The following is a 134,466-nucleotide window of genomic DNA, read 5'->3' on the forward strand; positions in this document are numbered from 1 at the left end:
TATCTCCTTCTGTCAGTAGAAACTACATCCACACTAATGAATAAAATGACCCAGGGCTCACCCTGTGGCTCAAAGGACAAATGGTTTGGCATGGTGCATGTCCATAGAGCTAAGTCCACTCCAGTCCCCCTATGCAAGATGGTCTCACCCACACTGCCTGTTGGAAACAGTCCCCTAGACCATACCATCCCTGAACTGAGCCTAGATATGAAAGAGTGCTAACTAGCATGAGTCCAGAGAGAATATTAGCAATTATTAACAAGCAGTTTGGAGATGGACAACAGGATGGACACAGAAACAAAACGAACCCATGCCCTGTCCTTCTTTAAGTTAGAGTAGACACAGACTAAAAATGCCATCCTGCTTCATGAGATGTATTTCAAATGTATAGATGAAGCAAATGGACAAAGTTTTTGGGAGCATTTGCATATCTGTTGTGCATGGTCTTACTATTTTTTAGTTATAGACAATTCTCAAGCACTGCAGTTACAAAAAAATTCCTTCAGTCACATGAAAAACACCATTTTAACTACCTATCATAGAACAGAACTAAAGCTAACAATGCAAGACAAGGAGAAAAAGCTACAGTACTTTTAAGCTGTTTGCTGAAATACAGTTGTATAAGCAATTCCTTTCTTTTCTGCAGTGAGATCCCCCAAAATAGTGAGCTGGGTCTGATGAAAATTAGATCAGCTACTATGTGAGGGTCTCACATTACATTCACCAGAGAAATGCAGTAAGCTTTCTTGGTCTACATCTCTTTAACATGTCTGTGAACGGGAGGCTTCCCAGTGACCACAGGGTTCAGAGTCCAGATTACGTATCCTGAAGCAACTGGGGAGTATCACATTCTGTATAAAACATTTTTCAGCTAATATGGCAAGCAATGATACTTTCAAAAGCTTCTAAGGGACTTAAAAGTGTAAAGTCCCTTTTCCAGCCAGGACCCTGGTCTGTATAGGGCACAGTCATCAAAAAGTTGAGCACCACAACCCCAATGGTTTACATATTTCACCATCCCCAGGAGGGCTCAGCAAGAGTGAAGTTGCTGTCTCTGGGGTCCAGAAGCTGAATGGAGAACTGACTAAGCTAATCAGCAGATACTCCTAATGCAATTTTGGAAGATCTGCCAGAGAAGAAGGCCCCATGTAGCTGGAATTCATGCCACGACTTCCTTTGTGAACTAGTATTTTTGCAGTCTTAGGCACAAAATGCGGTATTGGTGGCAAAAGGTAATCATGTCAGCATTCCCTTTTAGCTAAAAAGCTGAGTGTTAGAGACCAAGCTGCGGTAACTTGGGGTTCAAAGCAGCTTGAGGGGATTACAGCCCACATCTCCCACGTGAGTTCTTCAGCCATTAAGGTAATGACTCTCATAATCATAAGCATATTTTCTCTCCTACACAAAGACTTAAGTATGCTACTGAAAGAAGAACAATTCTGTCAGACAATATTAAGACCACTTTTTCCCAAATATCCTTCAGAACCAAAAGCCACCTTGTAATACCTAGTTAAGGCATATACGGCTGAGAATGACAGGTTGTATGCTATGTACCTGGGAAAGCAGAGAGGACGAGGAGGAGCTGCAGGAATAGTCCATGGGTGGAAGATGACAGTGGCTGCCCAGACTCCCATAGGATGGAATAGGCTGGGCTGGATGCTCAGCGAGGTCCCAGGAAGATCTGGCAGTGTCTGCTTCAGTTCTTGAGTCACATGCTACCACAGAGACAATTCTGGATGTGCAGTAGCTCATGTGATACAGTCAGGTGATTTGGCCTCCAAACAAGAGCCCAATTTAAATGGCTCATGAGCAAATAGGGACAGATGAAAAAATAGAAGTGCAAATCTTCTACAGTTTAAGTGACTGAACCTTCACAACCACTGGGGTGGAGAAAACATCTTAATTCCTGTGTTTTTAATGTGATGTGGTCTAATCCAGCATGCTCTTGTGTTGGGTTTCCACAGCAGTCTGAGCCAGCTGATGGTCCTGCCCACTCTTTGCTCCCACCTTTTCTATTACACTGACTTGAGCATTTGACCAGCATTGCACGGAGCCCAGTCAGCATGCTGAGGAAACAACTGTCTTGTTTCACGTCCATTTTCTGTTGGATTTGCATGCTGAAATGACTCAGCACAGAGAGGGCCAAACAAACTCTGAAAGGGAGAGGTTGGGACTCTGGCAAAGGGTGGGACCTTGACACTCAATAGTTAAGTCCAGTTATGCTTGCACACCAGCCCGTTGAACCAGCCAAGGAAACAGGTAGGGATTGCCTGGGCTTTGCTGTAAGCGTAAGGCGTCTAGCTACTAAGCAAGTGTAGCCAGTCCTAGAGCTCTCAAGGGGAGCTGTTTAAGCACTTTTAGGGAACTTCATCAGAAGAAATTAGACTTTAGGCAACTTGAGGATTCAATGATGCCTGAGTTAACATTTTTCTGAATTTACGTTTGGATGAAGATGGTTTTTGTAGAAGTTAAATAGCATTTGGTTTCCTGGATCAATTTGAGATTTCTAACTCCTGGTATAAGTTACTTGTGAAAATGTGATGAAAGTCCCTAATTTGCCTAGGTATCTTTCAGAACTTTAGCCATTATATTTCCAAACCATTCAAGGATAATTGTAAATGCTGTAATAACTTCTGTGTTTTACAAGTGACTCCTGACTCCAACTGCAGTATAGTACTAAGTACCGTATTATGGAGTACTCAGCTAGAGCCTTCTTGGAAGACTGATTATCATTACGATTGTCACAAGTTCTCTGAGAGCAGTCATTTCTGATAACTATTATTACTATAGTGCTAGAAGAAGTGACTGAAAAAGATCTTTCTATGAATCATTTTTTAATTACATAAATTATAGTATTTACTTTATTAAATTACTCTCACACAATTTTGTTTCCTGCTACTTAACAAATTACAGAAAACCCAATCTGTAATGTCTTATTCTCCATAAGGCACTTTCATCCAAATCTTGAATAGATTTCTCTCATTTCCTGACATCCAGCTTGGGCAAAGGCCCCAAGGAGCATCCAGCAAAGCCAGCAGAGTCTGCCGTTCTCATACTTTTACCTATTCTTCAGACCTTCATGAAGAAGTTTAAAATGCAAGTACAGCAGTCACAGCACAAATGTAGTAGCCAAAAGGACAATAGAGGATCATATCTTTATGCATTTTCATGCATTGTAATTTATATTAATCATATACCCCATGCAACACTACAGGCTTGGAGAATAGTGGCTGGAAAGCTGCCCAGAGGAAAAGGACCTGGGGGTGCTGATTGACAGCCAGCTGAATACGAGCCGGCAGTGTGCCCAGGCAGCCAAGAAGCCAATAGCATCCTGGCTTGTATCAGAAATGGTGTGGCCAGCAGGAGTAGGGAAGTGATCGTGCCCCTGTACTCGGCACTGGTGAGACCGCACCTCGAATACTGCGTTCAGTTTTGGGCCCCTCACTACAAGAAGGACATGGAGGTGCTGGAGTGTGTCCAAGAAGAGCAATGAAGCTGGTGAATGGTCTGGAGCACAAGTCTTATGAGGAGTGGCTGAGGGAACTGGGGTTGTTTAGCCTAGAGAAGAGGAGGCTGAGGGGAGACCTCATCGCGCTCTACAATTACCTGAAAGGAGGTTGTAGCGAGGTGGGTGTTGGTCACTTCTCCCAAGTGACAAGCGACAGAACAAGAGGAAATGGCCTCAAGTTGTGCCAAGGAAGGTTTAGATTAGATATTAGCAAAATTTCTTCACCGGAAGGGTTGTCAAGCATTGGAAGAGGCTGCCCAGGGAAGTGGTTGAGTCACCATCCCTGGGGGTATTTAGAAGATGTATAGATGTGGTGCTTAGGGACATGGTTTAGTGGTGGATTTAGCAGTGCTAGGTTAACAGTTGGACTCGATGATCTTAAAGGTCTTTTCCAGACTAAACAATTCTATGATTCTATGATTCTGTGATTCTAAATCTTCCTGTGGGTGTCCGAGCCCTGCGAAGTGAGAAAAATTCTAAATATCAGGTAAAAAAACATAAGAGGAGGGATTCCACCTTCTCAAAATCTATTTCAACAGCAGTAAAACAGAAAAATTCATGGTAACCAAAGAGGGAAGACTTTATACTGGGATTCTAATCAGTTTTCCATCACCTAGTAAAATTGTTAACTTGTAACATATATAGGTTTTTATCAAACAAGAGCAAGTTTAGAAATCATAGAAATTAAAGACTTTTCAATTGCCAGTACAACTCATGGGACTAAAATCTGGGCTTTTTGCATCTTTCCATTATTTGTCATTGAGATATATGCTGGCTGCTGGAGAAATTCCTGATCCAGGTTTCCTTTCTGTGTGCACAGCACTGTCATAGTGTGCCGTGACATGGGAGATCTTCATTTTTCACTGCTGCAGTGAGATGAGAGTGTCAAATCTCTAGGTGGTATCAGTCAAATATAATAAAGTTGCTCCAAAATGCACCAGCTGCAAATCTAGCCCAAGGACCGAAACTTTGAGTCTTATGCACATCTCAAAGCAAAGTAATATACGGTAGTAACAAAATACAGCCCCAGCACTATTGTCTTCATGCAAAGTGCTGCCTTTTGACAATGTGAATTGGAACTGATACATGTGGACTGAACGTCTCTGCTCAACAAACCCAAGAGCAAAACTTGTCTGAAGGAGGACAGGGGAGCCCTAAACCATGCACAGTCCTTCAGAGGGACGTATTCTTGTACTCTTGAACACACTATGCTGCACACACTGTCTGGGAGGAGCCACAAATCAGCCAAGCACAGATGCATTGTCCAGAGAGACCTGGCTTTTTCTGACTTTTACCTGTCTTCCAAGGAATTCAGAAAGCCTAAAGCAAAATGTAGAGCTTGGGACCATCACGTTATGTTCTGGCCTTTCCAGTGGTATGCTGAGTTCATAAACCAATTCGTTGCACTCAACAGCGCATTGCTTATTTAAAATTTGATTGAGTGAAAAAAAGGCGAACACGCTTTTCAAAGGCCAATCTGTATCCCAACAGGAGACATTTTCTTTATTTATAAATGCAAATAAAGCACAAGAACAATAAACATCACATTGAAAGACACACAGATATGCAAATAATGAGAACATATGGTAACAAATAGGTATCTAAAACCATTTTGCAACAATAGCATGTGAAGAGGAAAATGAAAGATGGCAGAGCAAATGCTGATTTTGGGAAGGGTAAAATCAGTAAAGGGAGAATTATCATTATTTAGAACTTGTACCAAATCTCATGGCTTAAAGTAACACAAATACAGAAATAGGCTTTCATAAATATTCTGTGGTATTTTATAACACCTGATGTAAAAGAACAGATGGTACTTCAGCAAAATGGACATCTGCATTGCCACTCTGTCTATAATAAGAGATGATGTTGCATTTCCACAACTTCATCCTCTCTTGAACTTTGTACTGCCCAAAACCCCACCTGTTTTGCCTTACCTTTTCTCTCTACAAAGCTTAGCTTGAAGAGCAATTTGAAGGAAATGGGAGGCAGATTTGTGGATCAGGTCATGGAGAACAGTGATTAGAAAAGGTACAGAGATATTCATATGAAAAGCAGGCAGTCAAACAAGGTTACCTGCAAGGTTGGCATCTTAACAGCTAGCATGAGGAGAGATGTGCTAAGAAACAAGAAGAGACTGGTCAGACAAATAACTGTTCAAACAGGCCTTCGTATGGAAGGTGACAATTTTTGATCACCAGTTCAAGAAAATGACCTAATGTGTGCTAGTGCAACAGATGGAGGTGCAGATTGGAGACCTTGGTGGTGGTAGTGGGATTGCACTTCAAGTGCTTAGATATATAGGGGATACGCATGATAGATCCCTAATGTAGATGTATTAAATATACATTACAGTTCACCAGTGTAAACAGGGTTAGAGGCTGGAATGTTTCTCAGGGCATCTATGTTCTTCCTTAAGGGCTCTTAGTCCCTCAGGATGTTCTGAGTCTACCATTTTTTGTGCAGGAGATGAAACAAATATGTATAGCTAGAAATCAAAACAAGAACTAAACCCATCTGGGGATATCACCTCACCAGTATTTTAATTGAATGCACAGTCTTCTTGCTCCAAGCTATTTTAAGATAGTTCTCCTCTTTCTCATGACCTTTGAGATGATGTCTATAGTTACATCTACCTTTTTTTGGTCTGAAAATAAATGGAGGAATGGTAGCAGTGAGTATTCTGATCCAGCAAGTTCACCATGATTTTGGAGATATGCTTCCAAAGTGAAAAATTGTAGATGGCACTGAGTATGCATAAACGCCAAACCCTTCAGTTTCTAGTGACACTCAATAAATATCCTAACGGAGCTATACAGTAAAGAATATTACTATAACCACCTATACTTCTCTCTGGCTTATTCACTCATAGATCAATGTCATCAGGGAAATAAAGATCAACACAACTGGAATGTATATTTAGGCATTCATTTCAGTTCTCTACTGCCCTGCACCTTGCATTAGCATGTATACCTTTGTAAAGAGTTCTGCAATGCAATGAATCATTCCAATATGTCACTAGTTAGAGAAAATTCCTCTCAGTTCCAGTGAGCCATCAGCTCTGCACATTGTGGTTCTCAGACTTTTTTACAAAATGCAGAAATTTCAGAGAACAAGAACATTAGCGTTTCAGACTGGAGAAAGTCACTTGAAAAGAACTAATACAAGAAAAAAATGGATAGCCTGAGCAAATAACCGCCTTTGGTAATGACTAAAGGAGTTCTTCAAGATGGAACAAACTATTACCTTGAATTCGAGTGAGCACATTAGAATAAAAATTGGAAAAGAAGATCCCAGATGAGTAATAGGTACAATTTTCTAATGAGGAAATACATCAGATGGCGAGTATATGCAAATAACATATACGCACTTACATGACCACTGATGTATCTGATCCCTCATTATTATTCAGGTATTTGTCCTCTTAATTCTCCTGTGATATTGATAAATGCTGTTATTACTGTATTACAAATGAGAACTGAACAAGGTAAACACATCTTTGGAAATTTTGGCCTATCACAAAAAGAAGTGTATGGTAGACTAGGAAACAAAACAACAACATCTAATGCCAAAAATAGCACTGTTTCTGCTCTGCCCAACAGATTTGTGCATAAAAATGTCTCACAAAACCTAATTCATTTCACTTGTCCTTTATAAATGCATCACAAATACACATAGATATGGAATATTTGTTTTCCAAAGTTTTATTGTGAATCAGTGACAGAAGCAGGGAAACAATCCAGAACTTCTGAGCCCTTCTCTTTCTTTCATGCAAATGAAGCACATGACTCTGGCTTTATGCCCTTGAAACTGTACCTTAAGTTTTAATAATTTATCTGAAATGAACCAGATATGTGACTTCAACCAACAATCCACAGCCTTTCCAAAATTAATTGACTAAATAGATTTGATAGTCAGCTGCCAGTCATTACTGGTTTTGCTTTATGGTCCAGACAAAAATGGGAAGAAAGGATCCATATGTACTAGAACATAGCCAAGAGTTAAAGTAGATATGATACGAAAATTATACAATGAAGGGACTCCTCTAGGAAAATAGCTCGAACCATTTTTATTGATTTGAAGATCTACATCTTTGTGCATAACAAAGCAAAGGTTAAATAAGGTTAAATCTTTACTAGCTGGACTGTATTTATACTGTAGTAGACTCTTGAAAATACCTACCATACAATCTTGACCTTGGAAGAGGTTGAGAAGACAAGAGTTATCAGTGGCTCCTACTCAGAGAAAACTGAGCAAGCATCAAAAATGTCAGTGGAACATTTTCTATTTTCATTTAATTCTCTCAGCATTTTTATTGGAAACGTGCATACATTTCAATATCAGGCTGCCAAAGTTACGGAATTCTCAGGTCTGCACAGATGACTGTACTGCGCAGTATCTAGCACGGTTAACCACTTCACTGCGTCTTCAGAACAATGCATGAAGCAGGGGAGCAGTCACCTTTTCGCAAAAGTAGGACCCTCAGAGATGCAATGAACCAAAGATAGAAATACTCAGAAGTACTCCTAACAGGACATTAGTCAGAAGATGGTGCTATTATAACAGAACTTCTAAGGCAGCTGGAGCTCTACATGAAACCAAAGCATACAAGACAGGCTCAAGAGAAAGTAAAGCCCAAGTGTAAATTGAAAGTTGATCTCAACGGGAGTTGATGCTCAGCATCTTACTGAATATACCTTACAGAAATGTGTTTACTGAAAGACCCTCTGATTCCATGCCTTGGCTTGCTTGCACTGTTCACATCAAAGGGGAAATGCACAGAAAACATACACTTTAAATTGCCAGTCACAAACTTTTGTGAACTCATTTGGATCTTACCAGCTCACTTCAGAGACCCTCGAATGATCAACAACATTTTTATATATTGCTACACCATGTAGTGTACTTCCATGTCAAGATACAGGTTCTGACTGAATTGCTGCTGGTATTGCAAACAACCTGGAAATATGCGGTAATACAATTGCTCTGCCTCTGGAGCAGGAGTAGCTCAAGTATCTAGAAAGAACTGCTGTTCTGTGTCACATAGAAGTAGCCTTAGAAACACTTCCTTTTTTCTTTCTAAGGGAAAAAATGGAAGTTGCCCAACTTTTCCTAAACAGAATACTAAATTTTCTGCAATGTAAAAAGATTAAAGTGTGACTGTGAAGGAGAAAAAGCTGATGTTGGTGGGAAAATGAGCAAACAAGAATATAATCACCAAAACATCTGCTTGCATGTAAATGAGTGTGGTAATTACCCACATAGCAAATGGGTGATTAGAAATGCATGAAATTAGAGTAGTCCACAGGAAAGCTAATTGCAGTAATTGATATGATGAGCGAGATGGATTCTGCAAGCTTTGGGCAATCTTGGAAACTAGATTATAGAGAAAAAAGCAGAACCATTAAGCAGAAAACACCACAGATGGGTTCTACTGTCTGACAGAGTTCTCTTCCTTGGTAGAAAAGCCATAGTGTCATTTTTAATACCTAGAATATTAAAAATGTACATTTACATAATGAAAATCCAACTGGGAACAGGTGTCCTTGTTATGATCCGGGTATGTTAATGGAAGAGGTTACCATTCCTGGCTGCACTTCAGTACCCTTCTGAAAGACATTACTGTATTGTGTAAACTTCTAGTGGAGTAGTCTGTTTTAAAAAAATGTGAGCTGAAACAACTTGATTAGCCTGACATTGCTTGAACGCTCAAGCAGACCGCTCTGCTGGAAGGCTGATGGGCCGTAGTGCTTGGAGTCAGGGCAGTGCCTTTAATGACTGAGGGGGATATAATAGCTGTGTATCACATTAAGTTACCTAATTAAAAAAATGTGAATACATGCGTGTCACCTGATTCCTGCCTTGACAATTATTATTTGGCTCATTTCTCACAGCTTTTTCAACAGCAGAGGTCAGTTAAGGGGAAAGATTCATTGGAGTGAGAGGAAAACATTGTAGGAAGCATTTTGCAATGCTACTTAGTTATTCTAGAGTAAATCCAGAGGAACACTACTGCTTCTACTGCAGTGTGTATTTACATCATGGGAAAAACTAAGAGAACGGTAAAAGACTTAGAGACAGTCAGTGGAAATGGGGTGTAACATGATTGAAGAGAAGGGTCAAATTCCTTCCTGCCAAAAATGAGCAAACCTCTGTGAAAATGTCAGTGAAGCTTCACTCAGAAATGTCAGGAGAAATTTTAGCCAGTGTGGGAATTTCACAACGAATACTTTTCTGCTGTTGAAATAAAGCCATATCTTTAAGCACTTTTCTGATTAAATGCAGGCATTTTCAGCGGGCTCTACCATGCACCGTTCTGCGAGACACCTCTCCTGTTTGCCTGCCTTGGATGTGAAGATGCAGAGCTCCCGGACAGCCCTCATGTCTGGACTGTGTCAGAGAAGGGAACCCTGCAGCTTCCAGGCTCCTTTCCATGAATGTGGGAACTCGCAGTCCCTGGGGCTGCTGGCTCCTCGTCAGGGTACGTCGGGGCCCTGCAGCCACAGCCCCTGCCAGGCTGACGGGGCTTCTGCGAGGTATGGACACAGCCCGGGCCCCCCTGCCCCGCTGGCCACTTCCACGACACTGCTTTGGGCTCTGTAGATCAGCAATGATCTTTTTTAAAACTTCTAATTCAAGTTTGGGAATTTCCATATTCAGTTCAATTCTGAAGCATGAAATTCTTCCCCCAGAATTTTAAGTCATGACCTTCAGCCATTTTTTGTTGTAGATGGGTGAGAGAAAAGAGTAAAAACATAAGGGCTTAGTTATAAGGAGAAGAAATTTGAGAATTAAGCAGTTAATTGTATTCTGGCATGAATAATGTTCTCATTACCTCACTGTCCAATATGGATAAACAGAAAGAATCAGAAATATGTTTATGAGTATTTCAAGGCCACTGTTAATTTTGATAGATTTTTTATTTACACCAATGTATCTGAGAATAAGATATATGTCCTGAGGTAAGCAATGTAGGTCCTGCTGATTAGCAACTCTTTAATTTTGACTAAATTAATAGATTTCAAAACACAAAATGTAACCAGGCTCATCAGTTTGCTAAAAATTATTTCCTTAATACAAGTTTTTTACTAGCTATATCAATTCAATATTTAAAGCGGAAAACAATTATGATGTTTTGTTTCTTGCCAAATGCCCAAATACTTTTCACAGGAAGGTTTCGTGGAACTCTATGCACTTACTTACACATCTTTATCCACAACAATTCATACCAAGATAGCAAACCAAGAAAAATCCCAGATGCATGCGAAAAAGAAAGAAAAAGTGAGCAAAAAGGTTTTTCAAAGATTCACATCCCAATTAAACAAGTAACTGACTTGGCAGGTCTTGTCTTTGTTCCACCCCTGCAGCACGGTTTAGGAAAGAGCATTCCCTGTGGGAGCTGTTAGTCTTGAATAATAAAACAGATAACATGCAGAGAAGGCTGAAAAGAGCCGTTGCAGAGGTTAAGGGAGAAACACTAATTTTGAAAAGGAATCCCAGTGGTGGATGTATAATTGGCCCGAGCAAAAGGGAACACACTTTCTTGTGGCAAGTTAATACGAGACAGCTCAGCAACCAAGAAAATAATCAGGCATGAAAAGCTTTGTTTTCCAATTAGATCAGTTTAGGGAGTTTGATATATGTGCCATGTTTCTCCACCACGTCTTGTCCAACTTTTGGTCTCTGTGCAGTTGAGTAACTTCAGGTTTGAGCCTGGATTTCTTCTTTGTGGAAGGACTTATGAGGGGCAGAGATGCCAGAAAGAGCCCTCTCCAAGTTTTCTCCTCACAATTTAATTAAAGAGCTTTCTCATTTTTGCAAATGTTTCTGCTCACAAGTCAGTTGGAGACCCAGAAGAGACCAGGACAAGTTATACAGAGAAGATCCTGCTCCCACATCTCTGCTTCAATATCATTCTCTGAGAGCGCTGTTCCCTAGAAAATATGTTGCTCTCATATCTCCAGCCAACATCTGCCCTGAGATCCCCTGCTACACAGATATTAACACAGTCTCATTCTTAACGCATTGCTGAACTTTCCACTGAGCAGGAGGAAAATGTAAGGAAGAAAAGGGAGGGATGCGTCACTGCCTTCAACTCTAGCGGTGCAGATTTACGACGCTGTTGAAAAGGTACTCCAAGATCTGCTTCAAGCACATCTTGGCTGGTTCCATAGAAGTAACTTTAAAATATAACCACCCCCACATAGGAAAGGTGTGGTCTGCACCCTGCACATGCCCCAGTTTTATCAGTTACTGCCCAGATTTTGACAAACAATCATGAAACTAGAAAAGTACTTGGTAAATGCAAAGCATAGGTCCAGGTAACCCCTAAGGTTGCCTATCATCCGTTGAAGTTATGAGCTGCAGGGACAGGAGTGTTAAGTGTGTAAATCACTCCACCAAGAGTGTGTGGCAGGGGTTAGAGCACTGGGACACTGGAGATCTGGTTGTCTCCCCTATACTGCCTCTCATCTGCTCTTATCCTAGGCAAGTCTCTCCACCTTTCTGTACCTGTAAAGTAGCAATACTAATAACACATACTTCTTTTGTAAAGCATTAACATCTGCTAAAGCAATGAAAATATCTTCATTCATATTAATAATAATAATTGATGGCACCCATCTGGAAGCAAAAAAAGTGCAGGAACAGAACAGAAAGCATTTAGCTGGAAATATAGCAGTCAGGAGAAGTGTCTGTGTCATGTGTTGTAAATATGGAAAACAGAATACAAAAGGCCCATTTAATTCACATGAGATTCCCAATCCCTCATGTACCACGTTTGGTGCTGATTTATTTGAATTAAGATGGCAAGAAAACCTCCTCTCGCTGTTTTTTGTTGGATTTTTAGTTTAGTTTTCTTTTGTTTTTAATCAAGCTCTTGCCCAAGCCATGTGAGTAAGAATTCAGTAACACATTGTAAATCACAGTTTGCAAGTTCTGTGACTGCAGATGAGATAGTAAAAGATAATGCTGTATAATTCACATGTGGTTTGTTCGTCATTCAGGCACCACATGTCAGATTCTCCCTATGCACAGCTGAATGTTGGTAGAGATTGCAAAGAACATAATTTTAAAGTTCTGGTGATTAAAATCCTTTGGTTATTGCTGAAACAATTCAGAATCTTACGAGTACAAGCCTAAACCCTTTTTTTAACCATCTTTGAGTCAAAGTCAATTTACTATGAAACCGTTTCAAAAGAGGAGCTGACAAAAAAAAGAAAAAAAAAAAAACCAAAAAAAAAAACCCAGAATAAATATGCAGTCAGCAATACAACCTTTTCCAAGTAAATGGTAGACAAAATTATATTTCAAAATGGAATTGTCTGACATCCCACCATGATAACAAAAGATTTCTCAAAGCTCCGCATCCCAATTAAACATCCTAGTTAAACTTTTTCAACAACCTAACATTAGTTTGAAGGTATCAGGGATTGTAATTTGCTACAGTTGCTCAGACAAGGTCTATAGCAGAGCCATTGTCCTAAACCCACTTCATAGTTTTTGGAGAGAAATAGGTGAATTGCAATCCAAAAGTGCAATTTCTCTATGTTGTCCCTAAAGAAAGTCTCAGTTCCAGTGTCTACAGTATTGATGTAATTCATAGCACTCACATATATAGCATTTACTAAAATGAGGCCCCAAATTGTCTGACATTTGACTCCTATCATAATATAAAGACTAAATACCGTTTTATAGTCCTATAGGTGCCAACATGCAAAATAAACAGCTGTGCAGTCCTGTGCAGCTATAAGGAACTGGTTTCTTACTCCTGAAGATACCTGAGCTCCTCATATGGCTCCATTTATATTACCTACCCAATGACTCAACACAAATGCATATTTACCTAAAAGCCTAAACAGGCCACTGCAGAAGGAAGAGTCATAGAGTTGTAAAGGACATGTCAGCCAGATGTCCCTTCAGACACCCTTCAGATGGATACACAACAGAACAAGGAATGATCGTCCTTTTTGTTTGAAGACATCTGTGCCAACATTTACCTGAGATATGTCTAGCTGAGTTTTGTACTGATCGGATGCATTGCTGTGTTGTCAGCTACCAGACAGCTTGAACAAGCATGTTTTTGACTATCAACAAATGTCTCCCTAACCCCTGCTCCCTAATTAATGAATTTGAAACCTTTGGCAAAAATCAGAAAAACTTGACCCTATAAATACTTTTTGGAAACAGGCATCCAGATAAAGGAGAGATGCCCATCAGGTGGTCTAACTGAAGGAAGACCATTATATGAGTTCAGAGCTTAGCATATCAGAGAACTTAGAAATGCTCCACACTTCAGTCAGTCAAAGCTCACCTTGTCTTGGACATCAAAATCACGCCTGGAGAACTACACGCTTTTAAAGGGAGATGAAGTCACTGCTGCAATACTATTCACCTCTTAACTCCGACTTCCACTGGGTGAAAACTCCTAAGCCATAGAAGTGGTCACTAGTAACATCCTGTAAACATTTGAATTTGGCCCAGAATGTGTAGCAATTGTGTTAACATTATGAGTAAGTTAAAGACTATGAAGCTCTGAATGTAATATTAATTCTGTACAGAGCTGCTTCTGTTTTTATGGGTTTTAGCCCTTTAGATTTTCCAGTTGTTAAGGATGCAGAAAGCTTAAACAACTTTAAAAAGAACAAAGCTCTCATGTCCTAAACAATAATGGAATGGTCTTCACAACTATAGAAATAGATACAGCTATATATATGGGTATATATTTAATATAATTTAATCTCATTACATACACATTATATTATATGTATTATATGTGTGTCTATATTATCTATAAATATATGTAAAATAACAGGTATTTGATAGGACCTAGCAAAAGAACAAAGCGCCCTGTATTAGGTACTACTGCAGAAGGGCTTACCTGAACAATTTTACATGAAAACACACATATATACACTTATCCAGAGAATGCAGAGGGTGTGGTGTCACCATCCTTCCTTTCAAACAGAAGAATGACCAGTTAGGGTTTTATGGAGATTTTTTAAAACTATTTCTACTTTCTAGTATATTTTCAGTGGAGTATTAACATTTGGAAGTATGATTTGGAGGTATGATTTTTATTAATAGTGTAGATGGTTCACCAGCTGCAACTTAAGAAGTAATAAAAGTAATTTTACAAAATGTCTATTTTAAAAAATGAACTGCAACAAAACCTATTCATAACTATTGGTCATCTCTTGCTTTTACCTTTAAAAGAATATATGAGGCCAGTGACATTTTTTCATGTGTCTCAGAAGCAAAATCACAGCAGAATAAAACAGTATTACAGGTTTATTATGTCTCAAAATATAGAAATATATTCCAACAGCATATTTTAGAGAATAATATAACAATAATCTTCAGTTTCTTATTCTCAAAATGGTACACCATTATTTAAAAATATATTACTTAATGTACCCAAAATTTAGTTTCCATCAAATTCCATTTAGAATAAATTGAGTTCAAAAAAACATATCCACCTACCCAATTTATACAGAAACCAGTAAATTTTTTGAAGACAATCCAGGAATTTAACCTTCCAAAATGGTAATTCTGTTGGAGACATTATATTTTGCTATACAGCCTTGTGCATGAACTGCAAATAAATGTAGATACGTAGGTAATGTCAGTATAAAATAGAGATGGAAGTGTAAAATTGAACTGTTGTATTAAGGGGAAAGAGCTTCTAGGACTGAAATCAGAACTGTTAATTTTCAAAAAAAAACTGAGTGTATGCATAAAAAGGATTTATGTATTACTCCAATAGCAAGATAAAATAAATTAGTTTCTGCAAAAAGACAGTTGCACATTCACATGCATACACACAGTCACACACACACATTGATTTTATCAGTCTGTAATAATCTGAGTTTTCTGAAATATGCTTTAAATAACCAGAGAAGTCAGAGTTTACATGAATAGACTAAGGAGAAACTGATATGTCCTATCGTTCTTTCACAACACTCTGAGAACTGTTTAAATGAAGCATTTTTAATCAAGGCAATTCATGATAAAAGCATATATTATAATTAGCCATGTAGTAAAGAGAAAACAGAGTTTCTATTTCCCACTTCCATAACACTAAAACAAAGGGGTATCCAAAGACATTAAATGTGGTAAATTCAAAATAAGCATATGGGTGGTGGTGGTGAGAATGATAATCTGTAACTAGTTGTGCAGTTGACAACCACAGGATTTCATTTGAGGCCAAAAATGTAGGGAGATTAAAAATTATTTATATGGATTTAAGAATTTTCAAATTTAAGATAGTTAATGCTAAAAAAAAAAGGAAAGATATCCCATCTTACATCTCATGATTTAAACCAATTTCCACCTGATAGAAAAGCAGATGGGACAGAAAGTAGGCTGCAAATTACCCACCGGCTTGTTATGAAAGGTGTTTTTCATCTTTGCCTGAAAACAGCCCCCATCAGGGACAAGATTTTCAATTAAACAGGTAGCAATTTCTGCATCCCCTGTGCCTTCCCTTCCACACTCAGAAAATACATCCAAAAGTGGGACCTAAATAGAGCAAAACCCTTCCATACCCTGTCTTCTGCGTCTTTTGTATAAATAGCAACTTGTGTATATAATGGGAAGGCTTGTGTGTTTTTTTTGTTTGATTTTACCTTGTGCTGTTATTATAAAAATATTTGCCGGAGCAGTGTAATAGAGAATAGACTGATGCGATTTGAGGTAAGAATGTTGTAGTTCAATTTTTAGCGTTAACTTGGACAGTCATAGGTAGAGGTGAGAGTCTGTCTCCACAGAATTCCCTTTTGCAAACTCTGCAGCCCGCAAGCCAAGAAGTAACGTACTCCTCCAGTTACACTCATCTTGTTAAAGAAAATAGTTATAACAATTATGTGCAATCTTTTCACTTCTATTTTCTATCTACTATTTATTTACTTAAACATTGTTCAACATTTGACTTTTTCTAATGGAGCAGAACTTCTAAAAGAAAAAATATGTTTGGCCAAGCAGTTTTGTTTAGTTTTTTTTCTGTGCCTTTTTCTAAATAAATACTTCACCACAGTTTTCATTGGCACAATAGGACCAAATGCGTTTTAGTTCCTTTAACAATATGAAGCAGTTACAGAAGTTCTGGAGTTTCGATCTTTAAAAAAATCTATACAAAGGCTTTACTTTAAAATATTGAAATGGAATGAATTAGATTCCAGTATGGTCAACTGAAAAATTAGTTTGTGAAGTTCTACTGCATAGTAAGGTGACCCATAAAATAAATGGTTTTGAAATTTTGCTCATACAAAAGAAACTATATACTTTTAAATAAATAAAAGCTACTATATACATTATACTGTACATTTAAATGAGAGATGACGTGAAATGGAATAAATTTAGGACTGCCTTTTCATCAGCAAGGCTCATATCTTGACTTTATTACAATCCTGAATAAAACCCTCTGCTTTAGATTATTTTTTTTTTTTATTCTAGTGGCAGCCACATGAACGCACCACCATATTCCTGTATTTTTTTAAAATAACATTGGAACTGTCATCAAAGTAGAGCACGGAGATTGCATTCAGTTTTGTTGGTGCACAGCATGGCTTTGGTACATGATCGGGGAACATCAAATGAACCTGAAAGACAGATAAATATATAGCTCATATATCAAACAGAGAGGTACAAGGACAACGTCAGTGCAAAACATGTCTTTGCAATTCAGAGAGTGCTGCGGTCGCAGATTTTCCTCGGTTAGCAACTTTAAAGCACAGCTTACCTCCAGAATGTTGCTCTGATTTCAATCGCGTGGGCAGAGCTATACAATAATAGCAGATGGAGAGATAAATGAGGAGGAGCGGCCAAGACAGAAAGTTGGTTTTCAGTTGAAATTTAGAAAAGCGTTGGAGTTAGGCAGCTGCTGAGGAAAACACTTAAACATATTGTCAGTACCATCTCTGCTGAGGACAGTGCTTAACATGAAGCACAGGCTCAAGTCCCAGGTCTCACCGGGACCCCGACATGTGCTAAAATGCTTTCCTGTGTCAGGGTCTCAGCGTGGAGGAAAGTCTGCTGCAGGCAGCAAAGGCTGTGCAGGCAAAGGCTCATACTGAAACTGTTTTCAGCCTATGAAACAGTAAGATGTGGGTTCTCAGACAGCATGAGCGCATTTTAAGGTCTTATCTAGGTATCCGTGGATCCAATTCTACTTCCACTGAAGTCAAAATCAATTCATAAGGTGGGTGCCAGCTGGACAGAAAGTTTGGGGAAAGGGCTGAGGCAGAGAAGGCTTTATGTTCACTAGGCTGAAATATATCAATGAAAGGTTAAAGAGAAGGAAAAGAGTTTTGAACAGCATCCCAGAATGAACAAGATCTAGTGGAAATATCTGAAAATGGGGGAAATACAAGTTCTTTGTACTTGAAAGAAGGTTGGATGTAATATTCTACACATGCTGAAGAGTTGGAAACTGGGGAGGCCAGAAAAGAGGGAGTTGTAATAGAGAGGGCAAGAGATTATTAAGGCATGGATAAAGACTTCAGCAGTAATAGGTTTCATTTGTATGTTAAGTCTTTGTAAATCTGTTAGAGCCATCTGTCTTGCAGTGATATAAGCCCAGAGCCTTTGCCAGACAACAGAGAACAGTCTATCAGGAAACGATTTTTACATAACTGTTACCATGAGAAGGTCTTTTGAAATAAGCAATAATAAATCCTGAAGTAGCAGTTTAGTAAGGGTTTAGACACACATTTAAAAACAGTTTAACAAATGAATAGCAAAGCACTGGAGAAAAGAATGATTGTGCCTTGTCTAGGCAGATGTTTGCCCTGCCGTAACTCCTGGTCCCACTAGCCCCTACCATCGCAGCTGGGATCTCCATGGTCCTGCTAGCCCCGCACGACAGTGATGCTCACAGCCTTTTCAAGAGTGAGCCTGGAAGTCAGTGTGAGTCAACATGCTGATCCAGTGACTCGCATGACCAGGGGGTCAATGCTACTCCAACACTTGTTCTGAGGATGATGGGAAGCGAGAGAGTAGAAGAAAGTTTATATAATTCATTAAATGCAGTCTGTCTTGTATTTATATGCATCTGCATCATCTGTCTGCCTAAGTTCAGTCTCAAAAAAAGAAGAGAGAGAGAGGTACTGGCCCAGCATTTCTCCTTTTCTTGTTACAAAAGAAAAAAAAAAAGAGTCAGTAAAGTTTGGAGGGGTACCAAGGAACAATCACTTCCCAACCCAACGAGTGGGCTTTTTTTAGAATGGTGTAACCAGTATGGCTGGGAGATGATTACATTTGGATTAGGGTGGAGTGTATGAATAATTGTTTCCCAAGCCATCCCCATGTGCACACCTTGTGTAAATCTGAATTTTGTATAATTTAAACCAGAAAGCATTCAACTACTGTTATCTCATCTAATTTATGTGCAGTTAAAATTTAATTAGTCTCATGATTTTTTGGCTGCACAACTGAATGCATGTACAGTACATGCAGAGGGAGACACACAATTCCAAAAAGGCCATAAAAAGGAGGGAAAATTTAAGTATCCAATTAAAAAAATAGGACAAACTACACAAATTTCTTAACAATGGGAAATTAACCATTTTTGGAAAGGATAGACACACAAGAGAAAGTAGCACTGGGCCACTTCTTATTTAACAGTCCACAATTGTAGGAGGGAACTCTAACCTGAGGATCTCACTGATATTGGCAACTTTTCTGGACAATGTTTGCATAATGCTAAACTATTGCTTTGCTGACCTATTTCTTTCCAGCTCAGGACTGCATATACACTGTTCTTCATCATCTCCTAGGCACATTGCTATATTCCTTGCCAATTGGCATTTGCTGTTCCCTTTCACCTGAACCCCTTACCACACTTCTATTTATTTCCAGCCTCTGACATTTTCCCTTCTTTTTGTAAATCTTGCTGACTCGAATTCTGGTATAGAGCAATAATGTTGCATTGGTGGGTGGACTTGGAGAAGGTGCATAAATGAAAAGTTGAATGGAAAGGAAAAGATCTCAGCACATGCTGAGGTTTTAAAAATGTCCCTCTCATGTAGAAATACTTGGCCATTTTCACAGCAGAATTTGTTTTGTATCAGAAAGAAATCAAACTTCGTTTGTTTGTTTCTGGGTTTTTTTGGTGTGGGGTTTTGGTTTTGTGGGGGTTTTTTCCCCAGGAGTGTAATAGCTGCACTTATTTCTGAAGGGGGAAAGGTTTTTCAGGCAGAGATTTTTTAAGTCAAAATCAAAGAAAAAATCACCATCCATGGACAGACTCATCAGCATAGTCTGATGGTCAGGATACTTTCCTATTATCAGTTTAAGTCAGAGGGAGCCTTAAACCCATGTTACTTTAATTGCAGTTGAGTGCCTTGACCTTTCCAGAAACTAATTAGGGATGGCAACCCTTTCCTGTTCTGATTTCATACTCCCACTGCCTCCTCGTGTATTACCTCTCATTCTCCTGCTTCTTAATTATTCTGCTAATACTGATGCTGTTCAGAGCCAGTTCTTCAGCTGGCACAGGTGAAAAATCATGACCAGACATCAGACTCGCAGCATTACATTTAGGTATAGTCTAAAGGCCTTGGTTTCTGTAGGTGCTGTGTTTTCCAAACTGTAGTTGAATGCTGCTGGGGTAGAGGAGAACCTAGACAGCTGCTTCATCTAAGATCATCTTTTTGGCTGCTCCAGTTGATGCACAGGACTAACATAAAAACTAGCAGAGGCAGAAAGCTGGCTGCAAATCCCCTTTTACAAGTACCAAGCAGAGCAACAGATCCAAACACACTTATTTATAAATTGCGTTTGTTAGCCAGGCATGACTGAACACAATTTCTTACATACAAATGCATCTGCTTGCAAAGCTTCACATTAAATTACGGTTTAAGCATCTCTGCCAACAGTTGACAACAGAGGTCCACAGAGTGGCCAAATGTCAACAATTCTGGAAGATATAGCATGTAGATGTTAACATGGAGCTTCAATAAGCTGCAGAAAACTCTTGGAAGTGGGACCAGGGGGCCTCTTTGGTTCCCATCTACACAATTGTCCAGTAATATGACACAGTCTTCTCATGTGTTATTGCATTCGAAATGGAAGGGAAACCTACTACACAGGCCACTCTGGACACTTCATCCTCCCTCCAGTGTAATCATCAAAGCACTTCTTAAAATGGGTTATCATTTACCCAGAAATAATCAAAATCCAATAGTAGTAGACAGAGAGGAAGAGACAGCTCCTGTGCCAAGACACTTAAACCGCAAAATAGGCAACAACAACATAGGCAGAGGCATACCAGAGTCTGAACAATGGCATGGTTTGTTGCATTCATGTGGGCATTGAGGGGGAAAGAACACTCTCCGTCGCAGTAAAATGCAGCATAGCCCTCCGGTGCAATAATCCAATCCTAAAACAAGAACAAATAAACCCACTCAATTTTTTTTTTTTTACTCAGAAAATTTAAAACTGTATCAAAGTAAGACTTGTCAGAGGACAAAATGAACTTCAGAATGTGGCATGTTAAATTACTTTTTTTGCCAAAAAAAAAAAAAAAGAAGTATTTGCTTTGTTCATGCAAAACTCAGATGAAAATTAAATTAAACTTAGAAATCTCTACTGAATACCAACTAATGAAGCTATAAGGGGAATGAAAGGTCCAAATATGTTTGTCAGAATGCTTTTCTTCCCAGAAAATCCTGAGCACTTCTTGGTGCAACAAAAGTAATTAAAATGCATCCTCTTTCTTCAGCATACTCAATATCATTAATTGTATTATTGTGTGAGACTGAGGGTTGCTAGAGATTACTTGTTGGAATGTCACTGAGTCATGCATTTTGAGTATTTCTAGCAACAGAGCATGGGGAAAAGACCACAAGGGGGAAAATATCTTAAAATGTTAATGAAAGCTATGTGTTTAGTTGGCTGAATTCCTCCTTTGCCAGGCAAAGGTAATGGAGATGCTGTGGGAAGGGCAGAGAGGATCAAGTACCTACATCGTGGGTTTTGTTTCTTTGTATCTCATTTCACCCTGACTTTCACTGATCAAATATTGTACAGTGTAGCTTTGGCTTTCCAACTGAAACTTTGAAGTCTTCAAGTATTTTTTGTGAAAAAAATAGATTTTCTTTTCTCTATGACCTCCTTGAATGACTGATCTGAAAGCCTTGGACATCTTGGGGCATACCAGAATTTACTGTTTCAAAAAATGAAAGTGGGAACTTCACCGGACTGCCACGATTTCTCAATGGATAGTGGCTTAGCAACTTCATCCGCCAGTTCCCTCAGGATCCTCGGATGGATCTCATCAAGTCCCATGGACTTGTGCACCTTCAGATTCCTTAGATGGTCTCAAACCTGATCTTCTCCTACAGTGGGCAGCTCTTCGTTCTCCCAGCCCCTGCCTTTGCCTTCTGCAGCTTGGGCAGTGAGGCTTGAGCACTTGTTGGTGAAGACCAAGGAAAAAAGTCATTGAATACTTCTGCCTTCTCCAGGTCTCCCGTATCGTTCCGGAGAGGGCCCACATTTTCCCTAGTCTTCCTTTTATCCCCGACGTACCTATAGAAGCTTTTCTTGTTGCCCTTGATGTCCCTGGCCAGATTTAATTCTATCAGGGCTTTAGCTTTCCTAACCTCATCCCTGGCTGCTCGGACAATTTCTCTGTAGTCCTCCCAGGCTACCTGTCCTTGCTTCCACCCTCTGTAGCCTTCCTTTTTGTGTTTGAGTGTGTCCAGGAGCTCCTTGTTCATCCATGCAGGCCTCCTGGTGTTTTTGCCCCATTTCCTCTTTGTTGGGATGCATCGCTCATGAGTTTGGAGGAGGTGATCCTCGAATATTAACCAGCTTTCTTGGGCCCCTCTTCCCTCCAGGGCTTTGTCCCATGGCACTCTAACAAGCAGATCCCTGAAGAGGCCAAAGTCTGCTCTCCTGAAGGCCAGGGTAGTGAGCTTGCTGTGTGTCCTCCTTGGTTTTATTTACTGCAGATCTATTCATATCTTGAGTAATAGTTCAGATTTATCTCTATGTGAATGAATCCAGATCGTAAAGCCATTAATGTATGCAAAATCTTTGAGAGAACAGCAGCCAAAAAAGGTAAAACGATAGCAATAGGGGTTCATTACAAAATGCATTTAAAGAATTTGTCTCTCATCAGTGAAATACCAATTACCATGAAGAAAACAGACTGTAAGTAATGGGGAACTGTAAAATAGATTGTCCCAATTTGAGCTGATAGGAAACAGCATTTATAATCATACCTGCCATCCTAAGTCTCGGAAACTCACGTAAAGTTCATGTTTCTTACATGCTTGCTTTTGCTCACTTGTGTTATAATCTACAAGAAGAAAATAATAATACATGGTTTAGAAGCATTGCTAGAACTAACAAGATTTAGCTATTTTTGAGCTCCTGACCAAACCATACAAAGGAAAGGAACAAGCATGCTGTCATTTATATTGCTAGGGTTGGTCATAAAGACAGTGTAAACTTGGAAATGCAGAATCAGCAGTGTCAGTCTGACACGATTTGTGTACACAGACAAAACAATGCATTCAGCATTAGGGGAAACAGGTTTACAAGATGTCTGTTTGCTGGCTAACCAGGTAACAACTCTGATAATATGCACACACGTAATCAAAGGAGGACAAGTGAGAACATGATCCAAGATATGGGGAAGTCATCTGTATGTTGGCACAGGTTTAATCGCCAGGTAAAGAAAGTAGCCCAATTGAAAAGATAAATTAACAATGATAAAAATTGTCCTGAAACAACAGAATTCCCAAAAGTCCGCTATTTAAACCTTAGTGCATTTTGTGCTCCTTCATTTTTTAACATATTCTCTGGAAATATTCACCACTTGATGATCTTTAGTTGGTCATACTAATGAAAACAAGTAGGCTAACAGATGCTTTTTAAAGGCCTGAATGTTTCTGCACTGTCAGAGATGTGTCAGGATAGAAGGACACAGAGAACCTTCCACACATGCTTCTCCAGGACAATCTTAATCCTGGAGAAAATCTAGTACTTGTTCCTTACTTCCCCTGAGTAACAGGAAAGAAAGGGAATAGGGTCATGCCTTCACCACGTTAGCACCCCAGAGTTGGTTTATAGTGGTATTCAAGTGATGCCATCAGTGAGGCATGCGATGGAGCCGGGAGGACAGGATGTCTCCTCTGGTTCCATTTCAAGAATGCTTAAAGTGGTTTTTTTGGACAAAAATAACCATTCTGGCAGAAAAAAAGTCGGCTGAAATTCACAACAATAAAAAAAAACCAAACAAGGAAGACATTGAAAAAGGAACAAAATCTTCATTTTCAGGAACAGAATTTTTTTTAGGAACACTTTTTTAACATTAAAACCCTTGAGACTGGGATGGGAGGGTCTCTGTTGAAAAATTCCTCGAAAATTAGGAGAGGGGCCTTTTTCACATAAAATGAAAGGAAGGAAGTTCTACAGTCTGTGAGATAACCCATTGTAGTGCTTCACTATCCTTGCAGAAAACTCTTCCAAATAGCTGGCCTAAAGGAACTTTTCTGCAAATTTACCAACTCTTTCTTGTCAGCTGTCCTGCTCTGTGTTATCATGGCTTCTCTGGGTTCTCTTCAGTTTCTCTGTGTCTTTCTGAAGATGTGATGGCCAAAACTGAACACAGTGCCAAATAAAGTAATATAATTATTTCCCACAATGTCTGGATTATTTTCTAGTAGTTTATCTCAGAATAAGGGCTTTGCAGCAAAACCACACTGTCAAATTATCAGCTTCAGATTCTTTTTTTATATACTCCTGCCTAGTTGCCTTAGGATTATGTTGTATTTATGCAAATCAGTAAATAAAGAACAGGTTGGAGGTGAAGAGTTGATGAGAACTACAGCATGATGGGGCTGCAGCAACCATGATATGGTGTAGTTCAAAAGTTCTGAGAGAATCATAGAATCATTTAGGTTGGAAAAGACCTTTAAGATCCAACTGTTAACTTAGCACTGCCAAATCCACCACTAAACCATGTCCCTAAGCACCACATCTATACATCTTCTAAATACCTCCAGGGATGGTGACTCAACCACTTCCCTGGGCAGCCTCTTCCAATGCTTGACAACCCTTCCGGTGAAGAAATTTTTCCTAATATCCAATCTAAACCTGGCACAACTTGAGGCCATTTCCTCTTGTCCTGTCGCTTGTTACTTGGGAGAAGAGAACGAGACCCACCTCACTACAACCTCCTTTCAGGTAGTTGTAGAGCGCGATGAGGTCTCCCCTCAGCCTCCTTTTCTCCAGACTAAACAGTCCCAGTTCCCTCAGCTGTTCCTCATAAGACTTGTGCTCTAGACCATTCACCAGCTTCATTGCCCTTCTTTGGACACACTCCAGCACCTCAATGTCCTTCTTGTAGTGAGGGGCCCAAAACTGAACACAGTATTCAAGGTGCAGCCTCATCAGTGCTGAGTACAGGGGGACAATCACTTCCCTGCTCCTGCTGGCCACACCATTTCTGATACAAGCCAGGATGCTATTGGCTTCTTGGCTGCCTGGGCACACTGCCGGCTCATATTCAGCTGGCTGTTGACCAATACCCCCAGGTCCTTTTCCTCTGGGCAGCTTTCCAGCCACTCTTCCCCGAGCCTGTAGCGTTGCATGGGGTTGTTGTGGCTGAAGTGCAGGACCTGGCACTTGACCTTGTTGAACCTCATACAGTTGGCCTCAGCCCATCGATCCAGCCTGTCCAGATGCCTCCGTAGAGCTTTTCTACCCTTGAGCAGATCAACACTCCCACCCAACTTGGTGTCGTCTGCAAACTTACTGAGGGAGCACTCAATCCCCTTATCCAGATCATTGATAAAGATATTAAGCAGTACTGGTCCCAATACTGAGCCCTGGGAAAAACCACTTGTGACCAGCCGCCAACTGGATTTAACTGCATTCACCACAACTCTTTGGGCCCGGTCATACAGCCAGTTTTTTACCCAGCGAAGAATACACCCATCCAAGCCATGAGCAGCCAGTTTCTCCAGGAGAATGCCGTGGGAAACGGTGTCAAAGGCTTTACTAAAGTCTAGGTAGACAACATCCACAGTCTTTCCCTCATCCACTAAGTGGGTCATCTTATCATAGAAGGAGATCAGGTTAGTCAAGCAGGACCTGCCTTTCATAAACTCATGCTGAGTGGGCCTGATCGCCTGGTTGTCTTGTACGTGCCATGTGACGGAACTTAAGATGATCTGCTCCATAACCTTCCCTGGCACTGAGGTCAGACTGACAGGCCTGTAATTTCCTGGATCCTCCTTCTGGCCCTTATTGTAGATGGGTGTCAGATTTGCTAACCTCCAGTCAACTGGGACCTCCCCAGTTAGCAAGGACTGCTGATAAAGGATTGAAAGTGGCTTGGTGAGCACTTCTGCCAGCTCCCTCAGTACCCTTGGGTGGATCCCATCCGGTCCCATAGACTTGTGTATATCTAAGTGGTGTAGCAGGTTGCTAACCATTTCCCCTTGGATTATGGGGGCTTCATTCTGCTCCCTGTCCCTGTCTTCCAGCTCAGGGGGCTGGGTACCCGGAGAACAGTCTTACTATTAAAGACTGGGGCAAAGAGGGCATTAAGTACCTCAGCTTTTTCCTCTTCCTTTGTCACTGTTTCCCCCCACATCCAATAAAGGATGGAGATTTTCCTTAGCTCTTCTTTTGTTGCTAATGTATTTATAGAAACATTCTTTATTGTCTTTTACAGCAGTAGCCAGATTAAGTTCTAGTTGGGCTTTGGCCCTTCTAATTTTCTCCCTGCATAACCTCACTCTTTGTAGTTCTTCCAAAGGTCATAAACTCTCCTTTTTTTCCTGACTTCCAGCCAAAGCTCTCTGTCCAGCCAGGCCGGTCTTCTTCCCCGCTGGCTCATCTTTCGGCACATGGGGACGGCCTGCTCCTGCGCCTTTAAGACTTCCTTCTTGAAGCATGTCCAGCCTTCCTGGACTCCTTTGCCCTTCAGGACTGTCTCCCAAGGGACTCTGTCAACCAGGCCCGTAAACAGGCCAAAGTCTGCCCTCCGGAAGTCCAAGGTGGCAGTTCTGCTGACCCCCCTCCTTACTTCTCTGAGAATCGAAAACTCTATCATTTTGTGATCGCTATCACCCACAAGTCCTTCTCTGTTCGCAAACAACAGGTCCAGCGGGGCACCTTCCCTAGCTGGCTCACTCACCAACTGTGTCAGGAAGTTATCTTCCACACACTCCAGGAACCTCCTAGACTGTTTCCTCTCCACTGTATTGTATTTCCAGCAAACATCTGGTAAGTTGAAGTCCCCCACGAGAACAAGGGCTAGCGATTGTGAGACTTCTCCCAGCTGCTCATATAATATTTCATCTGCCTCTTCATCCTGGTTGGGTGGTCTGTAACAGACTTCCACCATTGATACCTGCTTTGTTGGCCTTCCCCATGATTCTTATCCATAAACACTCAACCCTATCATCACCATCATTAAGCTCTAGACAGTCAAACCACTCCCTAATATACAGGGCTACCCCACCACCTCTCCTTCCTTGCTATCCCTTCTGAAGAGTTTACCAAGAGATGACCAAGATCAACAACAGCATTGTAACCCTGGACTTCAGGAGAACAGATTTCAGCTTATTCAGAGATCTTCTTCATATGATCTCAGGCGACACTGGCCTGGAGGGCAAAGGAGACCAGAAGAGCTGGTGTGATCTCCCAGGACAACTTCTGAGAGAAGCACAAGGTAAGTCCACTCTAATGTGCAGGTAAAGCAAGTATGGCACAAAGCCACTGTGGCTGAATAGGAAACACTTGACTGAGCTCAGATTCAAATGGGAAGTAAAAGTAATGTGGAATTGGGGTGAACTATACAGAAATAATATAAACACATTGCCTGAGCATGCAGGGATGGATGTTAGGAAAGCCAAAGCTTAACTGGAGTTGAAACTTGCGAGGGATGGGAAGGTCAACAAGAAGGACTTTTATAGGTACATTCATAGCAAAAAGAAAAACTAAGAAAAATACAGATTCATTGTTCAGTAGGGCAGAGGACCTAGTGACAAGGACTCAGAACAGGTTAAGATACTCAATGACTGCTTTGTCTTGTTTTTTACTGCAAGATTCACCCTCAGGCCTCCCAAGTCCCTGTGCCCAGTGACTGAAGCTCTACCCACAGTAAAACAAATAGAGTTAGGAACCACTTAAGCAAATTGAAGATACATGAGTCCATGTGAGCAGAAGGGATGAATTTCAGGGCGGGGAATGAGCTGACCAACATCATTGCAAAGTCACTCCCTGCCATTTTTGAGTGTTCATAGTGACTGGAGGATATTTCTGATGATTCAAAAATGGAAAATGTCACACCTGTCTTCAGGAAGGGCAATCAGCTTAACCTCAGTTTCTGGGAAGTCTGTGGAGCAAATCGTCCTGGAAGCCATGTCCAAGCACATGAAGAACAAGATGTTTGGGAACTGTCAGCATGGATTTGCTAGGCCAAACTGTGCCTAACTAACCCAATGGTTTTCTGTTACGAGCTGACTAGTTTTGTGGGCTTGTGAAGAGCACTGGGTGTTGTTCACTTTGCTTTTAGGAAGGTTTTTGATACCGTCTCCCATTGTTTTCTTATAGCCAAATTGGTCAGATACTGTTGGGATAGGTAAAGAATATAATGGGTGGAAACTTGGCTGGGCTGCTGGGCTGAAAGGGTTGTGATCAGTGGTACAAAGTCCAGCTGGCAGCTGGTTACTAGGGATGTCCCTAAGGGATCAGTACCGGTGCCAATACTGATTAATGTCTTTGTTAGTAACCTGGGCAATAGCACAGGGTGTGCTCTCTGCAAGTTCACAGAGGATATCAGATCTGGGAGGAGTGACCAGTCATCCAAATTACCAATAAAATGTTGGACTGAATCAGATCTAGAAGAGACTCAATGAGATGTCATTCAAAATACCCACTCAAATTTTACTCTTATTGGTAACATGCTCTTTGAATATGCTTCTTCTTTCTTTTTAACAGGCTATGTACCCTCTTTCTGTTGAATATACCTGAGCCCCACTACATCTCCTGAAACTGTGTCAAAAGCTGTGCACAAGCCAAGATTTGTAGTACTAAATAATTTGTTCTACTACCACCGGGGATGTTAACTTAGGCTTTCTAAGATATAATACCCCAAATCCTCATTCCTTTTTAAAGATGAATGCTACTTTCTTTTCTATGGTGTTTCCCTAGCCCTTCAGGGGCTGATTCTCAGTGACACTCATTAAAAGGCAGGATACCCTAGGACACCACGAGTTTTCAAAAATCTATATGCCTTTAATATAATGAAGAACTCTAAGTCATCCTTTGTGCTGAGTTGTCTGTAATAATGTAGTATGTTCTGCACACACGTTAGAAGTAACATGAAGGTAGTGGAGAGTAAAGGAACTTTAACTTAAAAAAATTTGAACTGTGTTTCACTGATCACTCTTTACAAGGATCTGTATAGTGATTTTGACTAATATTAGTGCTCATAGGAGGTAAATATTGAGCTTTTCTGTTTCAGCTATTAATGGGAATTTAAAATTCAATCGTATAGAATGCAAGTCATTTTGAAAAAAAACTGTGACTGAAAAATGTGGGAAAGATATGCATATGAGAAAGTCAGGAAAGTCACAATCTGGTTTTAGATAGCACCCAAACAGGCAAACAAATAAAAGCTGAAGATTGTGCTTTTGCCAGTTTTCTCTGTCATGACATTTTCATATTTAAGAATATGTACAGAAGTTTTAGCACCAGAAGGTAGCAGAAGTCCCTACAGTTAAAGGAGAAAGGCTGAATAATAAATATGTAAGTCATCACATAGTTGTCTTCATTGTCTCGATACTCTGAATTATTTGAATATAGGTTAACCAGAGGTGGATGAGTGGTCACACCAGAACACCTGATATGATGGTCTGTGTTTCATACGCAGACATGTATCTGCACACCATCTAACCCACGCACCTACGAAGAAAGTGAGACACGGGCAAATCCATATTTCTTCCTTGAATTCTATCTTTCATATAAGACCAATGTTGTGTGTAATGTAACATTTCATGTAAGTATCAAATGTGACATTTATAGTAAGATCTGGTGCCAAGGATCCAATTTCACATACTGTAGCTTCAGGGCCCATATGCTTATTTTGTCAAGAATAAAATCATAGGCTATTGTGACCAAGAAGACATTGTTCCTCAGCTATTCAGGGACTGCATTTGGGGTCCAAACCCCTATGTAGCAGAAAGAGCTGTGGAAGGAGGGCAAGAAAATATATTTATAAGAAATTTAACAAAATTTTTTTTTGGCAAGGGAAATAAAGACATATAAACATGTTTATATATACTATCACAAAGTACTGTGTTCTTAATTAATTAATGTGACCTCAACAAATAAAATACAGGAAATGCACAGTAAAGTATTGTTTTCTGTTCTTATCTCACTGCATTATGACGGAAAATTATGTAGCTTTGTTTTCAAGTTTTCTGGTATAAGTCACTATTCAGTATTTAAGTGTGGATATCCTCTAGTGCCCAATTACATGTAATTTTTTTGGATAAATATAAAGAAAAATAAAGCCAGCCTTTGTTTTAAGGAAGGGTTATGTGATGTACTTCGGGAACAAGTTGTCTTGTTTTGATGTGTTTTAATTATTTTTCCTTTTATCTACAGTTTGACCAAAATAAAACTGGGTAATACACAGTTCACCCCTCTGTGCATGGCAGGCAGGTGGAGTCTGTGTGCTAAGTTAAATTCTCTCTGTCTTTGCACTGCATTGAGGTCATCTTCACTTGAAATTCTTAGCAACACAGGGATGCTCACCCCAAATCTGTCAACATTTGCCCAGCAGTTATAATAACTGACACATATAGACTTTATTTTCTTCATGTTGTATTTGTGTATATCTTCATTAATAATTCAAAAAATGTGTTGTCCAATGGAAAGGAAGAACTGAGTTGCCCAGTGGGGCTTTCCTTTTTGACGTGCTGAGAATACAGTAAAGCTAATCGCTGAGGTCCAAGAACCTAGAAAAGAAGAAGGCAAAAGGAAGAAGGCAAAAGACAAAAGCCAAGAGGCAAAAGGAACAAGACAAAAGCCAAGGGCAAAGGGAAGGATAAAGAGGGAAAAAAAAAAAGGAAAAAAAGGGGATAAAAGAAACAGAAAAGGAAGAAGAAAAAAGCAAGGAGAAAAAGAAGGCATGACTGTAGTGAAGTTGGGATAGATCTGCAGAGAAAAGTATAACCAAATCCTGTGACGTATAAATGACAGCATACCTACTTGGGTCTGGCTATGTAGATGAGCATTTTTCACTGCCAATGTCTAACTTAGAAGCTGTAGATAAAAGATTATGGAAAGCTTAGAAACAAGGACCTATATCACACAATGATGTTTGCCCATCACTGTGTCGTTTAATCAACAGTATCTTGCATCAGGGGGTAGATAAGAATATGGCCTATTGACAGGCTGCCATGAGAAGATGATGGACAGAATTCTTTGGGGTTTTCTTTGGTTTAAATATGAAGAGATGAATTATACTAATCAGCCTTCTCCCACAGGCCTGCAGGGATGCAGCATATCCACTGCACTTTTACAGTTCCTGGGGCTGGTGAATAGGAGGAAAAGGGTATAAGTTTTCCCTGAAAACAGGCTGTCCCCATGGCAGGACTCTGCCTGTATCCTGCGAAGACATGAAGATCTGGGAATAAGAATGTGTTCTCTCATTCGCGTCTTTTTTTGCGCAATGGAGCACCTGGATAGAATCTGCACATTGCCTTTGTAGCCATCAGTGTGCTCATCTGCAGATTTTAATGAGTATTGTTGTAATAGTTATTAAAAGAAAAAGTGGTTTGAATCACTTATAGCATGAACAGTGTCATCACTGATCATTAATGGCACCTAAATAAAATAAGTTTTTTGTAATATGGGGACTGTTGAGGCAAACTGCAAGGAAGCTGATTTGCCATGGTGCAGGAGCTACTCCTCCAAGCAGTTTTGCTATCGAGGATATTGCTATGTGAGGCTGTGGTTACTTATCTGCCTTCTGCTTTGCCACCTATTCCTGCCTGCCCATATCTTGCTGCCTCCATGTCCAGTCAGAGGTCGCTGCCGCTGCCTTTGATGCAACTGCACAAGCAATTGCTTCTTAACCTAATTTTGTTTTAACAGTATGGTTTTCTTGGACTGCAACCTTTTTTGACAGAGATCTGGCATGGATCAACATATATAGTGATGCACCTCTACACTTATGCAGACTGGGGACCTAAATAGGTTAGGAGAAAATTTGTTTCATAATGCTCATTTCACAAGAGATGTTCCAATTTTTCATGTTTTACAACAGCTCTGGGGCACAACTGGATGCACAGATGAGGCTGATCAGTGTTTTGAGACATACAGACAGTTCTTCCAGAGGTAATTCTCATCCCAACTAGAAAGATGGGATTCAATCTGAAAGTATTATATTTAGGCACCTTGCGTGCACCATGTACTTCAACGATTTTCCCCTCCCTCAAAATAATGTAATTCTCAAAATTAGTACACATTTTCCAGGAAATATGAAAAATCTTTTTAAAATATTTTTTGTGCAGAGAGAATATTACTTACCCTTGAGGTAAGAGATTGTATTTTGGAGTTAATGCAGTTGCACAGATCATGTTTGACTGTATTTAAAAACAAACAAACAAACAAACAAACAAAAAACCCCAAAACCCCACCCTCATGTTGTGTCATTAAGTCCATAGCCCTTTTATGAAAATAGGTAAGTGCATCATACGATAGCAGTATGCAGTTTCTGCAGAAAAAAATGCAGATTCAATTCCTCTGAATTGAAGTGAATGAATTTAGAGTGAGCATCAGCTAGCAAGGTTAACTGATGTGCATGCTTAAACCACATCTGAATTACAAGATGCTCAGTCAATTTTTAAGCTGCATTGTTTCAAAATATCAGAAGATGTTTAAGCAGTTAATGAAGAGAGAATGTTTAGTCAATACAACTTTATAAATAATGAATAATTTTAAAAATGCCTTTCTGCTATAGAGCATGTAATTCCTTTTTTTTACTAGTAAAAAGCTAAAATTTTCTAGTTTGGGACTTCTTTTATTATTTATTTATAGCTGTTCCCCTGCAATATTGATTAATAAGGGGTTAGAAGTTAATTGTGCAGATGAGCCGTTTGTGGTATAGCTATACAGAATATCAGAAAACTTGACAATACTCAAAAAAACCCCAAACAAAAACCAGTTGTAAATAGACATCCCTGCTGCCTTAATAAATGTCAGGGGCTTTTCAAAAGCTAGGATCCTCAGAGGGAACATGTGCATCTCTCTAAGTCATCTACCTCAGAAATAACTATGCTCCAGGTCCTCAGTGGAAACTAGAGAAATAGCACAGTGTTTTTTCTACCTATACATCATATACAAATAAAATTGAGCCCACCACTGAAGCAGCAGATTAAAAATGTTTTTTTCAGAATATGTTTTAATACTCATTTTTAACCTTAAAGTGGGATTTTATTCCAGTAGATCACCAGGTAAATTTTGCATATGTTTAGAAAGATAAGTTATTCAAATAATTTCTATGACTTCTTTAGTAACTCAGTAGCAGTTTGTGGTTGTTAAGGCAAAATTCATCCTTGTGCAGAAGATCAGGGAGAGGCTTATGCATTATATTAGAGGGGTCCCTAGTCTGCCACTTTCAAGGTTCTGAGATGGATATAAGTAATGAATACATATTTGAATCCTCAAATAGATGTGTTCCAATCCAGGGCTGAATGCTTTCTACTAAATACTAATTTGTTTACTTGTAGACATCCACAGGGCTTAAGAATAACATCTATATTGAGGTTTTGGTTTGCTGGTACTAGATCCATTAGTGAAGGAAAAGTTGGTATGTGAACTATTACAGGAGCTTCACCTCTACAAATCGATGGGCCCTGACAATATCCATCCAAGGGTGTTAAGAGAGCTGGCTGACGTCCTTGCGAGGCCACTCTCCATAATCTTTGAGAAGTTGTGGAGATTGGGGGATATCCCAGAAGACTGGAAGAAGGCTAATGTCATCGCCATCTACAAGAAGGACTTAAAGGAGGATCCAGGAAATTATAGACCCATCAATCTTTCTTCAGTCCCTGGGAAGGATATGGAACAAATCCTCCTGGGGACTATCACAAGACAAACGAAGCACGTGATTGGGAAAAGCCAGCACGAATTCTCCAAGGGCAAATCGTGCTTGAGAAACCTGATCACCTTCTATGACAAAGTAACCTGCTCGGTTGATGTGGGGCGAGTGGTGGACATTGTCTACCTGGATTTCTCCAAGGCTTTCGATAAAGTTTCCCACAGCCTCCTCCTAGAGAAATTGGTGTGTTACCGTCTAGACAAGTGGTCTGTGCGGTGGGTGGGGGAACTGGCTGACAGGCCGCACCCAGAGGGTGGTGGTAAATAGCTTCTTTTCAAACTGGCAACCTGTCACAAGTGGGGTCCCCCAGGGATCAATATTGGGCCCAACGCTGTTTAATATCTTCATAAGTGATCTGGATGATGGGATCAAGCGTATCCTGATGAAGTTTGCTGATGATACCAACGGAGTGGGGAAGTGGACTCTTTTTTGGAAGGGAGAGTCACCCTGCAGGAAGACCTGGATAGGCTGGAAGAGTGGGCTAACAAGAACCTTATGAAGTTCAACAAAGACAAATGTAAGGTCTTGCACCTGGGAAAACATAATCCAGGAGTGCAGCACAGGCTGGGATCTACCCGACTGCGGAGCAGCTCTGTCAAAAGGGACCTGGAAGTCCTGGTAGACAAGCAGCTCAGTATGAGTGAACAGCATGCTGCTGCGGCAAAGAAAGCCAACAGGATGCTGGGTTGCATCAACAAGGACATCAGTAGCAGGGATGAAGAAGTCATTATCCCACTATATTCAGTGCTGGTCAGGCCACACCTGGAATATTGTGTTCAGTTTTGGTCCACGCTATACAAAAAAGATGTGGACAGGCTGGAGAAGGTCCAGAGAAGGGCCACAAAGATGATCAAAGGACTGGGAAGCCTGCCGTATGAGGAAATGCCGAGAGAAGTGGGTTTGTTCAGCCTTGAGAAAAGAAGGCTTAGGGGAGACCTTATCACCAATATTCCAGTATTTAAAGGGTGGCTACAAAGAAGATGGAGACTCTCTTTTCACAAGAAGCCACATGGAAAATACGAGGGGTAATGGGTACAAGTTACTTCTGAGGAGATTCCTATTGGACACAAGAGGAAAATTTTTCACAATGAGAACAATCAGCCATTGGAATAATCTCCCCAGGGAAGTGGTGGATTCCCCAACATTGGACACTTTTAAGATTTCACTGAACTGGATGCTGGGCCATCTTGTCTAGACCATGCTTTTGCCAAGAAAGGTTGGACCAGATGATCCTTGAGGTCCCTTCCAACCCTATATTCTGCGATTCTATGATTCTATCATTCTGTGATCTACCATGCTGTCCCTGAAAGGTAGAAATGTTTGTTCAAAAATGAGAATATTTAGAAAGTGACTTTGTGCCTCCAGCTGAAGGAGCATTTCAGGAAAGAATCGGAGCAAAACTTACTCTAGGCTCTAATGGGACTAACAATGTTTTCACGTGCATTATTGTCAGTACCTTTCAGGTAGATAAGGGATCGAATTCACTTCCTTTCAGGGATACACTGTGTATTTACATCAGTATGTGTCAGCTGGTCTGAACTCATAAACACTTTACAGTTTCACAGATTGGCTAAGCTTCCTCATTTCCAGTATTCAGATTTTTATGTTACATCTTGGCTTCCTCAAATGAGAGACAGTTAAACAAGAGTCCAAACACTGTCTTTTACTGAGGCTTCCTTGACAAGCAGTTGAGGTGCAACCCTTCTCTCTACTCTCTCTACCTTTTTGTCATGCGTAGCAAAGATCCCATCCAGTTGCCTACTACATAAAATAAGTTTCAAGCTCAGGTGCAGCCTTTCCCAAAGTACTTGGGCATTTCACCATCCAGGAGCCCATGAAACGTCTAAGTGGCCTGACTCACAGAAGTAGATCATGTTCAGGGTGAACATAACAAAAGAGTTTAAGCAAAGCTAGGGGAGCAGATAGAAATGGAGCGGGAACACAGTTTCTGACAGTTCAGCCAATGAGCAGAATCTTGTTAAGCTGCTGTGACTCCATTGTATTTGAGCAGGTGCCCATAACTCCTCTAAACAGACTAGTAAATCATAGCTTCATCTTACCGCCAACACTTGGCATCCTAGAAGACTCCTGATGACTACTGGATTTGTTGCGGTTCTGATTTTTCCTTTTATTGTTGGCTGCTCGGACAGAACGGAAAAGCACTTCACTTGCCTTGAAGAACGCAACCATGAATGGTTGCTTTGACTGAGGCCCGTGTCTTCCAATCAGGCCAGCAGATTTAACATTAATACTTCGACCTATAAAGTAATGGAAATTGTAAGTTAAAAGGTGAATTTCTGCCCCTCCTGAAGCCATGATGGGAGTTCAACTGCTGACTGAAGCATGGCAAGGAGTTTGCTCATAATCCTGAATTTACGTATTAAGAATCCTAACCACATTTTGTTGAACGGAACTTAAAAGACAAAAAATCCAACAATTTACAAAAGTTTCAGCAGCTTTACAGGTAGTTTGTCATTGCATAAAATTGCGGTCTCTGTGTGCTATATAACTTATTAATTACTCAGATATTTTAATTCAGTCTCATGTACACATGTATAGAAATGAAAAATAAATGAGCCCCATTAAAGTCTATAGGCTCTCGAAAGGATAACGTAATGCGGTAATCTAATTTTTGCATCACTTGAGTGTGAGGTGTGGAACCTTATATCCCCAAAGCAAATTGGTAGCAAAGAGAAGTGTAGATAATAAATATACTTCTGCTTTAAAAATAAATATTGTGCGGTGTTACTCAAACTGATGTTCATTCACTAGTAAAGGTAGGAAGGCATTCAGTCGTTCAAGAGAACATAGTTTGAAATATGTACATTATTGACTCTGGTTCCGTTCCCAGGGGATGTGCATATTTCTTTAAAATATTTGTTCAGTCAGGACTGTGCAGTAACCTCACTATATTATAGGATCTAAACCTCAGCAAAAGAAAAGAAAGCAAAACAAGTCACTGAAACTGCATCAGTGACATTTTAGCAAATAAACCCTTGCTCTTAACAGAATTTATTTTGGCAGCATAAACACTTTTGTGCGTACGTGTATTATGCAGAGCCCTTCAACCGTCAGAAAATGAGACAGTGTCATGTGAAGCTGTGCAGCTGTGCTGGGTGGGGGACACAGAGGTCCTTTAAATGGGAAGGTATGGGCACAGGCACCACGTGCGCTGCGTGGCATCGGGGCGCCTGGGGATTCTTCTAAACCGACTGGAAAAGTTTGCTACGTGGGCAAGGAAGGAGCATCTGCCTCACAAACGTATAATGCTGTTAACTCAATCATCCTGAAAAAGAACTTGCAAATAAGCATAGGAGTAAACCTTATAGAAATAAGCATATAGGTTTCCTTTTCAAACACAAACTTACAGTGGCTGTATGCCAGAGTCTATATTTCTTAGAAAAACTCTATCACTGGCGTAAATGAAAGAGGCAGTTTGATTTGTGGTTAAAGTAGTTTCCATTCTACTTCCACTGTAACAAATGTATTAATTCAGCTCAGACTTCCTCCTTCTGGCAGCCCTTTTGCAGTAAAAAGAGAAATTAGAAGTTCCAGCCAAATACCATACCTTGAACTGACCCACTTCAATACATAAACACTTTTACAACATGTTTATTCAGGTGTAGCACTTTAAATTGGTTTAAGATGTTTCCAGTGACAGAGAGCCCAGCAAAGGCAAGAGAAGAACTGAGAAAGTTAGCAGTTATGGAGCAGAGTAATTGGCAACATATTCTGAGCAATTTTGATAATTACTTTTTTGACTGCAAGGGAAAAATATATTTGTTGAAGCTTCTGATTTCATTTTAAATGGCTTTTTAGTCTTGTGTTTCTTTAATTCTTCTTTTCGTGTGTTTGAGTTACTATTAAATAATTCAGTAACATTAATTTCTATATGTTCCAATCTTCTGTTGCAAGTCAGATATGAAAAACTGTACAGACTATTCTCTATTCATTGCAACATGGACAAACTAGCCTCTTGCAACAAAGTTCCAAGTTTCCCCTCATTTCTAGAGGGAATATTTTTACTATTTTTCTTTATTTTTTGTTCCAATGACTTTCAGAATTTTAATTTTATCTTTAAAAGATTAATACCTTACTGGTGGACATTTTAAGAATACTATTAGATTTATATACTGAGGGCTGTAAAGATGTGTGGAGGTTTTCTGAATTTAAATCTACGTTCTCTGAATTTACAATGGTGGATATTGTGTGAGAAGCAAAATATCCTTCAAACCAATGTGAACTCCCTTTAAAATAACTTTTAATATTATTAAGTTTCCTCTGGGTTTCCTTTAGACTTCAGCAATGAGATGGCTATTAAGATTCCACAAGTTAAGGCTTACTTGGTTATTCAGGGTATAGAGATATACTATAAAAAATTAATCCTGTAACCCACAGCCTTTTTACACCCAGAAACAGCTTATGTGACTTTATTCCTTTATTTGCTTGATCTTTTAAGCAGCCAACCTGAGTTTTTAGGAACCATTTGTTCAATTCATGAATGGTATATGTACTGAATCTGCTTCTAGTGCAGTCAACAGGAAAACTTTTATTGAATTCTGTGGGTTCATCATTAAACTTTTCTCTCTCGGTTTATCATACACCTTAGCTTAACTGCAACTTTCAGAAGACGAAGCAATCAAAATATACACTGCCCTTGAGACGCTATATTTCTTCCGACGAGGATCTCTGAACTGTTTGGTTTAGAAATTCAAACCACGTATGTTGTCTTCATTTTAGGTTGCTTCTGTGCAAAAGAAAGTTTGCATTTGCAGAACTTCTATTATCCTTCATGAAAAAAAAAAATTGCATGTGTGGGAGATGTCCTTCAGTCTAAGACCACAAAGCTTTGCCTCTTCCTGAACAGGAGGTATTTCAAAGTACCCTGCCTCTGAAATGCATCAAGCTTTCTGCCACAGCAGTAACTCCTTCTGTGTGCTATGGTCTTGTTAGGTAGTCCTCACATTTGTCCATAGTGTGCATTTCAGAATACAGTAAGAAAAATCCTACACTACTCTGAACTGGCTTTTCTAGCAAGAAGCATTCATGGGCTTCATTTTTAGTAAGCGGTTTTAGTCTACCATTTCTTGTAAGCATTTAGAAAACTCTCAGCTTCGATGACAACTGAAAATCAGGGTCTCTCCAGCACGCAGTTGTTCCATATTGTGGTATTAGGAGCAATATTTTCTAAAATCAGCTGAATGACTCAGGCTGACCTGCTTAACTACACCTTCCCTCGGAGCTTCACCCACATGAAACTGGTAAAACCAAAACAGCAAGGTGTGTCCCTCTGCTTCTCTTGAGCACCTCTGAACAAGAATTGAAGGTGGTCAAGCATTCTGAAAAATGGGTTTGGTTTTATACTTCCATCGTATCTTTAATTCTGAGGATTTCAAAGACTTTTCTTCAGACTTTAGAAGAAAACAAGAAGAAACTGCAAGAAACCATCAGTCAGCTAGCGCCTGCTCCTCTGAATCTAACCAATGCAATTGCCCCTACACCTAGAAAAAACAAATAAGCATAACAGATGGACTTACTCCATGCAGGGACAGTCCAGAGTCTTTGTATTCCTCACATTCTGATATGCGGTTCTCAATCCTGCTATGATAATTTATTATCTCTTCTGCATATTGACAGGTATATTTGGAGACTAAGACTTATTTAAAGCATTATGTTCCAAATCTGCTGAACTCCTTAGTCCTTATTCATATGATTTTGAGTCTTTGGCACGATGTATTTGTTTGACTTGGCATTTAAACTTATTTTTGGCTTTTATTCTATTTGATAGTAAAGTGCCCTTAGCAGTTTGCATAAAAGGTTTTATGGAAGTGCTGGTTTGACTGACTGAACAGAATTAATATTATTTGCCTTTTCACGTTCTGTCCCCTTATAACAAAGGAATCGCTGCTGCAAAAATAACTGTGAAGTTTAGCTTAAAAAAGGTGCTACCTCAACAATCCTGATGATTTTGTTCTTTTTTTTTTTCCCACAGAATAGAAATAACAGCCAGGATCATAACTGTGGAGTTATTTGCTGTGTCACTATGTCCATTTTTCTGCTGTGACATGCAGTCATATCATACAATTCTTTTCATGAACTGATCAAGTTCCATCTTAAAAGTTCATTTTCCACCCCAGCTGCTCCAAATGCTCCAAAAGGCAAGAGCCCTTCAAACTTTCAATAACAATCTGTCTCACAGTCCTGACCTGGAGACATCGCCTCGTTTTTCATGACATTCAGAAAGCTGACTTTTTCTGAGATCGCCAGTGTGGATGCCAATGACAGTGGTAAGATTTGTGACTTGGCTGTCTCTCCTCAGGCAGTATATATTTTATGTAAGGCATTGAGCAGACACTAATTTTGCAAAAGCTTTCAGCCATTATGCATCTTGGCCAGATTTACACTGGCAACACAGGACAATGAGTGATTCCAAGATCCATTATTTTGTCCTGAGTCATCGAACTGCAGCAAACCACTCATTTTGTTATGAAAAACAAGCACTTATTTACTTTCAAAAGTGTTCAACAAGCCACAAACACATTTTACAGATTAACCACTACTGCTAGGTCACAGTAGTTATTTTGGTAATAATTTTATGTATTTGTAGATAGAAATGAAAACTTTCGTGATGCTGAGAATTCATTTCTGGTTTGTTGAAAAAAAAACCTTCCAGTGCCACACCTATGGTTTCTTTCCTCCTCGTGGGGAGTGAGATCTGAAATGAGGATTGGGAAAGGCCTTTTGGAGAAGGACCCTGAGTATACAATGTCCAATAACATCAAATATTTGAGCAAAACTGTCCTGAGGCTCTAAGTCTGAAAGCTCGCAAAGTAGTTTTCAAAATTAGATAGAAACTTGTGTAGTTTCTCATGCCTGAACAGTGCTCTTTAAAGCAATGGGACTTCACAGAAACAAAAGCATTGAGGTAGAATTTGGCTACCAAAGCTTAAATGAAGGCTTATTTAAAAAAGGAGAAAAGAAAACCTATCAGCACAAATGTGATGGTCCATATATAAGACATCCTCAACACTCCAACTCCAAAGTATTTTATACTGTCTCTACTGTATCATCTACATAAACTGTTATGCAAACTTTTCCTTTGGTGGATACATTTATCTATATCAACATAAAATATGCTTTTGAAACAAGCTTCATGTGTTTTATTAACTCTTCTGCTCCCTGGAGGCTTTAAGGAATTCTGAAAAATGGGTGGTCTTGGATGGTCTGCACTGCATTTCCTAGGCTTCACAGCTTTAGTCAAAACTAAAGATTCAACTTTTGTTTTTAAAATCATACATTTTGTTGCTTTTATTCAGTTCAGTTGAAGGAATTTTGTGTATCTCTTTGTGTTGATTTTGGTATTCATAAAGCTCCTGAAGAAAACACCTGGGAACATGTTAGGAACCATGATACGCTTACACAAAAAAAAATCAGATGTAATCATACACAAATACACTTGCTAAGTACTTGATTTATCCTTTCAATTTAATGTACTTAAACTGCGAATGGTTTGTGGGAGTCCTAGGGCTTTTCTGCACAGTTAAAAATGTGTTCAGGAAGACAATAAAACAAGGAGAGATTAGATTAATTGGTCATCCACCAAAGAATAAAATGGATAAAAGCCTTCTGAATGAAACGAAACACAAATGCCATTATCTTTAAAACACTGGTGCTGAGAAGCAGATGTATCCTTCATCTGTCTGGGGAGCAGGGTGGAGGGGGAATTGCAGAGCTGTACAGCCAGGACCAGTATGCATCAGTATGCAGTGGTGGCAGGAGAAGGGGTAGGAGCCCATCTCACCCCCCCAACCCTCCTGCTTAAAGTAAGTGTGCCCTTACTAACAAAGGGTGTGTTCACATCACTTGCTACAAGCAGACGCAAGAAAACGCTGACTGTATTTCTGACCCAGCTGGACACAGGGGTTACACCTATCTGAGTAAATTAAAGAGTGCCCAGAAGCACTCCCAGGCACTGGAACTGGATCATCTGCTCTGCTCAGGGTGGGAGGGTGCTCCTGGTGCACTTACGTCCTATGCCAGCTCCACCGCAGAGTCCCCAGCACTCCAAGGCAGTGCTGCAGGGGCCTCTCCCAGGGGGCAGCTGCCATGGGGTCACCCTGTTTTGGAGACTGAGAGAGTGATCCCTCCAGCTTGTTTCACACCACAGTATTCCTGAGCATGTTTAATTTACTAGTGTACCTTTGGCCAAAGTCAGCCCTGAACCAGAACTCATGTAGCTGTACTTAGGCAGTGCTTGAGCCCAAGCTAATAAAACCTGCTGAGGGGCAGGATATATTAGCTCGGGTTCAGTGCTGTGCTAACATGGCTATATGGCTTCCAGATGGCTCAGAATTTAGGCAGAGCTATTGCCTGCCAAAGTCCATATATATATCAATATAAATATATATTTCCTAAATTCCCCCACTGTAAGGACACTAATGAAGGTGAACTCACTCCTGATACTTTGCCTTGTAAATACCAGATCCACCAAGAGACTTAAATGTAACAACCCAGCAACATCCTCCAGAGTACCTGATGGCTACCGTGGTCATGTAAGTTAGGTGCCAAGGTTGACGGGGGGCAACTTGGGATGAGATTGATTACATTTAGTGTTGTAAAGGTAAGGCCAAGGCCAATGTAAAGTATGCAGCCAACTACCTGAAGAAGCCAGGGTGCTGCCACAGGTTGCTATGGATTGAAAGCAAGCCAACCACCCTCTGCGACGTAGAGAATGTGGCCATGCTGCCTCTCTGAAGGCTTCGTAGAAGAAAGGGACCTTGGAAGGCCCAAGCTGAAAGGAGCAGAGGCTAAAAAAGAGGGAGTGTGTCTCTTAATGTCTGCCCCATCATCACAGGAAAAGGACCTCACTAATCCTTCCTGCAGCATGTAGGATTAGGAGCCAAACCCCCTTCCAGGGGACACATCTCAGAGTGTACCCAAATACCTGCCAGAGAGAGAATTGGTCTTCCCCAGGCTTCACTTGGATCAAGGAACCTATTTCTTTGCAAGTTTCCCTTTGCTCTGAGGAAAAAAAATACCTGAAGTAAGAGTCAGAGTTGGGGAGCTGAGGATTCCTGCTGCCTGCCCACCTCAAACAGCAAGAAAGCCCAACGAAACCTTCCATAGGACTATGTGGTAACAGAAGTCACCTTAATCAGCTTGGGCTTTTCAAAGTTACCACCAGTTTCTTTCCCTCTGATGTGCAGGCGGATGGAAAATAACTGAGAGCTGCAGTAATCTAAGAAAAGGCACAGAACTACATGGCTGTGGGGGCTACCCAGGATGTTGTATTGAGAGCTGTGTACTTGGAACTGTTTTATTCTGTGGATCATCAATTATCAAGTCATCGTTATACGTTATCTCCCTCTCCTATTTTCTGTAGACAACACTTGGTTCTCTTCAGCAATGATATAAACAGCAAAAGGAATACCCTTGCAGCTATTTATACTCCTCCAGTAAAAATGATGTTCAAACCGTTGCTACCTTCCAATTATAAAAAATGTTAAATATTGATACAAAGGTGCTGATTCACTGGAACATGTTTTAAGTCTTAGGAGACATATGGTATACATACAGGAAAAGCATCGCATGGAGCTTTTCGAATTGTTTCTGCATCTGCATTGATTTTATGCTGCAATTCATCTAACACCCGCACTTCCATCAGTGTGAAAACGATCACCTCTCGTTTTAAACACCACGGAGAGTTTTGGTGTCAAAAGGAGGGAACTGGCCAAAAGGGGATGCTGCAGAATGTTGAGGAGACATTAAAAAAGAGAATAAAAAAACCCTGATCCTTAATTTACCACAGCCCCAGGGAAACAGTGCATTATATGTTGACAGCTTCCATATGTGTCATGCAAACCTTTATTCTTACTGTTCAAAATAAAATGTCCCACTAAGAGAAAAAGTCTACATTTCATGCTAAAATGAGATGTATGATACCAAATACTGTCTTAAAGAAAAAAGAAAACACATTCCAATGTCATGTGGCTTTTTGTACTTTTTCAGCATTTTCAAAGGGGGAAAAATATGGATTACAACAACCAGACATTCTTCCAAAGTTGTTTTTATCACACTGTTATATTAAATAGATACAAATTTTTTTATTCCTCATGTAGACATTATTATTATTTATGCACCATCTTCAGGGATCACAAAGAAGTATATCTACACAAGTAATTGCCTAAAAACTCACTGAAAGATAACTGTAAGAAAGATTATTGTAAATGGTAATGATAACAATATAGTAGCACCCCGGAGTCTCAGTAATTATTGGCACCCCATTTTAAAGGTGCTGTACAGATAAATCTAAAAATTAGTATGTACTTCCAGACTTGATTATCCAGGGCCCCAGTGCAGCACCTGAATACTTCAAACAGGGATCCTCTGATTTAACAGAATTCCATTTAGTTTGATAGTCTGTTGCAATAGAAAGGTTAATGGATCAGGTCTTATCATAAATGGCTCTCCAGTTATGGGGGCAGAACTCCTCTACCTCCCGTAAACTCAATGGGCAGCTGGAGCCATGAAGAAACGTGCTTCAGACCTGCACGGCCTGAAGTTCACTTGAGCCAAGGAAAGGTTTTTTGATTGATTTGAACCAGTCTCTGAGCTTCCATAGAAACTGTTTGGAAGGAAGGTGGGTGGGGTTCTCTGGGTTACAGAGTCCACTACATACTGAGTCATGTACAAGAATTCATGTTCCATCTGTACACAAACATGTCATTCAACTGCTGGTGTTTCTAATAGCTTCCAGAAGTAACAGCAACCCAATAAAAATAATCAAAGCCTTAAGAGCAAAATTGTGAGAGCATGAAAGGATGATTTTCCTTATGCTAAGCTGAAGTGGTATAGCACAGGTCTCCCCTATAGTTTTGAAAGCTTTAGTCCCTAGAAGTGCCCTAGAAGGGCACTCTTATTGCAGGAATAAACTGAAAAGGGAACAGAAAGTGAGGGAAAAGGGGAATTCCCTCCTCACTCAAGCAGCTGTGTTGAGAAATTCAAATAAGTGAGGTGCAGAAGGTAAAGCTGCCAGTGGCTTTGGAATTTAAAATAGAAAATTATCTATCACCTTTCTGATCTTGGGAGTAGGACAGGGGAAATATTTACATAAACTGTTCTTTTACAATTTCTTCAGTGTATTAACCTAAAGGTTTGCTTTTACCCATACAAACTTTCCTGCTGTTTACTGAACAGATATAATTTTGAGGCTAGAACCAACAAATTGCTGATTCCAGGGTTTCTTAATGAATGCCTTTCATGGATATTTAATTTTCAAGAATTTCTGTATTTGAATCTCCTGGAAAAAAAGTCAAGGATGGAGTTTATTCTGGAGCAAGAAAGCTGGCCAGAAGCCAGTCCACCTAATTTGGATGCCTGACGGAGGTGTCACCTCTCCAGAATTTTAAGGGCTTAAGAATGGCCTCACAAAACCAAGCTGCCTAACAAAGCCACTCCTCGTACAGCCCGGGCTCAGGTGCGGTGCCTTTGAAGGCTGGTTGAACACAGCAACAACGTGGTCTGCTTTGCATTGCTGCCTCCCTTTTCCACCGACTGTACTCCGACGGCATAGGCAATATTAGGTGAAATGATTGTCCGCTCTGGTTCAAGCCTGCCAACTGCCTTTTTAAGCATCCTGCCTAAAGGAGGACAGTTTTTGCATAACTCTCCAGCAGCCGGAGCACTTGCTGAAAAAGTATGAGAGGCTTTGTTCACAGCCCAGCTGAGCCTGAGGGAGAATTCAGATCAAAAACAATGAGAAAATGTAGCCAGAACAAAGAAAGAAGAAAAAAAAAATTAATCCTTACACCAGGCTTTCTTCTGCTACTCATTAACATTATGTCAGCTAAGGTTTAGATTAACTGGCATCACAGATCCCTTGACCTCTGACATAAAAAGCTTTTTGACAAGAAAAAGCTAAATCTGAAAGTTTGCTTGTAAAGTAGTATGGATTAAGTGAACCATCACAGAAAAAACAGTATATAAGTCTCTTTTTATTAGTTTCTAAAGAAGTCTAAGTAAAGAACATTTCTTCTAAAAATACTGTTTTGCATTGAGATGCATTTTCACTGTTAAATGAAGAGCATAACTGTGAATAATGAAGTAGCCTAGTAAATTTGTACTAAAAAAACACAGATCTGACTTCAGTTTTAATAGTGTTCTTTCTAATTTTCAGCTAATGAAAATTTTCAAGATTTCAAATTTTTAACCCATTTCAAGATAAAAAAGTTTTTTTTTTTCCAAATGATAGAAAACCAATTCCCACATTACCCTATTGTTAACCTTTCTCCAACATCAGTACCAGCGGCTGAGGTCCTTCCTGAAATGTCCCAAGGTTTTTTTATACCTTTCTCCAGGCTTCAGCCCAGAAAGATCTTTAGAAACTTTCTAAAACAAAAATTCCACAAATGTGCTTGAGTTTCCTGAATGGAAGAACATTAAAATGGAACTTAGTTTTCTATGTAGGAGCTTTTATCCCAAACTTCATTTAGTTTAACTTGATTCAGTTAGCTTTATAATTGCCATATTGTACAGAATTAAGAATAATAGAAAGCTTGCAGACTATAGCTACGGCAGGATAAGACCCGTGTTCTTTGCTTATAAACTCTCAGTGAATTGTCACCCAGTCAACTTAAAAAACACCCGGCCAGAAAAGATTCCTAGCAAGAGATGACAAGAGCATATATGATCTACAGTTATGACCTTACCGTCCCCGGTTTCAGCGGAGAGTTGCAAGCCCAGATTGTTCTGTGGATTAATCACCCAGTGATTGCTGGTCACAGTAATGTCAAACACAAACCAGCCCACATCAGAAGCTTGAGCCTTTCTTGTGTCTAACAGGAACAAGTCTGCATCCCTAAGTTAAAGAAAATAGAGAGTTAAGGCGTTCAAATATTATTATTTTTTGTCCTTAATTTCCTTGCTGACAATAACTTCCTGGAGACCAAATGAACAATCCTTTGACATATCCTCATCACGACACAGTACAGCATGTGCTGTAGCTGACATGTAATTGTTAAGTATAATACAGGTATTTCCCCTGAGAGGCCTTTCTGAAATGAGTCTCAGCATGTGAAAACTACAGCTCTGGAAAATCTGAAAAATCCAGCTTCCTGATATAAATACACAAAATATATAATTGAGGCTGTGTATAAAGGATTCATCTTTCAACACTAGAACGTCTCAGGAAGATTAACTTTTATAAACCATTCAGTGTAAAAGACAAAAAAATGTCAAAATCACGTTCCAATTTCAGCTAAAATTCAAAGGCATAGCATTGCTAAAAAAATCTGTTATTAATAACATATGACAGCAGCTATATCATATGACAAAACATGGATAGATGACAGTTCAGACAGTTTCATATTAGTACATACGTTTAGAAAATAAGTCTCTATATCAAAGTAGAAATTACATATCTATTCAATAATGTAATTATTACATTTTAACCCTCAGTTCCCTGGTATATTCTCAAATTTGTTCCCATGAAATCTTCCAGTAATTCAGAAGGGCTGCTCAGGGGAGTTAGTATAATTGTGTTACTAAATGTTTACCATGGATCGTTTATTTGTTCTGTTTTCACATATCTCCTGACACAATTGGTTCCAGAACCACATCTGTATTACAAACAATTTACTTCTATGACCACATTAAACCCAAGATATTTAACTCTCATCAGTTTCGTTTTACATGCTTCTACAAAGCAGCGTGCATTATTAAAAACTGTTTTCACCATTTAGGCTTTTAAACCTAAATCTATAGTTATAGAAACCTATTTCTTTTCTGCCATAAATAGTAATCAAAACAATAATATACAATAAAAAATATTTTATTCTAAATTTTGACTGTCCAACTCAACTAAAGACAGACTTGGCTTACACAGACCTTGGAATCATATTGTTACCTTACAGACAGCTTAAAGAGGCTTTGTGTATAAAAAGTGGATTTAAAATTACGATGGTCCTGTCACTGTATTCTTAATTGCAATGACATCGTAGGAAGTTATTGTCTTATCTAGACTAAACACTGTAAATGCACCTAGAAGGTCTGATACTGAAAAAAACATCTCATGTAGCTCTTGAAACTGTGGTTGTTCAACACTCAGGAAAATAAGACCAAATGAGCTATGACAAGCGTATGTTTACTTACATGTAAGAAATACCTGCAGAATCAGGCTAAAGAGCTCAGAAATGATAAAGGAGGGTTTTTTTAAAAAAAAGAAAATTGAAAGGGCTTTTGTTCAAGTCACCTTTTTTTCTTCTGTTACGGGATAATCTTTTGCTGAGCTCTTATCACTTCCATTCTAGTAGAACTGTGCTAATGACCACACAAGGAGAAAACATACGTCCTCCCTCTGGAGCTAACATGAAAACAGTCTTACAATTCAAAAGAGCCTGACCTGCTATGCTAGCACTGAACAAATTAACAACGTACCACAAGCTCATAAATAGTACTCTCTGGAGTCTTAAATGCCAACTTTTTTCTCTAATAAGCAGCTTTATCGGACCTTTAAAGCTGAAAGGTTTTATTCTGAATGTGACAGTCTTTAAGATGTTTATGTATAAATATTTCTTGTATCATTCAGTAGATTTAATAGAAAACTGTGAAATTATTTGGAATATAAAATATTACAGTATGACAGTGCTATAATTTCACATTTGTCTTGTGTCCTCATAGAATACATAATTGTTTTCCCATATAGATTCTTTTAGCTCCAAACTTTGCTGGGACTGATACAAAATGTTCTCAAAAGTCAGGATGCACAATGTCTCATATGCCCAATCAGAATAGAGCACTACTAATGGTACAGTCCAGAAATCCTTATAAAAGGCAAATTTCCCCTGTGGATCTCTCATGAATGTGCCTTTATTATTTTGTACAGCAGCAGAAACTCACACCAAAATGTCTTTGGCATTGATATGTCAATCTTCTTGTCTGCCTTCCTACAAACATAGTGATCTGGCTAAGGTAAGGGACTCAAAGAGGCAGATTGTTCTTACCCATTAATTCAGCAGATGAACCAAAAATTAGTTGCGAGTAACTAGAGAGAACTAGAACTGATTCTTGAGAACACATAGTAGAATAGAGAAAATGTCTCCCGACCAATGCTAGTGATTTAGCCTATATAACAGCAATTTACTACAGAAATTCAAAATCTTTGTCTTTTTTCACAATTGATATAACCATAGGCTGAACACCTGACCCCTGAGAAGGCAGTGAGAGCTCTGGGATCAGGATTCCCCCATTAGCTGGTGTCATTCACTCAAACTTCTCATCGCATTTTGTGACATTTTTAATTTTAAAATTCTCCTTTATTCTGTGAAAAGAAAAAAATGATCACACTTAAAATGAAAAACAGCTGCAAATTTTGGCTCTAATTTTAAAAAATATTTCTATTTAAAAAATAGCCCACAACACATAATAAAAAAGCAAGGCATTATGTCGTAAATAGCCTGAAATGCAACAGTGAACACATTCAGGCAGAATACAGCTGATTGGCTTTACCTTTATGGAGGCTGTTTAAGTTTAGTGATCTCAGTCTGGTCCCAAACGGCCAGTTGTCTACAGCAGAAATGCTACCACAGTCAAGAATTTCAGCAAAGAAGCTGCAGGCAGAACGTCTAAGAAGCTCCAGATCTCCTGGGTCACTTAAGGAAGTAAAGGTGGAATAAACCATCTATACATTCCTTGAAATCCAGCAAAGTTTTTGTCCGGATCAAATCACAATTACTGTGTAATAGGCCATCCCCATAATGCTGCTTCACCTCTCGCCTCATTCCAGAAAGATGCTTTGGTATCTTAATGCCACTTGAGGATTCCCTAATGCGGGAAGAATCCTTGGGGTTTAGTTAAATTAGTGGCTAGCTGCCACCAGATCATGAACAAGGATTTGGCCTGTTGGACTACATTACTTTCGTCATGAGTAAAGGTCCGGGTAGGAGTACATTGGCAGGGCTGCGTAGGAAAGTTTGCCTTGCCATGGACTGTGCTTTACACGCTTACTTAGAACAAATAGAAAACTTCAATCCCAAAGACTGTCATTTCAGCAAACTCCAAGCGAATTCAATACACACACACACACTTCAGCAGCCATGCTGCCACAGAGACAGAAAAATGTCCGAGACTACAACATAATCCCTAGTCTGCAACTCAGAAACCCTAAACCCTGACCACTCCTTGCCTGAAAGCATGGCAGGACTGTGTTTGAGATTGCAGGGCCCTGTCAGACCCACATTTCCTGTTCAGAGCAAAGAATGGTGGAGGAGCAGTGTCAAACCCAGCAGTTTTGCTGTGGTATGGCACTAGTAGGGAGTGTGGCACATTACAGAATCACAGAATCATAGAATGGTTTGGGTTGGAAGGGATCTTAAAGACCATCTAGTTCCAACCCTCCTGCCATGGGCAGGGACACCTTCCACTAGACCAGGTTGCTCAAAGCCTCATCCAACCTGGCCTTGAACACTCCCAGGGAGGGAGCATCCACCATTTCCCTGGGCAACCTGTTGCAGTGTCTCACCACCCTCACACTTCTCTCACCCTCACAACCCTCTGCAGTTGCAGCTTCTGAAAATTTTGCACCTAAAATGTCATGTACGTATGGGGGACAAACCTGATGTGAAAAAGTCAAGAATAACACTAATGAAGTCTGGGCCCCAAAGCAAAAGCTGTGGTTTTATTGAAAAAAAAAAAAAAAAAGATATAATATTCTTGGGAGCTCTTCTGTCTGGAGGTATCAAGAAGCAAGTGGGAAAACTTCCTTGTTTCTAATTTGAACAGTGGAGAGCTTGTGGTCTTCTCCCATCCTGTTCCACGGAGGCATTTGCCTCTACATACTCCATATATGAGTAGAGATTGGCAAAGGGAAGGGAAACACTTAGGAGGGAAACACTTAGCCTGCATCTGAAGTTTCTGTAGTTATACTGGTGAAATCAAATGGGTGGTATATCATTGCATATCCCCCTTTCCAGCATCATGCTTCCATTAGAGGACATGGGGTTTTTATGTTTATAAATGGAAATATAAAACATTTATAAATTTATGTTTATGTATTGAAAGAAATCAAGAGCATTCTTTAATGGTTTCACAGAGACAGTGGTCATTTTAACAAGTCAGACAATATTAAAGTGTGATCTTGCTTTAGAGTAGTAAGCAGTTTTGGTTTCTCTAAAACAGAATAGAAACCACTTACTGGGAAAACATAAAAAAAAAAAAAAAAAGAAAACATCAAATGGTTTAGAAGACCTAACTTTTCCCATTTAAAAAAAATCTGTTGAGTTTGCAGGTGAAGAGCTTTCATCACCCTAGCCTTGACCTGTGCTCTTTAAAAAGATATGTTTTGGTCCTTCCGATTTCATTCCTTCCTCCAAGAAGTTTCTCTTAGAACCTACGTCAAAAGAAATTTTGCAAGCTGAAGTCAGAGGTAAAAAAAAGTCCCACGCTGTTTTGTTCCTGCCCAAATTTACTAAGAAAGCAGAAGGTATTCTGGAAGGATGAGTGCTTTCCCTCCTGTTGGTTCTGTTCCATTGATATAAAACCACTCCCTGTTTATAGCCGTAAAAATTTAACAACTTAATGTTCAGAGATCTCACCTGGAAGGTACAAGCTCAAGCTTCTGTGAGCAGAAAAGAGATTTCAACTCTGGCCCAGTCTTCAAGCTAACTGGTGATGGGGCATTTTTTTCCGCCAGAATACTCTGCAAGTTTAGGCTGCCATTTTCTTTACTTTTGCTAAACATGCCCCGGATAGAAATATTTTATCTGTTCCAAGATGAGGGAGAGTTTTTGTTTATATCAAAACAAAACTTTTTTTCCCCATCTTTCTGAGAAAAGACATATACCAATTTAATTTCAAAACCCAAATTTTGGGTGTATGTAGCTTTTTTCAGAAGCATCTTGGAATTGTTTTTAGTTTTTAATGGGGATTTTCAGGTATTTAGCTACTTTGCCTGGTGAAATCTGGTCATTTACTCAGGTCTTGCAGAGTCTTGGGAATAGGTCACGCACAGAGCTCTGCAAACTCAGATTCAGAGATTTGCTCATGTGTAATGTCATATTTGTTTTAATTTTCAGTTTTGGTGAGCTGCATGTCTTAAGTGTGCATATGTCATCTTAAAGTCAGTGCATGACATTCGGCAGAATATTAAAGCACATGCAAAAACCCCATGCTCCTTCAAATGTAAACAAAGTTGAACAGTCTATCTGCCTTTAAGGAGCTAAATGAATCTTGGCTGGTAGTACCTCAGCATCAACAAACGGTGCAATTGCCAAATCCAGACACTTAGACTCATTTGCTCACTGAGAACACGAACCCTCACCCCCTCTGTGCATGGGCAGATTATTTGGTGAGGTTGGACACGTAACTCTCCATAAACCTAGAATAAATTACATTGAAGATAAGTTTTATTCTTGCTCAGTAATTGTTGTCATTGCCTAGGAATTAATACTGCACAAGCCACAGTGATAGCAATGATGCCTTGCCGAGGGTACGCTTCTCATCAGCTATTGTCTCCCTACTTGAGACAGAAACATGAGATATTATTCAATATGTGATATGTTTGTGCCAACAGGGTACCTGTTTGGGTACTCCTTGGTGATCTGATATATGCTAATCTGAATTGTTTCGTTCTCAAAGCGGCTGTTGCTTCGGTCTTTGTATATCCGGAATTCGGCTGCTGTCACTGCCTCTCCGTGCGGGATTTGAGTAAGGTCAAAGCGAAACTCTTTGTAGTGCCTTCGCTGGTGGGAGAAGTCCTTGTCCCTTTCAACTGTGAGAAAAAGAGTTGAACGTAAATTAAAGAGGTGAAACGAATGCCCGTTTCCCATGATTAATGGAGCGTTCCCTGTGCTTGGGAGTAAACAAACAGGACAATATAAAACTGTGCAAATAATAAAACCACAAGCCCAGACATACTTCCAGTTAAAGGAAATTCCACCAGCCCAGTGTCTTCAGTTCAAAAGAAAAAAAACCTCAGTGGCTTTCATACAAATTCCAGAAGCTGGAGTGGAAAGAAAATCAAAAAAAGCTGAAAGAGGGCATGTTGTAAAGTAACTAGAAATATGGACAAACTAAAAGCTGCGAAAGGATTTAGGACTTCAGTGTAATCATAAGCACAGCAGTAGTAATGTCAGAGCCATAGATGACTTTGGAAAACACTAATTGCTGCTAATAACCAGGCAGATGAGAGGAATGCTGCTCATTTCCACTTAACGTAATAAATTCTGAAGTGTACTAAAGTGCACTGTGACAACTATATACTTAAGAAGCAGTTACATCATATAAATTAACACATGTTGTACTCTAATGGCATAAGCGTCATCTTGCCAGTGGTCAGAAGAAGGAGCCATGAATCAGGGCTGAGTGGTTCTGGCACCCCAGCGGCAAAGGGAGCGCCTCTCTGGCCTGAGAGGTCCCCTCAAACGTGCTGTAGGTGGGCAGTTGCAGCTCCCGCTGCTTCTGACACTGCCACAATTTAAAATAAAGAAGTTAACCTCATCATTGCTTAATTCAGGATTGCACAGAATTTCAAGGGGGAGTAAACAGAGGATTTTAGTTTATTTGAGTTTACAACTGATTTAGGGCTAATTCCACTGTCTGCTGCAGTTCTGACCCTGAGCTAGGAGGGACTTTTGCAATGGAATACGTGTTTGATTTGACAGGCCACAGTACTGGCTGATGACCATCTTATGGGATTAATACTTCAAGTTTTACGGATGTGGAAAGGAAAATGATCCATGGTTTCCACTGCCACAGAGTGCAATGTATCATTGACCTGTGAAGCAGCTGTGCTCTGTGAGAAGAGAGAGCTCCTCACTTCTGGAGATGTTCCACCTGCCTCGTGAGATAGGTGCTTTGCTTTACTGATGGTGGACAAAGCCTAAAACACTCAGAGCTGGGATTCGGTTTGGATAACCAGCTAAACATTTACACTGCACCCAGCTCCACTAAATGGTCCCTCCTATAACCCCTGCTATTTTATGGCATTTTAATATTAACAGTCCTCGGATCTGAGGAAGGAACAATGCCAGTTCTGAAAAAGCGCGTATTTAGATTACTAAATGTTACATGTTTAAATAATCAAATGTGTAGGTTATTACTATATATATGTATATTTATACTTATACGCTCATGTATATGTGTACATCCGTGCAATTTTGTCTACATACACAATGCGTATGTGTTTGTACGTGTGTATAAATATATATATTTATATATAAACTTGCATATGTGTATTATTATAATGTATATGTGGTCTTACAAAATAGATATGCACTGAAAGAAAAAAAAATACATTTTGGGCTTCCCATGTAAGGGCACAGTTACAGACATATTAAAGTGAGAGCTACTGAAGGAAAAGTATTTACATTATTTTCAGAGCAGTAGTTTACTAGTTAAGTCACCTGTGGCCACGTAGCTAGTCCCTTACAGTACACTTCCCTTTCACTCTTTCAAAAATGTGAACTATCCTTGTTTTTATTAGCATATTTTTTAAAAATGTAAAAATCTATGTTGCCTTAAGAACCATCAAAAATAAAATATATAGGCTATAAGAACACTTTATCTTCGGTGAAAATGAACTTTCCCCTGGCTGACAAAAGGAAAATTGTCTGCTAACTGTGAGGTTTCCTTGGCTCAAGTGCGTATTTAGCTTACATGGGTTTGCCATCGTACGCCATGTAGAAAAAGTAAAGCAGAAAAGAGGCAGAAGCATGTAAACTGGCTGCTCTGTACCTGAAGATGAATGGGCTGCTACTGAAGAGAAACAGGATACAGGCTATTTAGCAGCTCCACTGCCCGGTTCTAAACTGTGAGATATATACAGAGATCTGACTTGAGGTTTGGGGTTTGTTTGCCTTTTTTTTTTTTATGGTCCATGTAAAGCCTTTCATTTTGGAGAGAAGTTGGCAGACATTAGCATATGCAAATGCACTGAACGGGGGAGGATTTTTCTAGTGCAAAGAGTCTACAGTAAGTTTCTAAGGTTATAACTGAACATTTCAAACATTGAACAGATATGTCAATAACCTTTAAATGAAAAATATATTAAAGGCAGACTTAATGTAGCAACCCTTTCTGATATCTCTGATTAGTATTTATCCAACAAGTATTTACCAGCATGTGTGGGCAACTAAGCACTACTCACTATGAGTAAGCATTGGAGAATTAGACGTTGAATAAAAGGTTTAAATGCCAATACTCTTGGCCTGTTTCGGTTTTATTTGGGTTTGAGGTTTCCTTTTGTCTAGTTTCTTACGAGTATCTTCTAATTAGCAATATTAGTTTGAAACAGCAGTTCTCTCCCTATGTGTTATAGTTTGGACAGAAACCTCTACAATACCTCTGCGATAGCATCCGTGGGGTTCTCTCAGGACCACTCACAACTGCTGAAAGAATACTGACAGCCACTTCCTGATGAGCCCAAAATTATTACAGCTCACACGGATAGTACTTATCTGTGTTTCCATGTATACCCAAGGAAGAGACAGCATTACCCTCTGAAAGGGAACAAGTTCAAAATTTCCTTCGGTCGAGACAGCATTTACAGGCAGGCCAGGACTTGGGAGTAGCAACAGCCTGCACAAATGAAGGGCTGTAGGAAACAGGCACTGAACACCATGGAAAACCCCGAGTCTGGGGAGGTCCCACTCTCCACAAGGAAGCCAGAATCTCAAACTGCAGATTTCCATCAGCCAATGTACAAAACATAAAAACAACATAAAAACAGATTTTTACAAATTTAGACAAGTTAAGATCTTGCATTACATAGTAGACTGAAAAAAGCAGTGGCTGTGATGTTGCAATATTGCCTAATGACTAGAACAATAGCCAAGTTATAAAAGCAAAGTGATATTTAATGATATTGAATATTTTAATACCAAAAATAATACACAAGTCTTGATCCCTTCTGCATCTAATAAATGCCTCGTCGGGGAAGACTGTGAATGCTCAGTAGGGTATCTCTCAGGTCCTTTATCCTGCTGAAATGGCATGAAGTGCAGGTGGGGTTCTGTCTATCAAATATTTTTATTTCAGATGCGAGAGCTTTTCAACACTGGCAGCCCGAAAAATACAGGTTAAGATTTCTAAGTGTTCAGTTCTTCCGGAGTGTTCTCATGTCATTCCAGCTCTGCTCAGTTCATCTGCCAAAATGCATCTCTGTGGGACTGATCACAGCATCTAAATACCGGTTGACCAGAAAATCAGGAAGTCCTTTTTTAACCATTGGAGGAATATAATTTTTTCTAAGTAAAAACAACTGGAGTATTACGGTTGATGCTGATTATAACAAAATTCTTCATTTGCTCTCATTGATCAGGATTCTTAGTATCAACTTTTTAAAATGTTATTTTTATACCACCTGAAACTAATATATTCAGCACTATGGTTACATCAGACAAATCATGGCTCAGGGGAATATCACAAACACCTGTGTGTAAGATGGGAAAGAATGATATTTTCCACCCATGTGGCAAACTGGTGAAATATTCATACTGTATTAACACTAAGCCCAACTCTAAGAAGAATGAAGACAAATTTACACCAAAAAGATATTTTGGAAAAGGGGTCATCTTTTACACCAAGAGAAAATATCATGCACTATTTTTCCTTAACAAAAGTATTTGTCTTCTGGAAAAAAAATACAAAGTACATATGTAGATGGACAGTATAATAAGTAATCGGTATTTTACCAATTCAGCTATAAATGTCTGATTAACTGTTGGCTGAGCTTAAAAAGTGTAAAAAGTGCTCGCAATGAGTTTAGGTCATAGTGCATGAGGGACTATTAGACGTGCTCTTTCGTTAGTGATTAGCTCCCCACTGACATGTGCTTTGCTTTTCCTGAGGAGGTTGGTATGTGGTGACAGGGAAAGTGAAAGCTGCTTTGGCAAACCGGGGAACAAACCAAAGATATGTTGTAATAAGCTGATTTTACAATGTGAGATCCCAGGATCCCAACTGGATTCACAAATAGTGAAGCCTCACTAATCAACTTAATGTCACTGTTTAACTACTAAATATACATGCCAAGGCAAAACGGAGGGTCTTACAGACCGTGTAACTATAAGGGGCCATTTACACTAATCTCACTGATTTTCACTGTTTGACTCTGAATTCTTTGTATAAGCACTAAGTAAACTAGTCAGTTTTAATCACTTCAAGGTGATAAAGGTTACAGTAAGCTGATACACTACAAACGACACTCGTTTACATCTTGAATATAATGAAATGATAGTTTATCTACAGTGAACACTTGTGGTTATCTGACAAAAACAGGTCAAAGGTTCCAGGCGTTTTCTCCTGAAATTACTCTGACTGATAATTGAAAGCAGAGGCTGGAAATATCAAATGTGGTAGGTGACAGATAAGCAACAGATTAATGCAAGTACTCTGTTACAGGACACTAAAAGGTCAGAGGCCGTAGGAATTAGCTATTGTGCTACTGTGAAAAGACAGACATCAAATAGCTGTTTACCTCATTCTTGCTCTTCTCTCCAACATTCAAATTCTAGAAACACATTTTCTCTTCCACGATTAAACTATTTAAACTGATTCACTTTGTACAAAATAAGACAACAAATGTTTTGTAGGGCATGTGGATAGGAGAAAAGATGTGATCCTAGAGCAGAACGAAAGAATTTTTTTTAAATAAACCAGCTATGCTAGGTGTAAATATTTTAATGAAGTGCATCAGAGAGAAGTTAAGAAGCACATTCATCAGAACATCAATCTCAGTTGAGGAGACTAGATAACAGATATTTTAAAGCTTTGTAACTCGTTAGGCCTTTACACTGTAGAAAATGAACATTAACTTTAGAAACTTAGATTAAGCTTTCCTAAAGTGATTATTAAAAACAAAATAATAACAGATAATGTAAATATTTGTCTAAGCTTTAATAGGTTTAACCTGTTTTATAGAATGGTAAGAATCCTAATCCGGACTCAGGAAACCTATTTTGAGTTAGACACTGAAATTGATAAAAATAGTCACCTGTCCTTAAAGGATTGTTTCGGACACCAGAGACGGCCGTCTGATACAGTCAGTGGAGAGACACTTCTGTTTGTTAAGGGTCAACTGTCTTGCACCAGCCAGTAAGAAGAACAGAGTTTATCTGCGTTTCCCCTTTAGTCATCTGCAGCTCCAGAGAATAGGACTAAGAGATAGCCCTTGCTCAGTCAAAGGACATTTCAATCCCTATCAGCTGCTTTCGATGACCATATCCTAACTGCCAGGATGCTGAGTAGTGTGGCAGTGGGACATCCTGGGCCACTCCACAGAAGACGTGCAGGAGTTGGGAGTCAAAATGAGAATGAAATAAGTTTTTGTTCCCACATCTGATTTTTTTTATTCATTTGATATTAGGCATTTACTAGATAACCATTCAGCTGTGTGTTTTAACTACAAAGCTTCAGAGTCATATGCCCACTTGCTTGTTCTCTGTTTAGTACCAAGACTTCTGCGTTTCTTTTCACCCATTTTCATCAGCAGAGCGAGGGAGGGCTGGTGCCCCCCGGACTATTCTGTAGTAAAGGAAAGAGGGTGATTTAGGCTCAATAACCCTTCGTTTCCCTCCTCATCTCCTTTCCCAGTCATGTGTCTTGGGGATGGTCAGAATTTACCTTCTGAACTGGGATCTTTTGGGAACTCGTCTCCAATCAAAATGGATCAGCTCATACTCAAAGCCCAAAAGCAGGCATATAAGGATCCCTTACGTCAAAAATGTAGGCAGAGGTTGAAAATAGGTGTCCCCAAAATTACATTCCACACATATCTTATCTTAAGTATGAAACTCGTTGTCAGAATCTTAATCCAAATTCTGATCCCCTTCCGACTGAGGCAAAACTATTTCCGTAATCAGTGAGAATTTTGCTTAATTAGGGAGGGTAAGTCTGCAGAAACTTTACTTTTTTTCATTGCAACAGTTCTGTTTCTTAAGAACGGCTTTATTGAGTACTGTATATTTGAATTTCTCTGTATTTATTACTATTAGACTGGTTGTATTTAAAGTAATTATAGATTTACAGATGTGGTTTTGAAAGAATGATGTAAATCACTTTTACATAAAATATACTTTCTTATTAAAACACAAAGCAGAAAGCTTGATAGGTCATATTCTGAAGCAAGTTACACTGCTGAAAATTTAGAGTTATTTCACTACATTTTTTATTTTCAGTCAGTTATTGACATCAATGAGCAACATTTGGCTATTTTGCTTAACTAAATTAGGGACAGTTTGGAATTGTTTGATGAAATACTGTGCAGTTAGTGGCAGTTTCAATAAATAAAAAATCATCTATTGTTTATTGAATCCAGACTTTTAATGGTAGAATATCCCTTCCATAATTGCACAGATTACTGAACTGTATAAATTGCAAAGTAATTCAAGTCAAGATAAAGTCAATGAGAAAACCTTCAGTGACTGCAACAGAATCTAGAGCAAGAATGAAAAGGAAAACCATAATTAAAAAAAAACCAACATAATACATTGTCTAGACTTTTTTCAGGCACATATTGGTTTTCTTTCTTTATCCCTCATAGAAGAAATATATTTCAATATCCCATACTTTATAAAAAAATAAAAAAGGTAGAATATTCGTGTGTCTTACCCAAGCATTTAGTATTACATCTTTTGAGAATGACCAGGAAAGCACTGTTCTATTGTTAAAATTTTAATTTTTTAATTTTGTTGCTGTAGCCAATAAGATCTGATAGATTCTTACCAATTAACAAAATACACATTTGAAAAAGTAAAAATAGTTTGAAACACTAAATTATTATTAAGGTGGACTTTGAAATTATGTGATTTCTACTTTCTAATCCCCTCAAAATGGACGTGCAATGTATTCAACTTTAGTAAGTGGCAGGCAGCAACTAGGCAAATAATGGAAGTTACAAAAACATGGTGGAATATAAGTGAATATGTAAAAGAATAAATTTCATTTTTTTCATTAATTATTTGAAGAATTAGAGCTCAGTTAGTAATTAAAAGCTTTCAGCATTCACCCTGAGCAGGAAAGAGTTCCCAGGAACTGTATAACAGTGCCTGCCAGCAAATTTTATAAGCACAGACCTAAAGAAATGCCTTGAACAAAGAGGCATAACTGAGCTCAGCTTTCTCACACATAATCTCCCAGGTGTCCTGTACACTGTCAGATTACCTGTGATGCCTTCTTCTAACTTCACACTGAAATATGGGATAAAATAGATGTTTTAATGAGATTGCCGGTCTTCATTCAATAGCCAATGTTTTGTTGAAAAATTCATTGGTAAACATGTGTTATTCATTCAGTTTACTCTTCTCTGTATCTTCCAAGTCAAATGCACTTGCTCAACAAGTCAAAACAAGTGCTACACTGCAGCTGCTCCAATAATAATTAAATGCTGGAAGGCTTTCAGTTGTTGATACAGAATAAGTGGAAAAGCAACACCCTGCTTTTCTTATGCTGGTTTGATCCTGGCCAATGCAACAGTAGGAATAAACAACTAGAATAAAGAGATTGAATTTTGGAAGTGAACAGAATTATGAGCGTCTAAGTCTGGGTATTATCATGATCCTAATATAAAAGATAGTCGGCAAAATGATTCCTCAAAATCTAATTTTTCTTCTGGTTTCGACAATATAATCCATCGTATCCTTCAACCTCCCGAATACAAAACTTTCACTCCAGGTGTAACACGAAGCACATCAAAAAGTGCATGGCATATATGTGCCTTTTAGTTCTACTAACAGTGGTGGAATGAATGTCAGATGAATTGTCTTCCATAAATTTTAAAGTTGAAAGTCCAGCTGGTCACAAGTCTAGGATTAACAGTAACAGGTCATATTTGGACCTATTTCATGCTGTCAGTAGTAATGTGTGCCAAAAGAGAGAAGCATCACAACCCAGGGTCTGGGAGGAGGCAATGAAGAAAAAATCACGTGCAGTTTGCTATTTTGAATGTAACAAGTATGGACCCTCTGATTTCTTCATTGTTTTAAGTCACGCTATATTACAAAGGCACTCCAATCACAAATACCTATTTTAAAAATGCATATCCACTAGGTTTTCGGTTGTGTTCATTTTCATCAGTGATAAATAAATCTTTACTTGAAAGAATAGAACAGATCAGAGAAAAGATCACTGTATTATGTAGTTCTGAGCTAATACGTAGATAAATTAGCTAATCCTTATACCACCATGCCTGAGGTTGTTAATTTTGTCTGCATTTTCAATTACGTCTATTTTGCCTAGGCTTTGGCAAAGCCAGTACATTCTGATACCGTCTATCAATAGACTTCCATTTTTTCTCATATTTAATTTTGTTTTTCTCTAATCACAGATCGTCAGAAAGAAAACTAACAATTATTCCCAGGTTTCTGACTGTGTGTGAAAGTCAGGATGTCAGATCAACACAACCTCAAGGTTAACAAATGACAGAAAAAAAGATCTCTCTTGGGTTCAGCTGCAACGGAATAGGAACAAAAGTTATACCTCTGGGATCCAATGGTCAGAAAATAGGTGTAAGTTATAACTGTTTTGACACTGTAAAAGTATACAGATGGAACATAACTTCTGAGAAGGGTTAAAGGGCATATATCATCATAGGGCAACTGGCAGGGGAATAAAAGCTAAACATTAAAGCCCATTCTATCTTCCCACATCTCGTTAGTTCCTGCTCATGTTAACCCTCTGCTCACTTCCACCCAGAGGTGGCAAGTCACTCGGCCATTTACCATTCGCACATGTCGTCTAATAAACTCCATCCATTTCCCACTGTGGAATTTGTCAGAAAAGCTTCCATGAAGTTGTGTCTACATGCCCAACTGGATAGGACCGGATAGGCACTATTTTCTGCTTACCCTGTGCTCATATCTGAGTATTTTAATATTACCCATACCTATTAACACTGACCAAACGTTCCATAAAAAACAGTCCAGCTGTAACAATGATGAGGCAGGAAACACTCAAGAACATCTCATTTAGAGAGGAGAAAAATGCTTTACTACATATAATAAATTAAAAATTATTTTTATATGCTATATTATAGATAGGATATTACATATATTTGCAAAAAATAGCTGATCACAGGCCATGTGCTCAGCTAGTATCTCAGCATGGCTCAAATGAATTCAGAGTTCCTCAGATTTATACTTTGTGGGCACAAGTGTATACTGGTCTCTTCTCCCAAGTAACCAGCAATAGAACGAGCGGAAATGGCCTCAAGTTGTGCCAAGGGAGGTTTAGATTGGACATTAGGAGAAATTTCTTTACTGAAAGAGTGGTCAGGCCTTGGAACAGGCTGCCCAGGGAAGTAGTTGAGTCACCAACCCTGGAAGTATTTAAAAGACGTGTAGATGAGGTGCTTAGGGACATGGTTTAGTGGGCACGGTGGTGTTGGGTTGATGGTTGGACTCGATGATCTTAGAGATCTTTTCCAACCTTAGTGATTCTATGATTCTAATCGCTGTACTAACTGAGTCATCACCTTAAAAATTAAAAACGTAAAGAGATTGGAATTTCATCTTATAGAAATTGTTAGCTCTCATTTTGAAGGTTTGCCCTGTGCATGCTTGCTATTGGCCAACACCAAGAACCCACCTAGGACAGCCTAAGCAGTGGTGCTGAGAAACAGAGTTATGGGGCCAGAAGGACAGCAGGGACGGGCCCTCCCAGACGTTACATCTGGGGCAAACAGGAGGAAGGTGAGGAGGAAGAGCAGCCAGGAGGTTGGGCAGCAGTGGTGAGGACAGCAGGTTTTAATAGCCAGTTTGGGAGCTGGCTGTGATTTTAACAGTTTGTTATACTGATTCAAACCTCACCCTCTCCTCTGCAGCTCTGGTAGTCTAATCTGGTCATGATTTATTCTCGCAAAGAGAGATTATTTCACCCACATATAACCCCCCATAAGGAATAAGTCCCCTCAACAAGAAGAAACTTTTTTAATCCTGAAAGAACTTAAATCTTACCAAAGTTAATGAACATTTTGACCCTCTTTCAAGGCAGAAACTCACTGACTGTTAGTGAATTAAAAGATCTCTGGGTTGGCCATCCAGCATTACACCTGCACTGCCAGAGGAAAGGAAAAGCAGTCTTCACAAAAGCTCCTGGTAACAAGACAATAGGTGGTGATCCCTCACAGTAGGTTACTTTGGACAGACTTGGGGAGAGATACCAGGAGTCTCAAAATGACATAGAAAGCAAGAAAATAATTTCCAAAGTGGAAAGAAAAAGCATGACACTTTGAGCACACAGAACTGTTCATCCAACAATTGTCTGAGCAAGATCATCACTCCACTCCAAAAAAAAAGTAGGAATGATTGATATCAATGTATAAGACAAGAGTAAAATCCCCCTTCTCTGCAACCACTCTATCACAGAGTCACATAATGGCTGAAGTTGGAAGGGACCTCAAGAGGTCATCTGCTCCAACCCTCCTGCTCAGGCAGGATCACCTAGAGCTGGTTGCCCAGGACTGTGGACATGCTTGTATCATTCCTGCATTTTCACTGTTATTCCACCTGGGATTTCTTATATTCTTCGCCAAGTTACTTACAAACACTACACCCAGGCTGATTATAGAGGTATCTACATCTCTGGAACAGCAAAGATCATCTCCTGAAACTCGTATTACAGGTTATAATACTGCCTTCTCACCACTCCTAATTGTTGAGCTGAGGTGTCTCAGACAAAATATGGGTGTCTTGCTGACCAGAGGGTAAGAATGAGCAGGGAGTGGGAACCTGACCACTAACATAGTGCTTTTGTTTAAAATGTATTTACTTAAATTAATTTTTTTTCTATATATAAAAATTCATCTCGTTGTAAATGTGATCTCATTATGATATACAGCCTCAGTAAACATGATTATTAATTCAATAGTTTAAGAAGTGATGGAAAAAAAAAAAATTACTTTTTGAAGACCCATAGTCAATAGCTGTAAGATGATATTAATAAAGGAGCACACCAAGGAATCAAAGAAAAGAAAAAATTTTATTCTGAAATAATACCTAATTTTAAACTACTTTGATAAACAATACTATATTGTGTCACATTACACATACCTCTCAAAATTCTGAAAAATAAACCAGCCCTCCCTGAAAGTCACCATATTTAATTGTATGATTTCAGTTATACTACTGCTTAACACCAAAGAGGATTTAAACATTATGATCTTTTGAATACCTTACTATGATATTCAGCAAATTCCGTGTTTTACTTTTAATCATATAAGCTTGTAACTTAAATCAACATGTAAAAAACATTTAACTACGTAAATGCAATTGTGTGTAGTTGAACTGTAGGTTTAACCTTTGCTACCTGAAAGACTTAGTACAGGCTTTTACCTTTCACAATACTGTTCAGTTCATGGTGATAATCATGGGCAGAACTGTGTCAGCCTAGAGTCTCACAGCACAGCACTAAGTAATTTGTCTTTTTATCTAGAATATGACTCGTACTGGATGATAAACCATTTACAATAATGTCATAATTATGTGTAGTTTACTACTACAGACAGTTAATTCTTCATGGCACTTCATTCTCCAATAAGTCTAATTATCAGAGTTTTAATAAAATAAAATTGAAGGTGTATGCTTTTGCCTTGTGATCCTTAAAGTTTTTGGACTAGATTTTCACTTGGTATTGTTTGATAGCTTCTATTCCTTTTTGTCTTCATTCATTTTAGGAAATCAGGTTTACTATAATCTTATCAATCAAGCTTGTGGAAGTGAGCTATGTAACAACAACAATAGAGGAAGCATATACATATATCTCATCTTTAGTGAGAAGAGAATCAATATGGTCAACCCCATGTGTTTCAAAAGCCATCAGCTATATGAAAAGCATTATAAAACAAAAAGTGTTTCTGAGCCTCTAGAGTGCCCATTTTCAAGAACTGCATCTGTTTCTGGATGTTGATTTGTTTTCATTTTTGTTTTTTCTACAACTACAGGGGATAATTGCTGCTCTTTAATGAAATCTTAGATGTGCCCATAAATCATCAATGCACAGAAAATCTCATAGCAAGTATTATACAAGTCTCAAAAAGCTCATGGGAACTGGCAATTCTAGGCAAGCATAAGGAACTCTGAAGTTTTGGAAAACCACAGAGAGATCACTTGTGGCAACAGAGGCTTGTCTCTTTATATCATCATATGTGAACTTCAGCCCTTGCAGTACTGTTGATAGGTTTTTCCTCTCAGTCCTTCCTTGATCTGTTTGGAGAAAGCTCCAAGCTGAGAACCAGAGAGGAGAAGCCCTTCTCAGAACAAAGAAAATTGTGTGATTTTATCCTCGGAAGTACTAAGGATCCTAAATGGAAAAGGACTGGTTTAAGGATCCAATTTTGCAATCAACTGGACAAGGCACAGCGCTTATTGACCTAACTACGAGATTACTCAGCACCTCATACCACTGAATTCTGCTGCCGTTTTAGTCTTCAGCTCTTTGGAGCAGATCCATAAACTCTCCTCCTTATTTCAAAATGTTACAACAGGATGCAATTAAGTACAATTAACAAGGAGGTCAAACGGTCATCTGATAAACACTGGCCCAAACAGGCAGCTTGAAAGGTCAGGGCTGCTAAAGCCACATAGTATTGATGGGAAAGAATATTATGATTTAAGGGGAAAAAAATCCCAATGACTAAAACTAAAGAGATTTACATGCTTTCTATATTACATACACAAAGCCATGCACACAGACCGATACGCATGCACACATGCCGCAGAGAGGCACAAATCTATATTCTGAGAACAGGAGCTAAACTAGCCATACATCCTCTCTCCATTGCACCAGATCTCAAATCTCAGTTTTGGTGCTTTAATTCCAGTGTTTCTTTCTCTTTTTCGTTGTTTTGTAAAACTGTCTGTTTTAAGAACAGTAAATAGACTTATTGCCCTTATAGAAGGGGTTTTTTTAGCCATTTCTAAAATAACGCTTGAAATCACCATGAGGAAACTCAAGGTGTTGTGAGGCTCTTAGGAGTGAGGTATTTTACAGTGCACAGCCAGAGGCTTCACAAGAAGAAAGCTATTCCAGTACTCTGCAAGGTCAAAGAATGGGAGTGCACAGAAGTGAAAATGAACACACAAGTATTTGCCCATCCTCATTTTATGGATTGGAAAACAGAGGTACACTGTTTTCATTCTCTATCTGAAGTTTTCAGGTTTTTTTTATTTGGCTGCTCAGACATTTCACTCTCTAACTTTCAGGTTTAGGCTCGGCTGGGGCCAGGACAGACTCTCTGCAAAACATCTGCACACATTTCATGTACGAGGCAGCAAGGTAACCTGGTCAGGAGTAGCAGATTAACCTTCGGGATCACTAGCATGTTATGACTTGTAGTTATTGACAGATACCCCAGCTGAGGTAACCTTGGGAACAACCTTCCCAAAGCTATGTTCCTGCTGGATCTCAGCCATCATAAATCACCACAAAGACTACAGCTGTCATGGGGTCGTATGCTGGGCTTGCTCTGGCTCCTATGGCTTTATCATCCACACTACTGTTTGCCCACTCTTTTGATTTCTCAGCTAATGTTTTTGCAAACCACGCCACTGGAATCCCATGGCTCTAGGCACCAGGTGCCATCAGGTGCCATCCGCCTGCTGCTCCAAAATCAGACTTACAAATCATTCAGTGTCCCTGCTCTTTCCTCCTCTGTAGTCTAGGTTTGCCAGGACAGAATTTAACACCTCTACCTCCAAAACTGATGACAACCATATCGTAGAAGTCCAACACCGTATCTTTTTGAAATTATTTTGCAGTACCTTATAGTTGAATACCTCACCTATATTTCCCCCTCACTTTTAAAAAGGAGATGTTTTAAATGCATATGCCTAGACAAATTGTTATTAATTTATAATAATTACTCTGGATTATGGGTACAGCTTTTCCAGATAATATGAATATAGTTTCATTAATTTGACTACAGTCAGATACATGAGAATTAGAACAACAATAATTTAATTTAATAGACACAGTCTACAAAGGGATAGAATCACAGAATCATTGAGGTTGGAAAAGACCCTTAGGTTCTCATGGGGTCTGAATGGGTAATATTGCTAAGTCAGATAAAGATAAACCTAACAGAAATTTCAGCTATTCAAATTCCTACCTCCTCCTGATTCTCCTCCAAAATGAGAGTTAGGTGGAATTTGCTTCTGCAAAGCCACTGGTTGTCAGCTGTGGATATACACCATGTACCAGCACTAGCTGTCCTGATTAGTTTTCTAGGCTCTAACTCAGTTAATAATTGTTGTCTCAGTTTGCCCTGAACTGCAGTGGGAAAAAAAGTAAAGCCAGGTTCCAGCATGCCATTAAGTTGTATAATAGCGGTTGATAAAGCCAAGCTCTCAATCAATTGCACCGGAGCAGTTGCCCAAAAAGAGTTGGGAACTAAACACTTAGATTCACCTTTTGGAGCATCTCTCAATAATAGTGGGAAGTTTCTGAGAGGAGAGCTGAGCTGTAAAACCTCTCCTTTCCTACTTGTTTTACAGTCATTTTTTGTATAGAAACAAATTCATAATTTAGTACAAAACACAAACCGGCTCCTGCTTGGTGTACCCCACCCACAAACTTAAATAATGTAGTTGTCAGGGTTGACAAGTTCTGCCTGCTGTAGCATTTCTGTGTTTTATAGGAAATTTTAACCAGGGGTGTTATTTTAAGAGATGAGCAAATGGGGAAACCCCATGGCCTAGCTAATAAAATATGAACTTTAGGTGCAATGGAGCACTCATAAATATGACTCAGAACAAGGGGATTCATTGTTTCTCCCGACCTCTTTTAGCTGCTCCTCTGATCTCAACCTCTCTGTGTGCGTCATGGCAGCCCTCATCCTTTAACCTGCGGTTTTTAAAAGCTAGCTTCTACGTTATTTATGGCTGCAAATGTTAGTAGCCCATCTGTGTACTCCCTGCACACACATACTGAAGGGTGGGGGGAGCTGCATTTTATTTTGCAAGGACGAAAAATTTTGCCCGGAGATCCAAGTGCCTGGGGACGTTGAGGTAGTTGCTCTGCCATGAGGGATTGAGAAGAAAACTGCTCCCTTCACCTGCAAGGCTTACTAGGAGAAGAAACCCATACCTGGACTCATTTTCTCTTTCATTTGCACGTTATCTGTCTTTGTTCTTTGCCCCTTCTCTGTCTGCACGCACCTTCTTCTCCCTACCATGATGAACTTCCCTCCGGTTTTGTAACTCTACCGGCATGGGAAATGCTCCCAGTGCTACAACATGACGCTCCATGTGAGGCACAGAGGAGCAGGACTAACTCTCCCAGTTAGTAATACCAGTTCCTGTAAAGGCTGTTTCTCTGTCGTGAACCTTTCCCATGCCCAGCAGATCTGTGTCCAGCCCCACATGTTGGCCATTGCCTACTGAGAAGAGGAGGGCTGTCCTCCCTGTAAAGCTTGGCCTGTGCTTTGCCATTATTCTCCCATGCCTGCTCTCATTCCTTCCCTCTCCATCTCCCGTGCTGTTGCCTAGTCTCACCACTTCTCTGCCTTTAATCCCTTCTGCAGCCAAATGCCACTGACATAAAATTAAAGTTCAGTGACCCTGCCTAGGCGGCGGGGGTTAGAGACAAGGGAAAGGACAAGTAGGAGAGGATGGGGAAAAGTGTGGGAAATAATTATAAAGTCTGGTAGCAGCCAGAGCTCTCCTGCAGCCCTGGGGAGCCTTTCTTTAGCTGGAGGCTGCAATTGGCACTTCATAAACTGTTCATTCTCAGCTATGTGGAAACACCAGATGACACCTAGAATGATCAGACTGTAATCAATCAATTTTCTGCAAAACTATATTAGTTTGTGAGCCTATGAAAGCAAGCGGAAAGGAACCGCCGTGGCTAAAAAGAGAAGAAAAAGGAACGGCTCATGTCGTAATTACCTCCATAACTCAGGCAGCAAGTAGGCAGGTAGCCATGGTAAAATTCTTTGCATAATTTAACATTCAGAGAAAATAACAGGAGCAATAAGTGTGGGAGATCACGTATGTGCCAAAGTTGTCCTGTTATCTAAGCAAACAACTCGGGGTTTAGGAAGGGAACCAAGAAGCTCTCCGTCCACTCCATGGCAGGCGGACTCCTCCCCTAATACCCTCCACACAGAGGCGTCTCCACAAGCCTCCCTCTTTCTCTTTCATGCCTAGCCAGAGTCACTCCAAGATTGTGTTTTCCTGGGAAAATATGTACTGTACAATACATACAATCCCCACAACCCCACCCAAAGTCTGTGTTTAGTCTGGAAAGGAGCACTTTCTAAAGAAGAAGCGGAACTGGGTCAGCCGTTCTTCCCAATGGGAAAAATATTAATAATAATATATACTTATATATATCCATACATATATATAGCTTTTCACCATGCACGTCTAACCATCTGCTAAATCAGTTTCTCTTCAGTTATCTGCAATTTCTTTCAAATCTGTCGGCAAGGAAAGTCAGACAGTTTTATACCCCAGTTAATGGAGAGCTTGACATTTTTTTGGCTGGGTAGATACAATAATTTACTTGGATTTAAAGTGTTAACTTTGGCAAAAAAATTAATTGACAGTTATAAAAACATTATTTTGTTAGATGATATTTATGGATCACACACAAACCTATTTTGAGGTAGAGCTATATAGTTCATAAGGTTCATGTAACATGAGAGATTTCAAAGGAAATATAAAATATTTCAATATAAAACAACAAATGTAGTGTAATTCCAAAAAGGAATATGGAGAATATTTCTTGCTCAAAATCAGAAACAATCCCTAACAACCTGCTCTGTCATCGCACAGAAATTGGTTAAAACTGCCCATTGAATTGTAAGGATTGGGTGAGGATTTTTAGGGAATATCATCCCACGGGTAAAGTCCTTTTGTTCTAGAAATAAACCAACCTATTTTGCAAAAAGTTGTTTTAATATTTAATTTGATCATAGAAAATTATTTCATCATTAATAGTTATTTCTAATGCCTGATTGCCTACCTAGGTCACAACAAATTAGTTCAGCTCATTGATTGGGTGACGAAAATTTTATTAAGAGAAAAAAATCTTAGGATTTCAAGATGCCAAATGAGGTCTACTTTGGGTGAAGAGTAAATGAGATCCACTTGATCTAATTTGCTTTAAATTTTATGTAAAAGAGTGAAAAATGCCATCTTATTGACTTTGGGTTGCCATTCAAAAAAACTTCACAGCTGTTTTCTCATTTTTTCTCAGTATTGATCCAATTCCACAATTAAAGATGTGGGGTCTATTTGTTGTTTAACAGGTTTTATCTCTGTAATAGCATCCCTCTGTTCAAGGCAAGATAATAGCACTATTTCCGTCACTTCAGTTAAGGCTGTGTCAATATTTTCATTAGAAGCCAGCATTTTACGAACTAAAACTGTACCACAGCCAAGGAAATTCATGTAAGGTTAAAATTAAGACAGCAACATCTGAAATCCAGTGGAAAAGAAAGAAAGAAAGCTCCTAAGCTTTGAGGAGAGAAGTTAATGATCCTGAGGCCTTTTTGCATGTACCCTTCAAACCCGGCTCCCCTTCCACAGCTCCTGGCATTTTATAGCTTAGCACTCCATATCCCTCGCTGATGATATGTTAGCTGTGAGTGGAAAGTTGTAGAAACTAAATTAGTTTAATTTAAGAAACTAGCTACTATATACGCTTAAGGTCTGATTGCAGTTAGGAATCCTTTCTTTTTCATGTGTAACGAAAATATATTTGTACAGGTATTTGATGTGGATTGATGTACTCTAGGTTTCTCAAAGTAGTTGTATAAAAGTTGTTCTCTGCCATGTTAGCATTCTCTGATGAACACAATGGGCTATAAATCTTGTGAATTTATGTATTTGCTTAGTGATTCAGGTTTTAAAGAAGAGCAGTGTACGAACTTGGGGTAGAGAAGCTGGAGAAACGTGAACAGTCCTCTGTGCCTCAAACAGGAAAAATTTCCTTTGATTTCAGGGTCTGATTTAAGAACTGATCACAGCACATGTGGTTAGAGAATTATTATAATTAAGATTGCGGAATCACATTGCGTGTGAAGAACAAAAGTTGCCTTTCTGGGGTGTATCGGTTACTTTAAAAATCTCCATAATATTTTATCCTTCTTTAAATTAGCATGGGTAGGTCAGGGTCACAAATTTTATAGTGATCTTCACATTTAAGTTTTTGAAATTAATTTTATATGCTAAGAAAGAAAACATAACAGAAAACTACAAAACTTGTATATATTTATCCCCTATCTTATAGAATGTTCATATCAAATCGCAGGAAAATATGGAGAAAGAAAACAAATGCAGCAATCTGTTTAGAGAAAAATCTGTAGATGTGCTGTAAGCAAATGAAAATACAGACTATTAGAATTGCATGAGAAGGAACACTTAAGTGCAGTGGATTTAATGATCACTTTGATGCTAATGGAAAATTCAGTCCTCGAAATGTTTAAATGTAGTTTATAAAAGTGCTGCTGTTTCTCCAAGCCTCAGTCATGTACATATCTTTTTATTCAGTCCCCCTCTTTTGGTGAGAGGTGAAGAGTGGGAACACTAACATTTATCTTAACAAAGTCCTTCCTTAACTAAATTTTGAGTGAGCAGAAAAGTGAGTAGGACTACATGAGTATTATTTGTCTGTTCTCTGAGGAACAGGGTATCCTATATATGTCATTTTGGGAGACCAGCCAAAAAGAAGATGCCAGAACTCTAAACAGTCAGGGCTTTGCAACAATATAATAAAATATAACAACAGGATAAAAAAACACCCAGTGAGGAAAACAAAGTCCTAAACTTTTAGGTGATATAATCAGGTCTTTGAAAACCCCAGTGTATTTAGTGGAGGATTTATTCTTTTACTGCTGGACCAACCCCAGTTAACTCTTCTGTTACACTCATCAATATTTATGGAGAGCTGCCAACGCACACAGTCTTATACAAAATACAGGACAAGACACAGTCTCTGTCTTGTCGTATCTTTCAAGAAAGAAAAAGATGGAAATTCTGGTTTAAATTCCAGTATAAGGAGCAGGTGTTTACAATTTTAACTTCAGGAGAAGTAAATGCAGTCTTGTTTTTCTCCCTGGTTGATTGACAGAATTATAATTGCAGATCCCTTGATGATTATTTTTTAAATTTGTTTTTGAAAGTGAGGTATTTGCAACTCTGACAGGTTGATTTTTTATCAAAATTAGCATATATGTTTCAATTTTTATTCTTTAATATAAAATTATTTGTCCTTGTCTATTTTTTTACTTTACTTTTTAATCTTATTCAGCCCTTTCAATCTTATGCTTAGTAATTCCTACCCAACATCTCAGCTACATATTTCTTGTTTTAATATATATGTCTTAAGTTATTATAACTGGCTGCAACTATATACAAAAGTTTCAATTTAAAATATCATGATGATTAATAAAGCTTTATAATTACACCTTATGTAATTAATGGTGTGCAAGTATGAACATGGTGAACACTATTTCCAGAGCAGATTAATTTGATGCAAGTTGGCTGAGGCTTCAAATCTAAAACCAGTTGAGTTATTACTGTGCTGCATCAGCATTTATTGATTTTAAGGTACAGTGTTAGCATTCACTTATCACTGCATATTTTTCCCCATTGTACATTAAAAGTGCTTGCCCTCACCCGAAACGATCTTATACTGCATAAATCATATAAAATGGTTACCTGTTTCCATGATTTATTTCATTTTTATGTTAATTATACTGGAACATAGGATTGTTTAATAAAAATGTTGAAGCTAATCTCTATTGGTCATCAATATTTCTTACGCATGTTACACGGTGGAATGTGTGATAAACCACAATATCCAACATGTATGGAAGGGCATTTAAAGTGAATTAGGATTTAGACTCACTTAGAGCTGAGACACATTTTAATTTTACAGAGGCCAAACAAAATCGGGTATTTACACAGTATTTTTTTATAAGTTAACGGTGTCTATTAATCATTATCACTAGAAAAATAAAGCATCTCACCCTCAGTTTTCACAGTTTAGAAACATAAGATACGCTTTAGCTTCTCAAAATGACTTTCTTAAGGCAACACTGGCTTCCCAACAAAATGAGACAAATATTAGAAACTTCCCAGTCAAAGTAAGACACTCAGTGGAAACTTGCGTTCTTCCAGAGAGGGTTTTTGTCTGGAGAAGCACAGCAGGATCAGGCTAGGACATATCTGACACTGAGCCTTCAAAGACTTCTACTCATGCACTGCAAGAAGTCCTCTTGAAATCAAAGACGTTTCGTGAAATCAAAGGCTAGGTCCCGTGTAAATAGTCGTCAAGGCCATTGATGAAATGGTCTGTGACATATTTACTGAGGGTATTTCTCAGGACACACGAGGAAGATTTTTGCAAGATCAGGGCCTTGGCTAATGCTTAGGAGATCAGAGCATTTCCTATTTTCCTTTATGACATTGCCATTTTAAATTCAGCTGCCTCCAGATACTCTGGGTAACTCGAGGCATACAATGATAACTTTAAAGTAATACACAGACAATATGTAACTCTTTCTTAAGGATGAGGAACACATTTTCAAAAAACAGAGATTTCATTTTTTTCTAGTCTGCTATTTCAGGAGCAAGAGCAACAAGCAAATGTATTTAGAGTTGTGGACATATGTTACTCTAAAGGAAAAAGATCTCAGAATTGAACACCTCCTGATCTGCCAAATAATTAATGAAAAGTAATTTTTTTATTACAACAACTAAACTCCAGGGTGCCATTTTCCTAGAAATTCGAGTTGTTGAGGATTTTAGTGTTTGAAAACATTTTTAATCGGGCAGCGAGGATTAACGACCTGGTAGACATAAAAGGTACAGAATGTATGTGATAATCTGAAGGTATTTTGGAATATGTGCTATAGTTTAAAAAGTTTCCACAGAAAGTATTATCCTGGAAAGCAAGAGTTCATCAGATTTTGTACCAACTTATTGAGAAACTTCAAGTTTTCAATTAAATCTCTTGCTATTCAGATCAAATGAGAAGGGTTTTTTTTAAGCTAGCTTTAAGTCCTGCAGCATTTCAAATACTTATAAAAATAGCAAATACATTTCATGAATTATTTGCAGCTTTCTTAATGAGATTTAAGTTGCCTTCTATTAAAGAAATCTGTAACTGCTTTTTCAACCACAACGTAACTGGTAAGCATGTTTATTATACTCAGAAGCCAATATAATTTAGTTTTATCAGGTTTTGTGTCTGAATTCATATCATTTTCAAAAGCATTCTTTGCTTGCATGTTTCTGGTGTTTAATACTCTACTTGTTATTTAATTTATTTATGACACAGAAAATAAGAACCATTGCAGACTCTGAGCACCATGGCAGTATAATAAAACACAGTCTGTGGTTATTAAATAGAAATAACAAAGAAACAGCAACAGATTATTTAAAATCCAGCCATCCAGCTGAAAAGATAATAAAACTCTGACTCTTACTAACAGAAAAAAACCCTAAACAACCTAAGAAATATTTTTTCTTTTCTTTTTTTTTTTTTTCGGAAATGGCTTAGCTTTTCCCTTTTCATAACATTCTAGGCTTTAAAATATTAACAACTGATGTTTGTTCATGTCTGAGCTTTAAGCAAAACAGTGAGGGAAATAACCGAGCCATAGGCACAAGTGTTTGATTTTTTGAGATTTTTTAAAAAAAAGGAGTTAGTTGGCCTAAGGCTAGAATTTTCATTACATCAATGAAAGAAAGAAAACAGAAGCCAGCAGAGGGGAGTTATAGAAACTGACTTTATATAAACAGTGAGAAAAATCTTTTTCCATGGCCACCTACAACGTAGCTACTTTACCATCAGTACGACTTTTCTTTTACCAGTGGCACAGCAGCCCGGCCCCAATCCTGCTGTTTTAGAACAGGTTACTGTCTGGCCGAGAGGTTTGCCCCTCACAAGATCAGGCTAACAGTTTGTCAAAGAGAGCAGAAACAAAAAATTTTTCCACGTACCTAAATTGACAAAGCTCATGACCATGTCAGCATCATTCAGAAAGTTGGTGTCATGCAGGCTGGCTAAGGGAGGATTCTGTGTGGTCAGGGGGGTCATGCGAGATAATTGTATTCTCCGCGAATATCCATTTGGAGAGGCAGGGTATCCTTTCCGTATCCCTCTGCTCTCCCCTGCCATTGATCCCTTTAGTGAATACTCCAGCTCCTCCGTATCTTCTTCATTTGTCATGGCATTATACAGGTCCAGCATGAAGAGGGGTGCAGAAGAAGCCTGCTTTCCGGGTGAAAATGGTCTGGGTCTGTGAGGTAAACCCAGGATAGAGAGAATCTCTCTCTGAATCTCCCTTCTCTCATGGTTCCGCAGTCTCCTGTAAATAAAACTCGAATGGACATGATTGTCTCCTAAACCTCCCTGTGTGTGACCCGCCAGAACCCAGCAATTCCAGAGCAAGCCCATGAAAGCTTTGAGCGCAGTTAGGTTCATCTTTGAAAAGAAAAAGAACAAGGAAAAAAAAAATTTAAAAAATCTTTTCTCCTACTTGTTCTGAGTTCCTATGAGGTCTGCTTTCCCAGTGGCTGAAAAACAAAATTTACCTATTCTTCATGTCAATGTCATCTCTAAACGTAACATCTTTGGTGATTTCTCTCCCCCCACCCTGTTTAAATATTATGGAATGTGTCAGGTTGCAGTTATTTCTAAGAAAGCTGAAATTCAGACTTCCAATTTTCCACTGTTGTTATCGTTTTTTCTGCATTTATGGAGCAGAAGACCAGTATTTTGTCAGCTGACCTAGGCATTCCTATATAAACCTTAGATAACCAGGTCTTTGGTGGGGAGCTGTATTAGCAAGAGCTGTTCTTCTGACACATTGTAGTTCCCAGAGTTATCTTCCCTCGTTATTCTGAGTTCTTCGTACACCTTGCGCTCTTCCCAAGATAAAATCCTGAGTCACAGATTTGTCTTGATCTGTACCTTGGTGGTGTAACACATATTTGTCCAGCAGCCTGGTGATAACTTTAACATCTTTTGAATCGCTTGAGTGTAAAGTAATTCTACAGCATGTACTAATCAAGTTAATGTGTTGCCATGAATTTACTCGCAAAAAAAACCTTCTGTAAATCCATTCAACCCTTTTCAGCTTCTGAACTGTTATTTCCAACTCTAGCAGGCACAAATATAACAGCTCTCTTCAAGAGAGATCTAAAGACTAATGTAAGCACAACCCTGCTGGGAAAGAAGAGGCTTCTCATTGTAATTTGAAACGGGTATAGCAAAAAAGTCCTTAACCCTTCTCTTGCCAGACAGAGCTTTAAACCTCTCCCCCCCCAATTTACAGTAATATACCTGATTTTGGCTATATCAGCTGTTTTTTTCCTAACAGCTTGCAGAATCAATTTTAACTTTAACAATTTTAGGATACATAGATAGCTAAAGGCATGGGGTAATGTGGAAGCTCTTGTGAGTCTCCTTATGAGTCTCTAGTTTAGTAAACTTGAATAGGAAACTCTCATAACAGACTAAAATAGCATCTCATTAATTCAATAAATGTTTATATTTTAGGTAAGTTTAGCAAAAAAAGGTGTCCTTTTTAATAAACTCTGTAGGAAATTTTGTCAGTGAGGCTTGGTTCACTCTTTTCTAAAAATGTCGGGAATGCAATCTGAATGAAAACAAATTTATTCAGCAAGCGAGATTTCAAGTTGTGCATAGCCAATGGTGTAATTATGGTTATAGTCACAACTTTCATAAACTGTAATTTGCAATGATAATTTATTCAAAGTACATTTTGACTCATAAATCGCTATACCACATTTCCCAGTAAATATCAAAAGCTAAGATTTAATCCCACAACCTATTATTAACTGGAGAAAGAAACAGCTTAACTGAAGAAATAAGAAATATTAAATAGATTTTAAAGCTGCTGCCATGAAGTTAAAGTTTGGCTTAGAATTGTATGACAGCCAGCAACTGGTGTTTTCCTCTCACTAAAACAAAATCGCAGTGTTAAGTTTCATATTGCTCAGATTATTGGTGGTCATTTTCCTCACTCCTATAATTTGTTTTCAGTCTTGAGGAGACTTTCCTTTGATGAAGGGGAGAAAAAAAGGACAAAAAAGGTTAATACGGGACGTTGAGGAAAAAAAGAGGTATATAAAATGCATCCCATCGGGTTTTCCCTTACATGACTAGCACCTACTCAGCAAATCACACAGTTCTTGAGTAAACTTGGGAGTGTGACAGCAAGTATAGTCACACCCTAAGAAGCCAGGAACAATTTATCTAGTATATTAAGCACAAACGAGCTTTTCTCATATAATGTGAGTCCTAGTCTACATTTACAGTCTAGTCCAGCTATCATTAAAATATAGTTGATTCTCTCCCATAAATCAGCACACGTAATAGACAATGCTTCTACTAAGGAAGGATTTATTTCATACTAGACCTGCTGAATTAACACTAAAATTAATTATGAAGCTATTTAGCAAAGGTTCTGTTCCCAGCAGAAGAGCAGTCAGAATCAGAATATGCTTTCTTTCCTCACTGAGGTTTTCCCTCAAAATCCATTTGTTATAAGAAAAGTATTATTTCCTGGTTTTGTTTTGCTTTCACTTGTCCCTCTCAGACAGTTGTAATGATACATGAGACTTTACCATACATACGTCTTTTTTGAATTTGGCCATCACGTATCCTGCAATAAGGTTTAGTTCTCTTTTCCAGCAATATATTTCCTTTTTTTCCCTAAGCATTCATAAAAGCCAGTGGATTGATTGCTCGGAGGATTTAAGTCCTCAGCCTATCAGTACGTCCAGCAATAGAAACTTCCTATATTATCCCACTAGAGTGTCTGGAGTCTTTTCCCACTTAAAAAGCCAAAAATGGCCTCAAGTTTGAGGATGCTTTTATGTTGTAAACATTTTTCCAGACAGAAACTGAGTAAGAAAACATATAAACTAGTAATCATATGTTTGATGAAAACAGCTCCTGTTATTTTCAGACGGAGCCACAATCAAACATGTAACCTAAATACAAAGGATTTATTTTACATTAACCTCCCCTGCACTGAGGTACCAAACATCCTTGACTAGAACAGGAAAATAAAAATAAAAATTGTTTTTATTAATATAAAGACAATGCCCATTTGTAATAATCCTGTGTCCCATAAATAATCATTGTTAACATGGATATCTCATACTTGGGAGATATAGCCAGGTCTAAAAATGAAAACCTTTGCTAAAGAAATGAAAGGGATTTGTAATAGCTGATAGGTCCCATTTCATATTTCCAATATGAATCAATTCACTTCTAAAGAAAAAATACCACATACATTTTCAGCATGTCAAGATATTTTATTTGATAATATATTAAAATAGATTGGCACAGATATCTGGATGTAGTTTAGGTTAGGGTTCAGTTTCAAAGTCACCTTTGATCTAGGTTTCAAGTTTTACAACAAAAAATTATTCCGAGCTGTTTGCATAATATTGAAACTTAAAAGAAATGCCATGTTCACGCCATTTTTAGATGCACTCAAATCTAAATAACAGTCGAGGTCAGTATAAAGTATTGACCCAAAATCAAAACCAGGGATTTGAACATGATGCCCCAGAGATTCCAGTTTTACCCTGCATCTAAAACTGAAATTTTGAAAAAAACTATACACAGATAGACCACCTTTCTTCCCCAGATGCTCAACCTGGAAGCAACATAAGAAATCACCTGACCTTAACCAGTCCTTTAAAAAAAAAAGGAAAACTAAAATGACCCCAGAAATGAGCTCCCATTAGGGACAGGTATCTAATAGAGGAGGATGTAACCAGCGGAGCACCTGGAGAGCAGGGTCTCAAAGGCAGGAGAGCAGCAGAGCACCATGCCGGCACCCCTGGCAGCACAAGATAGGGAGCGGTTGCATGAATTTCTTAAACAATATGTGGCATATATGTACATGATGAGTGAATTCAGAGCTCATTATGTTTGTACTAACCTAAACAATGTTAGAGCAAATATCATAAAGGAAGTAATGAAACTTGGGAATTCAGCTCTCGCCAATCTCAGATTCCAATGGATCATAACACTGCAATGGTGAAAAAATTTATAACTACCCAGCAGGTCACTGCAATCATTGAGGGTGCAATTGTTTTTATGGGCAATGACCAGTACTCAAAAATATATAAAATCAGTGGACGGCTACTGAATGCAGAATCCCTTTGGGTTCTCAATATCACATCAACTGAGAGTGATTTCCCACAGCAATGGTTCTCTGTAACTGTCTGACAAAACAGACTAAAATGCAGACCCTCTCCAAGATATTCGCAGTCTAAATCTGAAACCTACACATGTATGCTGAATGATTCTGCTGGCTCTTTCCCTCTTAATGACTAGCTACATTTGGCATTCAGATCAATATTATGCATAAACAGATGGTCCAGCATTAAAAAGGTGTAAGCCTGTCCTTGTTATCTCTCTGCAAAGCTATAGCTGCAAAAGGTACATGGAGAAAGGCTTTTGTGAAAGCAGGTTTCATGAAAGCAGGAAAATCATTAGACGTTAAAAATACAGATTCCACAGCAAAAAGAAAGCAAGTCGTCTGGACTCTTCCTGGGACAGAAATGTTACTCAGACACCATAGTTAGGCATACCTGTTATATTACCTGTATCCAAGTCGGATTTACAATGGTATGGACTGCATGAGGTGTACATATGAGCCTTTGGACGTAAGTATGCATATGTTCGTATGTTCCAAATGTCCAATCAATAAAACTTGTATGACATCTTTCACTCAGTATTTTATTTTATTTTATTTTATTTTATTTTATTTTATTTTATTTTATTTTGAGTTGGATGTTGTATGACAGTTGTATTCTTACCCTGCAAACATAAGAAAGAAACACAGACATATTTTTCTGTATCAATGAAAGATATTCCATTTGTAATGGACACAGTGTGAAAATAGAATTAGCTGCAGAAATTGGCAGTTGAGATATAAATTGAGTATCAGATTTGTAAATCTTACATATTGATATAAACCCCTTTTATTCCGAATAATCTCACAGCATTTGCTAACTGATAGACAGGAATCATTTCAGATGCAGAAACACTACCATTTTTGGAACAGAAATTTTTTTCAATATTATTACTTTATTTAACTTTATATCAGAATGGAAAGATAGCTGTCCTGAACCACAAAGATAGCTGTGCTCCTCAACCACGAGGCAATTTTAGGATAACCACTGGGGTTTTACCCAACATCTATACGCTTTACACGTATTCCTGGGGATCGTTAAACATTATATAGAGAAAGTACTTCCATTTTATGCTGCAGGCAGAGGAATGCATTGCAAAATAATACTTGCTATGTGGAAGCGTTCAATACTGAGATTATAATGCTATTTATTCAGTTACCAACCAGTTTCCTGTAGCAAAAGGCTTTTTCATCCAGGATTTCAAAAGCTCAGGCAAAATCACAAATCAGCCTAGGAGGTAAGTCATCAAGCATTTTATAGATGGCATTTAATAGAACACTTTGTTTAAAATTTACAGAAAGACCTCCAGCTTTAAGTATAATCATCTGTGAAATTTGTTCTATTCATAGTACATGCACAATGTTGTAAAGCTATCAGCACAGAATAGTCTCTTCTTTAACATTAAAAATATACTCTTCTTTAACATTAAGAAAATGGAGAAAAATCATTTTGTAATCCACCTGAAGACTTTTTTTTAAACTTATTGTGTTCAAGGACTGGAAAAAAAAGAAAAACTTGTTTCACACATACTCTTCAGAACACATGAACCGCAAAATATACAATTAATAATATGATCCAACATCAGAGTGCTGCCATTTGCATAATCTACAAACCTAAAGAGCTCCCAAAAATCCCCTTTGGTTTACAATAAGCCTCTAATTATTTAAAAAAAAAAAAAAGAAAAGAAAAAAAGGAACTGCACCGAGTCAAATACAAAACACTTGGACAAGAGCAACATTTGTAAGTAGCAAAGCATAGCACTTTTTAAGAAGATTATACGTGGCTCAGCTTGTAGAACGGTTTTATTGTGTCCCAGCTGCAGACTGGTACCTGCTGGTCTCATCGTTCTCTGGCTGCAGCATGGCCACAAGCATTTTGTGGTGTTCCCAGCGCTTTTTCAGGGAACCTCTTCTGCCTCTTGCTGGCTGTCTTTCTGTTTTCAACTACAGATACATATAGAAATTCATTCCTAAACGGATACCTTCTAAGTAGCTGTATTGCACTATTGTTCATGTCATGAAATACTCTACCTATCTAAATATAGGATTTTTTTCTTCCCTTGAGCATTTTGCTACTAAGTTCTATAGCCGTGGCTTTAGCACCTCTACTGGCAGTTGGATGATGCAGCAGTCTCTCAATCTCTGTAAATTATTTTTGGGGGTTTTATACCTTTCTCCCGTGCTTTGTTTTATACGCACTCTCCCTCTCTTTCCTACACTTCCTCCCATGATGTCTCTCTACATTTAGTCTACCATTTGGACGTGCTTTATTTTTCAGCTTTTTAAACTTTAGGCCTTTTTGCCCCACCATCTCCATTTTCAGATTTCTTCTTTCCCTCCCCACATATCTGTAGACAGATGTTATTTTCTTCTTTTAAAATGACTTCCTTTGTTTAGCAATGTTTCCCCTTTTGTAAGAGATCAGCTGGCCTCTCAGGCAGTAAAAACTACTTTCAATTAAGTGAGCACTACCATGAATCATGCAGTCCTTGAGAGACCAGGCATGTCTTGCTGTTGGAGGAGGATTGCGAAAGAAAAAGATGTGCTTGGGACCATTGCTAGACTATGCGCACCCTAAAATCTTCGGTGTGTGCTGACTGATCTTTTACATGGATTTTTTCAGGCATGGTGATCCGTCTGGGAGGCAGCACAGAGCCAGCTGAGGAACTGGCAGCAACCCAGCTACAAAATGCTGTAAGGTCTTCACCACAACGGCTTTTTCAGGAAAATAGACAATGTCAGAGTCAGCTAAGAAGCAGCAGTACGATACCAGGGATTTTGTGAATTGTCCAGTAATGTTAGCAAAAGGTGTTCTGCTGGCACTGTTTCCGTACTAGCTCAGTCAGAAAGGACTTTATTTGTATCCTGTGTGTTTGTACTAAATTATCATTATAGGAAACTGAAACAAGGTGGCAACCGAGCTGCATTGGGACAGGTAAGTGCATGAACACATCATGGACACCATTTAAACTCTCCAGGGCTGGGTCAATTCAATTAGCCGACATGCAGTAGCAGTGTGGTGGCAATGGCCATAACACAAGTCAAGAAAAGTCTTTAAAATAAAATATTGGTTTCCTGAATTTCTCTCATTAGACCATACTCCCTTCTAGCATGTAATGCCTTTATCTTGCAAAATGATTACAATTGGCCACAGCTGATGAAATTTATTTAATCAACAATGGGTAATCGTTGCCAAAATTTATTACAACAGTCTGTTCAAGCCAGAATTTGTTAAGCTGGCGAAGCAAAGGAATAAAGCAAAAAGCCAGTTTATGCTGCTGGCCTAGAAAACCCATTTGTTTCCCTCAGAGCTTTGTCACAGTGGATGAGAAAAACTGAAATATTAGAGAAGGCATATACCTACTTTGCACTAAAATCTGTATTTTGATGTTGAAAGATCACTTTAGCTGCTAAACTTTCCTTTATGTAGCCACAGGTCTGAAAACAGGATCTGCATTATGCTAAATAGAGTAATCCATGCCCCTCGTGAACCAGGCTTAGGCAAGAGGAGCGTCATTTACATCGCAACCTTTGCATCCGAAAATGCACTGTAATCTAAACATGGTAGAGACACACAAGCCATCCTTCATTTCTGCTTTTTTAGCTTTACTACCTTCAGTGCTCCTTCCTTAGCATTCAGACATTTAATTTGGAACAAATGGTATTTCCTGGAGGAATTCTAGTTAAGCCATGTAAATTATAAGACAGTTACAGATGCAGACTGGGACTGCAGAGCAGTCTTTTCCTTTGGGAAGTGGATTCACAATGATTTTTTCATAGGTTTTACTATTTGTTGTTCAGTGCTATTCATCAAAAAATGTATCTGCCTCTCTAGAAACTCAGCATTCGATCATAAAAATAAACTGGATTTTGTTCATTCATAGCTTAGATTGGGATGATACATGGGGAACAACTTTAGCTGTTCAGTCTTTACATCAACAGTGCTCAACAGGTATAGCTTACTTCCGCATAGCCCAAGCACACAGGTGTACCTTCTCATGGCGATTTCTCAGAGCAGATGCCCAATATTTTCTGTGCTCATTTTCTCCTCTTTATCACCCTTTGGTGATAAAATGTGCACTGGGACAAAGTAGTGAGAATTTTCTATGACTTCCAGACAGATATTTTCCTTATGCTCCTGTGAGCATTGCTAGAAGCAGCAGACGCAATGTGCTGCTGGGAAAGTTTCAGCCTCAGTCTTGTTGTCCACCCAAGACCTTTGAGATGCTGTTGCCTCTGGCTCCAGCCACATCTTCCTCTGGCGTGAGAAGGGGGCTGGAAAGCTGAGGTCAGTCTCATGGAAGAAACATTTTGCAATGATTTATTCTGAAGCCCAAGGTTAACTAATTTCTATTTGTTCTCATTTCTTCATTGTAATTCAAAGTTAATCAGTCTTCACTATTTCTGTAAAGAATCGTGAAGTTTGTTTTCCTGTATTTATGGACCTTCAAAGAACTAAAATCCTCTGCTTCCAAGCAATGAAATATCCTCTTGATGCAGATGAAAAAAGAAAATATGTTTAGACTACAGGATGGCCAGAAAGCTTCAAAACCATAAAACTTCTGGCTTGTTTAGTGCTCTCCTAAAAAACATAAAGATGACCAAACAGATTATTTGTATTAAAAAAAAAAAAAAAGAAACAAAACTTTTCGGTCTAAGAATTTCTTTGCCAAGTTTCAATCTAAAATTATTTTTTATGGCTACGTTATAAATTGCTTAAAAATGGGGTTTATAATGGAAATGGTGACAGACTTTACTATGGCGGCACTAGCAGGCGCCAGCATAATTACAGTCTTCTCAAGACATAACTTATTACAGGCTATGCAGCAGAGCCAGTATTTTGTATTTTAATTAAGAAACCTGGATTTTGTTTGTAATAATTGACTGTTATGCCGCCCCTCTTGCCAGGACACCCTTGTAAAAGAGACTCTTGCCTCTAGTAGTCTTTCTTGGTTAAATATTTTAAATAAATTTTATATTGTTGACTGGAAGATTGCATGCATTTTATAGGTCATTATTAACTGTCTTTTGGTGACTTCAGTTGTTCTATATTTTTTAATGGAGATTTTTGTTCCTCTCATCTGTGACCAGGAAGGTTTACAGTTTAGGTCTTAATCTGTACCACGCAGGCCTTCCTTAAGAAAGGATGTTCTTTAGCTATGCTTTCCTACTGCCCTAGGCAGGTACTACAGATTCCGTTACCCAGTGACACTGAAACACTTAGACCTTCTTCGCTGCCCTGAGAAGGGCATCACTGCAGCTCCTGCCGTGTGGCATCTCAGCTGAGACGCTACAGGGAATTTCAGTTCCTGGACACCAAGCGGTATTTACTACTTGCATACAAGCTCCTTTTCCTGTATGTCGCTGGAATAAAACCCACAGCACGCCAGTAGCCCGAGGAACGTCAGCTGTTGGCCGGCGGTGGGGGTGCGGGCTGGGCGGGCAGTGGGGCCATGCTGCACGGGATGCTGCTGCCTGCCGGCACCGCCGGCCCTCGGCCGCCGTGCACCCCTTGCCTGCCTCACCCTCACCCTCGCCCTCGCCCTTTCCCTCCGCAGCAGTTGCCATTACAAACACCCTCAGTCAGTTTTCGGGCTTTGCTTTTGTTTCTTTATTTCTTTTCACTTGTTCTTCACGTTGCTGGAGTGCGTGTCCTCCCATAGCCAACAGTGACAAACGTCATCAGCTCTTTACGTGTACGGTCCACAAGCTTTGGGTATCTAATTTTGACAGGAAAACCGTGGTGGTAATTAAGTATTCAGAGAAGGACCCTGATGTGCACAAAATTAAGTAGGTCACGCCAGCACATGTGTAATTTAACATGCTATAATAGTAGTACCATACAGGCACATACACAAACGAGATTGATAAAAGCGTTCAACATTTTTAGCTGAAAAACAAAATATGAGTTGAAGCAGTCCAGGACTAAAAGAATATGTTTCTCAATTTTTTTTTTTTTCCTACGCCTGACTGGCACTGAGTGCAGCAAAGACTAGGCTGAAAGCATTGCTCGCAGCCCCTTTCTTTCTCTCTGCTTGGCCTCAGAACGATGCTGTTCTAACAAACACTATTCAGTCATTTCCCCCCAGGACTATCTACCAACTGGAGAGATTATCAAAGTTCATTATGTCACTTCCTTTCTTTTCTCCAACACACTCCCAGGCTAAGAAAAGAGATAAAGGAGTCAGCCTTACCAGCAGATCTCTCCCTGCTTCCTCCTACAGAAGTTTACCTCCTGCCAAGAGGACCTTCAACAAGACTTTGCTGCCTTTGGACCTTCCAAGTGGAGCACAGGGAAAAGAGCATAGGAGATAATCTACCATTGCATGGTTTGGAAAAAAAAAAAGCAAGAAAATAATGGTATTGTCCTGTGACTTGCTTTTGGGTCCTGAAACAGCTATCAGTATTACATTAGCAAAGGGTTATTATTATGGCCAAACAGCTGAATGAAAATAGAAATACAATATTTGTTTTTATTTTGTGTCCTTGGAGAACAAATGCAAAGTGAAGAGGAATTTAAGGGAGAAATACACTGCAAGAAAATTGATTAAAAAAGCACAGAAATTATATCACAGGCCTTTCTCAAATATCTATATTTGAGATTTCAAATATCTCAAATATCACTCTTCACCGGCTATTTATTAGGTGGCATTGATTTCAACCATGTGAGGAAAAAAGGCTGGAAAATGTGCTTCAGTGTAAATGCTCAGGCAGAAAAACTGGTGAACAAGCAATAATCTACAGGATGACTGGAAAGGCTGGACTCTGAGCCTAGGGTGCCCAAGGTCCAGTGAGGTCCCGTAGAACAGCAAAATCCAATTGATGTGGTGGTGGATCATTTTCTGGATGCTGACTTGCACCCTGCTTTTAATCATGAGAAAGAGGGAAGCTTTTAAGGTGAGATTTCAAGCAAGTTCCAATCAGCTGATGCTATGCAAGGGAAGGAGCACTCTCGGTTGGGTTGTCTAGGGGGAGAGGCACCTAGCTCCGCACGAGCAGGGTTGTGGAGGTGAGAGGGCGGGGTGCGACTGCGGGGATTTAGAAAAACTAGTAGATTTGAGGACTGATAATGAAGAATTATTGCAGTAAGTGCTACTGTAGGTTCAGGTCCATAATTTTTTCTCTGCTTGGCTATATGCTAAACACCTCTTTATCTGATCCTCCAAATACGGCTCAAGCAATATTTCATTATGCAGGAAATGAGAGGGACCAACAAACACTGTGTGTGACAATGAAAAAGAAAGAAAACACCAGCCCCATCATCTGACTCCTTTATCCAAACTGACTAGACTGATTGCCTTGACATCATGTTTATCGATTCCACATGTTTTTTTGGGTTTGGGGCCTTTTTCTAATTCCCAGAAAAGGATGCCTACAAAGGTGAAAGCAGAAACCAGTAGAGTCCATCTCCTAGGAGTATGTACTTGACTGCAGCACTTTGTTATTTTGTGCTATAAAAGGGAAGTTAACAAAGCCTTTTAAAAACAGCAAAAAATGTGAAAAGGAAGATGTGTTTCAGAAATAAAATTTACAAAAAAGAAGGTGTGGCAGAAAAAGCAAATAAAAAAGGATAATTCTGTCTTCTACGGTGAAAAGGAGGACAGCTACAGACACAGAAGTCCTTGAAAACCAAAAGCTTTTCCTCTTAAAGTGTCTGGTAATGTGAACTTGAGTTATTGGCAAGATTTAGGCTATTCAAGAGGAAAAAAGAGATAACCAAAAATACTACGGGGAGTGATTGCTAGAAACCAGAATTAGGTATCAGTCTCACAAGAATGATACGCAAATAGGAAACTAATGAAACTAAATCTCTGCGACCAGATATCAATGACAGAAAATACATAAGTAGTAGAATAAAAGATTAAGGGTTTCTATTGGAAATAAACTACTATTTCTATAGGATTTGTCAAAACAGAACTTCGTATACAAAATGTACAAGAGCTAAGAGCAAAAGTTTCATTTTGTTTACCTGACAGGAAACCTTTTCTGTCTCATGTCATTGTGTAAATAGAAGGGTCATTAAATCTGAGAGCTGAACAGGAGCTGAGCAACAGGATTATGCGGTATCATTAGCTATTGTCAATCCGTGTGCAGGTTCTGCAGTCATCCTCCATTTGTTCTCCGAATGAAGCGTGGAGCATGACTACTTCTCAGCTGGAATTGTTCTGGTGACTTCTGTCATAACACTGGAATGATAGGAAATGTTGGCCAAATCATGCAGGCTTTAGTCAGGCAGTGCACCTAATTAAGTCAGTGGGAGATTTTCCCTTCATGCAAACTGTGGAAATTGGCCTGGTTTCTTTATTCACTCGCAGATCATGATTCCTATCTCTTTTTTTTGTGTGGCACTGGAGGATGGTTTGAACACTGTCTGGCTGTTTAATGCAATAAGAATCCAGTCCACGATATACCAACTTCATCCTGAGTAGGGATGGAGTCAGATTTAAAGGTGTGTGTTACAGCGTGCGAGCAAACTCATTCTAGCCAGCAGTAAAATGTACTCTGGCCCCATTCCAGCAAAGCACTTAATCATATGCTTATCAGTTAAAAGGATGACTCAAATACTTCAAATTATGAACACGTTTTTATGCCTTGTTGCATCACACCCAGAATGTTTGCACCATTAGCCTGGATTAATATTAACCAGAGACTGAAAGAGATTAAATGGGAGAGAGAGGTTTAGAGCAAACTGAAATTCCACACACTGCAACACACAACTGTGATATTTTGATCCTGCTAATACTTTTCAAATGGTTTGTACAACCACCTGCTTAACAGATGAGATCTCTGATTAGAAACTTAAGTCTCTGATCTTCAGGAGTATTAATTTTTTTAAAAAATAACCTTGTTTTTAAGTCATCCCAAACCATCCCACTTGCATTTAAATTGCTGTCATCAGTATTTCAGCTTCCTGAGCTGCATAATGAGAATGTCCTAAGGTCTTTCGTTTTTCTAAAACTATTTCTCTTACTTGCTGTGGATGACACAGTATCCAAAAAATCAGAAACTCTTGCAATTGCATAACACAGTCCCAGCTGCGTCTGGGTGATGACCGAGTGAGGTTACCGACAGCGCTACTGATCAGACTCCAGTCTGGCACAGCTTCTTCTTCACAGACGCACACTTTTTGCCTTCTGAACCACGGGCATGCCCTAGTTTTACATATTTACCTGCTTCTAATGAAATAATATAAGCAGCCTGAGAAAGATTTGTACGATAACGGAGTAAAGAAATGAGTGCTTTTTATGGATGATATAAAATAAGTTGACTTTTAGTTACTGTGTTGTTTGATAAAAGGTAATAAAAGGAATGTATCAATCCTGATAACTTCAGGCATTAAGAGTCAAATGACAGCGGCTACAGACAGTTCCAGTTGCACAAATGCATGCACAAACAAGAAATAATGATAAATACTTGGAGAATCAAAAGTCTAATAAAAGCAAAAGTAGGAGAGCAAAAAAGGGGAGGGACTCCAAGGACGCCTAAATGAGAAGATGATATTGTACAGAAAGTTTTTCATTGTAACTCAAGAAAATATAGGGAAGGTCTGATTGTGTAAATAATTGTTCAGTGTAAGTTTCTCAGGAAAAAAAAATAAATCACTGTTGATATTTTGGCCCAAAGCTTTGTGGTTACTACCACTCTGTAAATATGTCATCTTCAGGTTACAAACAGATATTTTTTGTACACCCTTGAAAAAAAAAGTTAGCAATAACCTGTAAAAGCAAGTCCCCACCATCACTTTTAATGGTAGTATGAGGCAGATACTAATGAGAGTGCGTTCACTCCCATGCTCAGTAGACATATTTATCAAAAGAACCAAGAGTAAAAGCAAGACACCCACACACAATCTTAATTAACTTGATAAATGAGAAGTGAAAAAATAGCAGTTGGCTTTTACATGACATTTATACATGTGAATGAAGTTTGCACAGACACCATTATTTACATTTCTTATTTCACCTCCCATTTACAGCAATGTGAAATACCTGCCGTGTTATTTAGATTATTACTAGCTAAATAAAACAATCTACAAACATTGCCCATTACTTACATCTCCTCTTATTTCCCAATGAGGTGGCTTAAACAACTGGAAACTGATCTCTTGTTATTTTTCATCTTAACTTCACCATTACAGTACCCAATTTGGTTTGACAGAAACAACCCAGTTCCCTGTTGGTGACTATTAGGGAACTTTGTAGGACAGACAGCAATGCCCACTGCTCGATCACCTGTGGGAAACGTGATTTCTGTCATCGGATTACCATCTGTTTGGAGGTGGCCTGGGGTCATATCCATCCTGCCTAATGGCAAGCACTGCATGAGGCTCCAAATTACGACCGTTGTAAGGCGAGGCTCTGCATAGTCGAAAGAGAGAACCAGGTCTAGTCAGGATACATTTCATGCCTCGAGCATCCTCACCTTTCTCAAGGAGTTGCAAGCCACTAGAATTCTGTGCTCTGCAATTCTCCTAAGAGGACAGCACTGGTCCCCAACACTCTTCAGCTTTTCTGTTTAACAAGAGGTAAGTGTGTGAATGACTACGTAAAAACTGTTGTGCATGGATTTCTATCACGTGATTCTTCCATAAATACAGAGAAAGGGGAACTAACAAAATATACCATGTCAACAATCTGCAGTAGCAGAAAGCATCCACCTATCTGACTTTATCCAATACATCTAGAAGTAATTTTCAACATGTGTGCCATTTATTGCTCACAGTACAAGTATCTGTGTATACGCAATGCATCACTCTTAGTTAAAATAACTGTGGTACACTTACTTACAAACTGGATATGTCCAGAAGACAGGATAATACTGAAAATTAACCATCTCTCATAAAAGTCACTGACACTGATGAAATTCATTGAAGATATTATTTACTAATATCTCAGTGAATTATTAAATCAAATGCATCAACTATCTAAAATCTATAAATAATGAATTTTAAATCTGTCAGAATATGGGTTAAATATATAATATGATAAATATTATTCAGCCCCACTAATAAATTTTCTTAAACAATCTTAATCCTGCTTGCTGGTTTTTGCTAGAGTAAAATACGGCAAGCACTGGAGTCTCCCTTAGAGCCTGGTTTTGTATAATAACAAAACTCACCTTTTTGGAGAAACACAGATTTACTATCAAGGAGACAGCTATATGACAATCTTGATAGAGAAGCTGGTCATACTGTGGGCAAATTTAATAAAGAAATAAATCAAACAAAATAATTCTCAGAGGAAACTTACTTCATTGGAGGGGAGAAATAAAGGTTCACCAGTAACCATAGTGAGTTCATATTATTGCCATTGTTTTTATAAGTTGTTGCCATGACTTTTTTGACTTTTGGGCTAGATTGGACTTAAAACACAACAGATGGCTACAATTATGTGTCTGTAACTTTTTTTTAGAATAACTAAACAGAGCACAATAAAATAAACAGGCTTATATTCCGAAGAGACTCTCACAGTTTAAGAGAGCTATACATGGTTATTAAAAAAAAAAAAACCAAACTCTCTAGACTCTCTATACAATAGGAATAAAGTATAAATGAGAAAGTAGTTTCACAAATGTGCTGTATTCAGTAAGCACATGATTCATTCCTATATAATCTAATTTCTTCGATTAGCAATTTCAGGAGCACTGAATAAAATGAAATCATATGATAATTTTGTGATTATTTGGGGTCCAAGTGTGCATTCCTTTCAACGGCACAGCTTGCACTGGATTTTGTCTCAACAAGAATTGCTAGCTTGAGCTTTTTATAGGAGAGTTTTTAAATAAGTACATCTTAATTGTAATATTTATTATCTAGAATGAGTGTTGAAGAAGACTGAATCAACTCTTTTTTAGAAAATGAAATTTATTTAATTACCTCATGATACTTCAATTTGTGTATCAGTGGACTTCGTAAAGGACAAAAAGAAAGTTCAATAAGGAGAAGGAAAAAGGCATGGAAAGGAACAGAGTACGGGCTAAACAACACCCCACTAAATAAACAAATCAGTGTGAGGTGAGCATCGTTATGTCTTTAAGGCTGTGTTAGGTAACACAGCCTACTTTAACACAAGGTACTTTGAAGAATGTAAATAGCCTCAACTATTGCACAAAATAGGGTATATCTGACATGGAATATCAGCTTAACCTTAGAACTTTCTAGCATTGTTTTTTGCTATTTTATTTTTAAACAAGGCTGTAAATATTTAACTTATTTTTTCTCTACAACTTTTCAAGCTATTATGGCATTTATAATAATATATTTAAGATACATGTGTAGGTTACTCAAGACTTTGGGTATTATTGGCAGTTTCTCGGTCATGCTGTACCTGGCTAGGTCAGCAAGGAAACATCCATGGCATGGGAATGAGCCTTCCTGCTCCTGTCACACCCCAGGCTGCTAAGTCCAACCCGTACAGCACAACCCCACAGTTCAGTTGCCTATCTATGACCAAGGCAGAAACTGTCTTCAGAAATCACTAATTCGTTCAGTGACTACATGACCATACCTGCAAGATTGACACGTCAGGCTGAAGTTTTGCAACCTGAAGTCAACAGCTTTTCCCTCATTAACAACATGGTCCAGCTAAACTTCACGGCCTGTGTGTCCTGTGGACACATGCAGAGTAGCAGAAAGTTGGACAGATCAGTTTGAAGCACCTATGCTATGTGCATGTAATCTTCTATCCCTCCTATGTAAAGCAGCCATAACTTGCCCAAGAATAGTCCTGTGGGGGTCTGGTTCCCTAATGGTGCAATGTCTTCATTTCTGCATGTTTGTGGAACTCTGTCCTCATCCCTAAGCACATTTAGCACATTTCCAAATAAGCTTTGAATGGGCCACACTGGCGGTTTTTCGACATCAGCACACTGAAGGAATGAGCCAGTTTATAGTAAAATGCCTTATGTCAGAAGATAAGAAAGCAGTTTCTGGAGTTTGGTGCTATTGACTCAACAGTTTTCGATTGATCTTCTCATCCTTTGTTTCTCATCCCTGTTGCACACAGCTTCCATGGGACACTTTTTGCTTTGAAAAGTGAAATTTTACCCTACTTATCAAAGAGAATTTTTTAAAGTAAGAAATTATCTATGCTGTGAAAGCAAAGGTGACAAGCATGAGAAACTTAGAAAGCATAATAAAAGCATGATAAATCACAAGACACAAGCAAGATGTCCAGTTCAGCAAAGCCTTCCAGCATATGCTAACCTTTAAACACATGCTGAAATTCACTTTAAATACTTTATTGGATCCAGGATAAGTTGCAGAATACAGTAAGTAACAACAAAGACCAACAGACATGTCATATTTTTCAAGATTTATTTCCATACATTTACTAAAACTCTGTGTACAAAACAAGGTAATTTTGCCTTCATGGTGTCCACAACTTTCAATTTATTATGATATCAAGCTCACATTTGCTGTAACACTCTAATTAGAGTAAAAATCTTGGTAAATCTAAACATAGACAATTTATTCAGTCTGGCTATATATATATATATTCAAAAATGCCAGGGAAAATTGGAAAACAAATTTGCTGTACCACTGACACTTGTTTCAGAAGTGTCGTGGAAAACTACAAAGAGTGAGAGGAAATAGTACTGTTTAAGGCCGGCTAGACCAAGACTGAGATGGACACTGATTAAGTTTAGTCACCAATAAACACTGGAATTTATAATTTGCCTGACAAGTTGAGAGCATGGTTCATAGAAAAGGCTTTGCTGAAGGATATTCACATACACTATACAGAGTCATTTTCTATATTCGGTATTCCTTGAATTATGAAGAAGTATAGCTTTTGCTTAGTTTGGTTCATTTTCAGTTTAATACTGATTTCTGATGTATGGAACATGTTTTGTTTCTTACTTCAATAGTTCCTTTAAAGTCATCTCTTCATTTTAACTCTGGCTAGTTAAATGTTTCCTAAGAATCTTTATAAGCGGTTGAGGACTACATGAAAAAACACCAAGGACGCCACATGAAAAGGAAAACTCTACTCCAGTTCCTTCAAACCAAATTCCATCAGCTTCTGTTGAAACCATGAACTCACCACTTTCTTTACGAGAGTAAAGCTGACACTCATGAACCCAAACACTCTCCAGAAGTTTGAGTTTATAAGATCTGATGAAGGATGAAACACTGAGGTCTTAGATTTGTTTAATAGGTGAAGAGATATGACCACACCAAAGTGTAAATGGGAATTGCCAGGTTGGTGCGAAGAGTTTGAGTACAGTCTTGCAGCGCCATTTATGTGAGACTTCTCTCTCCTGCAAGAAAACTGATGGGAGAGTTTTCTACAACTTGCTCAAACACTTCATGGAAAGGAGATTAGTTTGGCTTTAATTTAACCAACTAAATTGAGTGTTATTACTGGAAACAGCTCTAAGCTTTTCAATTCCCCTAATGAGGTCCAAACTTCTATGGATGCTATCACCTGAGACTACTGTAATATTTTATTTGGATTTAAATCTTTAACTTGGCAGCACTGCTGCGTCTCCGTGGACACCTCTCATTTTAGTTTTATATTCTCCCAGGTGGTTGATTACTTATCCCCGTAACAGGATTCCTTTTCATATCGAGGAAGCTCTGACCTCCATTCCAGCACCGTGCTGAAATTTTAGCAGACATGGGATGTTGTTTTTGTTTGTTTTGTTTTGCTATCGAGACCAAACAATCCATTACATTGGATTTATTTGACAGATTTTTCAAGGCACCTTGATTTGCTGAGCTTCTTTGATTTTTAATGTCATTTGGAACTAATCTCTCCTGCTAACATGAAAGCAAACTAAGAGCCAAAATTTTTATGGGAGACAGGAAACGTATATTTAAAGGAGTGCTGTGTTATCTTTTACAGCAACAACAAAGGGAATATAGACCCAAATATACCCCCAAATGACATAGTTGATTTTTTAATTGGTTTCAAGTGTAAGTCTTCCTGGAATATTTATATGGTATCAGCGAGAGCATTAAAACCTGCTTAGAACCACAATCACAAAGCAGCATTACCGGCTACCCTAACCTGCCCATAACTCTAGTGGGTCTCAGATCAGTTGGAAATGTCATCAGAAGAGGCTATTTCACAGAAGGAACTATTAACACCTCTCTTTGTTTAACACTTTCCCTCTGTTTTATGTTTAGCCATAGAAAAACAGAAAAAAATAATCTGGGCAATCATTTCAACTAAATTATTTTTTAATATATGTTAAAACAACTTTTCATACACAAGAAAGATATTTCTAGACCATGATACCATTCTGTGTGACAGACCCCACTGGAACAGTTCCCTAAAGCAGTGTAGAGAGAAGAAGCGTAGAGAGAATCTTCTTCCGATTTTGGAATAAAATATGTTTATTTAGCCTAATTGGTCTCTATGAACTGTTGAGGACAAGTTGATTTCTACAGTGCTATTAAGATATCGATATAGTAATTACTTCCTGAGATATATGATTTGTCAAATAGTAGATCTGAAAATGCTAGCTGAGAAGGTAAGGTTGAGCTTACTTAAGAAATACAGTTAACACATAGCATATGGCTTCTACAAAAGAAAAGAACACCAGTTAAAATAAGGGAAATAAGTATGGCAAAGTTTATATTGTGTGCTTAATAATAGGATGAAGAAAGGAGTGTTTAAAATAACCACATCCAAAATGAAGAGAGACCTCTAATAAGTTAAAAAATAATTTGCTTGTTTCAGCACATCGTTTCAGTAGTTTAAAGTGATACAACGGAGTTCCTCATAGAAAATGGCTTAGTTAAATTCCAGCAGTATATCACTATCCTGTCTTTTGGTAACTTTCATCCAAATGAATCTTTATCTTAACACAATGAGAGAGACTTCTTCCATTCTTAAACACTTGTGGTAGTTTAGGATTTCTTAAGGAACAGTGAATTCTTATTCAAGGTGGACCAGCATATTCCAAGTAAACCGCTTTTTTCAGGAACTGGGGGACAGGATTTTCACTAAGCTACAGGAGCTACTCTGGGGACAGTGCCTGATACCAAAAGTACGGAGGTGCCTTTGGGTACTGTTAGGAAGTCTCCTCTGTCAAGCAAAACAAGGTACCTGAAACCAATTTATGCTGAGAATATGTACCTTATGCCCAGCCAGTCCGAGTTTCCTTCTCCAGAAATGCATATCCTATTCTCTCACTGGAGTCATCAGGTCAGATTCATCCAGATTAGAAATATATATATCTGAGCTAGGTTACTCCACCACTGGCAGCAGCTCATCTTAAGACTTTAAAAGAGATGATATGTATTGTGCCTAAGAAAGCCTATACAGGGAGCAGCACGCAGTGGCTGACATAGAAGCAGACATCTGAAATGGGGAGTGATGAATTCAGCCTGCTCCTTTCCTTGCCTCTGGCTGCAGTCCTGTGGACTGGTGTACGCTCAGTCGCCTGTGAAACGTTACACGGACAACCTGACACACGCGGGAGCAGTGACGGAGGGCAGCGTTCTCATTCATGCTGTGGGGATGCTGCGTGCCCTCTCTGGCAGACCTGCGATGCGTAAGTATGCTCCTCTCTGGAGACATTCACCACGAAAACCAAGGGAGATTATACCGCCTATGTGCACGGAGAGATTTTGCAGAGGCCTGTAACAGATTTTCCCATGAGTAGCAAAGGTCATATTCTGACTCTAAATTGCCTTTTCTCACCCATTCCTCTTCAGCGCAATTTCAAATCCTAACTTCAGAGCACCAGACAGCAAGAGTCATTCAAAGAAAAGATCCCAGGTTTTTTTTTTTTAAACATGGAGTAAATAACTCATTTTCCCTAGGCTTTCTTGGAAATGGCTGACCCTTCTCAGCCAAAAATTTCCAAAAAGTTCAGCCTGAGGCACGGCCAGGATGTAAAATACTACCCTGAAGAAGTGTTACAGTTCAGAAAATCATAAGGGGCTGAAAAATGGGGGTTAGAACTGGCAATATTAAAAGTATGGGTGATTCTATTAATCTCAATAATATACAATTTACATAATACCTAGGAAATATTTTAAGTCACAAGGACAAGTTAACTAAGAATCAGCTAACTAAAGCAAACTAACTGAGGTCCAAGTGTTTTTCTATTTGGAAACTTTCTACTGATACTCAGCAGTTCTTCTGTTTATGAGACTATAAAACAATAGGGTAAGTTTTGCTGGTGTTAAGGTCTTTGACACCCTTTTGCTTTCCACTGAATGCTTCAGAATATATTCTATCACCCTCAACCTGAGAGGTAGTTGGGTTTTTCAGTGTTTCCAGCCCACAGATGTTATTGAAGCCAAACTTGTATGGAAAACATTCACAGTAAACAATGGCATTAGCAACTGCAGCATTTGCCTGATGGTCAGAGAAGCACTTAGGGAAAAATAAGTCAAAGCATAGATACATATTTACATACATGCGTGTATGCTAGAGAGAGGAGGATTTCTATGTATATGTGGAGTGCATACTTGCTGCATTATTCAGTGAAGATCCCAGCTGCTGGAACTGCAAATGCTCTAGGAATAGCTGGCAAAACAAGGATTACTGCTTGTCACAGTCTTGTACCAAAACCACATTAAATTGAACATCCATGAAAATGTTAGTGAAAATTATTACTGGGTAAAAAGCTTGCCATACAGCAACTCAGTATGCTACCTAATATAAAGCACTTAAAATACATATAGTATATTATATATACAGTCTCAAAACATGATACACATTATAATGGAAACTTATAATGATAGTATTTACATCAGTTTCATTGCACCTTTGCAGCTTCTTTTGGATAAGGATATTTTTCCATGTATTTATGTCATATAGAAGTTTCCATAACCCATGTATGATTTCAATGCCACATTAAGTACAAGAATTTTGTAATCAAACTTTCGCAATTTAATTTCAACATTTATTTGCAGAGAGAGTGGGCCTATATACTCAAAGGAATCTGGATAATGTATGACCAGATATACTTTTAATAAATAAAATCTCTGCAGTTGTGGGCAAAACCCAGTATTTAAATGCAGTAATTGTAATTTTTGTATAAATTGCTGAATATTCTAGTCCAAAGTATCTTCTGCCATCTAGTGGGCAAAATGTCTCATAGGCTGTCTACAGGCAAGGTTCTTCCATGCTGCTCTGAGAAGCAGAAGATAAAAAATGCTTGCACTGATTGGAAAAGCAACTGTAATTGTTATGCAAATAGCAATAGAACAGGTTCACTTCTGAAATCTTCTTTAATATAAATATTTCTCCAGAGAATTTTTCATTGATATTGGATTCTATGAATTAAGACTTTAAACATCGGATGTGTTTAATAACTTTATCTCTTGAAGTACTTCAGGATATACATAAAGTTAAGCATATCAGGTACATACCAAAGACCAAAGTGCCACAATATCAGGCAATCTGAAGGAGGAATCCAAAGTAATAGTTTCAGTTTCAAGGAAAAGCCTGAGATGGTTTGCTGTCAAAATGCAAAGAACTAAAAGACTGTGTACCTATATACTGGTTAAAACCTCTTCCAAATAATGGTACAGTGCTTTCAAAAATCCCCCCAGTTACTTGTGGATTATTACATTCAGGATGCCCAACTTAAAAAGTATTTACTCCAGTATATAATCAGATGAGAATCTTACAACATTTAGTCCAAATAAAACCAGAAGACATCGTAACAATACCATAGCTGATCATTAGTTTTCCTCTTAGCTGGGCTTCAAAGGAATTCAATACCTCACATAAACAAATTGGAACTGTCAGTCCTAAGATGCAATATATTATTTTATTTACAGACACAGTCACAATCCTGACCTCGAAGTATACCTTGGAAAGCTGTGCTGGGCACTTTTGTTGGAGGAAAGTGACAGGAATCCAAGACAGCTCCTGCAATGTTCCTCCATGTTCCCACAGTCAAGCAATAAAGGAAATTACAGCTTAAATCCACAAAGACTGTGCACAGAGAAGGGCCAACGCTAGATTCAGGAGCCCTGAATTCAGCAGAGGAGGTTGTTCTGGTCCACATCTGAATACAAAAAAATCACAGTTCAGGCCTATCCAAACTGGACATTTTATCCTCATTATGCCACTGACTAGGTAGGCATTACTCCTCTGAAATCCCTCACTGACCTCAGAACTGGGCCAAATTCTGGCCGCAAGGACTCACCTTCAGGATCAAGGTGTAAGGGATCCTGGTGTCACAGTAACAGCCATTAGGAAAGGGTTTGTGTGGTGGGTTGGCCCCGACTGTCAGCTAAGCTCCCACCCAGCCTCTCACTCATCCTCCCCCGCCCCCCCAGTGGGGCCAGGCAGAAAACAGGACGAACAGGAGTGAGAAAGCTCATAGGTTGAGATGAAGACAGGGAGACCAATTACCAAGCACTGTCATGGGCAAAACAGACTCAACCTGGGGAACTTGATTTAATTTATTGTCAATTAAAATAAACATTTAATTACTGATCCAGGTGTTGGGAAATAAAAAAGGCAAACATCAAAGCACTTGGGGAAAAAAACACCCCTCCGCCTTTCACAGGCTCAACTTCACTTCAGACAGCTCTCCTCCCCCACATCTGGTCTCCACTTCACTCCTTCTCTTCAGTCACTTCTCCTCCCTCCTTGTTCTTGCCACAGGTCACACTCAGTCCCTTTGGTGAGGTGACGGGTGGCACAGGGGATGGGGGTCAGTGCACAGTGGTTCCTCTCTGCCGCTCCTTCCTTCTTTCACTTTTCCTGTGCTCCGGTGTGTGTCCTCCACGGGCTGCAGTCCCTCTGGGAGTGTGCCTGCTCTGCCACGGAGCACCTCCTACTCCTCCGACCTTGCTGTTCCCGCTCTTGTTCCTTCCTCGGTTCCCTCCTCCTCTCCCCCCCTCCCTCTCTTCCCCCGTGTGTCGCCCAGTGGTTTTGCCCTTTCTTAAATATATTTCCCAAGGTGCCCCCACCGTGGCTGTGGGGCTCAGCCGTGCCCTGCGGGGGGTGGGTTGGAGCCGGCTGGAACCGGCTGTGTCCGGCACGGGGCAGCCCCGGCCGCTCCTCACGGAGGCCGCCCTGCAGCCCCCCTGCCAGCGCCTGGGCAGCTACACACCATATAGCTTGGGGTCTAGAGGAGCTGTTTAGTATTAATCTACGTTTTAATTAGTTATTTTTTATAACATTGAAAGTAGCAGTAAAAGGAAATCATACATCCTACATTGGAAGATTATTCATTACAGTAAAAATAAAATTGATACTAGAATAAGGTTAACCATGTATGTGTTTGTTGCATTATTTGTTTTCCCTCCGCGGGGTCCCTAGTAACTAAAAGGATCAGGGAAATATTTGTTTACTGTTCCTGTCTGGCTCAAACCCATCTTTTTTCAAGTGATACAATGGTCTAAGCATTTACACTAAATCTAGCAAACAAATGTGAAAACAACAACAATAAAATAAAATACTCTCGCTGAACTAATTTCTACTGGCTGATAAAATATCTCTGTCTTGGGTGTGAAAGCAGCATCCTGCGCTCTCCTCTGTGGCCATCTTGTGAACTCTCTCTAATCCTGAAACAGAGACAAGAAAAACACCTGAAAATCCCGTTTCTGTACTTTTGTCTTTATGTCCCTGTATACGCCACAGCTGTTCCTTCCAGGAGCAATCCTGTTTCAGGTGGCCAGGTAGGGCTGGGGGGCAAGCAGATTCACTGGAGGCACACCAGAAGATGGCTTTGGTTAGCATCGCAAGCTAGCAGTTAAAGTTCAGATGAGGATTAGCCCTGCATGCCGAACGGAAAGAAGAGATGAAACAAACTTCTATATTCACATCTGAACTTCACATCGTATCTTTCTCCTAATGGAAAATGAGCAGGAGAGAAAGGAAGGGACATCCAAAGTTGCGTTAGCTTAGGTCTCAAAGCTGCCATCCTCTCGAGTCCCACAGGAAGGTACACTTTCCACTGAGGAGCTTCTCAAGCAATTTACAGTTACTGTCATTTACAGATGTAACATTATAGAAAACACCCAATTTGTTAGCGGAGCTCAAACCTACAAGCTTGTTCAGAGTATACTTACAGCCAAAGGTCAACACAGAAATATTTGAGAGATTCATCTGGCTTCTGAATACCTGCTACAGCTGGTACAGCTCATGTTTGATTTAGAGCAAAGACTCAACTGCCAATCTTCCACATCCACAGTGAGTGTTTACTACTATTTGTTATTTTTCGCTGGCTGAAAAAAACTGGACATTAGCTACCTAAGCAGCTGGCCTGAATTAGGATTTTAACTCCAAAATAAGAAATATAGATGAGGAGAGATCTAGATCTGGCACAAGAACAGCAGATTAGGAACAGCACTGCAATATTGAAGTTCTTTAAAAATATAGACCAAGATGAATTTACAGCTAACTCAACTAGCGAAACACAAAAGAGAATCCAAGTTTAGCATTAAGCCTGCAGAAAAATCAGTATTCTTTTATTTTTAATATTATCAGACTCATGAAGAGTTTTATTTGGTTGAAAATCCAAACACAAATGAACTGAACTACCTTACTGTTCAAGGCTGATTACAAATCTTCGACAAAGAAGCACAAATAGCCACTATTAACAGATAACATAATGAAGCGAGTAGACAGAAAACATTTCCCCCCCTGAAAACTACATAGGAACAAAATAATAATTAAAAAAAAAGGCTGAAAAGAACAAAAACAACTAGTTTGTTCCAAGATCTGTAAGTTTTTTCAATTTATGCAACAAGATTCTGGATGGATATGTCATTTCAATTTTCTATGCCTCTGAGACCATTGTTAAATGTAGGTCTTGCAACCATGCCTGATATGTTGCAAAGCTTCATAAGATAAGACTTTTAAAATTTATTAAAATTGACCAACAAGAAAAAGGTGGAAACAGAAATCAAGACTTCATGGCTTCCAGCCTTAGCCTCTGTCCCAGACGAAAAGGCAGTTCAGTGAAAAAATAAAATGCATCAGTTTATCCTTTGATTAACTTGCTATGATTACATGGGTATACTGGAAAAACACAGATTACCATCTTATTTAAAAATTATAATGTGATCATAGAATTAGAGATAATGTTGCAAATCATCCTGATGAGGAAGCAGAAATAAAGGTCTGTACTTGATCTTAAAACTGACATTTTTTCTTGATTCTTTTGCCTAATCAGACAGCTTTAGCTTTTTCTTACTTACATTTATAATGAAAACAACTGTCTAATTTGTAGTATGTTTTTTTTCCTTATTTTCCTTTTTTCCTTATATTCACCAGCAATCAGGTGCAAAGCACAGTTTAATAGGGATAAGATAAAGCTGTCATAGTGAGATGGGGATCTAGGGAGTCTTCCTTCTTTCATTAGGAGGTGCAAATGTTCACTGTCTTCCCACACTTGTGCAACCATATCTTTATATCCTCATACACGGCAGGAACTAACTTCCCTTGAAGTATTAATTATCCCAAAACAGAATGTAGCAAAATCAAAGCGACTCTAGCTTTCTTCAGCATGTGCCAAAACATTTCTCTTGTGTTGAAAATTACTGTCTTTTTAAGGGTCAGCTTTCTACTCCGAGTTTCAACCTGACTGCAGTGAGCAACTTCAGGAGGAAAAATGGGAAGAGTTTTAAAAAGCAACTCACTAGAAGTTTACTTTAGACAATATTGTTTTGTAAAGGGACTGGAAGAACTATTTTGTAGGTTTTTATTTGTGCAGTGCTTACTTTAGTATACGTGTAATAAATAGTAATAACCACTCTAAGCAATAGCATAGACTGACCTTTAAGCTCCACAAGAGTCATACTGAACAAGAGCTGGTCATAACTGTATTTTTAATTACATTCCTTTTTAATTACCATTTAATCAAACAAATGTCTTTTATAATACTGCCCACATCCTCTTAAGCAATCAGTGCATTTTTTTTATATACAACCTTACCAAAAAGGTCACAACAAAAGTAAGCCATTAAGTTATCACAGATAAGCCTGGAAGTAATTATGTAAAGCCAAACAAATCCTGACAGAGGAATTAAACAAATCAAAGTTCATTGTTAGAAGGACTAGAGCCTGACCCAGTAACCTCATGTGTTTGTTCCTCAGATTCCATGAGAAGAGAAAAAGAGGTCCTCAGAAACCCAAGATAAGAAAGATTAGTATTAAACATGTTTATTAGCATGGCAGTCCTTCATGACCAAGGAGAGTTGGACCCCGTTATACCTAGACACTCTAGAGGCACAGAGCAGCAAGTATACTGCTGTTGTCAGAAAGTCACTCTATTAGTTTACCTAAAATTTACCCAAACTAGAAATTATTTCTTAAAAAAAAGGCAACTTTTTAAAACTTCATTAGAATAATTTAAAAAATTCTTCACACGGAAATTCAGAACCAATCCCAAGATTAAGTTTGAAATAGGGACTGCTCCATTTCTCATCAAACTGGATGTAATTGGGAGTGGGATGTGGACTGGGTTGCAGGGGATGGTGTGGGTTTTTTGTTTGTTTTTAAGACACTTTAGATTTTTATTTACACTTCAGAAAAAGGTATGCATTTATGCAAGCTATTTTTTTTTTTTTTCAGATTGCCTGTATTTTTAGCAGGAAAATCATTGCATGATACCTACCATGTGACAAATGTAATATTTGAGGAGCCGGTTTTACTAGCTTTCATAATACCATGGTCACCCTTGATCAACCCATATGGAAGAGCCGAAGACATATTCTAAAGAACTAATACAAACACAAGAGTTGCTTATTATGGGACCAAATGAAAGTAACTATTCAAAATCTGCTGTTAACCACACTTTTTTTTGGACACAGATGCAATTTAATCAAACTGGACATTAGGAATCAAACCTTTACTTAATTTAAACCAGTGAAACGTCCCCTAAAATCTATAAAATCTGGGATGAAGAGCTGCCCCCCTATTTTTAAACTTCCCTTTGCACAATGTACAACTGGTAAGGATACTGCACCTCAGTGCAGTGCCTGTCTTATTAATATAAGCACAATTTATTTTTGTAGGATTATGTTCACTTTCCTCTCTTAGCTTAGAAATAAAACAAGAGATATTTCAGTCACATAGGGAACCAATAGCCCCTAAATGTAACTAGTCTCTGTAACAATTTAAATGTATTATTTCCATTGCATGAACTCACAAAAGTTCAGAAAACCTTTACAGTACACTTGCATTGAAAGGTACAATATGTTTTAGTTCATTTAGGTTAATAGGTTGATTCCAGGAAGTTAGTTTCAAATGATGGAAGATTTTCTGCTCAAGGACATTAGATTTTAAATAGTAAAGACAAAGAAATTCAAAATTTTGTACACCAGATGGCAATATATTCTTAAAAATGTCTGAATGAACTGTTTCATGGAAATCATTAGATTGTTGCTGCTTATTTCCAAGTAATTTATCTATAGGACTGTATTGATTAACCTGTCACTGGAAATGAGACCAACCCAGAAGACATTGATCCAATTGCTCTGACGAGCAGGTGTGACTCTCCACCTGAAATTCTCAGCAGAGACCTTCTTTTCAACAGGGTAGAATTTCAACTTCCTTTTTTAAAGGGCAATTTTTAGTATTATATACTTCAATTGCTTAAGTTGAAATTTCAGATTTATATCAGCAGGTGTATTGCAGGCACTTTTTTATTTGATTTATTTCTAAAACAGTCTAATGAAAAAGGATACTCGAAACAAAAAGCTGTAGTAAAACAGCATTAGTGTTCAGCTGCAACTCAGCAGGTCTACAGGGGTTCATCTGACAACACTCAACCTTGTACTAAATCTTGTCATCCCTAAAATGTTGTCAAAGAAAGGTGCCTAGCAACGTTCAATAGAAGAAGAGGTTAAGGCATATGTGAAACACTAAAAATCTCCTTTTGTGTAAAAAAAGAAAAGAATCTTGAATGTATTTCTTAGGTTTTTCTTCTCAGCAGTAACATAGCTAACAGCTAAGCCACACTGGCACAAGAATTGCATTGTGATTCTGTTTTTTACAATCCTAGAAATAGAGACGTAAGCCTAAAAATCATATTTCTCACAGCAATTCCTTTCTCCATCTCCAGAAATTCCTTTCTTCAGCTGCCCAGAGGAAAAAGACCTGGGGGTGCTGGTTGACAGCCGGCTGAACATGAGCCGACAGCATGCCCAGGTGGCCAAGAAGGCCAACGGCATCCTGGCCTGTATCAGAAGTAGTGTGGCCAGCAGGAGTAAGGAGGTGATCATGCCCCTGTACTCGGCACTGGTGAGGCCGCACCTCGAATACTGTGTTCAGTTTTGGGCCCCTCACTACAAGAAGGACATGGAGGTGCTGGAGCATGTCCAGAGAAGGACAACGAAGCTGGTGAAGGGCCTGGAGAACAAGTCTTATGAGGAGCGGCTGAGGGAACCGGGACTGTTTAGCCTGGAGAAGAGGAGGCTGAGGGGAGACCTCATCGCGCTCTACAACTACCTGAAGGGAGGTTGTAGCGAGGTGGGTGTTGGTCTCTTCTCCCAAGTAACTAGCGATAGGATGAGAGGAAATGGCCTCAAGTTGCGCCAAGGGAGGTTTAGACTGGACATTAGGAGAAATTTCTTTACTGAAAGAGTGGTCAGGCCTTGGAACAGGCTGCCCAGGGCAGTGGTTGAGTCACCATCCCTGGAAGTATTTAAAAGATGTGTAGATGAGGCGCTTAGGGACATGGTTCAGTGGGCATGGTGGTGTTGTGTTGACAGTTGGACTCGATGATCTTAGAGGTCTTTTCCAACCTTAATGATTCTATGATTCTATGATTCATGCAGTGAATTGTTTTTAGCCTTGTTCTTCCAGTGGGGAAGAAAACTGAAATGAGTCTTCAAACATAGTAATGAGAAGTACACCATTCCCCATGGAGAGAAATCCAAACAAATGTTTGTTCCAGCAACTGAAGTTTCACCATCTCCAGACACAAACATTCATTTATAGTTTGTCCTGGTTTTGGCTCGGATAGTTAATTTTCTTCATAGTAGCTAGTATAGGGCTATGTTTTGGATTTGTGCTGAAAACAGTGTTGATAACACAGGGATGTTTTCATTACTGCTGAGCAGTGCTTACACAGAGTCAAGGCCTTTTTTGCTTCTCACTCCACCCCACCAGCGAGTGGGCTGGGGGTGCACAAGAAGTTGGGAGGGGACACAGCCAGGACACCTGACCCCAACTGACCAAAGGGATGTTCCATACCATATGACATCATGCTCAGCATATAAAGCTGGGGGAAGAATAAGGAAGGGGGAGACGTTCAGAATGATGGCGTTTGTCTTCCCAAGTCACCGTTACGTGTGATGGAGCCCTGCTTTCCTGGAGATGGCTGAACACCTGCCTGCCGATGGGAAGTAGTGAATGAATTCCTTGTTTTGCTTTGCTTGCGTATGTGGCTTTTACTTTACCTATTAAACTGTCTTTATCTCAACCCATGAGGTGGGTTTTTTTACTTTTACTGTTCTGATTCTCTCCCCCATTCCACCGGGGGGGGAGTGAGTGAGCGGCTGTGTAGTGCTTAGTTGCTGGCTGGGGTTAAACCATGACACAGCTCATGCGATCTTTGTCTCCCAGTAGCAAGGACTTATATGTCATCCGATATTCAGTGTGGATCCAAGCTCTCTTTTAGGGTCTTGATCAGATCTCAGCTTTCTACAGTGATGGCTGGGAAACTTCCTGATTGTCTCTTCCAAAGGTCCCATTTTAGTCACCCAGCTGGAAGCCAGTATTAATCTTGCTTATCACAACAGCTCTATTTCAGTGCAATTGCAGGTTTCTGTCTTCTGCCACCTTTTATCACGTCCACCCAGTTAGACCACAGCCCTGCTTGTGACAGATTTGCAGCTTGTTCTTATATCTAAGATAGTATACTTACCTCTTTTCCAATACCCCTGAGAAATATGTATAACCCGAAAGTAGATAGTCATGGCTATAGGGGTGGGGTGGGGGAAATTTTATATGGTTAAATCCACTGCAGAGAACTGTGAACCTTTCACTCAACTGGAAGATCATACAATGAACAATCTCCAAAAACAAGTTCAGAAAATTAAAATCTCACCAGCAACAGAAATGCTCAGTTATTAGCCCTTGGTTTGAAAATGTGTAAATATGTAAAAGACAAGCTATATGATTAATCGATGTTTTTGATTCAGTGGCTGACCTCCTCTGCACAGCTGTACATAGAATGTGTACACTGCCTGTTTTGGGTCACTGCCCATTTTGTTGCAGGGTTTTGTTCTCCAAGTTGCCCACACAGTTTACAAGCTACGTTGCTCCTGACATGACTTTATGTGCTGCTACTGTACCGGTCAGTCTAGGGATGCTGCAACAGATTGCATGGGTGGGAGCCCAGCAGTTCTTTCTATCTCTGCATGAAACAGTTCTAGGTCATGTGAAACTACCCTTCAACAAATAACATAATAGTCAAAAAATCTGCTAAGAATGACAAGATACCTTTCAAAATATATCAGGTACCCTTCAAATGTAATAATTTTGAGACTAAGTCAGGATTGATTATGTCTTTAAACTTGTCTTCCTTTCAGGAAGTAAGATACCAGGAACTATTGTTAAGGTCATGATGTACCTCTCTCAAGTCACGACACATTTGTAGGAGCAACAGGTTACAAAAAAAATAACACATACCTTTAAAATGAAAAGCTATACACAAAGATATCCACTATTTAAAAATAAAATAATAAAAAAAAAAACAAATCCCCAAGCAAAACCTTATATTTTCAAAAGCATATATTTTTAGCATATATTAACAAACGTGATATTTTTTTCTTATTGTTTCTCCCTCAAAAAATCCCTCTCAATTATTAAAAAATTGGGCTCAGAAAGTGAGTCGTATGGGATGCCATCTCAGTTTTGCTAATGCATGTGCTGATTCCTCCTGCTTACTTTGGTCAATAAACAAATAACTTTGGGTTTCATTGATATGAGGAATTATGTCTTACAATTATTGGCCTAAAAATACATTTATGAAATAAATTGTATGTGCCTGGGCAGTGGAAACTACATATTGTTTTCAGCTAATGTATACATATGTTGCCCATATGGCTAGAAGTTTTAAGCCTGTCCTGAACACTTACAAATATTTTCCAGTAAATCCTCCATGTTATTCACTCTCCCTACTCTTCCCAATACAGGGATTTCTTGATTTTTATTTAAAAGCTAAATATTTTAAAATTGTCAGTTATACTTACCATTCCCTCTATGCTGCAATATTTTTAAGGGATTTTGGATACATTTGTGTCTTTAGACATGCAATCAAAACTCTACCAAGCCTCAAGGGGAGTCCAGCTTCTGTTTTCACAGAATAACAAGTTCAATTGTTCATAGATTTGATTTTAATGGGACAATATGCATTGTAATATTTATTTATCATCTAGGTTATTTTCCAAACAGGGAAATAAACATCTATTAACAGAGATTGAAAAAATAAGGTACATGTAATGAGCATTGTGTGTAAATTCAATGCAATTCCACTGATTGTGAAGGACATACAAGGAGTCTAGGTCAAAGAAATAAAAGCTGTGACTATTTTTAACCCTGCTCCAACTCCTTTGTCCTTATATGCTTGTAGCACTCCAAAATAAAATTTGACAACTTACATAAAAGAGCCAGAGTCCAAATCAACGATATTTTCCTCCCATTTTGCAACATTTCTGACCTGATAACTTTTTTCATCTAGCCCTAACAAGCATAGCCAATGCTACAGGTATATTGAGATGAAAATATTGTATAACATGCAGTATATTTTGATTGTGCCTACCCTTGCAGCTATAGGTGAGATATTCCTGAGTCTTAACCTAACCCACTCAGGTACTCATTACAGTCCAACCATAAAGACAGGGAGCTTAACCTAAACAGCAAAACCTGGCTGGGAACCTGTTTAGAAATGTTGGCAGCTGATTCATACTGCCATCACTGCTGTGGCTAAGGCTGTTAGTGGTATCCAAGCCAATTAGTCTAAGCAAACTGAGCTGTGCCTGCACGATAGAGTCACATTTAATTGCATGAGGATTTTTTAACAGTTTGACCATCTATTTTAAAAGTACTGGGGAATAACTGAAGAAATTGCTGAATGAAATTCAGAACACTAAGGTTGACATGTTCATACTTGCTATAGTGTTTCTCCTTTTTGAATTTCACTCTTTATTCTCAGGCCTCCTCCATTTAGCTCTTCTCAGTAAGTAGGCTTTACCAAAAATAGCAAAATACTCTGGCAAACAAACTTGTGCGCTGCCATTATTGAAGTGGGTCATGGCTTAGGTAACCTCCATTTGTGAATAACCAATGCAGAGTATCATAAAGTAATCTAATTTTCAGAAATTTTGTGCAGTTACCCACTCCTCCCACTGGAAGTCAATCTTTTTCGGGATCTGAAATTGGTTATGAAAGGTTATTAGTCACTCTTGAGAATACGGGCCTTTTGTACCAGGTCCTCCCAAATGGAGACTCTGTAGAAGAGATAGAACTTGCCCCTTCAGAACCTGCCCATATCTTCATTTTATAGTAGATGGTAATTAGTTTGTACCAAAGAAATTACCATCGTCTGCAATTCACCTCAGCTTATGGTGATCAGATACAGTCTGCAAAAAGAGAAAACATTGTATTATTAAAACACATTATTTTAACACTAGAGTGAAATTGCTTACCATGAGGTAAATGAATAGATCTATGTGTGCAGTGCCAATTCTGGAAAATGGTACTCAGCAAATTCCATTTACATCAAACAATGTAACACTTCCTAACTAAGTAACAAGGTTTTATTTATTTCAGAAATCAGATATTCAAGAAAGATGATGTGATATATTTGACACTAAAAAAGTCTGTTACTTTCCCAGTACTTCTAGGAAATTATTTGAGAATTATGTTGTACCACACTGTGAGTTGTAGTTCACCTATCCTGATTCCCCTGACCACTGTGTTTTAAAGGAGAAGATTTGTAAGCACAGTTCTAGACCCGCTGGTACAAACCAGGCTGTAAACAACAGACTTTATTGCTGAATGTTTTACCAACAAGAAAATTGCTAGTGTCCTTTGAAGCAAAAGAAGAAAACATTTCACTGGAAATTATTTTGCTTGTGAAATTTAAGTTAAATGGTACTGACTGAAGTTATTGCACTCTGACCTTCTATGTTTGCATATATCACAGTAAGTTCAAGTGCTTGAAAACCATCTAGAATGAAGTGAAATTCCTCATTAACTGAATCCCACAGTCCATATGAATGCTGTAATTTCCCTGCCTTTCATTTCTACACTATTCTGAAGTCCCTTAGCACCTGCAAAAGGATTCACAATGCTTCCCTGGTGAGACCTGCAGGGAGGAAACTCTCGCCACCAAACTTCGAGCAAATAGCTTTGTTTTGGTAACATCTGCATACAGCTAATAGAGGGAAACAGGCCTCTCCAAAGGGTAATTCTGAATAGGAGCTATGGATTACCTCCTGTAGTAGTGTCTTTCTTTAGCATAGGAGTCGAATTTAATTTAAGCTTCTCTTTGAATACCTTCCTTACTCTTTTGGTTTCCTATACATGGGAATACAGAGAGACTGTTCTCTAACTTAGGTATTTGAATTAGACACCTACAATTTGACAACACGGAATGAGCCATATGTCCCTCCCCAAAAGACATTCTAGTAAAATAGTCTATATCTGTTGCATTTTCATGGCTTCAGCTCAAGACACTTCCACTGGTTAGCGATATTATGACATTCTTTGTAACCAGTGTGTAAAGCAATAGGTCATTCTCCTTTACAAGTAAAATAAGGCGTTCCTTTGGTCACCTTTTGTCTTTATTAATTGTTAAATAAATGTTCAATTTAATGAAAAGTGAAAGAGGAGATCACATTATGCTGCAGTCAGGTATGTCCCTGTAACAATTTCATTCTAGTCTTCAAAACCCAGGTGAAAAGAGTGACTTTCATCTACTTCTACAATAACATTAGTTCTTGAATCTTCCTCTTAATAATGTGTAGGATTGCTCTCCAAATGCAAGCTCAAACAACAAACAACTTGCTATAATTCAAAATTAACTCACTGTGGTACAGAAAAAAAAACCCAAACCCCTCTATTTGTTCTAGTCTTCTTTCGGGACATTGCTGACATGAATAAGAGGATCTAACTGGTCAAAATTTTTCCTATCTTTCAGGCACTGATTTCTTTATTAATGTTGGGTTACAGTTCCCTATATCCTTATTTTGCTGCATAAGTAAAAAACCTAAGTTCTAAGAAATTAGCAATTCCAATTAAATCAGCATATCTGGTAAAGATTTTATTACCAAATAAAACATCTTTAGTATCAAAAGTATTGATCCTGATGCTCAGGGGCATAGTTTGATAACAACATCACACTACGCAGCTGCTAGTTTTGAGCTCTTGGCCAGAAAAAAAATGACCCTGAAGTCTGTGACACGTTAAGTACATCATGTGGGTCAGACAAAGTTTCTATGTTGCAAACACAAGTGTTTAGTGCATAATATATTAACTGTACATTGTCAAACACAGAGCAATGGAAACTTGCATCTAACCATGTATGGTAAATTAGAATTCATATTTCAGTTCGTTTGCAAAGTAAGGGAAGAGGAAGAGCCTACAATAAACACTTGTCCACTTTGTTAAACATCATCAATAAATGACCCAGCAGTGCAGTTCCGATTTAAGGGTATAATGTTCTTACATATAGTCTCATGACAGAACAAAGTCAAATAAACTTGGGGCCACTACACACTTCTCTTGTCTCCCGTCACTCTTCTCACTGATGTCCACATATAATCACATTGGCGTACTGCTGGGAACACCTATTGTCCGGGGTGTGATTGCTTCTCAATGCAGTACAGGCATCAGTGTTGTCACTCAGCAGAGAATGCACTTTGCCCATAACAAGTATTTAAGAACCAACAAAAGGAAGTACTTTTTCACACAACACATAATTACATTTTGGAACTCACTGCCACAGGATGTTGTTAAGGCCAAAAGCATAAACTGAATTAAAGAAGAGACTAGACAAATTCATGGAGAAAGGGTCCACCAGTGGTTATTAAAATATGATGGTCCAGATGCTGCCTCTAGCTCAGGAAATCCCTAAGCCATTGATTGCCAAAAGCTGACGAGAGAGGAAGGGACATATAACAGCAAGATAAGGCTCAGTACTGGTGTGTTATTCTTTTGTCTGGATACTTATGAAAAAAAATAATCAGTCTTATATGGTATACTGTCAGTCCTACCCAAAAACTTTTGATCTCAAGGTAACCAAAAGTTAATCAGTTTTGGCAAAGAACTCAGGAAGTTGGTGGAAATAGGCAGATCAACAGAAGACAGATTTTTTTTAATACCCCAAAGCTGCAGCATCAGCTCAGCTTTTATTAAATATCTACCCAAGACACAAATATGTAGGAAATCCGACTGCATTGAAACTCTGTTCACAGAGTTATGTGCTATTATAATTTATAAATACTGCATAACCTATTAAAATAATTGCAACTGAATGAAAGCTGTACTGAAGCATACAATGAATACTTAGCACTCAACGCAGATTTAAGGTCACATAAAAAAAACCCTAAATAATGCAAAACCCAGTGTCAATCCAGCTGCTGAAATGCAATCAATACATGCCATGAAATAAAGCAAGGAGAAAAATCACCCTTAAAAACAATAAGAAACAAAGTTGTTTACATTTGATAGTCAAAATGCACATTTTGCAATTACCATTCATTTCCAGTCTCATGCCATAAAGTCACATCTGCACCAAATGTTCTACTCCCTCTCTTTGAACTCCTTTGAAATGTTTCCTTGGTCTTTTTAAAGGAGTGTAAAAATGGACTCAGACAACTAATTCAAGATCTGTTTTGTTTCTTGCCAAGATTTCCTTCCAGATTATTAAAAGGGCCTCAAAATTTAGCTAAACAAAATAATAGTGTTGGAAAAAAATTAGTGATTCATTTGAAAAAAACATGCTTCTTGGCAAAAAGGAAAAGAAACTAATAGGAGACAAAGGCAATAACTGAAGTGCTTCCTTATAGAAATAAGCATGCATGAATGTCAGCACTGATTCCTTATAGTCAACACACACGATATGAAATTGTATTAACTCTTTGTGTGTTGTACAGTATATATGGCAGACCATTACAGACAATGCTGGTTCATGGCATAACCTTTTATCCATTCTTGAGAGAGCTAGAGAGTTTATAAAAGATAGAAATAAAAATCTGTCTTGTTAGAAGTTATTGCCCATTGGGGAAACTCTAAACCTGAACACGAAGCATGGGTATAGAAAGACTACAGTGCTTGGCCGGAAAACAAACATGCCTATGGGATTGCTTTTTGGATTGGCTCCGACTTCAGTATATTTATTTCTGAATATAAAAATCTCTAACCAGTAATAGTCCAAAACCACAATTTCATCTTTTAATATTACATCAGAAGTGTTTTATATGCCGCCCAACTTACAGTACGTTATAAACGGAAATAAATCAGTGAGAAAGCCCTGAAGACCAAACTTATTACAAATGGCTCAATCCTAAAACTTTTGCTTGTAGTCTCACTGAGTTCATGTGTTTTAAGTGTGAAGGCTCAGAACACCATGGGGAAAATGAAGAGTGGATAATTATTTCTAACATATTATTTACATGTTGTGAGCTATGCCCAACTGGCCACAGGGAAGTCTTCACTAATTCACAGCTTCTGACATAGAGAGGTGAGGAGTCCGGATACTAACCTGGCATTCAGGGAACGCAGAATGCTAAGACTTGCTTGAGATAGTAAATTTTAAAATTTTTTTTACAAAAAGTAATGAAAATTACATCTGCAATTGTCTATGTCAAAAAATCAATTTGTCAATACAAAGGAAAATCTTTTTGTGGAAATGCAATACTGAAACTATTTTAGGAAAATAACCATTCCAGTGCCTGGAGGGGTCAGTGAGTGTATCATTGCATGTGCATGAGGCAGACGGCTGCTGTCGCATACCAGTACCAGCTCCCTCGCACTTCTGCACTGCAAAGCTTACATCCCCACCCGACTCAGAAGGAAATATTGGATTAAACCTCGAGTCCATTCTCTCCTTAATATTCAGCAATGGCAGTACTTAGGGGAAATCACACATATGTCACTAAGATGAGTATCTGCTAAGATACTCCCGTATCATTTTACATTGATTTCAAAAGAACTTCTACTTAAAGTAAAAGCCCATCAATTTCCAGCCCTCTAGCAATCATATAATTGCCTGATGTAAGCCCATTGGAGTCTACTGGAGTTTTTCCAACTGCTTTAATATGTCTGGGGATGAAATACATCAACTGAAGTGACTAGGTAGTAACGCTAAGGCAGATTGCCTAGGACTCCAGATGAACTTCCCGTGAGTTTCCCACAGCTCTTCTCCCCAAACAGCTCTCTGATTAGGAAACAGCAACAGCTATACTCCAGTGACTCGGATAAGGCAATAAGGCTTATGACTATTGTGCATACACTGTGAGTTGAAGGTTTCCTTTTAGTAAGTGTTTGAAGGATAGCAGTTTAATTAAAAGTATAGTTGTTAAGAGTATAGATGAAGACATGGGAATAAAATATATAAGTCAAAAAGTAAACATGTTTTACGTGATTCTGTTTCTCAAATAAGACATCTCTGTAAAATAAAGGAAAACATTTTCATTCTTTTCACTAATACAAGTGGTTCAATTCACTAGTCCTCACATAAGCATCTAGTGCCATTTGGAATATGCAGAAGTCATTGCGTGGTCTTGAAAGCAGAGGCATATTCTGCCTTTTGGAATAAATTATGCATTTAAGATGATCAAATTCTGAATTACAAAAAAATCAAATGTCAGAGTAAAGTTTAAGTAAGTAACGTTATCATAAATAGGCAATCTCATCATCAGCACCTCTAATTTAATACTGACATTCCTGAGACATATGCTGGAGAAAAACTGAAGTACCAGCCACCTGTACTTTCCAGCATATTAGTGCTGAACCTGAAAAATAATTTCTGCTTCCCACAGCAGATGTGATTTGATAAACTATGTTCTAGAGAATAGAAAATTTCTCTCATTGCTAGATTTACCTGGCCAAATATTAAATTTTACCCAAATAGTCTCTGTGTTCACATAAAACAGCAGCTCAGGTAATGCCTTCAACAATTACAATACATTTTAATTGCATACTCAAGAAATTTTCAGTTAATTACTGCGGGCCCAGTTGAGGCAAAGTCATCTAATGTAATTTGGGTGTGAATATGTGAATAACAAGGTAAAATCATGTCTACTAATGGGGAAAAAATGTAAATTATGAAATTTTTCAGCCTGATGGGACTCTATACAAATATTCAAGCCTATACGTATTCCTGTATGCATCTGTACACCTCTTTCAAAATTTGGCCTAATAAGATTACATTCCATTGAATTTTAGGCTTCTAAAAGTTTATCTACCTTTTGTAAGGAAATGGTTACTTTAAAATATTGTAATCGTTCATTTCAACTGTGCTTACGTTGATTTTGTTTTCAGTTTACATCCCAAAGATTGAAATAAATATTCCAGAATATTGCTTGAAAGCATTTACTAATTACAATCCCAAAGCCTCAAATTCCAATTATGTAAGATATTTTCAAAGAAAGAGATCTGTCATCCTCTCAATTTAAACTGAACGGGCTAGTATCACTGACATATATATATGATAGTTATAACTGATAGTGTAACTGATGTGTTAGTATCACATACCGTAATCATCCTTGCAAAAGCCATTGATCAGCATTGATTTTGCAAAATTACTAAGTGAATATGGCATATACATCTGAGAAAACAATGTTTTGAGGGCAATTTACAAGGCAACTGAGAGATAAAGTTTGTGTTAAAAAAAAAAAGAGAAATTTCCATTGTCTTAAGTCTGTTTCTGAATTAAACTGTACTAAGCCAAGAGGCCTGATCTTGCAAACTGACTTAACCTGGCAGACAAGAATTAAGTTTTCATTTACATCTATACTACCCTTCATGATCCTTTATGTGTCCTTCGGACCAGTTGGTCTCTTCCATCTACACTAGTAGCACCCTCTAGTGTGTACTGGCCCCAGCTGCACAGGTCCTTGTGCCTGCTCACATCCAGGGCTCTCCATCTCATTTACGCTAGGCACATCACGGACTTTTACACGGACTACTTTTTATACTTCTGAGGTCCATTTTTTATTTCAGAAACTGTTCACCGGCTGAGCTGAAAACGTCCAGTGAGAAGTCACCCAGCAATATACCCATAGGTGACAAGATTGTGGACTTCTGCAGTTGTGCACCCTCTCTCAGATGTAGGCCTTCGGTCAAATTATCCAGGTCTTTTGGTGGTCTATGTGACGTCTCTCTGAGCCAGAAACATTTTCACATACAAAAGGTAAACCATTCCAAATGTTGGGTGTGAGAACTACATGTTCCACTCCAAAATAGATCTCAAATGTTCTCTAGCACGTGTGCTACATTATTTCTAGATAATGTAGGAGGATCATGGAGAGATGCATACCAACAGGGTAGGTGTACAATACGTATGTTTGCCCCTATAGGCACAGAACAATTTAAGATCTCAATGTGATCCTATTAGAACATCATCTCACTTTGCCAGAAAACTATTATATTGCAATGAATCCCTGAACCTTGTTAATTTTATAATGTAGAATGGAAGAAAATTACTCATTTCACTCTTTGCTTCACAGAAATAGGCAAAACCAGCTAGTACTTTTATTTAAGCTAAGCATTTTTTTCATTTTTTTTTTCCATAAGCATATGCGTTCATCGGCTTCAGATTCCAGTTACATAGATCCATTCAAATAGGATATAAAACTAGAAATAAAACTCATACAAATCCACCAAATTCTGGCTGAATCAAAGTAAATTTTATATAAATATTGCCCCAAATTATAAATTATTCTAAGGTTTGAACAAAGTCCAGTTTCCAGAGTACTTAAAACTTGGCCCCAACTTGATGGAACGTGACCAAGAATCACCAAAAGATTGGCAAAACTTAGAGAATCTGGCCTGAGAATATAACAAAATCCAAAGCCCAGAGAGGTTCACATTGACAAGGTGTCAGTGCATTTTAATGTCACAGAGACAGTGACTGCCTCCCCACATACTTGCTTTCTTTCACAGATTGTAACTTGTATACACCTGAAAAATGTTAATGGAAAAGGATCGCTGAATGTTATCATAAAATACAATGTTTAATCAAAACAACGTAAAAGCATTCATATGATAAAAATAGGGTTTGTTGCAATTATGATTATTTTGGTTACGAATGGAAGTGCCATGTTTGGAAATACAAGAAAATACAGCACATCTGGGATCTGAGTTACTTCTCTGTGCACAGGACTTTTAATAGAAGTTCTGGTTCCGTCGCTTCCCACAACTCCTTCTGCACATGCCTGTGACTGACAGCGATGCCCAAAGCAGCTGCCTGCTGCAAATCAGGTGACTCGGACATCTTTGCTGTGTGACACAAAGCGGCTGGATGTAGAAATCTCATTTTCTGTAGGTGTGAATTCTGTTAATCAGGTACTGGCATTACTAACCTATTAATCTTTAAGCAGGTCACAAAGACATAGTGTAGCTTTAGTAGTGACTGGGTCAGACGATGTCTAGAATATCTAGCAATTAAGTGGCCCTTTTTAATTCTTAGATTAGAAAAAATCATAGATAAGTACACCGATTTTAGACTGAAGAAAGGAAAGTAACGGTGACAGAGTAATTCCAGAGTGGAAATTTAACCAGAATCTCTGAAGTTAAAGTCATACACTAGTCATGGAAATTGCGTGGTTAGGGCTATGTTGAGAAAAGTATACATGTAAGCAGAGACTCACTTTAAAATAGTCCAGTAGTCAGAAGGACTTGCTCGCCAGAAGTCCCTCTAATTTGGAAAAGGAATGGAGTCGCAGTCATTTTAGTGTGAGTTGTTATCAGAAAGAGCATCATCACATTCACCTTTCCATCATTATGTATCCTTGCACATCTTTGAACAAGGATATGAAGTCATTTTAATGCAAGAAGAGATGACATTGTCTCTTCAGTTTGGACAGAGATAACAAAAGGGAGATGTGCTAGAGGTCTATAAAAACATGAAATGTTGAGAAATTGAACAGAGAAGCACTCTTCAATGCTTTTCTTAGTATAATAATCAGGGAGTACCCAATTTATTTACCAGGCAGAAAGTTTAAAACAAACAAAGGAAGTCATTTTTCACACATAATTAAATCTCATGCAAAATTAAATTGTGGAACTCATTATCACAGGATGTTGTGGAGGTCAAAAGTCCGAAAGGTTCCAAAAGGCATTAAAAAATTCTCATGGAGAATAGATCCGTCAGAGGCTACATAGCATGATAGTCCAGATGAGACCCACAGTTCAGGAAATGCTTACAATTGCTGATTGTCATAAATTTCCAGGGAAATGAGCGGGCTAAGCATACTATTTCTATCAAATTTATATTAAGTGTCTGTTACTGGTCACTGCAGGGCACAAAATAACAGGCATGATGGACAGATGATCTGACTCAATATGGCATTGCTTATGTTCTTTTCTGCTTGTTATTTATATGAATGAAAAGTAAATATTGAGTGATTGCCATTTTGACTTGGTAGAATCTTAAAAATAAATCAAATTGAATAAAAGGCAATATAAGGTACACAGTAATGATCAGATGCTCCCTGGAGTACCATGACTAGAAGAGTGAAGAGTTCCAGTTTTCCTCTTGGTTGCAGTTTTCCTGTTGGTTAAGAATTCAAGAGGAAAAAGCTATGTTCCTCTTATGCTCCTCGAAAGCAGCACATTTTGCATGACTTACTTATTTCTCTGCGTAATTCCACATAATCAGCTTCCAAAAGTATTGTATGTATTTTTCACTCTAGTTGTAAGGATTTGACAAGTTATCTATATCATTATGGATTGCATCATCCAAATAATTTTCTTTAAAAGCAAGTTTTCCTCAAAGATCCTGATGACATTTATGAAATCTGATGCATGTTGGAGAGCACCAAAAAATCAAAGAAACAGACTTTGCTGCATATTGCCATTATTGCAGGGAGTGTTTCAACTGCAAAGCAGTATATTTATAATTACATGTTTAAAAAAGGCAGTATACGTGAACTTAGAGCACATCATGTTAAAATACAGCCCAAGGCAATAATAATGTCTCTTAGTAAGGAAATTTCCAGTTCTCCTTACCATGTTTACAGAAAAAAGTGCTATGTTTTAACATTAGTCAGAAAAGTAAGTTTCCATAGGCAATGACCATAGCAACAAGTAACAAGATGCATTTTGGTAGCCAACACATGTGGTAGTTCTATTAGCTCGGAGTTTTCAAGTAAGAATCCCCAAAGATCAGCTGCACACGGGAGCTGCTTAATTTTGTGTCAGCTACATGTACTTTTTTCCAACTCAGCAAACTGTGCAAATAATTTGGCTAGAAATTAGATGGTTCCTGGCAATTTTAAATGCTTGGAAGAACATATGCTAAGTAACTTTCTAGTTTGTTTTGCCCTCAACATACTAAAAAAAAAAAAAAAAAAAGAAGAAAAAAGAAGAGGGAAAGTAGCAAAGATTAGAATACATTACAATAAAATAACCTTCAGTGTAATAGCTAATAACCAATTCTGATGAGTAAGGTTATTTACAAGTTCTGAAGTCTTGGATGACTATAATGGTGTTCTGAGATCATTTTTTGATTTTGATGGACTTATGACATTGTCTTGTTCCTTCATGGTTAATTTGGATTATTCTATGATGGAACTACACTACGATGTAAATTCTTGTAAATTAGGTAGGATTCACTTTGGTTAATAATTAGAGATATCAAAAGAAAACCAAAGCTTTTTGCTGCCATGTCACCAGCAAATAGTTTTACTCTTAGGATGCCAGCTACTGCTTTGGACAACAGTAGCTATTAGTTTCAGAAGTAGATCTGAGTACCCGCTATGTTTTCATTTGATGTTCTGATCTGACAACAGCAAAGCTAAAGTAGAAGGGAAATAACTGTACAGAACTCAATGCAACCAAAAGCATAACTGGTTCAACCAGCATCAAACATGAGCATGCTCCAAATGAGTTTATACAAGCTCACAAAATACAGATGTTTGTAGCAGATCACATACCCCAAGGCTGTTTTGATGCACATTTTGTACAGGAATGTGTGGTGTATATGGAGGCCTTCTAGTTTATTTATTACTTGCCCAGGGCTAGGCTCAGTCTAGCCCTTCCTATTTTCCTCTTCTCTCCCCTCCCTCAAGAATACCACAGCCAGAAAATTAGGTTTGTGTGAAGGAAGTGTGCCCTCCAACAATGCCAAAAGGTCAATAAAGCTTTCCCAATCTATTATCTCCATTATTTCTGCCTTGATTGGTGCACTGGTGATGAGTGGTTTTATAACAATAACTCAGCTTTTCTGTTCCTACTCTTGTCTGTTGCTCCTGGGCATCTTTTCTGCTTTGGTTTCTGGTCCCTTCTACATCATGCCTTTAGCATATCTAGTATTGCAGCCTCTTCATCAAATGACAGGAATCTATGAAACATCTATAAAAATATACTTTTTGAGTACAGAAGGTTAACAGAAGCTATTATTATACCTTCTGCCATCACATGAAATAGGAAGCATTGTCCATAACTAAAGGGCCCTAACAAAACTGCTGATCTTCTGGATCAGCAGCTTGATCTAACTTCAAAGTTGGATTTAACTTCAAAGGTGGCCTTTCTTAGAGTGGAGAGACCAGATGACTTCCAGAGGTCCTTTCTAATCTAAATTATTCTATGTTTCTCTGTCCTGCAAAGAGGTCCTGGCTACTAACATTCACTGAAACTCCCAAAGGAGAGATCCATTTATAATAACCACTTATTTGTATGCATTTCCATGATCACTATCTTGTAGGAACATCCTCTAGGCTCCAATAAGCATTTCCCTCTCTGTAACCACCTAAAGAAAACCATGGAAAAAAGGAAAGTGAAGAGGTAGCTGCAGAGGAGTTTCCTGTCAGAGTTACAGCACATGAAAATGAAGATCACAGTAACATGCAAGGACAAAAACGATGCAGCCTCAATGTTTCATTGCAGGCATCGCCTTGGCAGGTCTTCCATTGCTTCTATGAAAGCTGTGTGCAAACAGGGTTTCCAATAAATATAAGCATGTATCTATCAGGATTTTTTAAAGACTGGGTCTTACATCCACTGAAAGTCAGGAAGGAAAAGAAAATAAAAAAGTCCATGACAAGAGTTGCTGTTGGTAGACCTTTTTCAGCAACAGCAGGAAAGCTTGAGAAGGAAGTGGGCAGAATGAAACATGAGGAATACATATTTGCATGAGGCAGAAGAAGATCTGGAAGTGAGCAGCCGAGGCCAATAATTGATTGCTTATCTTGGTGACCAGCAAGGAATCTACCCTACTGATTTTAAAAAAAAACAAACTCTAAGGACTCTGCTGCTTCTTTGTAGTGATGCTTATACATTTCAAAGAGCCATGCTTCTGGGACTCAGTGCTGAGGAAGCTGGAAGAATGGATCTGCTGACTTGTGAACTATCAGAAAGTACCACTGCAAAGGGCCCCAAATCCACTACAGAAAAGCTGCCAGGGCTCATCTGAATCACAGACGACTCCATCACATTACTAACCCACATAGGCACTGATGATTCCTCTGGGACTAAAAGTGAGCAGATCAGAAATTACTAGAGTCAGAGGCTCAGATTATATTCTCCTCAACTCTTTTATATGTATGAAAAAGCTAGACAATGACTGATCTCTTTAGGATAATATGATGTTTACACATGCTTTCAGGGATAGAAGGACAAAATAAAAGCAGTCAGCAGAGGGAAGAGAAAATATACCCTGCCTATGTGCATACCTATTCTGGCAGCACTTTGGCTTCCTTCTCTATGCTGCAAAGAGACTGCTGCATGGAGATGGTGTGACACCCGAAAAGAAAGGGAAGAGACTTTTTGAATACAGTCATCTGCAACTCTTGAAGAAATTACAGTCTTTGAGGGCTATTAATTAAGGTGGTATGAGAATCAAAAAAAAAAAAAAAAGGTCATTTGTCAAGTTGCTGAATACCTTACATGCTTCATCCTAAAGCAAAGAATGTTAGCAAAATCTGGAAGCCTTCATACCATCAAAATTATGACCTGATTAGAATAACAGAGATTTATTGGATATAGCTTTCACAAAGATTTCACTTGTTCAGAACTAAAATACAGTAGGAAGATGATTTAGGTGTTACCTGGAAATCATGGCTATACATATATTCATGTAGGATTTAGGGTAGAAGGAAACAGCGACTGCACTCCTAGTAAGGACAACAGTGGTTGTCCGTAGATGCCCAAAATAGTAACAAGTGGACAAAAGCCTTTGTGTGGCAACTAGTGTAAATATCCAAAGCACAACAGCTGGTACTAATGGGAGCTCTAAAGTAGAAAGGGCAAACGAACACTTCCATACTAGTAAATTAATAATTCATTAACTTTCCCAGGCAAATGAGTTAGTGACTTTCTCAGGCAGTGAGATCAACTGGTATGGCGTTGGCCGTGTCTAATCTGATGGACTCTGTTAGTGTCTGAACCATGGTGTCTGCATGTGCACGGCTTAGTAAGAAAGGTCTCTGGAGTGTTTTCACTTCTGAATTGTACCTGAAAATTCTTTGGGAGAACATCAGTCATCACGCCAAGGAGTTTTCCAGCAATTCACTGACACAAAAACATTCACTGGCAGTGCTTCGCTTTCTAATACAGGTTCAGCCAGAGAGAAGGATTCATCTTACCTATTTTTAATATACCTCCAATGCAAATGCTACTTCCAACATAGTAATCCTTAGCATTCAAGTAGACTAAAACAGGCACTTTTAGAAAGGATTTAATCTAGTCTAATTTGGACATTTACTTTAAGATGAGAAAAATCACAGCCTATTTCTGACTATGGATTACAAGTTCAGATACAAATGTCTGCAATGTTTGTGTCTACGTGTGGTAAGATGAATTTCACGCAGAGGAGAAACTATCAAAGTGTAATGAGCAATTCTTGGATACAAAAGAGAACGACTGTTCTCTTATATTGGATTCCTAGAACAGGCAGAAGTGAGTGAAGGATGAGAAGCTGGAAAGCAATTCTTGTTAGGGTGACCATGAAGTTACTAAGTCATCATTCATTGTATTGATTTCAGACTATTCCTGCAATTTAGCAATGTCATTTTGAATTGCCGTCATGTTTTCTCTAACCTCTGCCAGTTGGCTGTCTTCCAGTGCCACGTACAGGTCACACATGAAAATTTAGAAGGGCACTAGCCCCAGGGGAGGGGTTTCACCTCACTGATATGCCACCTTGAAAGTCAGTTACCAGCAGCATTTTTTTGACTACAGTTCTCCATACAGTTTTGTAACCACCTCACAGTCAACCATACTTCCTAATTTGTTCTTGGCAGTCCCATGTGGGGCAGACCAAAAGCCTTCAAAAGACAAGTTATATCACAAATGCTGCTTCCTTTGTCCATTAGACTACTTGCTCTGTCAAGGAAAGATATTAAATTTGTTTGAGAACACATTTTATTGTCAAGCAAAGATTTGCATTTTTTTATCAGTTTACTGTTTTCTCAGTAAATAGGCCCCACCCAAAACTACTTTTCCTTCTATGTTAAATGTAATTTCTTTGCCTCTTGCCAGTTCTCAGGGATTCCCTAGCCCTCCATGAGTTCCCTGAGAAGAGCACAAGGATTCAGAAATTGCTTCACCTTGTTCCCTAAGTAAACTCTATAGTCTCATATCATGCTGTATTTATCCAAATATTTACTAACTGACCTTACTCCTTTTGTGTCCCATATTCTTATTAACATTAATGATAAGAATTGTAATAAAGCACTTAGTTTTAGCCAGAGCTTGTATTAACCTAAGTTTTCTTTTTTGTCTCTTAATAATTTTAAGTCTATTTGAATCTTCACCTTTCTGATTTTACACCTGCACACTTACGCCTCACACTTATGCCCCTTTTTAAAGCATATAAATATGCCTGTTCCTGCTTTCAGTGGGATTTCTCCATTGAAGAGTACTTTATACTCTTGTATCTTACTGTATTTCCATTTTTCCTCTGCATCAGAATATTATAAGGCATATCTTCAAAGCACAGAGAAAACTTCTTATATTTAGACATAAAATTGACATGCCTTAAATATATCATTTAAGGTATTTTATGCTGCACATAGAAGTATAGAAGAAATATGAAGGGTTTATTGTTTAAAGATGTTCCCTGAGATGTTCCCTGGATGATAACATTAATACTTTATAGTACATGTAGACTGTGTAACACAGAAGTCTCAAAGTACTCCATGGAGAAAATCTTGTTTACTATTTTCATGCTTTCAACAAGTTTATACAACTTAAAGCATGTTTTTGCGAGGAAATAGAAAAAATATGAAATTCCAAGCAGAAAAAATATGACTACGTGACTGCCAAAATCTAGGCAGAAAATCCATAAAAAAGTAACTATGGAGTTTCCTGAGTAATTCATAGGACAAAAATAAAAATGCAGCTACAGAAAATATAACAAGCACAGTGTATATTCAGCATTCTTGTAAAATGGAAAAATTCCTCTCCTCTTCCCCCAGATCTGCTTCTACTTTAACTTTATTGAGGAGAACAATTAAACAGGAGGACTCATTAAAAAAAATAAAATAAATGGCTAAAAAGGTTTGCAGGCATAATGGAGACATTCTAAAGAGCAAGTTAGGATCTTAGCAAAGGAATGAAAAAAGATAAGTATAGATAAATAGCAGAAAAGGAAAAAATAAAAATGTTTAAAGTAAGAAAACAGTTTAAATAACTAAATCAAGGTCAGGTTGGACGGGGCTCTGAGAAACCTGATCTAGTTGAAGATGTCCCTGCCCACGGCAGGGGGGTTGGAGTAGGTGACTTTTAAATGTCCCTTCCAATCCAAACTATTCTATGATTCTATGATTCTAAATCAACATCTAACTAGATGAAAAAAAATTAAAATTGTAAATGTAAAACCATTGCAAGATAACCAAAAATCATGAATTAAGGTGTGCAGATGATGATCATTGGAATGTAGGATGCCTGATTTTTCAAAGCTTCTCAGCAAAATCCCTTGCTAAGCTGAAGAAAAGAAACTATCATGCACTAAGAGAAAAAGTCTTCTAGGATATTAGCAATTTGTTAAAAGACAGAAAGCTAGGCAGAAATAAATAAATACACTGAAGTGGGAAGAATCTGCTCTCAGGTCTTTCTTGCTGCTCCACATTTTCAGAAGTTATATGTGGAAAATGGAATAAATAATGAGTTCACAGATGTTGCCAAGTTCATGGATGACACAGATGTACTCAGGATCATCAAATCTAAAACCAGCTGAATAGAGGAATAAAAAGTTCTCACTACTATGAGTTACCAGGCAATTAAATTGCCTGAAGATGAAAGCCATTATCCAGTAAGTGAAAAATTATGCATGTGGGGGAAAAAATTCCTAAGCACAGATATGGAAAGATGTGTCTGAATTTCTTATTACTCCTCAAAGACCTCATAGTTACTTTGAATATATTTGTGAAAACATTAACTCAAAGCTCAGCCACAGCCAAAAGCCAAATATGATTTGGAATTACTAAAATAAAAGAAGAAAATGCATCAGAAAACAGTAAACATAATATAAAAAACATTAAACACTCCATCATGCCATGACATCATACCTTTCAGGGTATCATACAACTAGGAAAAGCTCAGGGAAGGAGGCAATGAGAATGATATGGAAAGACTCTGACTGCCTTTTTATCTCCCTTTTAAATAAACACATGCATTTTATTTGTTTGATTGTAATGGGTTTATCTGCCTTGGTTTTTTTTTTACCCTTTTCTTTCGTATCTTTTTTCTCCAAAAGCTTTGTTTGACTTTTCAGGAATGAAAGAACATACCAGGTTGTGAACCAAAGGAAACATAACAACTTAATAGTCCTTTAGGATGGAATCATAGTCAGGAGGAATTTTATAGGAGGCAATTATAAACCTTGGGGCGGAGGTTTTGGCCTTTTATGTGTGGAGTAATTTAGCTCATTTGGGCCCAGGCCCAGCACTGGAACTGGCCAAACCCACAAAACAACTAATTGAATGCTTCAGTCGAAACCCACAATCCTGAAATCCCCCTTCCCCAGCCAGCCACTGCCTGATGCAGAGAGCAGCTCAGCCACACCTTCTCCTTTGAAGTTACCCAAGCATTTAGACCGCAGTGATACTGCTTCTTAAAAGCAGATGTGAAATTGATCTGGTGCCTGAATTCAAGCCCTATCTTCACTGTCCATATGTGGGCATACCAAGAAGAAGGTTTTGGCACAAAATAGCCTTTCTGGCCCCGCGGTGGTGTCTGTGCCTGGCCCAGCTACCTCCAAACATCTCAGGTGCCCCTGGGAGGGGACCACGCTCTCAGAGCTCCCCACTCTGTCCCAGGAGGGGAGCAGAAACTCCCCCCCTTGACTGCATGTGCTGTTAGTTCAAATTCCGGTTGTCTGGGAGGGGGTATGAAGATAGCAGGCTGGGCCCGAAGGACTCGGGCAGGCTCCAGGATGCAGGCCAGTAGTGGCAGAAGATGTGCCAGGGGACCTCTGACACCGGCAAAGTGGAGAAACTCAGCACCTGGCTTATTTCTCAGCCAGACAGGGTTCCTGGGCTAGGTTGTCCTCTGCAGAAATCCTGACCTGATCCTCAGTCCAGGATCCCTGCTGGAGCCAGGTCTGCCACTCACAATCTCCTCCAAAGTGCAGCAGCCCATCTGCAAGATGGCTGCAGCAGCATCTGTCATGGCCCAGGCGCTAGGGAAAACATCTAGGAATCAGGAAGGCGTTTCAACCCTCTTGGCTTGAAGACGCTCAAGTTCTCAGCCAAAACACCAGCTCAAAGACTATCCAGGAGTGCTGTCGCTCCTTGTTTAACTCATGCCACTCGGTAAACATTTGCACCAGGGTGGGAGCACAACACAGTGGTCTGACTTTTAACACATTTAACTGCAAGTACTGCAGTCAGATCTCTTTTAAAAACCTGTTTCTGTAGGCAATGGGCATTCAAACGTGTAAACTTCTCTGGGAGCAGGAGTAGGACTTCCATTTTCCCACACACAACTTCTGGGTCGGTGCACCGTAGTCTGGGCTGTAGAGTAATTCTCTCCCTCCTGCTCCTTCTTGCAGCCCAATCGAACCCTTCAGTCTCGAGCAGGAATCAAATGCTCTCACATATATTTTGGATGAGTGTTTTCAAAATTAGCCCACTTTATAGGAGAGAGAAATTACTATCATCTTGGGATGTACCCCAAGAAAATCGTGCCTAACTTCAGAGGTGGCTTACAGGACGGATGCTTTGCTGCCCTCCTCAGCACTGAGAGAGGTGCCTCCAGGGCAGAATCCAAGGCTGTTCCCTTCCTAAACCTTTCCCTCTCAGCTCACTCTCAACAGCTATTTACCAGTTCAGGAAATCCAGGTACCTCACCCAGGGCTCTGGAGCCCGCTCTAGAGGCCACTGGCTATACTGGATCTGGCTCAATTCCTTTCCACCCCTTAAGCCCCTGTCAGCTCCCTGAGCAACTATACACACTCTCAGAGTGTCGTGGTGAGTGAATCCAGAGAATTTTCACTTCTTGGACAAGCTGTTTTCCTGAATACTCGGGGGGGGGAATTTCAAGCCTTGTCTTCAGTCAGTCCGGAAGGAATCTCTCTTCCAAATTAAAGCCAACCCCTGCTTTCCTTTAGTTATAGCATCTGATTCATAATTACGGACTGAGGCGTATACATTTACTCATAGCATGAAACGATTCATTATTTTTCCAAAGAATTAGGAAATACTTGGTTATAGATTTTTATCCTCCCCTAATTTGAAGAAAAAACAGTTAGAAAACCAGCATAATAGCTTCATCTAGAAAGGCAAGTATCCCTTCAGGCCTGGAATTTACCCTTTCCTTACTGGACAGGCACTTGTTCTAATGAGGAACCGGGGAACTACACCTGCAGTATTCCTTCAGCTGTAACTCTGGGAAAAGCTCTGCTTTTTCTGAATAGGTTTAGCATAGCTTTTCCTCTCCAAATTCTAGGTTATCATTTAATATGAAAGAATACACTAAGTTATATTCAAAAAATTGTTTCTCCCTAATTAAAATTTTATTTAATGGACACAAAATATGAGTAGACATGGAATGGTAAGCTACTGTCTTTCAGACAGCATGACTTCACATACATTGATTCGGATGCCACCTTGTGTTAAATGAGCTTTCAAATGAGAATGTCGCAAAGAGAACTTTATCATGCATATTAGGACTGAATATATACTCTTTAGAGCTGAATGAACATTGCTGAACTGTGAACTGCTCAGAATTGTTTGCACTTTAAATCAGTGAGCTGCATCTGTTTTCTCGTCTGAATGAAACGAACACTTAGATAAAGCACAAACACAAAATACTGTCTTTGATTTCTGTGCAGCACTGAACTTCAATAATCTTAAACAGTTTGAGAAGTGAATTTTATGGCAAAGTACATAATTCACTGAATATTCACAAAAAGGTGAACTTTTAATAGAGTTAAAGCTGAGCTCTTCATTCACTACCTTGAGCACAGTAACGAGGAGACAGAGATGAGGTCCATCTCATCAAATAGCATTTGCAGGCAATGTGTGCAAGTGCTCCGTATGGTACCAAAGTCTCCTGAATTATAAGTATATTTTGTCTGAACATATTTTTAAACAGAATATCATGCTTTAGATCATAAAGGAATTTCTCCCACAATTATCTAGGTTGTGACCACTGCTGGGAGAAGGGGAAAGAACTCATCTCTCTCTAATTGCATGGAAAATTGCTCACTAGAAAGTTGTTCCTAGCTTTATTTAGGCATGTCATCAAACACCTTTGCAGCTCTTTTAGAGATCTAAATCACTAATGACGCTTTTGCTTATCCATCCCATTTTTTTGCTATGACTATTGGCCTGTAACATTAAGCCTAAGGCAGAGTCAGAAAGTAAAAAAGATGGCATTAAAATATTGTACTAATAGCTGCACTGGGATGTTTTCCTTTGTTTTAGAAATGTTGTAGTAAAGTAAATTCACTCCTTTAGTTTCAAGTAACTTGTCAAAGGCAGATGTCAGTAATTTATGAAGAAAATTCTTCACAAAACCCCAAAAACAGTGCTTCCAGGCAGACAATGTATTTCCAACCTGCTGTTTCTAACCTTTTTGATTCTTAGTTGTATCATACAGGGTATTAGTTTTCTTTAAAAATTAGTACATAAATATGGTAAGAATTAAAAAGTGGTTAAAGGTGGAGTCACCTCTAAAATTAATTGTTTCTTTTGTATTCTTCAATTTCAGTACTTGTTGCAGAAACCTTGTCTGGAGCCCACTGAAGTCTGATGAATCTGTAGCTGTTTTCTTCACCACTGAGATCCTGTTACTGAGCACCATGTGATTTGGTTCACTAGGAATATGACAGTGACTGCTCTTTCCTCAGAAAAGTTTGAATAACTTTGTCCTAGTTGTTGTTTCAAAGCAAAATTTGAAAAAAAAAAAAAAAAGAGAAAAACAACAGTAAAAGTTTACATTAACAGTTAACATATGAGTATATGAGATCAGCTCCTCATGTTCTAGGTCACAATTATTATCTCTGTAAAGGCTGGAAGCATTTGGAAATGTTTCTTTTGGTTCCAGAATTATTTATTTTTCTGTTACTGATCTGAGTAATCTCTATATTGACCAGAAGTTCAGGGGTTTAGTTTTGTTGGTTTGGTTTGGGTTTTTTTTTTTTTTTCCTTTAGCGAAGGACCTGGGACTTAGCTGCACTGTCTAAATTGATATTTTGAAATAAAAATATCTTTTCATCCAAAATGTGATGTCTCAGCTATATCTGTAATTAAACATTTTCACATGAAGAAAGGCCTATACATGGGTAGAATATAATTTGTTAGTGAAGACCACATGATAATTTTATCCCAGCACAGAAGTTTGTAAGTAAGTTTGTAAGTAAGACAAAGCTGTTATTAAATACTGCTTCCTATGTACAGCTCCTGGCAGTATTTATTCCACTATTCAGAAGCCCACAAATAAGTAAAGCACTTACTTACACATGACTAGTTTGAAGCCAACAAATGCTCCCAGGTCTAGTAGCCCCAAGGAGTTTACTCATCTACTTGCATGTACACATGTGGTTCACCAATTCAGTGATCCGATGGATAAGCAATAAAGAAAATAAGGAAAGGAAGTAATTTCTGAGGGCTCGCATATCTGATAGCTCAGTGACAGCAGACCTCGTTCCAGCCTCTCGCACAAGCTGCACACTGGCCAAGATTCAGCTATCTGCAAGCCAACCACATACCACATACATATAGACATTGTATGTGGGCAAGTGCATTGAGCCTCAGGTGGGTCATGGACTATATGACTTTCTGAATCTAAACGGATGTGAAAGACTTCCTGGGGGCCAGGCTGGTGCACTCCACGTGCACAAGAACTGCAAAACAGAAGTTAGGACTGACAGAAAAAAAGAAATCCACTGACCCCACTTGTAATGCAGATGTGAAAGTAGAGAAATCCTTCATTTAACTTGAACTTTCTCCCACAGTGTTAAGGTAAGTGACTCCAGAAAGACTCTGAAGAACTGGGGCAGTGGGGAAGTGGAGAAAATATCCCCTTGCTATTATATGTACAAGGAAAATGAGCAGATGAGCTTGTCTGAAATCAATGTGCCAAAGTACACAAGTATGTGACTTTCTTTTGATGGTCCAACATGGCAAAGATTGCTGACCATCAGGGATATGCTGGAACACCTCCCATAACCATAAAAGAATTCCCATTAGTATACTTGCTATAAAAATGAATTTCATTTGTCAACACCCAGTACCCAGGGCTCCCAGGGCATTTTAACAGATGACAATTTGTTTAAACATTTGCTTTAAGCATTTAGATGGAGGAACATTTTGTTATGTATATATAAAGTTCTGCAGAATCCAAATATTTTTACTGGAAATTGAAATTTCACTTCTTCCAAACACAGTATTTCTTTACTTGGCATATGGGCACAACAGATGGAGTAAATATGAGAAATTGCTATAACGCTGAGAAAAGGTTCCTCTCGATTTTGAAGTTTGGAACTGATGTTAAGATTTTCCTGCTTGACTTCCTTGAAGTCAATGGTACATAATACCATTAACGCATACATTGCATAATCTTGCAAGGAATAAATGTTCATATCATCTTCACTGATATGTAACAGAGCAGTCCCCAGACATAATGCAAGTTTTCTCCCTCCCAGGCATTTCCAAAATTAACTACTGAGCTTGACCTATAGAGTTCTCTAACCTGGGATCTGCACTCAGGTTATCTATCATTCCCACAGTAATAACCTCTCTTTTTGAGTAGCTTGATATAGTGACTTTTTAATTTGAGGATGAGAAAAGGAACAACCGCACTATCTCTCAGATGATCTGCATTATATGAAAGGCATCTGCAATACCAGAAATGACAGCATTTTAGGACTACATTCCTAAAGATTTGTTTAAAAGCAGTAGAACTTAAATAGAGAATTGTGTGGGAAATGTTTTTAATTTCAGAGAGATGTAATATTTCAAAACCAAATTGTTTCATTTTTGGGTTGACGTTAAATGTTTACAAATTGAAAGCACCAGCCTTTGCCTACCACAGCCTCATCAGTCCTCCAGGAACTGCAGGAACTGGCATGGAGAAGCAGAGAAGACATTGCACCAGTTGAATATCATCAGTGATTTCAACAACCCACCTGAGAACTCAGTTCCCACACAGCTGGGAGTTGCTGGTTTGCTCTCTTTCACACACACACAGGAATAATACCATTCTTCATCCAACTGGTGAAGACCTTCCCATTCAGCTTCCATTTTGACAAGAGACCTTATTTGAAAAAAGAAAAACCTTTCATTTGAAAATATTTCCCTACCTCTGCTCAGGAGTTTACTTTGGTACAGCTCAGTTACTATTTCTACTAAATATTAGTAGAAAAAATTCTATGCATATGAAACAAAATGTACAAGTTCTGGAGCAAACCAGTAGAAGTATTTGTATACATAAGCACAGGACTTACTCAAAGAGCTACAAGGAATTAGTAGGAGTGTGACATACACTTCTGGGTTTGTTCCAGGCATTTGTGGATCCATAGGCAGTGTTTATCACAAGAACAGTTATACATGAGGAGCTGGCAGCTGCCATAGGCTTTTCTGCCTGACAGAGGCAAAGCTATTGTCATTCTCCACTTGCTTGCCATTGCAGTTCACCTGTGGTCAGATTATACCCATCTGCTTGTACAGTATCATTGTCCTTTGGTAGAAGTATTTCTTTTTCCTCCCTATTGTTTACCCCACCATATTTCTAGAGGGCAACTACAACCCTTTGCATGGTCTGTTTTGTTACGCTAGATAGGCAAGCCAAAGTCTTTAGATTTGAAGGGATAAAGAGGTAAGTTGGACATCTTATATATCGCAATCCATTAAATTGCACCTAGTTATATGTCTAGCCAACTCTAACTTGTTTAATAAAAGAAACACTCAGCCTCAATTTTTAAGCAGTAAAGAAAGGGATACACAGCAAGGGTTTGGAGCCTGACATTTGCTGTATGCACAATGTAGGACACCGAATTCAAACAGGCAAGAAGTTTATTCCAGAAAGTATCTATTTGTACTATCAGATTCTTCCAGCTCTAGTAACAGCTTCAAAGTAAAGAGCAGTGTTCCCAGAAAGGTGAAGATTTCCCCTGTCGATATCTCAGAGCTCCTTCCCACCACACAGCTAAAGATCCCCTACCACATTGGGTATGTGAGCCCTTCTGCGAGCAGATCTGTTCAGCATCTGCCACTTCTTCCAGGCAGTCCTCTCCCCCTCACACAATTCGGCAACCAGATGAGTCACAGGGAGAACGATCACGTGGTGGTAATGGTATATGCACGCCGCTCTCACCAGCCAGGCTACAGCCTCTGCACCTTCCAGTAACTCACTCTATACCTCAAGACCCAAGGAAATATTTGGCTTCTGCACCTCCTATTTACAGGAGCATTGCAGGCACAGCAGGAGAGACTGAAGTAGAAGGAAGACACGGATAAAGACACACACAGATGGTGCAGTGTGACACAGCTTAAAGAAAGCAGAAATGTAATTAAAAAAAAAAAAAGAAAATGAAAGTGAGATTTAAAAAAAAGCCATTTACAGATAGAGAAAAAACCCAAACAAATAAAGTGTCTATCACATGAAATAAATGAAAGAATATATTGTAGGGACCCTGTGAACGGACAAGTTACACATGTGTGCCAAAGTCGATAGGCCATGGGTGTGACCTGGGGGAAGAGAGCAGAAGGAAAGAGAGAGAAAGCCAATAAAAACCATGAAACTTCTACGGATTGCACTTTGCAGGACATCATCATACAGATACCATCTGGCCTTTAAATCGTAAAATGCAAAAAAATCCCAACCCAAAATGCAAACTGCATCTCCATTTTCTTAGACTTCACATTGTAACAGTATTAACTGTGTAAAATTTATAATTTCAGGGGAATTTGCCTCTCTCATTTTAACATTGTCCTTACTGCCTTCTACTCTGCTTAAAAGCTGTGAGTTAATCTCTGAAAGAGATGATCTTGGTAGCAGTTCTATTCTTTTTTATAACAATGCTTCGTCTCTGATCATATTCCTATGCCACTGTACTACACAGGCACATGTAACTAGGAGACAAGAAGGCTTCAGTTATTTTTTCTCCAGTTGACTCTGGTCAGCTGGATATACATTTCTACACCAGGTATTTTGTTCCTGGCTAGACGGCTGCACAGCGCTCCCACGGATACAGAGCCTATACTGTTCCAGCTACATATATATATATATGTAATACTCATGCAAAGTCCACAGGCAGAAAGATAGCCACGATTTATTAGCTGTTACCCATTTTTTCAATTGGTCTATAAGGTCAACAAGTTTGCTAACAACTCAGGTGAAAACTAACTCTTCCACAAAGAGAATACCTGTTGAAGGCAAATCTGTCATAAGCCAAATACGCACCAAAATTCTCCACGTGTAGTCTTGTCACAGAGCCATTCTTTGTTGTCAAAAACTTTTAACATCCCAAAATGCTTAGTTCTGACACCTACCTATTTTCCAGTTTACTTGTTTCTCTCTTTTTCCATTATAGCTGGGAACTTAGTTCAGCTGCATTACATTTAGCAGCAACACCCCTCAGCCTGCTGGGAATCAATCTCATGATTCTTATCACGTGCAGGCTTGGTAAGGGCTCCGGCTCGTGACAAAAGGAGCTGGAGCCCCCCCCGTAGGAGTCAACAGAACGTTCACAGCCATAATACAAGCTTCCTTATCAAGCATAGCTCCAGGTTACTTCTTGTCAGCTGATCACCAAGTGTACATTAAATATTGACTCACTCTTTGTCCAGTTTTTAATAAATGATGTTACAGTGGTCAGGGCTATGTTATCAACTTCTCAACCAGTAGAACTTATCATAATGATTCACTAGGGAGTTACTATCAAAGTATTATTCTAAGGTTTCTCAAACTTTTGCTAGTATACATGTAATGCGAACGCATCCTTAAGGCAATGATGTAATTGTGAGGAAATATGATATTAATCTACTTTTATGACAAGCTTCATAAAATTTACCTTCTCATGGCAGACTCTGCCTGAGTTTATCCACAAAACAAGTGAGTTTTCCTACTTATTATCTACTACATCTACATGTTAAAGGAGCATTGATAGTAACTTTTAATAGCTATTTACTTTTGCCAATTGGTACTTTGCAGGTACCACCGGTAGCTGCCTACATATCAGCTCAGAGGTATATATGCCTGTTGGTATATCGCAGGCACCTCCAATAAACACTAGTGCACACAAAAGGTTTGATTCATAATTTAGCAGCGATCTGTTTAGAGTGAATACTGTAAATGAATACTGAACTTTGTGTTTCTTTTACCTTGAGTAGGGAGGAACTGCCCTTGAGAAAGCTGCTGGCTGCTGGATTCCTGGGTGTAACAGAAGCTCTGGTGCAGGGGCAAAAAAGAAAGTATGGGGGATTTTATGAATGCCAGTTCAGCCCCTTCTTCATGCAGGCAAACTAACCTAGTTCCCCAGTGCAGATGGCTTTGGATATTCAGTACAAGATTTATGTGACCACAACCTGCAAAGCCAGGATTCTTTTTTCCTCAGTTCTAGGTTTGGGGTTTTTTTTCTAAGAAGCATTGTAAAAGGACTTACTGTGTATATAAAAAATCTCTTTAAACTTTCATAACACAAACACTGTTAAGTGCTAGCATTTGCTTGCCAATTTCCAGAGTAGGAGTTAAATAATGTCAGGGTGGGACAGTTGTTATGATCTCTTCAACTCTCATCCAGAACTTTGGCCCCGGCTGCCAGAGATTCCTGGTGCTCAGCACTGACACGTTCGTCTTGAGCTTTCACCTCTGGGAGGTCTGTCACTTCATATCAAGGAGAGTGTTATATGCACGGTGTACTTTCTCATAGTTTTTTTTGAGGAGGACAAGGAGAAGCACAATTCATTCAAAACATATTATACTAGAATGGAGGAATAAAGTGAATGACCTTTTCCCTCTCTTTCATTTGCTATCCAGGCTCCTGTACTGCTTAAGACAGCTTTTTCTTCAGGCTCTCTCTTGTCTACATTAAAGGTAGCATTCACTCCCACACCAATAAGAGCTTCACACACCTTGAAGAATCATGC

General features: G+C 38.8%; 1 protein-coding gene across 1 annotated transcript; it reads right to left on the reverse strand.

The window, feature by feature from the left end:
* Positions 1-15,482: 15,482 nt before the first annotated feature.
* BMP5 (bone morphogenetic protein 5) lies at positions 15,483-75,745 on the reverse strand. Its single transcript, XM_075145245.1, has 7 exons — positions 74,582-75,745; positions 52,212-52,404; positions 46,349-46,497; positions 35,702-35,899; positions 22,732-22,808; positions 20,775-20,885; positions 15,483-17,106 (listed from the first exon to the last, which is right to left on the reverse strand). The coding sequence occupies exons 1-7, from the start codon at positions 75,063-75,065 to the stop codon at positions 16,957-16,959; spliced, it is 1,362 nt and encodes a 453-aa protein (XP_075001346.1). The 5' UTR covers positions 75,066-75,745; the 3' UTR covers positions 15,483-16,956.
* Between the last annotated feature and the right edge of the window lie 58,721 nt (positions 75,746-134,466).

Source organism: Calonectris borealis, chromosome 3 (assembly GCF_964195595.1).
Source record: "Calonectris borealis chromosome 3, bCalBor7.hap1.2, whole genome shotgun sequence".
NCBI lineage: Eukaryota > Metazoa > Chordata > Aves > Procellariiformes > Procellariidae > Calonectris > Calonectris borealis.

What these genes read in the sequence shown, in the direction of transcription:
- BMP5 (XM_075145245.1), bottom strand. Translation starts at nt 75,065, where the DNA reads ATGAACCTAACTGCGCTCAAAGCTTTCATGGGCTTGCTCTGGAATTGC. An exon ending in CTCCGCTGAAACCGGGGACG is followed by an intron (nt 35,900 to 46,348) that starts GTAAGGTCATAA and finishes ATTACTTTATAG; the next exon opens with GTCGAAGTATTAATGTTAAA. An exon ending in ATGCCATTGTTCAGACTCTG is followed by an intron (nt 17,107 to 20,774) that starts GTATGCCTCTGC and finishes TCTGTCTTTCAG; the next exon opens with GTTCATTTGATGTTCCCCGA.